Source organism: Tachypleus tridentatus, chromosome 8, assembly GCF_004210375.1.
Source record: "Tachypleus tridentatus isolate NWPU-2018 chromosome 8, ASM421037v1, whole genome shotgun sequence".
Taxonomy (NCBI): Eukaryota; Metazoa; Arthropoda; class Merostomata; order Xiphosura; family Limulidae; genus Tachypleus; species Tachypleus tridentatus.
In genome coordinates, this window is record NC_134832.1 from 100,782,658 (window position 1) to 100,926,836 (window position 144,179).

The window sequence follows — 144,179 nt, forward strand, 5'->3', positions numbered from 1 at the left end:
TATTTTTAGTGTATTGTGGATCAGTTCCATTCTCAGCAGCATTTCTAGCTGAAAGTTTTTAGTATGTAGCATTTTTTCATATAACTAATTCTTAGGATTATTAAAGACTTTGTTGAAACTTTTCTCTTCAGAAAATGTGCTGGATATGGTCTAGTGGTAATTATACTGGACTGTAGACTGAAAGATCCAAGGTTCTATACATGATACTACTAATAACAGTCCATAGTTTCAGTTGAAGGTGCTTTATAGAGGTAACAGTATATCATGTTATCAGAGCTGGACAAAGACCTCATGGTGGTAGGTACTGCTGACTCGTTGTCACTTTACCAAAATCAAGGACAGCTGTACCTGAACCCCTGAGGACTTTGATGTGGCTACTTAGTACATGAAGTGTCATTTAGGTTTAAAAGTTCCAATTTCAAAATATGGATAAAATATTATTGAATATTGTATACCAGCAGTTAAGATGTATAAATTTATGTGTGGAGTTAAAGTACTTAATATATAATGTGTTTGATATCTGAAAAGGCAAAATACTTTTAATTGCATTGTAATTTGAAACTTTTATTATTTAAAAAGTTTTATCATCTGAATAAATTTAAAATTACCATCTATATCATTGGGGTACTGTACCTTTTTGTCTGTTTAAGAAAGTAAGACACTAAATTTAGTTAAGATTGTGGTTTGTCATCGCCCATTATTATTTATTTTGACAAATTTCTATCTTCAGTACAGTGTGTATTTATAGTTTAGAGGCCTAACCTGAAACTGGGATAAAACCATGTACAGTTATTACATAATCACATTTGTATATTTACCTATAAGTAGAAAATGAGATTGTGTTTGTTTTTTTTTTGCTCACTAGTTTGTGTTTTGTACTTACTAAAACTTAATGTCACAGACAGAAAGTATAAATGTTTATGACATTATAACATAAAACACCACATTACTGATTTATTGTGCATTGGTTTATTTCTACATATTCCTTATGTTGGATAGTATTGTGATTTTCATTAACTTTTAAAGAAATTTTTATTGACAAAAGACCCATCATGGCCAAGCGTGTTAAGGCATGCAACTCGTAATCTGAGGGTCACGGGTTCACATCCCTGTCGTGCCAAACATGCTCTCCCTTCTAGCCGTGGGGGCCTTATTCATTGGTAAATGAGTAGCCCAAGAGTTGGCACTGGATGGTGATGACTAGCTGCCTTCCCTGTAGTCTTACACTGCTAAATTAGGGACGGCTAGCACAGGTAGCCCTCGAGTAGCTTTGTGCAAAATTAAAAATAACAAACAAACAATTTATTGACAAAAGAGGGATAATTATTTCAATAATGCCCACTTTTACAGATGCTGTATGGTTAAAAGTAATATTTAAATATACTAATCTCTTAAATTCCTAAAATACATGATCTTTGTGTTAATTGATAAATTGGACCCTTTAAGTTTTCAGTAAAATGTTCAATCTGTGCATTTAACTTTATCTCAGGGCTTCTTTTAACAACTAATATGGGTGGGTGAATTATGGATTATTGCAGAAGTCTTTTCTACTTAATTTTTACTCTTGAAAATTGTAATCTTTTTTATTTATTTTATATTATTATTCAACTTTTCTTGGTAATTTCATTTAGCTGAAAATAAGACTTTTTTGTTATATTTGTTACCAATCATAACATGTTTGTTTAAATGTTATTAAGGTGATTTGTCTGATGAAAGTTTATTCATTTCTAGCAGTTTTGTGTGGGTTACGTTTGTCTTTTGTTTTTCATAATTTATGTACTTTCAACTTTTTTTGTGGTAATGAGAAATTAGATAATTTCTATATGTTTATATACTCATTCATCAGGTTATACATCTGAGACCAATAAGAAAACAGTAGATATATTTTGTTATAAAATTCTATAGATATGAAAATATTGTTGATAAAACGTGAGTAGTGTCTCTTGGCCAGGGCTAAGTGAACTGTGTAACTGCCCAGGGGGTGCAAAAAAACTCCCATGTAAACATTTTTGATTGTATGAATAGGGTCTTTTGAGCATGTCTGTAAAAAAGTGCCCAGTAATGCTCACTAGTTTCTCTATGATTCTTGTGAGTTCTATTTTCACATGTTTCCCATGTAATGTCATTTTATCAGTAGTTATGATTGAAGTGGTGTTACAATGTTAAAAATTTGGCATATAGAATCAGTGAGAAGAAAAAAATCAAATCAAATGCATAAAAATGTAGGGGGTGTATAGGGCAACAAATTATTTTCTTGCTCAGGGCTCTATTTTGGCAAAGACTGATTCTCTCTTGTGATTGTTTGTCCATGTATTGTTTTATAATTTTAGCAAAAGTAAGTATAATGTAATTTGGGTAAATTGCTGACCATTGTATGAAACACATTGAGTTTGCTTGATTCACTGACATGTTTTAATTTTTTTTACATTTTTTGCTTCATTTATGCTAATTGTATTGAATGAATAACTTAGTGTCAGGCTCATTCACAAGCCTTAAAAGTTTAACATAACTAAAAATTGGAAAATATAAAAATAATTTCGGACAAGGAAGTGAGAGTACAAGATATAGCTTTAGATAACGAAAAGTCAAAAATACTTTTCAGAAACAGACTTTTGGAAAATATATGACTCGCAGAGCATAACATTTAAAAAAAATAAAGGAACAAATATCAGAAAAAGGAAAATGCCTACTGTGTTTGAAAGTGGCTTAAAGAAAAAAATATCTAAGTTTTCATGTGTGAACATGATAAAGTATTAAAACTTGGCAAAGTACCACAAAAGTTGGAAGAGTGAATGAGACGTTTTACTGGAAATGCTAGAAGAGGTGTTTTGTGGAGGTGTGATCATTAAACTTTTAAGCAAGATAAAACTGTTAAATACACAGTGACAAATTCATAACAGGGTGAGATTTTTTCTTTCAGGAGTGGGATATACTGTTAAAATGTGTGATACAGAGAAGGAACAGTATCATAACATACTGGTTTATTGTACAATACTCAGTGAATTACCTATGATTAGCTCTAGATTTCAGCAAGATGGTGATTCAAAATATAGTGCTCTGCTGATTAAGCAAGATTTTAGAGGGAAAAAAGAGCTGGTGGTCTAATAAAAACCACATGAGCCAGCTCAGCTTCTGGATCTACAAACAATTAAATTCAAACTGAATGTTGTCAGTTGAAATTTAATATTACAAGAAAAGCCAACTAATCTAAGTCCAAAACCAAAAGCAATGTACATGAAAGAAAGAAAGAAAAATATGAAACATGAAAAGGATGTAATGTATTTTAGTAAGAGAATTATGGATACACTCGTCAGGTTTGAGATCTATTCACAAGCTTCAGTGTGTGTTTTGTTCCCCTCCCCCATCTTCCAAAAAAAGTGATATCCTACATCTGAAATTGCCATTTGATATGTGTGATTCATAGCTGCTCTAAGTGAAATATAAATATAAAATCAAAACATGTTACTGGAATTAGCTTACTTATTACATGAATTTGGCATTCTAGTTCTTGCAGAATATAAAGGCTATATATGTATTTCAATGGACATTATGATAAATTGTGAAGCGTCTTGGCTGAAAATTATCACCAATAGACAGAAAAAAGAAATACAAACAAGCTAATTATATTAAACACCACAATACATACTGCTTTAGAATCTGATCTATGAGTGACAAAGAATATCTCAAACTCACTGTGTTATTTAGAAATAAGATTTTAAATGAAAGTGAAATGTGGGTAGAATATGTGTTTAATAATAAAAGAATGCAATTACATGTGTAGCAGTTAGTGAAAAAGTAAATGGAACAAATTACAAGAAATTCTTAACTAAAACTAGTTTCAACATATTTGTGCATTCTCAGAAGAGAGCATATGTTAGGACTACATTAGAATCTTGATTAACAGGTACTTTGAAATAATGAGTACCATACCATTAAGATCAGCCTTTTCAATTTCTTTTTCTTCTATTTGTAACCAAAATAATTCTTGAAGTAACAAGAGCAGTATCTTTAGTCTTGTTCTTTGTACAGGCACTCAATAAAGCAGCCAATTATCTTTGTATACCTGTACAGTATATCACTGAATTCCAAATATCCCAGAAGGATGAGCAATATTCAAACATTTGCAATGTTTATTAGATTGGCTCCAAATCATATACTGTAATAAACTTTTCCATAGATCAAAGTGCACCCTTATCACTCTAGAGAATTCTCATTGTAAACACTGTAGGACACATAAGCTTATAAATTCCACATCATGTTCTCAAAGCAGGGGCCAGATCAACTTATTTATGGGCATGTGATTTCTTTTTTCTGAAGAATATTGTACTATAGTTTCACAGAAACAGTCTAATGATTTATTTTCAGTGGGTTTCTACCTCAGTCATTGACAGTAAAATAAATGCAGAAAACAAATGTGAAATGTTTAGCTGTTCAAACTCTGAAAAAAGTACATTGAAACTTTATGGCCAATAATAAAGGCAAAAGGGCACAGCTCATCTACCTCCTGTTAACAATGCTCCAGTAACTTGAGAACACCTGTGTCCTACATATACCAAACATTTGAGAACCTTAAAATTTATAATTTTATTACAGCCAGTATGGAATCCAACTTTGTGTGGTTTACTTTAATATTAAGGGCACCTTGCTATAAAGACATTTCTGTATACTTGGAAGAGTGCTTTAGTTTCTCAATTTAAATTCTTAAAGTTTGTTCCATTTGCATAGTTTTTCACTCATTTTTTTTATTAGTTATAATATTTTTCTTATGGAGTGAACTTGTATTTTCCAGGTATTCTTAGTATAGTATGTATTATTCACACATGCTTAAGTAATTGATTTTTTGTACTGAATTAGTAATGAATAGAGTATGTACATTTGACAATGGTACTATTAGTCAACTCATTTTTTTACTTTTTATTGAAGACTTTCTTCTGCTGTCTCAAATAAAAATTCAGTTGTGAGACTGAAAACTTAAAAAAGGGAAAAAAGATATTCTTCATCTTAAACCAAACTTCATTCAGATTTATTGCCATGATACCAAATTGCACACATACTGTAAATCATAGTCATATCTTGAGTATCACTTTCTTTTATAATTTTGTTTGCTGTTTGATCACTTAATGTCAACAAATTACTGTAAATTATCTCTCTCTAATCTTCCTATAACGTTATTGATTCTTAGCTCCATATTATAGGAGCAAATTGATAAACTTTCTTATTTCTTTCTTAAGGGTTAACAGGTTTATACCCCTCTCCCCAGTTGTAGAGGCAGAATTTTGAAAAACATTTGAGAATGTGTGCTATATTTATATTATCTATTAGAAATGAAGAATTAATCTGTGTAGGAAAACATTTTGTCATTAGTTAATGTGATCCAAGAGATTAAAAATCACAAAATTTAATTTTCCATTATTTACATATCCTCTGTAGCTTACCAAATCTTTCATTTTTATCCATTTGGGTACATGTTTTTACATTTTTAGTACAAGTTTATGACCCTATTTTCTTGTATGATTTTTCTAATTTTGCACGTGTGCACAAATAAAAATGTCTTTATGGCTTTGCTGCTAATCAGTAGGAAACTAATAATTATATTAACCAGGGTATTTTTACTTATTTGGTATATTGTTGATTTATAAAAAAGTATGTATGTTAAAATTATAATGATCTCTGATGAATAATCTGTTACTTAAAAGAAGGAATGATTCAGTTATCTTGGTGAAATTTTATCTTTAAATTTAAGACTTGTCTTTTTTAAATCCTTACAAAATTGACAAAAAGTTTATCATTGAATTCTCTGTCTAGTCAGTGTTCAGGACTCACAGTAGTTTGTTTGTTCTTGTAAGTGGAGAGAAGGTCGTGATTACTTAGGTATCCACATAAATAATTATTCAAGAAACAACTTACCTTTCTACACTATGATATAATCATCAGCAGCAGACTATAACCCTCTACAAATTGGTGGAGTAATCCCCATGAGAGCACTAGCAAATTAATTTAGGCTTTTCTTTTCTTATACTTGTGTTTAATCTTTCAGTTTTTGTCAAATTGATATCCATTTGATCTATTACCTTGAGTTTCTTTTTCTTTATCTTATTCATTTAGTTTGCCCTAAATTCTTTTTTATTTTGTTAGATTAAATGCTCTCATTTATTTACCACCTTAAAAACAAAAACAACTAAAACGTTAACCACTGTCACTTTATGGGTTGTTTTTGATCATGAATTCTCAGATGCACTTTCCTTGTACTTCCTTAAACCCTGACACTATTTAAGGATTCTACTACTGCTATTTTACTGGCAACTGGAGGTGCTTTATATATCAGTGATGTTATGTTACCGTCATTGCACCTCAGTTGGTTGGTGTTCTTCTTCAAGTACCTCATTCTGTATCTGTTGCTGCTGAACCTCCCTCGTTTGATTGTGACATTGATCAGCACTTCATTTATGTCTGTCTTTACTTCTGGTTCTTCTCTTCCTGATTAAGAGCCATCCAGTGGTTCAAGAGTATATCTGAAGACTTATAATGTTAAACATCTGATTTTGAAAACCAGAGTGGACACAAAACAGAAAGCCAATTACGTAGCTTTGTGCTTAACAAGCAAGCAGACAGACAAATCCTGATGAGGAACAAGCACCCTGTCTTCTTCATTTCCAACTCAGATTACTTGGATATTTGACACTTTTATCTTTCTTCCGTAGCTTTTATGAGTCTCGGGTTAATTTACATCATAGATCTTTTTATGACACTTTTCCTTCTATAATTTCCCTGCTCCCAGTGGCACAGAGGTATGTCTGCAAACTCACGCCACTAGAAGCTGGGTTTTGATACTCATGGGGAGCAGAGCACAGATAACCCATTATGTAGCTGTGTGCTTTATTACAAACAATCTACAATTTCCAAACATTGATGTTCATACTGATGCCTTTCTTTACCAATTACGTGATAATTCGTGTCAGCCTCTACCTCCTTGCCTTTGTGACTTTGTCTGTGGTTCATGATCCTGGTCCTTTGTTTCTCAAAAACCAATGCCTTAAATGTGTCTTTCACACTTTGGGTGCTCCTTTCTCCTGATTGGATTTTTGCCTGTCTTATGTTTACTTGCCTTCCTCTTCCAGTCAGTCAACTCCTAGAGTTTTAATGAAGACATTAAATTCTATTTGTTCATTACTTTCAGCTTCTGTTGTCTCTCAAGGATGTCTAACTATAGATGAGATCCTACAAGCTGGAATGCTAATGATGCTTAATGTATTTTTGTGACATTACGTCCATCACGTGGTGGTTTTTGTGCTTTTGTCTTCTTCTAGTAGCCGTTCTTCACCTACTTAGAGGCTTTTGTCAATATTTTTAATTGTTCTTATTCTTCCACTTCTTTATCTGCTCACTCATTGTCATCCTTAGGTTTCACTACCCCTTTCTTCATGATGATGGAATCCAACTTGGGGCCATCATTGTCTCGCAGAAAATACTAAAATTCAGCATTGAGTGAGGGGTAAGTTTCCTTCCTTGTTAAATTCCTGCTGTTGGGATGTTTCATACAAACTGTGTTCTATATATCACAAGTTGTTATATACTCTACAAAACCATTAACAGATGTGTGCATTCTCTCATACTGGGCTTCCTTTGATATTTCTAATTGCAGTAACCCAATTTATTCTCTCATTGTGGGGCTTAGTTCCAAATAAGTGTTCTTGATAATAATAACTCGTGCACCTCTCTGGTGTTTTCCCATGAATTGTGAATTCTTCTACAATATCTGTTAATGGAGTGTTGAAAAACCCTTGCTTCCCCAGTCTCAAAATGCTAGGGAATTCGATATGGGGAGCTTCATTGTCATTTATAGTAGTTACATTCATCCAACTGGTTTGTGCATCTATTTTGTAGTGTCTCGTGTAACTATTTCTAAAATATGGAACAGCCTAACTTAGCCCTAACTATGATACACAATATTTCTCAATGGTCCTATGAGAGATAATGGACACGTGAGTAATTTGCCATTATACGAACCTTAGCAACACATTACTGCCCAGTAAAATATTCTTATGACTTTTTCCAACCTCGTAGATGTCACACTCCATGGGCTTTTCCTTTAAGACGCTGTTTTAAGAAAGTAAATTATCTTTGTAATTTATTTGCATTGGTCCCTCCATTGTCTTCATTGTGAGACTCTACCACTTGGCGATGCAAAGAAGTGAGTAGCATTTCTGAAGTTAACATTTCACTTACCTAAAATGTATTTCAGATAAACACATTTTTGTACCATCTCCTTACCTCTGATGTATTTAGTTTGCCTCGTTAAGAATGAGCTTGTATCGATGCGTTATTGCTCATACAGATTGCTGTGCATGGAGGATATGTTACCCTTCTGTTTGTAGAGGACTATATTCAAATAGTGATCACACCATAGATGGTGTAATACGCGTTACGTATACGTGTTGGAACTTAATCAAAGTGTGTGGTGTGCACTGGAAATTACTAAGCAATGTATGTAAGATAACATCTATTTATGTTGCAGAGACAAGTATATATCAGAAATACATTTCAGGCATGAAAAATGTTAACTATTAACACGTGATTTTCTCTTCGTTATGGTCGAGTGTGTATCAGCTGTACAATAATTAATTGACCAGTAGGCCATAGCAGAGAAGATAAATCACACTTTATAAGAACCAGTCCCATATTTTAATATAGTGACACGTGACTACAGCGACAAATCATGATGTAAAGGCAACTTGTTTTAACGTTTGTATATATATAATTTAGTTCATGACTATTCAACAGCACTATGTCGGATTATTTCACATCCCTATCTGCAGAAGGATAAACACACAGCAAAAGTACTGGGTAAGTAAAACCAGAGGGCATAACGTTTTATAGAAAAGACCCTTTGGTGTGCTGCATGGAAGCACCAGTATTTTCAAAGTAAAGTATTTCAGATAGGAAAAGCTCCTTTACACCATAATCTAAGCAGCCCTCATTTCTTATAATAAAGACTACAGTTATGAAAGTGAACCTTTCTTCTGAAAAAAATTGCTTCTATGAAGCTGAGAATATCTCGTAATACCGTTGATTGATAGAGTTGAAGTTGACACGCTAAATATTAACAAGGTTTCAGTTTTATCTCAGAATCAGTGGCTGTTTCCATGAGAATGATACCCGAAGAAAGTGGATTTACAGCAATATACCATATGACCACAAGGTTATAACGTCCACACGTATATTTTAATGGAATTTTGCAACCTTAAACTGATTTAAACGTGCCATCGAAAGCTAGTGTTCACGTGAAGTGGGACTAAAGTCCCTCTGGTGATGAAACCAGTAATACGTGTCGGGTATCAAAAATGGGTATGACGTTCTGTAATTTATTTCGGGCGAGTCTTCGTTTTATAATGTTACGTACGTTATGCATTAATATCTAAAATAACCGAAAATTTAAATTTGAGCTTTGTGGTTAATTAAATGTTAATATGTATTAAATTTATCTTCTTTGCCAACAAGATTGATACACACAATTTTCCTTTCTAACACAAATATATTTTAATATACAAACACAAAACAATACAGTAAATAATAACTGTTATTACTAATGATGGTTTGTATACAAACACTAAACAATACAGTTTATAATAACCGTTATTACTAATGATGGTTTATATACAACAGTTTTACAAACTTACAGATAATATTGAGTTTTATATACGGTCTAGAACTGAATATTTTATCGATGGACAGGTCCACGACGAGCAAATTAATTCTGAGCTGACTCTACTGCACCTTGCTTAAGCTAGTTAGTTCGGTTGGCCTCACACGAGGGACATATTTAATATAATCGTCGACATAATAATGTCATAACATCTTGTGTAATTCACTAAAGTTGAACGGTTAGTAATGTTAAAAATATATAAACGTTCCTTGTTAAATTCTGTAGATTTTCGATTGATAGACGTTAATTACAATTATTACTTCCTAGGCCTGTAGAACATTCACCAGTTTCCTAACAATACTCTCCTTCCGTCTTTCGTCTAGCCGATTTTTAAAGGAGTCACGCGATTCCTCCGCGTTTCAACAATATTCTAGTGCGTTTTCGTAAATAAATATTGTTGACTCCCACTTTCAAGAACGTTCTACAAGTTGGGAGAACAGGCGGGACTTGCGCAATACATAGCCAAGAATATAAGTCACGTGTAGAAAAGAAACAAGTGTAGATATTAAAATAAATGTACAACTGTCAATCCGTTAGAAGGACCAATCTAATTCCTTCCAAGAAGGGATCAGGGCATATAGGGAAGTCCGAGAAAAATAATCCAGGTCCCAGCCGCCAGCAATTTTTATAATATTTGTACAATAAAATGAGTACACTTTGTATGATACCAAATGCTAATTAAGTTCCAAAACTAAGTGTCATATGTGTTTGAATGAGCTTCCACACTGCACCTTGAGAATAAAAAATGACTAAATTACTTGAAAGAAATGTTAACTTTTTACATTCAGAAAACGGATTACATCACTTATAAGATATTCATCATTTCCTAAATTGCTGATTGACTAAAGAGACTGCTGAACAGAGATCAGAAAGAATTGTGTATGTATTGTGGTATAATATTGAAATATAAACACTTGCACTGCCTTTATAAATTCTAACCACTTACTTAGTTTGCTCAACACTGATTTTATTAAATTCAGGAAGTTATGTACTGCTGTCTTAGAATGGACTAACACAAGGAGGTACGAAAAGAAAATATTAAGCTTTATAAAATAGTATTTATTTAAAAATCCGATGTACATTACTTAATTTACGCAGAAGCGTATACGGAACTTAATGAGAACCTTGTTCCCTCCACCCAGACGTATTTCGATAGGTTTTTGGGTCAGTCTAAAACCCTGTTCACGTACGGTAGAAGATATGTGAAAAATTTATCAAAATACCTATGATTGAACTCGATAACCTTTGCAGAATCTTGATACGATAGAAATCGCGATGTCTAGCGATGATGCGATAAAAAACAAAACACTTTTTCCACTAGATTTGATTTGTTTTGAATTTCGCGCAAAGCTATACAAGGGCTATCTGCGCTAGCCGTTTCTAATTTAGCAGTACAAGATTAAAGGGAAAGCAGCTAGTCATCACTATCCACCGCCAACTCTTGGGCTACTCTTTTACCAACGAATAGTGGGATTGATCGTAACTTTATAACGCCCCCACGGCTGAAAAGGCGAACATTTTTGGTGTGACTGGAATTCAAACCCGCAACCCTTGGATTACGAGTTAAGTGCTTTAATCTCCTAGTCATATCCACTAGAAAAAAAAAATTTGATAAAGAGTTGTTTTCACCTTACGACCATTTAAAACATATGATGTTTTAATCTGACACAAAACAATAGATTCGTTTTCATACTGATAAGGGAGCAATCCTTAATAGCATACATTCTACTACTTTTTTCCTAAACGTAGGATATTAGTTTGTAAGTTTTTATTATTGCATTACTTAGAATCTTCAAGACTAACCATGGCCTTGTGCAGGGGTGGGCAACTCTTTGGATAGCACAATTGTGGCCAGTTCGAGTTTATGGATTAAACTTTTCCATCATTTATTTTTTATCGTAAATTTGGCAATTAGCAACTGCACTGCCTCGCGTCATCGCTGATGACACGCGCTTCGTAAACTCCACCCATTTTGTAATTCCAGTCTGGTTTAGATACTTGTTATCGAGTGTGCATTGTTTTGCAAACACATTTTTATTGTGCAACTTTCAAGTGTTTAAATATATTTTGTTTTTAATCCTATAATATGGATAAGTGGATAATTCGAAAACGAAATAATCCAGATAATGGTAAACACTTAGAATATAAAGAGAAGTTAATTGATTCTGGCATTACTGCCGAAAAGAGAATGGCGCGTGACGGGAAAACGTGAAACGAGAATTTAATGAAAATTGGGAGTTGACATTTGCAGTAATTGAAGCAAATAATAAGCCTGTGTTTCTTTTGTATAACAAAGATTTTAGGAACAATAAGGTATACAACGTTCAGCAACACTTTAACAATTTTCATAACGAATTTGATGTAATATTTTCAGTTGATAGCAAAAATCGTATGAATGAAATTAGCCGTCTGAAAGTACAACTTCATGAACAAAAGGGAGGCCTAAAAAGATTTGTTATCAGCGATAGAACTAGTTACGTTAGCTAGCTATAAAGTAGCTTGGATTCTAGCTCAACAAAGAAATCATCTTTTGACGCTGAAATAGTAAAAGAAATGTTGATTGTGGTCATTGAAACTCTGTTGGAGTTGATTTAAAAATAAAATATGATATTCTTCAAAAGGTAAATAATTTGCAACTAAGTCGAAGAAAAATTGTCCGCAGAATGCTAGAGTTAGAGAAAGACAGAAAATCAGTTGCTTGAACAACTAAAAGACTTTGTATTTTTCTTAAGTACAAGATGAGTCACCAGATGTTAGTGACACTGCACAGTTGATATCTTGGGTTCGATATGTAACTTCAGATCTTCAAGTAAGGGAAGAAGTGCTTGGCTTTTGATGGATTACGAGATCGAACATGTGAAAAAAAACCGTCTTTGAAACATTTTTTGAAATGTCAAAAAATTTCAATCTGAATTTTAAAACACTGGTTTCTGTCACAACAGACGGTACTCCCGCCATGACTGGGGCGAAATTAGGATTTGTTTATCTTTTGAAGCAGCATTTAATTTAAAATAATGTGAAGTCCATGATGTCATCTTTCCATTGCATTTTTGTATCAGGAAAATTTATGTATTTAGATTTCTAAAAGTGATGAATTGAAAAAAATGATGGACATTGTTGTAGAAATTGTGAATTATATTACAAGTAGAAGCTCTCTCATCCATCGACAGTTTGTTAAGTTTTTGAAGAAAAGCAGTGACTGTACTTTTGATTATCTTACTGATTTTGCAAATGTAAGATGATTAAGTAGAGAAAAAGTCTTGAAACGATTTATTTCCTCAAATGAAAGAGTATCTTGCTGAAAAAGGTAAGATTGAAAGTTACCCTGAAATTGAAACTTTGTCATGGTAGTGTGATTTGCACTTTCTATGCGACATAATGACTCACTTGAATAATTTGAATACGAAGTTTCAAAGAAGAGGTAAAATAAAAAGCGAGTAATCACAGTTTATTCATGAATTTCAATTGAAACTAAACCTCCTTGCGGAACAATCACAAAAGAATGATTTGACACATTTTTCAAAGTTGAATAGTTTTCTAGAAAATAATAAGGACTATGATTTTTCTGATGCTAAAGATGATCTCTATGTAAACCGGATCAAAAATCTATCTCAAAAATTTGAATCACGTTTCTTCAAATTTAAAAAAATTGAAATTGATATTTGAAGTTTTGCATGACCCACTTCAAGTTGATTCAGGAAATTTCGGTAGGGAAATTAAATCTTTTTTGTCTTGGATAAGTATAGATTTGAAGATAGATGCTAACACTACAAATTGTATAACACATAAAAGGTAAACAAAAATATGCTATCAGAGAGATGTAGCTCACTATTTTGATAAATGAGAGTCTTCAAATTTAAAGATAGCAATTTCGAAATTATTTTCCATGTTTGGATCCACATGGGTGTGTGAATAAACATTTTCTACGCTAGATTTTCCAAAGTCTAGATACAAATCTCAGTTTACTGACATAAATTTAGAGCCAGAGCTAAGATGCTCATTGAGCATAGATATTAAGCCAAATTTCAGGAAACTTGTTGATGAAAGCCCCCATAATTTTTCACATTGAAGGTTAGTTGAAATGCAATTATTTTGATTAAACTTACATCTTTCTTCTTTTTTTTTTTTTTTTGAATAGTGTGGGTAACGTTTTCATTAGCCACAGTTGTGGCCACTATGAAAAACAAGTTGCCCACCCCTGGCCTTGTGGTTAACATGCTGTTGTGCCCAGTGTATTGGAGGGTCCAAAGCTTGAGCCGTAATACTGTTGAATACGGTCTGCACGTTTTACTGTAGACATTCTTATCAAAATCGCAGCCAGTCATGTTATTTTCCTAAAAATATGAACAAAACCTTTTTTGGCAGAGCGTGTTTTTAGCAAGCTGGCTGTCCTGCATTTGACATATAGTTCAAATCACGGATGTTTGTTAGCCGAGCAATTATTTTTAAAAGGCTATTATATTATACATACTATAACAGTATTTTTCCTTTAGTATTGTGACTTAGCTTTTGTGTTTTGGTATTAATTTAGACACTAGACTTTCTCCATTTTGTCCACCGTGTGGAATCGCACTCGGGATTTCAGCTATGTAAGTCCGAAGACTTATCGTTTAGCAATTCAGTGCTTAAAAATCCTATTGCGTGAAGTTAAAGACGTATTTATAATCTGATGCTCATCTAATTTCAGTTCAGCAAATTTTGGATAATAGTTCATTTGGATATTTCAAGCAAAGTTTTATTGATCCCATATATACACACAAAAACTACTAAATCACAACTGATGAAAGAATATCTCACAATGGTTTTCTCGTCACATCAAACATGCTCGCCCTTTCCTCCGTGGGGGCGTTATAATGTGCGGCCAATCCCACTTTTATCGTTGGTAAAAGAATAGCCCAAGAGTTGGCGGTGGGTGGTGATGACTAGCTGCCTTCCCTCTAGTCTTACACTGATAAATTAGGGATGACTAGCGCAGATAGCCCTCGTGTACCTTTGCGCGAAATTCAAAACAAACAATTAATGGTTTTTGAAATAAATCAAAACCTCAAGCATATATATATATTCAGTTGTTGAACGGACATGAATAATGTTGATGCCACATTTTATTTCACAAGCAGGATATTCTACATTACAATTGTTAGGAAGTAATCACACTATCGTTCACACTTTAAAATCTAATGTAATATAGAGAATAAAATCGTAGATTTACCCTATGTTTTTGTTGACTCAAGTGCTTAGCAATAATTTTTCACAGTGGTCGGTATAAGTAGCTAGAGCGAAACCTCCAGTACAACACAGTTAACATTTTTTAAATGTCCATAAAATGACTTAAATGTAGATCAACTTCAGCTTTTTCCGTCCCGAGTGACGTGAACGTTTGCTTGTATACTGATAATGTGTTTTTTTTAGAAAAAATAACATTTTTTTCACATTAAAAAATCAATATTTACGTTTTTCTTTTTTCATTTTGAAGTATAATAATATATAATGGCAGTTCTAACGAAATAAATGCAGTGTTTGTTGACTCTCATTAACTGGTAGCAGTTTGTAATTGGATTACAAACCAAATAAGTGTCTGCTATGTTCATGGTCTGTCAATCCGAGGTTCACTATTTCCACTCTTTGAAGCTGTGAGCTCGTTGTAAACAAGACTGTCAACTTTTCAATCAGACGAGAGTAACACAATAACTGGTAGTGGTTGGTGTTGACTATCTGCCTTTGCAGTGTATTAGTTCATATTAGGGACAGTTATGCGTAGATAGTCCCAGCGTCTTTGCACTAAAATCTTGAATCATATTTTGAGCGTTTTGCTCAATAAACATCGACGATTATAGAAACTTATCTAAATCATATTAATATTTACAAGTATAAGATCGATCACATTCTAACTGAATATAAGATCATATGCGCAAATTTACAACTACACTTCTGTGGAAGTTGAATCAGCAGTTTGATGCTATCGAACGTCTTAATGTCTGTGGTAGTACCATATTTACTAGAAATGTTGTTCTTAATTAGTTATTATCATATGGCCGTTGTAATTACAAATTCCAGGATGTGTTTGCAGTACAGTATATTAATAAAATGTTGAGCCCGCCATGGTTAGGTGGATAAAGCACTCGACTCGTAATCCGACGGTCGCGGATTCGAATCCCCGTCACACCAAACTTGCTAGTCCTTTCAGCCGTGGTAGTGTTATAATGCGACGGTCAATCCCACTAATCGTTGGTAAAAGAGTATCCCAAGAGTTGGCGGTGGGTAATGATGACTAGCTGTCTTCCCTCTAGTCTTACACTACTAAATTAGGGACGGGTAGCACAGATAGCCCTCGAGTAGCTTTGTGCGAAATTCAAAAAAACAAACAAAGTCAGTGTTTAACAAAATAGAAATAATCTATTTATTCAAAAGATTTGGTTTGTTGTTAACCATAAAACTACACAGTAAGTTACTTGTACTCTGCAACTAATAGCATGGCTACCCGATATTTAGCGATACAAGCCATCAGACTTACAGAAAAGCCAGTGCTGGACTGTTTAAGAATAATAGTCGAAAAGGTCGTAAGATGTAAAAAAAAAATGTTTTCATTCTAAGTGAGTTTCTCTTATATAATTTTATATCAGGAAACTGAATGTGAGTTAACTTAAAGATGCCCTAAGACGGTGGAAGCGTTGGTCTTTGCTTTATTAGTAAAAGTGTTAATACCCATACCAACCGTCCTAAGATATATTTTACCTCAAGTGGGTTTCTCGTCATCACGAATGTGAATTTTTTGGAGATCATTCGCGATGTATATTAAACAAATTTATGAACTCGAGCTATCACAAAGGAATTTAGAGATAAAGCTATCCAGTTCGCAATAAAAGGAATATGAAGTTCACGTTTGAAAAAAAACAAAAACAGTAGAGAGTTCAAGGTATACCCCAGATGCTTGGCTTTATATTACGTTTAAATAATAAGACAGGTTAGAGACAGATAGTTAGGAATTTTGAACTCGCAAAATGACTGTACATTACACATTGTGCAATTTCGTAATACAAACATTAGAGTTGATAAACATTGACTATTAGCTAATACTGAATTCCAGTCAGAATGAGATAACTACTTGAAATGAGACTAACAATCAACATGGTAATACATATAGATAATTATATATACTAACATTAAATTCTTATTTATAAAGATCAAAATGAACTGTTTCATAAGTTAGGTACCTAACTATTAACAGTGTTATTGAATCGAATTCCAATGTTTATTACAACGAATAGAAAAGTCCTTTCTCTCCAGGTGCAGTCCAATCCACGCCAATGTTGTTAACGTGAATTACCATACGGCTCAACATGTTTCGCATAAACTGTGCCACGATGGTCATTAGGCTTGGCAAAAACGTCTGCTTACAGCAGCCAATTTCGAACAGAGGAAAGCTTGAGCCCAACAGATGATACACAAACTTATGGTATTGGAGGTCTTTGTTGAGCTGTGACGAATCTTAATTTTACATATTCCTCCTAATGGGCGCATTGACGAGGAGAGTGGCTAGGGAAGCAGATCTGGAAACCTGGTTGCATCCAATAGGGATTCAGTGCAATGACGTGGGCAGCAACTTGGGATGTTGAAAAGACCAAGCTGGTATCCAATGAGGAACGACTTGATTCTATTGAAAAAAATGTTCTTTCTAGAGAGCCATTTTCTGTTATTGTTTCAACAAGAGGATTTGCAGTTCGCCAGACATTTTAGAGTGAAATATTATTACATTTATTATATCTCCAAAATCACCAAACCCTGCAAAAGACAATGAAAGCTTTAGGTTGTTACCTGGCTTCTTCGGGATTTTGCCATAAATAATCCAACTGAGCACAATTTGGAGCACTTTGATCTTCAACTACGATAAACAATAGTTGTTCTGATTATTAGTTTCCCACTTTTTTTCTTAATTCTAATAGTAGGTCCTGCATGGCCAGGTGGTTAAGGCATTCAACTCGTAATTTGAGGGTCGAGGGTTCGAATCTCCGTCACCTCAAACATGCTCGTCTTTTCAGTCGTAGGAGCGTTTTATGTAGCAGTCAATCCCACTATTCGTTGGTAAAAAAGTATCCCAAGAGTTGGCGGTGGGTGGTGATGACTAGCTACCTTCCCTCTAGTCTTACATTACTAAATTAGGGACGGCTAGCACAGATAGCCCTCGAGTAGCTTTGTGCGAAATTCAAAAAACAAACAAACAATTACCTAAGTATATATTCAAAATTGCAAGGCGAAAAAATATAAACGGAGTTAAAGTACTGTGGATTTCAATGTATAAGAATGTACATGTGTTTACCAAATGAAAAATTGATATAGTAAGAGATCCAGTATTGCTTTTCAGTGACTCACACAGCTTTATTGTTCTCCAGGTGCGGGTAAAAAGCGGTTTAGATGACCTATGTTACTATACACCTGATATTTGCTGATTTGTCTGGCGCCACTCACGTGATCGTAAGTAAACGAGTTCTTAATTTCCTTATAAGGAAAAGTCCATTTATGGAAGAAAAGGGGGCGACTTGTTGACTGAGATGCACTTAAATGTATGGCAAACTTTTAAACTGTTACGACATAGTGACGCTTAGTAGAAGCACTACATTCCATTGAGCAAAAAGCCATGTAGAATTTATTTTTGGGAATTTTGTCAAGTGGGATTGAACCTTTCTTACACAGGTATGTATAAGCCTAAATTAACAAATAAGTTTACTCACGTATGATTTCGGAAACCTTTAGGTTACGTGATATAGAACGGATTTCCCCATCGTTTGAAGATGTGTTTTCAAAATAAGGGCCTGAAATATCCTATAGCAAAAGAGAAAGTTTATCGATACTATAACAGTTATTTATTTTTTATGTTTTAATGTAATATAATGCAAATATACAATCGTTTGTTTTGTGAATGATTTACTTTGCGGGTTAATATCACTTTTGTTAGCGCCACTTTCACAGCCAATGTTATAGTAGTTACTTACATGTGAAGTACTTAACTGACCATGAGTGTGACGCACGTTTTACAATTTAAGTTTATGGTATTAAATTGATACTTAAAATAAGAGTAATAATATTACATGGTTATGTCTTAATAAGCTATGTTAATAATTCATCAAGGAAATGTTTCAAGTTAAATTACTTTTTCTTCTAAGATTGAATTATTTGTTTAAAATATTCTTTTATTGTAATGTAAACTACACCTAGCTGCCGCCACTTTTGCTCTTCCTAATGTCCAAAGCAACTTTAAAACAAAAGCTTATTATTTCTCTTACGTTGTTTTAAATTTATATCGTGAGCAGAGTTTATTTATAACTTTACAATGTTTCAAACTTCAGTGTCATCTTAAAGTTTATTTTTTATATTATTTTGAAAAACAATCGGTTGAGTGTGTGTGTCATTATTTGAATTATCTTTTAAATGCTTTTATAAGAACAACATGGGTTTTCTTATTTGTTTGGTTTATTTGCTGTGACACCTTTGTGCAAAGTGATTTAAAAGTGAACATTGGCGTATAATATTTATTCAGAGTAGGGTTATCTTGTCAGTATTTTATTTTATAATGACAATATTAAAGTAGGAGTTGTAAGTTAAACATATTGCGACACACACACACATATATAGTACAAAAATAATATATATTTTTTTAATTAGTGATCAATTGGCCTAGCTTTTATTTTTTAATTTATACGCATAGGTGTTAAATTTTGGATCTGAATTTCAAAAGAATTAATTCCGCATAAAAGATGAAGTTACTAAAGCACACATTTGTTGGTGCAAATGCTGAGTTATTTAAGTCAAGCTTGTGGGCTTGTTGCCGGGAAAATAAATTATTATTCCGGATTGATCCGTAAATACATTATTGGGACATATAACAAGAATATCCCTGAACGTACATGAGAAACTGTTTAAGAATTCAACATTTTAAGCTTGGAGAGTTTTACAATTTCTATCAATCCAAAATTGATAATGATCATTTAAAATAGAAAGTTGTCTCTCTCTTTTTCTTTCTTTTTTAATTTAAATATTACAGTTTAAAGAATGAATGCTCATAGTTATAATTTTGTTTATGCAACACGTATCGATACATGAATGTAGTAATCCTTTCTTTATCTTAATGGGTGCAGGTGTAAATATTTTTGATGCAAGCATTTTACGCGCAACATTTTGAATGGCTCGCTGCAAAAAATTGCGAACATTTGCACATTGGGTGGTAGCAGTTTTACATAAATCATTAACAAAGGGGTAAAACACGAATGTAAAATAGTTAGTATTTTGTAGTGAATTTCTTTTATATTTCACACAGGAGTTTCGGAATGAAAAGATATATTATTACACAGAGTACAATCCGTTCAGAAGTTTTGATTTGTTGTTATTTCTCAGTTATATAGAGTGAAGTAGTGCGAACTTTTATAGATTAGCGAATGTGACGGAATAATGTGGTATTACAGGCCTTAGGATGTTTTTAAACAAAGTTTCAATTACATATTATCTATTACAAGTCACTAGCAACGAACACTTTAAGTTTTGGGTGAAGAGCTACCTAAAGTCATGTATGAGACATTGTTACTTAACATACCTGGCTAAGTAAGTTTTGATTAGATATTTGCGAAAAGCCAAAAAAAAAAAAAAGCTGATTGTGCAAGATATTCCTGGTTTTAAACTGATAGAATAAAGTGAAGGCAACCAGTTAACATCATCTACAGCCAATTCTTGAGCCAGGATAATCAAATAGTGGGACCTGAGTGTCACTTTTATAACGCACCTTCGGCCTAAAAGTGCGGAACATGATCTCTTAGCAACGAGACGCGAATCATTGAGTTCCTTTGTCCTGCAGAATGAAGAGTCATAAGAGTTTTACCATCTCGTTGTGAGGCTTCATCTCTATTGATATCGTAAAGTAATTTACTTCTTTGATGTTTATTATACACATTCATCAAACGAAATCTATTTTTTTTTAGAATTTAAAGTGGACTGGTACATTATACACATTACTGTTTTTGTAATAAAAGTAATGTGAAACTTCAGGAAGTTTTATAATTCAAGTAATAGCAAATGTTGATGTGACCTTATGAGTTTAATAGATATTGTTTTGTGTTGTAAGATATATTTATTTGCTTGTTCTTTGTGCTTTGAATGTTAGCACAATGTGAGAGGTGGTGTTTAGTTCTACTCCGCTTCTTTGTGGATTAGTACAAGTAATAGTCAGCGCACGTACACATACTTGGTGTAATAGAACAGGTTAAATCGTTGCCGCAAGAGAAAAAGTAAATAAAAATAAAATAGTTCTAAGGTTTACAAAGTAATGAAATTTTATGGAACACTTGGATACTAACCGGTAATCCAAATTTTATTTTGTAAAATAGAACTTACTCCTCACATACGTGTGTATTGTTGCCTCATAAAATTAGACAATGTATGTACTTTAATCTCCATTCCGTGGAGATACGTCTTTCATGTGTTCACAGTTTTGTGTAAATAGTTACTGAAAACAGACATACTCATGTATAAGTACTGTATGATCCTGTTCGTATATACGAGTGGCGTAAGACTTAGTTATTTATGGATAATCTTTAAAAGTCCAAATTAAGCATGTTTCAGACACTGTAAATTGATCCTTTTGAGCTAATTATGTAGGAGTAACTTGTGTTGATCATAAACCACGTGCCTAACGCCTGATCAAACGATTAGCGCCAAACATTCAAGAGTGTTTCATCCTTGTAAACAAATTGCTACTTTAAATGATGTTTACACTCAGAGAGTTCGTTAGTCATGCCAAAATACAAACATAAGAAAGTTTGGGAGCTGTATGTTTTATCCTTTTCAGTACAACACTGTTGACACGCGTCTTGTTACATACAGGATGTGATTATTTCTGTGCAATACCCAACTTTTCGTGATGCTTTATTTATCGCTCAGTATTTAAATATGGTATGATGAAATCGTTATTCAATTAATTCGCAATGCTACCATCATTTAGACTAGCTTGCAGTTGTTTATCATTATTAATAATTTGCAGAGCTAATGTTTTACTTTTATGTAAAAAAATCAAAACAAATAATTGTGCTCAGCCTTCTTTCTGTTTGATTCATGAGTATTTCCTTGTTAAAGCTCAACAATAAACAGTGATGTACTGAAATGAACGGTTAATTTTTAAACAGAAACTTATTGCAACTGTATTCTCGGCAAACGTCTGTAGAACAGAATATTCGTATCTTACAAGTTGATTCATTAACTTGAATTGGCGCAGATAGCCTAGTTGCTTTGCACCGTAAAACGCCAAACCGACCCACTCACCATTAACTTGAATTACTGATCAAGCAACAAACTTAAGGCGAAAGACGAATTACGTGTGTTTAACGTCGCACAAGTTTATATTTTTTATACCCTGTTGAACCTTGAGTGTTTGGTTATGGATTGAAGAAATCCGGGATTCGAGACGTGATGTTACTGAACACACTCCGCTCTCTCAATTATGGAAGTGTTATAAAAGTGACAGTCAATTCTGTTATTTGATTCAAAACCAAGACGAACAAAACCTATGTGGCGGCAAGTACGGCTGGCTGATTGGTTTTCATCAAGTCATCAGTTCAAAATTAGGGGTGGCGTTAATGAAGAATATTCCTGTATTAAATCACACTGTAGCTGCATATGTATGTATACAATTCCAGTTAACTTCTTCCATAATTCTGAAACTAGCTGGGTAAATGGACTCGGGAGTGTCCTTATAGCATAGCCCCTTTGGTAGGGGCTAAAACGTATCCGGAAGGCCATTTAAACATTGTGAGGTTCTAAAAGTAGGTCGCTAAACTCGAACCTAGCATCGGATTTTGTGTTCCTAACGTTTCTCATGATCCTGGGTGCCATGTTCAAATCTATGTTCATATCCCACTGATAACTATAAGCTTCAGGATAGCCATAGAAATAGGGTAGTGGAGGATTTTGATCGGTACATTAGGACTTTTGTGAGTTATGAGGGGTTTTAGAACCCTACAGCGAGTGCGGGTGTTTTATGCTAGTGTAACTATATATTGTATTATGACATCTATTTTTAGCTTCCTGACTTGTCAGAACTGGATTTTAACGTTTTCACGTATCAATGCCATAAGCTGATTACATGCTATGTGAAATGACTGTTTGGTCTTTAATAAGTTCGTCCTCCGAGATGTCAGCGCTTAAAAACAAATTAATAGGTTCAGCAAAGAATTCAAATAAAAGCATATGTGGGAATTTTATTCTGGATTATTAGAAGTTAAATGTATGAGTTTATGAAGTAAAGAGTTGAAGACACACTAAAATAAAGTGCAAATAATGAGTAAATAACAATAAGAAGGATAAAACAAATTCCAGAACTAGTTTTTCGAAATGTTGGTTTTTCTCCTCCCGAGAAATTCTTGCAGAATAAAAGTTGATACTTTCGTATCTACGATTTCTTGGATTAAACATTGATACTAAAAAATTATTGGCTGTCTTGTTACATTAAGTAATTAAACATTGTTATTATAAAAATATTGGCTGCCTTGTTTCATTTAGTAATTAAACATTGTTACTGAAAAAACGTTTGCTCTCTTGTCACATTCAGCAATTAAACATGGAAATGTGTATAAGGTTACGTTGTCATCTAATCACTATGTTCCCCGGTGTAACAGCAGTACGTTTACGAATTTAAACCGCTAAAATCAGGAGCTCAATTACCCTCGGTGGACATACCAGATAGCCTGATGGAGCTTTGCTATACATATATAAAACACACACACACATCTTAGCTCCCTCAGTAGTACAGTGGTAAGTCTATGGATTTACAACCCTAAAAATCATGGTTCGATATCCGAGGTGGGCTGAGTATATATAGCCCATTGTGTGGCTTTGAGCTTAGCTACAAACAAACATATAACAGGATAATAACTAATATAAAATGAAGAAGCTTAGAAACGTGACGGTTCATACGTGTTTATTACCTTCTCACACATGTTAAATATTTATACGTCGTACTTGAAGTAATTACTCACCTTCATTTAGAGTTATCGAAATATTTTATAACGTTAGTGTTTTAAATAAAGTCGTTATTGAAAGGATACCTTGTATACATTCAATCCAAAAAAATTGATGTTTTTAGATATAATGTTTACAAATGTTACGAATTTGTTGAACTTCGGACTCTCAGTCATAGAAAAATCGAGTTCTATCCTGTTGGGTTCTTGCGAAATTTGAAATTGGTAAGGACTGGTTTCTGTAAGGTAAATGATATTTCGGGGAAATGGTATTGTCCAGCTGTCCAATGAGCTTTCGACCGAAGTTGTTCGCAAGGTTAAGTCTGTAGGCGTTTTCATGAAAGAGAATGTCCGTTCGTGGAAAAGGTGTGGCATTTTACTCGTAGAGTCTTGTTGAAACGGTACTTTGTAAGTTATAGACAAAACAGAGCTGAATTTGATAGAGGTCTTAAACCTTGAGAAATCAAAACATAATACGCCTGACAAAACAGTTTTATAGGAAGCGTGGACAATACAGAATTCATGCATAATTCCAGTAGACTGTATGAAGTCGTATGTTGTATTATTTCGTCATGGTTAATAATGGTTTTAGTTAGAATTTTGTTAAGAAAACTAATTTGTATCTCAGTGTAATACACATTTATAAGAAACACTCAGGGTTTTATCGTTTTGCTAGATGGCGCTAACTTATAAAGTATTCAAATAGGGTGAATTCGAAAAGGAAAAAGGCTTCGCGTTTTGTTAATGCTTCTTTTTAGCATTAAAATAAAATAACAGCAATATTGGATTGTCACCTGTCATCAACGACGTATAGGAGTACGTTCTAAAAATTATTGTTATTTATCGAACTGGTTATAAAGAAATATTAAATTTTTATTACATTTTAATTATTAATTTTATATACTTAAAATAAGCCTAGCTTAGTGTTGATTTTTTCAAATCTTTGAAGATAAATATGCAGTTATTCTGTATGTTATAGACTTCGTAGAAATAGATTTAGGTAATGCGAATTTAAAATATATTCGATATGTGAATTTTTGCCAAGTGTGCCTTTACAATTCTGAAAGTTTCTCGCTGGAAGAGCAGTAAGTCTAAATTCAGGTGTTCGATTCCACTCGGTGGACTCAGTAGATAGCCAAATATGGATTTGCTATAAGAAAACAGACACACACTTATACAATTCTGAAACAAAACTTAAATGATTTAGAAAGCGATATATAAAACAAACTATTGAAAACAACTGGAATTATATTCTTATAATACCTTATAACTGACCTGGCATGACCAGGTTGTTGAGGCGCTCCACTCCTAATCTGAGGGTCATGGGTTCGAATCCACGTCGCACCAAACATGCTCACCCTTTTAGCCATGGAAGCTTTATAAGTGACGATCAATCCCACTATTCGTTGGTAAAAAAGTAGCCCAAGAGTTGGCGGTGGGTGGTGATGACTAGCTGCATTTCCTCTAGTCTTACACTGCTAAATTAGGGACGGCTAGCTCAAATAACTCTCGTGTAGCTTTGTGCGAAATTCAAAACCAACCAACCAACCCTTATAACTGAGGTAATTTTGATAGAAGAAACGATAACTTCACACGTTTTAGGTATCCTAACTCTTATTTGCAAAGATAAGATTGATAAATATTCTATCCTCTTCATTTCTAAATACACTCACACATATTTGTAGAACACTCCATGCATTTATATATACAAAATCTACTGATTTACACGATTTTTCAGGTGATTTCAAATCTAACGCTGTAAATTTAGAGTATAATCATACAATGATTAATCTGCAGTTAGAAAATTAAAAGCAAATAATCCTTTAATGAATAATTTATTTCTTTTATTTGTTCTTCAAAGAAATTTGTTACCAGACGTCACCCAAATTGGTAGTCGAAAAGGGAGTAATGCCTGCCATAAGGAATGAAAAACAGAGGACTGCAAGCAGGCCAAGGAGAAAGACAAGCTCGTAAAGTGCATTAAATGTATAAAACCATGTCTTAAGTAGACTGATTCATTCAACAGCAATCAGTATTAACTATTTCCAGTTCTACCGCTTTCAAGGCATTACAAAATATGTCATGTGAACAGTCCCAAAACTGTTTTTCTTTTTCCGTTTACAAACAGGAAAGTATAGTGGCACGCAAAGCACAAACTGTGGATAATAAATGACTATACTAGAAATGTGTGAAGTGGACTGATGAGTTGCATTTCACCATTACTATGTAATAGTGGTGAAGTAACAAATGTGGAGAAAACCGCTAGAGGCACTTCACTCTGCTTTATGTTGTTTTGGTAGCGCAATTTTCTGTTTACATCTAGTGTATTTCAGAATATTGTTCCTGATCATGACCACTCTGTAGTGCTGCATTTCTACTTTGATGGACAAGTATTCCTCCAAGAAAATAATGGAACAATTCATTGTCTCATATTGTCAAAAGTTGATTAACAGTCACGTCACTTGTCTTCCTTGATCACAGAACCACAAGATATTGATTGAAGAATACAGGGACTAATATGAATATTGCATTTGCGGTCATAATCTCTGTCGATGTATGGGAAACATACTCTTCAAGAATGAGCTACAACCAAGCAAGACACATTCATTGTTGTTAGGGTGTTGATATCATGCAGAGTTATTATTGCAGCGAAAGGTGGTTCAACTCAATATTATGTTTGATAAAGCGGTCAGTTAATGTAAGACCAAATAACAATAAGTATTTATACAGGCAATTCACCGTAAATTGAGTAAACAATTAAACAATACAAGTAAGCACTAATTTTTGAAGAATAAGAAAAATTAATTTTTTTAGACTTTTCCAGTTGGTAGTGCATACTGGAGGGTTTTCTATTTAATAATAATAATACGCAACCCGTTACTCCAGACAAAGAAAAAACTATTTTATTTAAGCTATTAACCTTTTTCAATGCGGACAGGACATATACAAAACTGAGTAAAACGGCTTATATATAGGTAATTTAAACATTTGTAATACATACGACAATTCGAACAGCCTAATCGAACGAAAGCAGTTCTCCGATGGGTCAGCCTGTCGCAACAAACATGCTCCCCCTTTCAGCGGTGAGGGTGTTATAAAGTCACGATAAATCCCATTGTTCGTAGAAAGAAAGTAGCCCAAGAGCTGGAAGTGAGTGGTGATGACTAGCTGTCTTTCCTCTAGTTTTACACTGCTAAATTAGGGACAGTTAACGAAGATAGCTCTCATGTAGGAGTCTGCAGCAAGTTTATAGACTTAAACATTAAAATCTGGATCTCGATTTCTCGCAGAGGACAGAATGCATATAGTTATGCGATTAAAAAAGAGTGAAAGATAGGGAATTAGTAAAATCAGTAAGAAAACTTTTTTTCTGAGAGGAGCCAGTCTCAACATAAAGGATTAATACCTGGTAGTATAACCCCGTGTATTTTCACCTAGAACTCAATCATATTGTTTTAATTTTGACATTTCTTCACATTTAACGTGCATGTGTGTGTTTTCTTATAGCAAAACCACGTCGGACTATTTGCAGAGCCCACCGAGAGAAATCGAACCCCTGATTTTGGCTTTGTAAATCCGTAGACTTACTGCTGTTTTAGCGAGGGGCAGATTTAATGTATCTGTTTTAATATTTATTTTATTCTTACATAACTAAATTAAACATCTGAATTAACTTGTGCTGTTTTATCTTTAATTTCCTGAAACAGCTTACCTATTTCATAACTGATTTTATTTTGATGGCCCGGCATGGCCAAGCGTGTTAAGGCGTTTGACTCGTAATCCGAGGGTCGCGGGTTCGAATCTCGGTCGCACCAAACATGCTTGCCCTTTCAGCCGTGGGGGCGTTATAATGTAACGGTCAATCCCACTATGCGTTGGTAAAAGAGTAGCCCAAGAGTTGGCGGTGGGTGGTGATGACTACCTGCCTTCCCTCTAGTCTTACACTGCTAAATTAGGGACGGCTAGCGCAGATAGCCCTTGATTAGTCTTTGCGCGAAATTCAACAAACAAACAAACTTTATTTTGATTGAATGTCATTATATCGTTGATTCCATTTCGAGTATTTTACAGAATTATATTTATTACAAACTTAATTTTCCTGTATTTCATTTCATTCTGTAATATATTCTGTGCTTACTAGCAGTCTCTTTCCCTCTAAATTTCGATTAAAACTTCCATGATTGCAGTTTTTGCGTCAATCGTGCAGAGGGGTTTCTCATGCGAACGTGCCAACTTCCTTGTTTGACTTTAATCCTGCATGGCCTGACCCATCCAAGTGATGGTTTTTACCATGCAGCTACTTTGCTTTATAACATCCATCAATAAAACAATCACTGAATTTTGTGCAGAACTAGCTGTGAGTCAGTTGCAAATATTGGTAGCACTTTATTTGTGTTTTAATGCTTTCAGTGCTCCAAAAGAAAGTTTGCTTTATGACTTTCAGATTGATTTTTGTTCTGAGTTTGAGAAGCTTGCCTGCTCTAGCAACCTTTTGTGGAATATTATTGTTCCATAAAGCAATGAATACCCAGTCAAACTACATTTAAATATCTAAGACCTGGTTTTGACTCATTATCACAGTGGTGACTCTAAAGCATCTGCCCACCAATAGCTGTCTCCTAAGAAATATTGTAGGCAATCTTCTGCTTTGATGGTTTAATTTGCTGTGGGGATAGAATGTGATAATTGAGAATGGTGAAGAAATTTGTTTGCAAGTGCTTCTGGTGCTCTGTGATGCTTCTCAGGTCTATGAAGTTATAATTTGTAGGGCTGCGACGATTACGGACTTTTGTAACCGGTTAATCTTTACCTCGTAACCGAACCGTAACCGGTTAATCGTGTAATCGTCACAGCCCTAGGAATTTGCGCGTGAAGGCCGCACCGAACGTTAACAAAAACTCTAAAAGCTTTCAACAACAACGAAAATTCAACCAAACAAAAAGGCAAGCAGTTCGTAAAATCGCGATAGGCAAACATACCAATGTCAAGGTCAAATAATGGAATATTTACACGCAAATGTCGATAATCGTATTGTTTTTCGTCGTTTATTTTTCTCGGAAAAAAATCTTAGATTAACCGGTTAGGAAATCCGTAACCGGTTAAGAGCAGTAACCGAACCGTAACCGGTTAATCATGTAATCGTCACAGCCCTAATAATTTGACTTTGAAGGAGTGTCAGAAGTAAATCTTATGGCAGATCTTAAACATATGTTTTTTTTTCACCTTTTCAACCTATTTGGCCCGGCATGCCAGGTGGTTTAAGCCGTTCGACTCGTAATCTGAGGGTAGCGGGTTCGAATCCCTGTCGCACCAAACATGCTCGCCTTATAAAGCTTATGAAAGTACCAGAATGAAGTTGTCGAGATTGTTTTTGCTGCAAAGGTCATTATTCTGCAATGTGTCTATAGAGAGCATAGACTCTCTTCTACACAAGTCTATGTAAGCACTATGGCTTATCTGCAGAACTTAGCCTGTGATGGATCATATGTTTTTCAGGCTTTATCAGTATCACAATTACACTCCCGCATTGGAGTTGCTGATTTGATTGTATTTAATACATTGCCCGGGGCATGTTTAAATTACGAGTTTAACACCCTTATTTGAGGTTTTAGATATTTTATATCACCTTGTCTTTCAGACTTTGTACACACTATAGGAGGTGAACACTGCAGATATTACGTTCCCTATTTCACATAAACATGACACTGAAGGTTAACAAAAGCAGTGTCTATATAGAAGTCTTTGTCATCTTATCACTCAGTGAATTTTGTTGGTTTGCCTGAGTTTACCGGTATAAGGTTATTGGCTTTAACTGTACAGTGAAGAATGTAGAGCTTTACCGTTAATGTTTTTACATGCATCCCAAGTGGAATATCTGGCAATGAAGTCTCTTTCTGCTTGATACATAGAAATGTCGTCAGGCAAGAACCAGTAATCTTCAGCTTGCTGTGTTGCATTACTTTTCACGCATACATTGGTTTCATAGTGTGAGATTGGTATAATTTTTTATGCATGAGTCATTTACCAATTAGATGTTTAGGTCTTGGTTTTACACATTAATTTCCTTCTACTACTGAATGCACAATCTCCATTCCTCCCATGAGTTCCTTCCTGTCTGGCTAGTTTTTAATTTATCATTGCTTGTAGACGATGGATTCATTATTTACTGATGAGAACTCCAGTTTTTAGTGTTGTCCACACTAACAAGCCAGACAAGTGACACAGGGTATCTTACTAAAATGGTGCTACCATTCTTCAGGTAGGCACATTAGGGTATGAATATATGTATATTCTTAATTGTCGAGAAGTTCCCTGACATAGGACCTTACATCAAACAACCCAGTTTTTAACCGGCAACTAGGCATTTCACGTTGTTTCCAGTGACAGAATTTGGCGAAGTATCCTCTTTTCTTGAGGACAGGCATGCCAATGACATTTATGAAAAAAAGACGAAAAGGTATATAGCCTGGCGCCACAGCGCGGCGCAGCCGTGCCTGACTAGGGGCGTCCGGGGGCATGCCCCTCCCGGGAAATTAAAAAAAAATGGATGCTATTTGGTGTGATTTGGTGCAATCTGGGACATAATTTCTTTATGTTTTTTGACATTGCAATGTTGGAAAAGTACACAATATATATCATATAAAGTAACAAAATTAAATCAAAAGACTAAATCAAACTAATAAAAACTATAACTTTCATTTACAGTTTTTAGCAGATTGATTTATTCTTTTAATTTACATTCATTTTTTTAGAAGATATATCAAAATATCTAAAATTAACAAATAAAATAAAAAGTAAATAAATGAAATTTAATATTGTTTATTTGCTATTTATTCAGTTTAATTTTTTTCTAAATCAAAATATATTAGTAATATGAGTTAATAAAGCCAAAAATAACTCAGTAAATAACTTCAAATACAAATCATTTCATTATTATCCTTTTTGTCATCAATAACATCATCATCATCAACTACTGGTATGCTGCCAATTAAATGTTTTACAGTCATTGCCAATAACTACTTCTCTGCTGCATATATTCCATACAATTTTCAAATCACATAAAATTACTCTTTTGACTAATCATGACTACCTACAGTTCAAATTGTTCATCTATGGAATCTTGTCATTATACTACTGGTACCTTAATGTCAGTGAATTTTCCATTCTTTCACAAATTGACAATACAAACTAAAACAGCATATGAAGGAAAGCTATGACATTGCTTAAAAATTCAACTACTGATATGGTTCAATATTAAACTACTGATATCAGTGATATGCCTCAGAAATTACATTTTGTACAGTCACTGACATCAACAACTACTGCTCTGCTGCATGTATTCAATTAAAATTTCAAATTACTTAAAATTACTCTACATGACTACCTACAGTAAAACTTGTTCATCTATACAATCTTGTCAGTAAATTACTGGTACCTCAATATCAGTATATTTTTCATTCTTTCACAATACAAACTGAAACAGCAAATCAAGGAAAGCTTTGACATTGCTTTAAAATAAAATTAATGATATGCTTTAAAATAAACCACTTGCACTGTATGCTGCAGATAATAATAAAATATTTTTCAGTCACTGATATCAACTTCTGCTCTGCTGCATAAATTACAGTCAAATTTCAAATCACTTAATTTTCTTTAATCAATCTTGGCTACTTTCCTCTTTTTCGAGACAAGGGTTTCCAGTGCTCTCTTCCGAGCTTTTTTTCTCTCCTTCTCTGAATGGGCAGCTCTCTGTGCCTCTGCGGCTTTCTGGACTTTTTCTTTAGTCAAGGTGGCTGGGCCAGATTTCACAGAACCATAGGCCTCAAACCTTTCTGCCCTTTTCTTCTGATGCTCCCTCAGCTTTAAGGTATACTTTGAAGCTGCTGATCTAATGTCCTTACACATTCTCTTGTCTACAGGATCAAAATGAACATATTTCCTTTTAAACATTTCAATCGCTGTTGTTTCTTTGGAGCGTAGAGAATATTTTATCGTCTGGTATGCACACGATACCAGACCACGAGACCTGCAACGAGACGAAACGAGACTGCCTCCAAGATGGCGGTCAGATTTTTTTTTTCTGCAATAAACATTGAAAAAATATGATTTCTCCTCAAAAACCACCTACCCGGCCCCCAAATCGCTCATATTTTCTCCTCGAATTTACACTAATCTCGTGGGTGATCGTTGGCCGTTTGAAAACCGCGGAAATCCGCGTTTCAGCGGAAAAATGGCACGCATGTGAGGATCTGCCAGTCTAACCAAGTGTGCGTCGTATTACCTGGTAAAGTTTGCAGATTTAAGTTGTGTTGGCTGCTAATCCCATATCCAAAGAGTTATTCATTGATCAGTTATAATAATCTACACAATTAGGCTGCATAGGGTTAATACTGTCACTGTCACCAATATAATTGTCCTTGTATCAGACTGACCCTTGAACACACACTTGAAATGCTGTTATAATATCGCCCCCCGCTATTACAGCGGTATGTCTTCGGATTTACAACGCTAAAATCAGGGGTTCGATTCCCCTCGGTGGGCTCAGCAGATAGCTCGGTGTGGCTTTGCTACAAGAAAAACACAATCACACTGTTATAATATTATAACATCTACTTCAAAGAACGTATGAATATAAACATACAGTAATGTAAAATAGAAATCCTGTAATACAAGCACTTTCAAAAGGTGGACCTTTCATCTGAAAAAAAAATCCCGTGGCAGGTGTTTAGTTTTACAGGAAGATGAATTTCGCAACTGGGGTGTTCAGGGTTATTGATATCCCCCGTCGTCCCGCTCGCGATAGAATTTTGATGTAAAATTGACAATTTGGATTGAATTTTCGGTATCGCTTGTTTTTCTTTTATTCGATTGATACTGAAGATTGAAGTGGTGAAGTAGTTTCAGAGAAGTGCGAACGACCTTTCATCTTCAGGGGCAAACTGGGAGTGATGTTGTAATCGAACGAGTGATATATATATATATAGGGAGTTTACTAATATCATGAAGGTCATCCAATTTTCTAGGAAATGTTTATTTCTCTATGTACTATTATAAGCGTCTCATTTCCGGTACAATGTCGCCGATAGCGAGAGTGTATGCGGGAAGGTGTTAGGGATATTTTAATGTAGAAATGGTTAAATATATATATATATATATATATATTTTAAAATTATATTTAGGTGTTTAAGTAAAATAAAGGTGAAAGCAGGAGACTGAAAAAGATATGTTATACTAATGAATTTATAAAACAGATATGAAAAATTATCTTAAACAAGTAGTAAGTTTAGGAAATTCATCTTTCATATTTCATGAAAAAAATAAACAAAGAATAAAGTTAATTTTCATTTTATAAACAGAATGAAGGCCTGGCATGGCCAAGCGCGTAAGGCGTGCGACTCATAATCCGAGGGTCGCGGGTTCGCGCCCGCTTCGCGCTAAACATGCTCGCCCTCCCAGCCGTGGGGACGTATAAAGTGACGGTCAATCCCACTATTCGTTGGTAAAAGAGTAGCCCAAGAGTTGGCGGTGGGTGGTGATGACTAGCTGCCTTCCCTCTAATCTTACACTGCTAAATTAGGGACGGCTAGCACAGATAGCCCTCGAGTAGCTTTGTGCGAAATTCCAAAACAAACAAAAACAAACAATAAACAGAATGAAACCATTGAACGGAGATCTCTGATACCAGGATATAGATTGATTCCGTAAGGTTATATAGTGTTTAGAGTAGCAACTCAATATGCTTCCTTTATTTCTCTGTTTTAGTTTTGAAAAACACGAGTTTCTCTAACGTCATAAACATACAACAACGATTATGACGTGCTAATTACACTATATCTGCCATATCCACTGCCGGCAAAGCATTTCGCTCAACATCGGAGCTTATCAGACCGTCTACGATACACGTAGTAGTGGTCTAGGTGCTATTTATATTGCATGAACAACAACAGTTTTGGTTTGAATTACAGTAAGCGAAATGTAATATTATTATTATTTTTTTCTTTTTACGAAATTTAAAAAATCGGAACTACGGTAAGGATTAATAAGCCCCCCCCCCTTCAGTAGCACAACAGCATGTCTGCAGACTTACAACGCTAAACACCGAGGTTTCAGTACCCGTGGTGGGCAGATCACATATATCCTATTGTTTAGTTTTGCGCTTAACTACAAAAGATTAATAACATAATCCCCTTTTATTCATTGCATTTGTTTTTTTGCATGAGTATAAAATATCATAAAATTAAATTTGTAGGTTTGTGGTAAACGTCGTTTAGGATTTTTTTTTTTAAAAGCTATTTCTATATATCAGTTTCCAGGCCTAATGTTGTTACTTCAAGTCTAACTGTATGAACAATGACAACTTCTTTGTATGTTATGAATTATCTGCTTCAGGCTTAGTAATGGTGATAATGAAATATAACATTTTAATAATATATAATTGTCTTATTTTCTTTTTTATTACGTACTTATATTCTCGAGAAAACTAGGTGAAAGTGACTAAATGTTTAGTCCAAAGAAACGGTACTTCTGAGCTTTAGGTGTACACAGTACAAAATGAAGTCTAACCTAATTCTGCATGGAATAGAACTTTAATTCACAATCTAATGTAGCTTTTAAAAACTGTTTCTTTTATAAGATCCCTGATTAAGTCTCAATGGTAAAACGTTAGCGCGATTAAATAAAGTATTTTTGAGTATATTAATAATTTTCATACATCATATGTATAATCTTGTTAAACAATAGGCGTACTAGTTTAGGTACGCTATGAATGTATCTGTTGGATATTATATGTGTTATCTTCTACTTTTTGTGGGGAAAACATGCACTAGATCTAAAACGTAATTTATTCACAAATTAATTATCGATTTCTTGCTAAATAGTGAACCCTTAAATGTTTGCTCATTTGCAATAGAGCTGGGGCGATGTTAAAAACACCTCCCTCTTATCTTAATTGAGCTTTTCTGGAGAGTCCATCAGCAAGTCTTTCTGCATAAGAGATAGCTGATATATGCCTCTCCATCCAAACACCCCTAGATACGCAATTTTCTGAACAAATGAAACTTTAAAGTGCCTAACAACTTTTGTTGCTCATATCCCTCCTACGAGGTGCTAAACAACTTTTATTCAAAATGTAGATCACTTTTAGTTTTCACGCTGTGAAAATGTCTCCTCGACTTAACACTGTAGCAACAGAAGGAAACATCATGAACATAATTTAGTATATCGTTATAAGATGTTCATAAAGTACATGGAATAAAATATCCCACTTGATTATTTTACTCTCAAAATAACTCGAAATGAATAAGACTATTGTAAAAACGTCAAGAAGTATATATGTGGACCTTACATAAAAACAGCTTTCAGGTAGGTTATCATTCAATTGATTTTACTCTCTACAATTTCCTCTCAACTTTTAAAAAGTTTAAATCATGATATGACCCGAATAATTCAGTCTTCCCTTCTCCCTCCTTGAAGTGGCTTAGTGATAAGTCCGATGGCTTATAAGTAAAAATTGGGTTTCGATAGCACTTATACGTACACCCGAGATAGTTCAAATAAATCAATGAACTTACTTGGTATATATTCTAATTTTAGATCATTTAGTCTTTGAAGAGCGCCGAAAGATAATTAGGGGAACTTCACCCCATACGTGCTGGATTATTATGCAGTACCTGAGTTTAGAGGCTAAAGGCGGGATGTAATTCATCTTTGGCTAATATAATAATGTGATTTATTAGTTTCTAAATTTTAAAGATTTGAAATTTTGGATTCCACAACTATTATCGGTTGACATTATCATATGGCAGTCAAGCTTGATGCGTCTGGAGACCGGAAATTGAGCAGATGATTAGATAAGGAGAAGTTGGGCAGTGACAACATTGATGACGGTGTCCAGGATTCTAAGAAAGTAAACCAAAGCCACATCCAAAGAAAACTGCTAAATTACTGGCATTCTGGTTAACAAAATGTATGTGATTATTAAAATAATTGAGATTAACTTTCTGCTTTGTTTGTTCGTTTTGAATTTCGTGCAAAGCTACACGAGGGCTATCTGCGCTAGCTGTTCTTAATTTAGCAGTGTAAGACTAGATAAAAGGCGGCTACATCACTACCCACCGCCAACTCTTTTACCAACGAGTAGTGGGGTTGACCGTAACTTTTTAACGCCCCCACTGCTGAAAAGGCGAGCATGTTTGGTATGATAGGGATTCGAACCCGCGACCGTCGGATTACAAGTCGAGTGCCTTATCCACCTGGCCTTGTCGGACCCAACATCTTATTAATATACTGTTATAATTAAAATTTTGCTAAAAGTTTAAAACTTTTATTACTTTTTTTTCTGAAAATAGCCATAACGTCAAATAACTCGGAACCAGGACTGGAAAGGCTAACTTCAAGTGACTAACGGTGGTTTTTGAACTTGCTTGTTAGACTTCCTGGCGAGTTAAGATAATTGAAATTATGCTACAGAAAGTCCTTTACAACTTGTATTACTGTAGTTTTCTCTTACCGCTGTAGAGTAGGTGTAAAAATTGGTTTTAATGCTATTTATGTTTTTCTTTTTAATTCAAAAATTCAACTGTGTTTTGTCTTACCTTAATTTCGTTTTATGAATTTTACTAATTTTAACTTTATACCGGATGTTTGGCGCAGATTGCCTAGTTGCCTTGCGCCATAAAATACCAAACCGACCAACCAACTTTTTATGAATATTGCAATAAGCTTTAATGTTAATTTTACGAAATCCAGTCCTCTTATTAATTTAATTATGTTAAAATGTCAATCCTTAATGAAACACAAGTTAAGCTAAATTGTATTTGATATTTGTAATTACTAAAAGCAGTGCTTATTTTGCTCCAAAAGCAGCCTTTGTAATGAGAACGTGCCTCGCTTGGTGGTTTTTAACTTTTTAAATTATTATTGTACACAGTAATTTGGTATTTGAGAAAACTAATTTCTCAATAGTGAATAATATATATTCGCAAAATAGTAGGAGATCACACCGAGATATTTATTAGGAAATGATTCTGAAATAAATAGTCGACAATTACTAAGATACACCTGATTCCCCATCTTGCTTGTGCAAGCCATTTAGAAGAAGATAATTCTGTTAAAATAATGACACAGAAGGGCTTGAAGGTTTTTACAATTAAAATAATTGAAAGTAAAATTTGTTTATAAAACCAACTGAAAAGGAATAAAATAGTATCTGTTTCCTTGTCATGGCTTTAATTAGTGTGTATCAAAGGCAAGTCATAGTCACCCTCACTCTCCAAAAATGGCAATACCTTATGTTACGTATTGCAATTTAAAATAGCATAAAATTGAGTTCATTTGCAACTTGTTTTCGAACTTAAATGTCGATATGTATTCAGGTTATATTTGCCAACAAAATTGATACATGGTTTCTTTACAATTTAATGAAGTTATATAATGTTTCTATAAAAATACTAGTGGTTTGGTTTGAATTTCGCACAAAGCTACCTGCGCTCGCCGTCCCTAAATTAGTAGTGTAAGACTAAAGGGAAAGCAGCTAGTCATCACCACCAACTGCCAACTCTTTTACCAATGGGATTGACCGTCACATTATAACGTCCCTACGGGTGAAAGGGCGAGCATGTTTGGTGTGACGGAGATTTGAATCCGCGACTCTCGAATTACGAGTCGAGTGCCTTATCTATCTGGCCATGCCGGGCCTAACTTTCTGCAATCTGGTTAAACAGAAAAAGAGACCAGATTATTAAGTTGTTGTATTTAAGACTGAATTAAAATATGGGCATCAGTTTATAAATAAGTACATAAGAGAAAAGGAAAATGAAATAATTATGAATATGGCTGATGCAACAGCTCCTGCACGACTCGTTTTTGGAAGAAGTTGAGGAAGCATAAAGCGAAAAAACAAACAAGAACGGAATTTGTACGTACTAATGTGTATGAAGTGAGCTGTCTTTCAGATGTGATAACCATTTCATATACATTAGTATGTACAAGTTCCGTTCTAGTTTGTTTTTTCGCTTTATGCCTCTAATAAAGTTGAAGTGTATATAATATCTATACTCGTAGTTTCCAGCCCGTTTTACTTCACCATATAGTAACTTAAATTAATTTTGTGATTGAGTAATGTTATGACATTTCGTAGTATTCATTACTATATATTTTTAAGCGCATCATCTGTTTCATGACTGTATATACATGTTAAACATTTCTTTTTCTTCAGAGGTGAAATTAAAAAGAAACTTTGTGACGTAGAGTTCTAATACATTCTTTGATTCGCCGTACCCTCTGCTATTTTGCTTATTCAAAGTTCATATGCACAGTTTGGGTCAGCAACAAAACAAAACAATGAGGCTACCAGTAATGATGAAAGCGAAAGTTTTAATAAATATGTACAATTTCGAAAATACCTGGTCTGCTGTATAATATTGAACAATGTGTTAGTCAAAATGTCATAATATTATTCACACACCTAAATTAAGTTACTACATGGTGAAGTAAACGGACTGAAAACAATAGATATTATATACACTTCAACTTTATTAGAGGCTTAACGGTATTTATTTGATTTAATGACCCAAACTATGCTGATGAGCACTGAATTAGTAAAACTGCAGTCCACAACAGAGGGTACGGCTAATCAAATAATTCATTAGGTCTCTTCGTCACAGATCCTATTTTCAATTTTACCCCTTGTGAAAAATAAGATAAATATTTAACACATCTATACATACGGTCGTTACAAGATAAATAAAAAAATTGGGAAGTTAGAAACCGGCAAATAGAAATCATAATACATAAGCAAACAGGGTTGGAGATACTGTAGACATCATTTACTTAAACTTCAAATACCTATTTTGAGACTTCACCAAATGTAATTGTAGATAACAGCATGAAGTCAAAATAGGGTTTTGTAGTTTGAGTAAATAATGTCTACAGTATCTCCAACCTTGTTTCCATATTTCTATTACGATCTCTATTTGTAGGGTTTTAAATTCCCACATTTTTATTTATCTCACTTGCTGGCTTTTATATACTCAATTATGGGCAAAATAGTACTTGTTGTGGAAACCAACTTTATACACTGTAATGATGATAAACATAGCTAGTACTGACACAGTCCATGATGATTTACTGTAGGAATTGGCTATTTGAATAAATTATTTCGAGATATAAAATGTTAAGTTGCAACTGGTGATTATCTGGGAATATGGTGAGCATTTATAGTTTCTGCATAATTAAATTTTCTGTATGTTAATGTATAGCATAAACAAATATATGCCTACATTAAGACACAGGTCCCCGCTTTGCGCGTATAAAATTTTACCAGTAGAAAAGCAGCCTTTAATAATGAAACATGTCTAAAACATCACTTTAAATAGCACTTCGTGTCTTCTAAAGTAATTATTCTATTAATGTGTGTAATAAATTTAATATTATGCGTATTGATTATAAAGGTTGACTTCCTAAAGACACCTGTTGTATATTATGTGTTTTTCTTATAGCAAAGCCACATTGGGCTATCTGCTAAGCCCACCAAGGGGAATTGAACTCCTAATTTAATGTTGTAAATCCGTAGACACACCGCTGTACTAGCGGGGGGCGTTGTATATTGTAAAAAACATTGACTATGTACATGCTACATTTGTTTGTTTGTTTGTTTTTGAATTTCGCACAAAGCTACGCGGGGCCTATCTGTGCTAGCCGTCCCTAATTTATAAGTGTAAGACTATAGGGAAGGCAACTAGTTATCGCCACCCACCGCCAACTCTTGGGCTACGCTTTTAACAACTAATAGTGGAATTGACTGTCCCATTATAACGCCCCATGGCTGAAAGCGCGAGTATGTTTGGGAATCGAACCGCGACCTTAAGATTACCATTCGAACGCCTTAACACACCTGATTACTACGAATCGACCTAAATGAGAAAGAAGGCGCTGAATTATTCTAGTTAATCATGAATTGCAATAAGACATTCGGGCAAAACCTAGCTTAATAAGCAGATTTATTCTTGAAAAAATACTCAAATCCTTCTTTCCATTAGCTAATACCACCCAACAATGACAATTAGCGAAATAGGTGATTCCGTTTTAGTTAGCCAAAATTAAAGTTTGCCCATTTGTTCATGTTATTGATATTATTGTTTCACAAAGTTACAGTAAAATCGACTGTACGTTTGGCACCAAAAACGACTGAACGATACGTAAAATGCTGGGAATATCTATGATGTATTTAAATTTGATTATTTTTCATTTAAATTAGTTTACTTGGTGTCTGTTTCCCTTTGAAAAAAACAAAGAAACCCGAGAGCCTACGGAAAGCTCAACATTCATATTGAAATAACGGGAGAACAAGTATGAATAATATTGATTCCAAATTTTACTTTGCAAGGAGAATATTCTACACTAACTTGCTAGGAATTAATCACACTATCATTCACACTTCAAAATGTGACGTAACTTAGAGAATAAAAATGTATGTTATTGTTGAGCGGCTCCAAATATACTGAAATGCTTTACCGTCGGTGGTATAAGTAGATTTTTAAAGTCCGTGAACTATTTTAAATTAATAGATTAACTTAAACATTCTCGTCACTGGGGACGGGTAATTTACTTGTAAGTACATAATAGATGTGATGCTATTATGAAGAGATATCTCTGTACTCATTGCATGTTAAATACGTGTTTACACAAAACTTCAGGTACAAAGCCACCTGGTTCGGTAAATTATTTTACATGTAGCTTTATTTAAAGCGATGTTTTATACATATTTCGTTTGAAAAGGCAGTTTTTCTTCTGCTAAAATGTCATATTCGCTTAGTGGGAATTGTGCCTTACTCTAAATACACTGCTGGCCAAAATCTTAAGGCCAATGATCATAAAGAAAAAATATGCATTTTGCGTTGTTAGACTCAATCACTTATTTGAGTAGAGCTTCGAAAGATGAAAATAACAAAAGGGAAAATAAAAATTAAAAACTTTTTTAGCATTTAAAAGGGAAAATGTGAAGAATATGAAATTAGCCTAAATACTAACTGGTCAAAAGTTTAAGACCATACCAAAAAGAAGTCCTAAACAGTGTAGGAAATGCCCAACAAGAGGTCTCAGTAGCGAGTTGCACGGCCGTCATTGCGAATAACTTCAAACATTCGCTTTGGCATGGTCGATATAAACGTTTACAGAAGGTTGGCTGGAATGTTTTTCCAAGTGGTGAAGATGGCTTCACGAAGATCATGCACTGTTTGGAATTGACGTCCATTTCTATAGATTTCCCTTGCCATCCACCCCCAAATATTTTCAATAGGGTTCAATTCGGGCGAACACGCTGAATGGTACAAACGAATCACTTTATTCGCCACGAAAAAGTCCTTTGTCCTGCGGACATTGTAGATTTCAGCGTTGTCCTGTTGAAAGATCCAATCATTTCCACACAAGCGAGGGCTTTCAGTCAATAAGGATGCTCTCTCCAACGTGCCAATGTAGCCAGCTGCTGTTTGACGCCCCTGTAAAACCTGAAGCTCCAATGTTCCATGGAAGGAGAAAGTGTCTCAGATCATGATGGAACCTCCTCCACTGTGTGGTGTAGAAAATGTCTCCGGTGGGATATCCTTATTGTCCCAGTAACGTTGGAACCCATCTGGACCGTCCACGTTAAATTTTTTCTCATCAGAGAACATAACCTTCATCTACTCTTCTATGTCCCATGTTTAGTGCTTCTCAGCAAATTTTAACTGAGCTGTTTCGTGGCGTGGAAGGAGGCGTGGCATTTGAAGACATTTCTGGTTTTTAAAGCCTTTCTCTCGTAGATGCCGTCTTATTGTTCTTGAGCTGCATTCTGCGTCCGTAAGGGCCTTGATCTGGTTCGACGATAGGCTGGTGTCTTGCCGGATAACCCGTCGAATCCTCCTGCTCAACACCGGCGAAATTTTCTTGGGCCGATTACTTAAGTTCTCGTTTCGTATCCCTCAAGGCCTTTTAAGAAATTTGCAACAGTAGTTTTACTACGCCTAATCTCACCAACGATGAAACGTTGAGAGAGATATTGCTTTTGCAGCTCGACACATCTGCCACTTTCAAACTCTGTCAACTTTTTAGCCTTTGCCATGTTTTTACCCAATGTAACATAGGAAATGTCAGTGGGAGATGTTGACAACGCTAATGCTTGAACACAAATGACTAAATTTTTTTACGTGTTTACCGATTAACGCTTCGTTTTAGTATGGTCTTAAACTTCTAACCAGCTAGTATTTAGGCTAATTTCATATTCTTCACATTTTCCCTATTAAATGCTAAAAACGTTTTTTATTTCTATTTTCCCTTTTTTTATTTTCATCTTTCGAAGCTCTACTCAAATAAGTAGTTGAGTCTAACAACGGAAAATGCATATTTTTTCTTTATGTTCATTGGCCTTAAGATTTTGGCCAGCAGTGTATATACTTACTCGTTACTGTACTTGATTAAAAAAGATACAGAGTGAACTCAAAAGCAGTGACGACTAAAAATAAAGATATTGACATGATTGTCTTTAAAATAAACTTAATAAAACGAACTTATGAATTTTAAGTCAAAAACTTCTGTGCAGTACAAAATGAAAAAGTGACTTACAATTGAGTAAATATGAATTAAGTGAAATAAAAAAAAACCAATAAATTACTAAATAAACTTCAGGGTATAATAAATAAACACACCAAATGAAAGTCATTAAAGTCTAAAAATAAATGCACTTCAAGAAAATACAACATAAATGTTTTATGAGGCAGAAGATTAAATTCCAGGCAGTTACACAGTAAACTAAAATTTTATGATGTTGGTATATATAAAAAGGAGAAACAAACAAAGTCAATTATGTCAGGAAAATTGGAGAATTGTATGAAATATGACATAGCCCCAAATCGTAGTGCAAAGTATGTACAACTTTAAATTCCAAACCGTACACATCAAATTTATAATCACAATTTAAGGAATTCAATTCAGTATGTTTTATTATGTTTTTACCCTAGAGATTATTTTGCATTGATAGATTAGTAAGTGGACTGAGGATTTAACTGAATCTCTGAAGCTGACTAAATTTTACTGCAAAGTATTATCGGTATTACGAGGGAAAATAATGTTAACGACGAGGGTATTCAACTGGTGAAACAATACATTCTCAGCATTATAAAGAGAAACCTAAGAAAATAATATATAATTAGCCATACATATCACAAAGCTGATTTTAGTTTGTTACTCTCAATATTTTATTGTTACCTTTACCCTGGGCAGGTTCTTCTTCATGTAAGTAGGTTCCTGATTCATCGTCTGACATTGTTAGCGTAGTGGAAGGATTTAGGGCTAACTTAAAATTCCTAAGCTGACTGAACCTTAATGTTTGAAAATATCGTTAGCAATGAGAGTATCTAGCTGGTGAAACAAATTTTTCTAATCTTTATAAGTTAGAATGTCATAAAAGTATACTTAATTTACTATATTTATTATCAGTTGGTTTTTAGTTTTGATAAAAGTGGGTGGATTACTCTGATTGGAAATTAAAGAAAGAGAGCCCAATAATTCACACTCCCATTGCCATTCTGTTAATATTTATGTTATCTTTTGCTTTGACTGGGTCATTCAAGCAGACAGAGCCCTGATTCATTTGGAAAACCTTGTTTACTAAATGTTTGTAGTCCAGATTATGTGGCCTATGACTGCATTTTTTTTCAGTACACAGTATTTGGTAGGCATAGTTCTAAAGTAATGACTTTTGCAAGTGTAATGGCACTGGTTAGTATGACCCAAACAAATAATATTTCTTCTGAAATCTTGAAGTTTTGAAAAGACATCCATTACTGTTTCATCCTTCCACTGTAAATTGTTGCCAGAGGGTCTTTTGGTGTTTCCCTGAAAACAAATGAAGAAGCAACAAATAAATTATCTTCAACCACTGACACAGAAGTTAAAGACTTGACCATTGTTGGAGCACTGGTGTCAGAGGTCCCAAAGTGGATTCTGTCTATTTTGGTTGCTTGAGAATCAGTCTAATGTATGGAGTGATACTTGTCTCTATCACTACCTTTAGACATCTTGACAGAATTATGAGTTAGCGGAAAGTAATTTAGATCTCCAAACAAAGTGCCTTCCTCATCTTACTGATTCAGTGACAGGTCAGGCTAATCATGATCACAGGATAGAAAACTTTGAGTCAACTGAGTCTCTGAGAAATCAAAACTCAATTAACAAGTAGGACTAAATTTCACAGCCAGTTAGATTGTGACTAGGAAAATATTGCTAATTCTTAGAACAAGAATGGTGAATGCACTCACTTCTTTACTAGAAGCTTTCAATGAACTAAGATGACATTTAATGTAATCTGAGAAGGTCTAAGTGTAGCTCTAAAGTTATGAAATTAAATTAATCCAAGAATTAATAAAAGAATACAAGTTTTTGGCAGTAAGAATGAATATGGTTTAATTTTCTATTACAATATTCTGCAGTCGTAGAAAGGAAAAAAAGAATTGAAATTTATTTTGGTATTTTTTAATTTTAATTTTACCCTACATTGCTGATTTTACAGTTAGTGATAGGTTAGAGAAAATAATATGTGAAATATAAAATTTGTACTAAAAAATGGGGTATTGGTTTAAGAAATTCTGAAGATTATGGAAATAGTAAAATTTAAGATGAAAAAGTACTTTTATCATCATGAAAATCACTTACAATGAAATGTTATGCATTAAATTCCTAACAGTTGTTTAGTGAAAAATAATATAAAAATTCTGTTTCTTTTTTCTGTGCACAACATATTTTAAGTCTATCAAATTTTGTGAATTCAGAAATTAGTAACTTTCAGTTATTGTGATGTATGTATTGATGGAAACTGGGTTTGTGCAAAGCACCAACTCCATCCACATAGAGCTAGAGGTAATGCAACTCTGGCCGTATGCATTACCAAGTATTTTGTTTTAATTTTTTTTGAACTGCTGTTTTTTTGCTTGTGCATGTCACAAAGTTGAGAATGTTGTACTAAACAATTAACTGAATATAATCATTTAATAAGCTGAGTAATTAATTAACAAATATGAGTTACTGCTCAACTTTAATGGTAAAATCAAGTGGTTTTGTAATTCATATATTCATGCACATTAACAGGAGGCAACAATTCACTCTAGTGTTATATGTGTTATAGTATTTACATCATTGTTAGGCATAGAAATTGCTTATCAAGCTTATGCAAGACAGCAAATTCAATTTCAGATATTATTGAAAATAATAATCATAAGTATGTAGTTGCTTGTTGTGAAAAAGTTTCTTGCTACCAAACTAGTTGTCCAAAGCTTATAGCTCACTTGGTAGTGCCATCAGAAGAGAATTAGCCTTTATATTTCTAGATATGTAATTCATAATAATATCACAAGTATTCAGTCATTTTATTATTAACTTTATGTTACTTCAGTGGGTTATAGTATCATATGTTCTTTCTTATGAACTTAAGCTTTTCCTGTAGTGTTATAATTTTGTTTTTTTTTGTAATTCTTAGTTGTATGTATTTTTTATGTTTTCTTCTTTGTCAAAGTTTTGAATCTGTTTGTGTGTACAATGATTTGCTATATTTCCTTTATGAGGATATTTTATGGAGGATTTTTTTTAATAAATAAAAAGAATAAAAAAGGTACTTATCTGGCCTGAGAGAGGTTTGAGTTTCAAATCCAAGAGGATGAAATATATTGAAAAACAAACTGCTACACATGAAAATATTTATGAATTATAGTGAACAAATATTTACAGTAAAACTCTGTAGTGGGAAAATAAATTTTAAAAGATCTAAATTGCTGTTTTCCTAAATGCATTTTTGTAAACTGTCCAAATACTCATGGATCCATCAGTTTGTTGATGACAGGATCCCTAATGATGTGTAATCTACACAAATAAGTGTAAACATAAATTCCATCCAATATTGCATTAATCTCACTTACTGCTTCTAGGATATAAAGTAAGAGATTTTATCCAGTTTTGTTTTGCCTTTTTTTTTTCACATTGAGCATTGTGACAAGCAAAAGCATAAAATTACTCAGTATGTAGCAATAACTGGACAGTACATTACAGGTTGTTAAGTCAAAGTTTAAATAGCTTATTATGTAGGAGTTTGAAATAAATATAAAATTTGTAAGCTCTACAGATAATTTAACCAATCCTCTAGACAGTTGGGTAGTGAATAGTTTTTGTTAATTGATTTTGGAGTTTTGAAATTGGTAGATTATTATCTACATTAATAAAGTTTCACAGAATAAATTTTTTTGAGTTTGAATAATATTCTTAACATTACATTGAGCAGAAACCATTGAAGGTTCTATGGTTTATTTAATCTCAGTGTATAAGCAGCTTAAGCAATTATTTAATATTTTTGATAGTTAAGTTACTTGTATGTATGTTTTATTAAGGATATTGATATCTTCACATAACATTTATTCATGTGTATGTATATATGATTAGGTCCTTAGGGATACCCTTCTCCAGTCATTAGTATGAACACTCATCAAGAAACACTTTGTCAAGACCTTGGACGTCTCAGCATTGCTAATTTCACTCCCCAACAGTATTCAGCTGCAAGAGGTAAGAAAATTGCCCCAGTTGTTCCTCCAAAACCAAAGAAAAAAAATGTAGTTTCAGAATACCCAGACAAAAATATCCAACAGAATGTGTATCCTGAATCGGTCGAAGATATTAACCAAAATAATGCACAAATTAAATACAAAGATGTGGAAGAAGAAAATCATGAATTAGTCAGAGAGCCCAAGTATTCTGTATTACAAGAGACAAAAAGTCCATTGGTTCAGAGCTCCAAGTATCCACATGCCCAAGAAAAAAATTACCCATTTGATGCAAGATTGACATATCTAAATACACAGAGGAATAATTACCCATTGATTCAAGAATCCAGTTGTCCAGAATCACAAGATGTTAAGTATCCAAGTGCACCAGAGAAGGATTTTCCTTTGGTTACAAAGAATATATATCAAAACATACAAGAAAAAAATTATCTTTCAATTCAAAAGCCTAATTATTCAGGATTGCAAGAAGAAAACTACCCAGTGGTTCAAAAAGTCAAATTTGTGACTCCACAGAAGCAGTCTTACTCATTGAATGAAAAAACCATATATTCTGATAGTACACATGAAATGAGTCATCCAGTCAACCAGGAAACCAAACATTCTGACGCATATAAGAATAGTTATCCATTGATCCATGGATCTAAACCATTGGGAATACAAAAGGAAAGCTATCCATTCATTCAAGATTTTAACCATATAACTCCACAATCTGAACATTATCAATCAAACCAAGTACCCATATACTCCAGTATCACACAACAGAATACCTTCCCAGAATTTGACACTAAATATCCTGCAATGCAAGATGAAAATTATCCATCAATTTTTAACTCCTCCTGCAACACAAAAGAAACTAGCGACTCTCTTGATTTTGACAATGAATATTTTGGAAAACAGGAGCAAAATTACTCATTGAACCAAATGCCTAAGTACACTTGCTTTACAGAAGATTCTAAATATCCTATTGTGCATTCATCTGTTCAAGAGTCCACATATCCAGATGTGCGTGAAAGAAATTTAACACCAATTCAGGAAAATAAGTACCAAAATACCCACGAGAAAATATATCCATCAGTTCATGAGTTCAAACATCAGAAGAGTTATTCATCAGCTAAAGAAATAAACTATTCAGTTGGGCCAGAAAGTCTGTATACATCATCACTGCAGAGAAACAAGAATGAAGAAACTGCAGGAAGTTGTTACCAAATGCTAACATCAGTAAAAGGTAGGATAAAATTTGTAAAAATATTTATACATAATTACTTCTCATTTCTCAACATCTCTTACTTACATACTTTCTTTAAGGAATAAGTTCATTTAAACAAAAGTATTTTCTAAGCATTTTCTGTTTTATTCTATCATTTTATCATAATAAAACAAATGGCTATTACTTAGATGTCATTTAACAAAACTAAGTATATTGCACATTTAACAAATGCAGAAGGATAAGTACTCAGTAGCTGTCAAAAGGTAGGCTGAAACAAAAAGTAAAAACCCAAAATAAATTCGTGGTGCAGAGTATAATATGAGTAACAAGTTAAACCTCAAATACTGGAATACAATGTATAAATACAAAATAAAATGGGAATAAATTTAAGCTCAATATCATTATACTAAATACAGTTCAAGGTACCTGTAGTAATAAAATAATAATTAGTCAGAAATGCTGGTTTATAAATAAATGAGAACACAAATATTTCATTTACAAATTAAATGCCAGTAACATAGAATTGAAAAACAAATTTAGGCATAACATGAAATACCTGGGCTCAGATTAGGTCAATACAAATAAAGTAATATAAAAAAACAGTGATGACAGCATGCTATTGAAGTTTCCCAGATTTCTTTCATTTAGCTAAGGTTGTTTACAGGGCCTCTGGCCAGCTAAACACCTCATTTTAGGTTTACCATCCCTAGTTGGATTCAGCATGTTGTATTTCTGGGATGATGATCTCCACCATCAATATTCTATGGGGTAGTCCAGTTCATGCTAACATAAAGACTAGACCTTCCATTTAATAATCTGGTCTATTTTTTGACAACTTTTGCCATCAAATGCTTCGAGATTATGATTAAGAGACATTGAGGAGATTTCAGTGGATGGTTTTATAATTATGGATGCTACAGTGCAGAAGTTTTGGTTTTATGAGGCTGTTTTTATTCTTCTTCCTACCCTTTTTAAGCAAAGGAACACCTTTTGTTTGGAAATGATGTGAGTGATTTGTAGATGCTCTATCAACTCATTCTGATGCTGTACCAATGTTGGTTGTTAACTTGGAGTCCAAGGTTTGGCAGTCATAATCATAACCAGGACAGTAACTGCTGGTGCATGAACTTTTCAGTGAAATTCAAAGTGAGTAGTATTACTAGAAACTGAACTAGCTGTAGTGTTTGGAGTAGAGAAGTGTAACTCTCAACAGTTGTTCAGAGTAATAGTCATTCTGGTAAACTTGTAGTTAGGTTCATTGAACAGGAAATCTTCTTCCATGTTTGTTGATCCCGGTGAGAGTTGGACTCAGTAGTAACTTTAGAGATTGGAAAGTAAGACAGCCAGAGTTCGGGAACCATGGCTTTTTATAAAAGAAGTCAAGATTGATAGATCAAATGTCCAGTTAGAAATTTAAAGTTAAATGACCTAGTCATCAGGCCATGGCCTGAACTTTTCTAAGACATACCTTCAACTCCCTACAATAGGAATTAAAATGTATTTTCTTTTTTTATTGTAAAAATACACAGAACAAGTACTTGTGAATTGTTTAATCTACTTAGTTCCTATTTGGCAGTGTACATACAATTGAGTTATCCAGATCCTCTAACCATGCCTATTCTCTTCTGGTCAGGGTAAATCTGACTTGTACACGTTTCATTTACCATTGGTTTTTTGCTTCCCCAATGGTTACATGGTTACTGAAAATAAGTTATTTACTTTAAAAGCAATGTCCAATGCTTTAAGGTTTGTAACTTGTTTGTTTGCAATACTACTTGCTTTTTGAAACAAGTTATTATCCAAATAAATAATTAAAATAATGCCTGATTTCACAAAAAAATGCAGTTGCATTCATGTTGTAAAATAATAGATAAATCTTATTAACAGAAAATTTGTGCAAAACAATTACATTGTTTAGAAAATATTGAAGGAAAACATTCAGTAATGTCTACTAGGTTAAAAAATAGTTTAGTTCCATAATTGAAAATAATTTCTTAACCTGTATTACTAGAAAAATGACAAACATTGTTTTCCTTTATCATGGAGCTGGGTGTGGCCTAATGATCAACATGCTGGGATTGTGATCCTGAGGGTTTGTGGAGTGTTGCCACAGAAATGTGTTCCATATGTTGGAGCAGTAGGCTCACTATAAGAGTGACAGTAAGAACCAAATTTTTGATAAGAGAAGCTCAAAGATGATAATGGATGCTGTGGACTGTGACCTTTCTTCATTTAAAATTAGGGACAACTGTACATGATTGTAAGTTGTACAGGTTTGTTCACAATTTTCATAAGAAATTAGAATGAATGAGTAGTCATAATTTAAGTATATAAAGACAAAATTACAAGATCTACAATTATTCTAAGTGTCACACCAGCAAAACTTTCTTCCATTAGCACAAGTGAAAATATAATTGGTCCACCACATTTTTTCCATTTTGTGGTGAAGATTATCTTTGCATTCATTTCTCCTTCTCAAAGCAAAACCACATTTATGAATACTTCAGTTTAGGATTAAATTAAACATATTCTTCACTAACTTCAAGTAAATACAAAACACACTATGTTCTCTTACACTTCAGACGAAGATAATCTTTGCAGTATTTAACAAGTGTATACATATCTTAATTCCAAATATTTTTTTTATATCTGAGTGAAAAATTCTCTTCTTTCATATCATACACTTATATACATAATTAAATATACGTATACATAGCTTAACATTTGTGATGATGAGAAACCCACTTGAAGTAAAAATGTAGTCTCTTTATTAACCTGAAGATGACCTAAGAAGGTCGAAATGTTGTTCTATACTTTATTTTAATTAAAGTTTTAATACGTAGCTCAACATTACATATCCATCAATGAATACTTGCTGTATCTTATGTTAGTGTTAAGCAGTATTTCTTATAGTCAAGACAACCAATAGCTGAATTATTCATTGTACCTGTGCAGTAAAATATGTAGAGCTTTTGGGTGTGATTTGTTGATTCAGATTTATTTAAACTTGTATAATCTCACAAAAATAAAAAGTAATCATGAACAGAAATCAACAAAAGTAGCTATTCCTGCCAAAATTCATCATTTGTATCACAAATTGTGTTGTGAAACACAACATTTTTGAATACCCACTTCTGTGTAGTAGAAGTACCATGAACAACAAGAATGTTATATCATAGCACTGTAACCAGCCTGAGAAACTATAATATCTGTTAGTTCTGCCATCTAAAGATTGGAACATACACTACATTGGATAAAGATATTAAACAACTTGACCATCCAAATCTAGAAAAAACAGCACACCTTCTGTCAAGGTATATAATACTCATATCAACTTCATGTGCTGTGTTAGAGCACATTTAGACCTACCAAACCCATATATTTCAATAACCCAAGCTTGCATTAACTAAAATACAAGATTACTCAAATTTTAACTAGTAAATATTCATAAACATTTGCCACAAAAGTGCATGGAAAGGAACAATTGCAAAGTTTTTTAAACATATTCAGATATCAGAATTCTCAGTCATCAACAGTCCTAATCATCTTTAACATTCTAGGATCCTTCTTATGTCTTCACATGGTCTTTGCAGAAATACCACTATAACCCATTAGGTAAATGGAGTGATTATCCCAAGAAATTACAGTGATGTCTATATTGTTCAATTACAGCCCCTCATTTTAGTGTTTATATTCTTTAGCTACATTAATTTTCGATCCATAGCATTTTCCCAGTTTCTTTTCCAGTTGTAGGCATCTTGTTCAACAAAATGAAAGTGAAACCATCCTTCCATTGGCTGGTATTTTCTCATTAGCAAGTTAAAACTTTATAGTGAAGTACTCTCATCATCAGAATTAGACTGTTCATCTATCTCTGATTTCTCAAGCAATTGATTTTTGAGAGGTCATTCAGCAGCATTGTTTCAGTTTTCCAACATTTGCAAATATCACGTAATTGCTGTAACTCATATTTCACTTCATTGAAGTGTAGATGCATGAAATACAGACCAATACAGCCATTACCAGGTTGATTACACAACACAGCTGTTTACAATACCATACATAATCATCAGTTTCAAACTTTCATTCTACTAACTTGTATCCCATGATCTACAGTCATTTTAGACACACGTTGACATGCAAATTTACATTCATTAAATATTACAAAATGCAGCCACGTAAAAAACCAAAAAAAAAAAAAAACACCTTGTATGAACATTGAACTACATCTGCAACTGGGTGGAGGACCATATCAGACCTAGTAGAAGCTGTATTTCTCATCTAGACATCAAGCTGTTCAAGGAAGTACCTGGTAATTTCTAGGCTAGTCATTGAATGATGCTCTCAGTAAGTCTTCAAAGGCTAAACTAGTCCATGCTATCATAATGTACTTTTGAGAGTTGATGCACATGCATTTGGAAAGTAATGAATACAAACTGAATTGATGTTGGAATAGTGCTTTCCCATCTGTCTTTCAACCTTTGGTTCTATAGATGGATCAAAAATATGTCTTGGTAATAAAATCATAGCTTAATAGCTTTGATTGGGTATTCACAGGTGGAACAAGACCTGTTTTTGTATAGTTTACTTTAGATACTTCATTTACTTTAACTTTCTGTTGTATGCTAAGTTTTTAAATCATAATATAAAATATTGCTTTTTTAGGATTACATGAAAGTTGTAGTGTAAAGAAGGAGCCTACTGTTGAGGTGTTGATAGACCTGAGAGTGCAACAAAAACCAGGGGTAGCTGTCTCCTCAAAGGCTTCTGTTAGCTGCAGTGAAAAATGTACATTCTTGATCAGTCCTTAAGAGTGAAAAGTTAGGGGCAGATAGGTATAACCCTGGCTGCTGCATCAAGTTTCATAATATATTAATAGGATAGAGTTTGTTGTTGTGTTTTTCCAAGAATATTAATAAACCTAAGCAGCAAAATGAAAATGAAGATTCAAGCACTTGTAAAAGAAAAAAGTAAAATAATTATCACACAAACAAGAAGTGTTGACTTATTTTTGTTACCATAGCATTGGTAAAAAAAAAGAAGAAAGTAAAATAATTATCACACAGACAAGAAGTGTTTACTTATTGTTTTTACCATAGCATCGGCTAGCTTCAGTGTAATGCTGAGACAGTGGTTGCTTTAATGGAGAGAGGGAATTTATTAGACTTCTTCAAATCACAAAGACAAATAAGATTATCTTCTTATTGAAGAAAAGACACAAGTATTCTGTCTAAACTGTCTAAACCACACTTTCAAGCAGTCCAAAGACTTGTACAGAACCCAAAATCCTGGGTTAACTATGCAGTTACATCCTCACTATACATATTTAAAGGAAAATTAATACCAACAATTTTCTATTTCATCTCTCTTGGATGTTGTGTTCACACCCCAGGTGTGATAGAATACATAAAGTGGTCAAGCAAATAGAAAGAAGTTATTTGGAATGGCTATTGTGATATGCAAGTTAGCCTAAAATGAGGTTTATCAGAAATTCATGAATATACTTGCATGCTGTACACAGAGCTTTAACTAAGTGTATTTTTAATATTCTTATATATGCATAAGTAGTTTTCAATTGCCACATATTCCGTCTTGATTGTTAATACAGTACTGCACTCTTTAGACAAATAAGAAACTGAAAGCTTTTGTGTAACTGCCATATAAGTTTTGCTGTTACTTAGAAGATAATTTAGTGGATGTCATTAAGCTTAATTTTTTCAGTGGTGGAGAAGGGGAGGGAAGACCATGGACAGTGTTGAGTTTGAAGTGTTCGTTGTAGTTGTAGGATTGTTTATTTTCCACGTTTTTACATGAAATGAAGGTTCTCATGGTAAATTCAGACTTTTAGAAGTACTTCAACATGCTTTTCAGAGCCTAACATTAATTCTAGTTATTTTGTTATATTACCCACCAACTGTATGAAATGTCGTATGGTTGTATTGTGCTTATTTTATTATCTTGAAACCTCTGTATCGTCCACAGAACAAAGAAGCATGTTTTACTTTTCTGCTGGTGCTAAAATATCGTCAGTTTAAATTAGATTTATAATAGGATACCTTAGTTTGATATTGCCTTTGTTTAACGTCCCAGACCAAATACGTCTAAAGAATGCTCACACTTACAGAATAGGATAGAATACTGTAGAAACTGATATGCATGTCATGTTATTAATATGCTAAGAATAGGAATTATGTATTTATTAAAAACATCTGTTTTCTTTGCATAACTAGGTTTTTCTGTGAATATTGCTTCCTCAAACATATTGGTTTTATACGAGGTGTGTGTGTGTTTTTTTTTTTTGCCAAGCCTGTTATCAAGTATCTGAATGAAAAATGATGTCAACTATGAAACAATGAATTAGTTTTAATTTAATTTGCATGGCATTAAATATTGCTATTGAGAATCAGAAGTGTATGTACATGTATTCTATGCATAATACAGCATAGTATTTTTCAGTAACTATATGTGCTTTCTCAAAGAACACTGTTAAATGAAATTGCTCTCTCTATTCATTATAAAGGGGGGGGTGGGGAAGAGATATTAATTGTATCATTAAGCAAAAGTACAGGTGTGGGGCTGATGTTAGATTACGTACCCAATCATTCCTCAGTATTTACTATACTGCCCCCGAGCATGAACTTTTTGTTTGTTTGTTTACGTCGACATGTTTCTTACCAGCGTATTTAGACTGGGCCAGTTATTTAATCCTGTTCATAAATTGTTTTATCTCCCATTTTTATGATATATATTTATGTTTTGGCACTACTTGCGTTACACTGTGTTTCAGAAATATTTAGAAAAGTGAAATTCTAAAAGCAATCCAAGCTATATTATGCAATAGAAAATATCTTATGATGATTTATTATTTTTTTTTGCTGAATGTTTAGATACTTTATTTTTTAATAGCTTAGAAATAACCAGGAAAGTTCAACCGACTTGTGCTAATGGTAAAATAAACAATTAAGATAAGTATTATTTTCATTAGTAACAAAATAAAAAAATATAGCTCAAATTATTATTCAAACAGAAAATATTGGAAAAATTGTTTCTTTGCCAGCGATTAAACATACCTGTTGTAAATACACATAAATACATGCTGGTTTGAAAGCATGCTTTGTTTGTTTTCGGAATTTCGCACAAAGATACTCGAGGGCTATCTATGCTAGCCGTCCCTAATTTAGCAGTGTATAGACTAGAGGGAAGGCAGCTAGTCATCACCGCCAACCGCCAACTCTTGGGCTGCTCTTACCAACGAAAAGTGGGATTGACCGTCACATTATAACGCCCCCACGGCTGGGAGGGCGAGCATGTTTGGTGCGACTCGGGCGCGAACCCGCGACCCTCAGAATACGAAGCGCACGCCTTAACGCGCTAGGCCATGCCAGGCCGGTTTGAAAGCAATAATGTGTAATTTTTTTTGGCGTTATTTTTATAAGCACGGCGCTAAATATTGTTTTCAGGAGATATTTATTGTTCTTTAATTTCGAAGATTCTGAAGACAGTTCAATATTGATAAATCCTGTTATTTGTCGTAAAATAGTTGCTTGAGTTATATTTCAATCATAATTTGTCTTGGAGATGATTTACCTAATTTTGTTCTCTAGAACAGTTGTTCTAAAACTTGTTTTTTGGGAAAACTTGATTTTCTTTTTATTTCGCGCACCACAATTTAATATATAGATTATAATATTGCTACATTTCTGTAACTGTATAACATTTTCACGAATCATCTTATGGAGGATGCGGACTCAAAAGTTTTGCATCATTTTTAGTGTGAGATGAAAATGCATTTACCACAGTTGATACATACGAATGTGCGTAGAGAGGGGGGAAGTTGCAGAGGATTTGGCTGAACCGTCTGTTATTTTTTATGTAAAAAATACTGTCACTTTGTCCATCTTCATGTGAACTTTCAGCATCTACTCTCCATCTGGTGAGTAATTACCTGAAGTGTGCAAAACAGAATAAAGACTGGGTACCCTAGCTTTAATGCGCTGTTATTATGACACTGCTATCAGCACTGAAACGGTATATAAGTTATATATTGAAAAGCACCTTAGAACCTTAAAGAATGCTATCACATTATTTCAGTAGTACGTACATGTACGTATGTGACAGCCAGTGTTTGAAATAACTAACATAATATTATTGTACAGAGTTGTTTAAATTAGTAATATAATTTAATAATAAATATATACTGCGCAGGTAAATAATACAGTACTTTACTATAATAAAATACGCACATTTATGCTAATTTAAGCCTAGCTTTCCTAGTAGTGTTACAACAGAATGATGATTTGTTGACTTTTCATTGGATACTTATGGATTTTATCTGAACAGCTATGCAATTGTTTAAGATATATTTCATGTAAAAGTGCTTCTAGATTTAATCTCGTAACATCTGTTTATTACATATTTTCTTGGGAACCTTACCTCTTCCCCGTACCATTAATATGGTTTTCATTCCGCTTTTTCTTCGCACAGTATGTGTTGGCTGGCTTGTGATCTCACAAATTAAAGTTCTTCTTTTAAACATTCTGCTTATAGACCTGACACATGACAGTTATCATTACAAGCTTAGTCATACAATAATTATCTGTAAGAGGAAGCAAAATATTTTTTGCTTTCACCTGTTACTTGATGGGACAGCGTTAAGTTTTGGACTTACAACGCAAAAATCTGTGGTTTGATTCCCGCGATAGACACTGCAGATACCACAGTGTGGCTTTACTCTCAGAAAACAGTCCTTTTACTTTTTTAGCACTTATATTTCCCCATCAAACTTTTAGAATCGTACACCGTTATTGTGATTTTCCAGTAGAAAATAAAATATAAAAACAACTGAAAGAACTGGTACACAGCCTAGAATAGATAGAGGTATGAAAGATGTTGACATGTGCTTGTCGTCGGCAGCTTTGTATGTGTAATCAGGATGTGGGTTTGAAGTTGGTCTATAGAACGAAGATTGGAAAACGGCATTCCTTTATATGTATATGTACGTGAGTATATATATCATCATAAACAGTGAAGTAATCGTAAGTCTAGGACACGAAGTCCACAGTTGTCTCGTGTTTGCGCGAACATGTTTAACGCAGTCGCTACATTATAAAATCTTGTACGTTATTGGGTTAGAAATATGAGAGACAACTGTTTTATTATTTAGATATGAAGCGACGTAGCGAACAGCAAGAAACCTTTTAAACATGACATTTGCTTTGTCTTTTGTTTCATCACTGTTCCACAATAAACAAAGTTTGATAGCGACGCGAACCAAGAATAGAGGTACGTACCAGATATATGAGGCTGTTTGCCAGAGAGTGTTGTTTGTTCGTCAAAACTAAACTCTGCCCTTTTGGTTTACAGTACCTTTAAACTTGTGAAGTATTCATCTTAGCCAGTGTCACAAACACGTTTGTTGTACTTCTGTAGTTCTAAGTTGATTTTAAACTTCCTTGTTGGTATATGCAACATGCAGTTTCCGGTTTTATGTGTTGATACGTGTACATAACTCGGTAAAAGTGGCGACATCACCAGCTTTGGTGGTATTTTATTCGTACAAGTACGCCACGCGGTTCAAAGTGGAATGGCGATGGCAACTTTCTCCGGGAATATCGAGAGATGGAAGAGGAAGAAAGCCGAGAGCCAGTACATGTTTCTAGGTGAGTTTGTCGTAGAACGCCCATAGAGAAGCTTCACATCTTTTGAACCTACAATTGTTTTGCAAATCTAAGTTTTAACATAGAAAATTTTACGTAACATAATTGACTGTACACCAAGACTGAGCAATGATGGTATGTGTGTAATGTGGTTTTACAGAAATATTATACATATGTATATATAAACGTGCATTTAGTCACGATAAATAACTTTCAATGAATTTCTTGAATTATCCTGAAGGAAAAACAAAGACTAGGAGGGCTCGAAAATAGGTTTTCATTTCTGAAAACTTCTAACTTCGTTGAACGATGTACCACGTTCCAAAAATATAGCTTAAACAAATAATTATGAATGGCAAAATCTCCTGCTACAAGTAAATAAAGGTGAAACAATGTTATAACGAAAAAATTATAGTAACTATAAAACAGTTTATTACACACGTGGACTGTGTTTGTATGCACTTCTCTTGATGTGGCTGGGTCTGGATACTATATTCGTTTCAAGCTCAAAACTGAATCCATAATTTCGAGAAATTTTACTTTAAATCCATCATCATCTTTGAGAAGCTCTACGTGTCCCCCAGTGACACAGCGGAAGTCTGCAGATTCATGACGCCAAAAACCAGATATCGATACCCGTTTTGAGCACAACACAACCCATAGTGTAGTTTCGTGCTTGCCTACAAACAAAACACACAAGCTCTACGTTCAATTCATCATAGTGAAGGAAGAAGTCTGTACAACACAGTCCACGTGCACGTGATTATTACTGTTCAAATTTATTATTGAACTCTGTCTTGTGTAAACAACTTAAATTTCAACTCATTTATTTAATATATTTAAATTAAAAGTGATCCATTTATATTTACATAAAAAATTCCACTTCCACGTGGTTGAGGTAACAGTATTCACCAGTTTGTATTGGATTTTCATTTAGTGTTATAAAATAGGATCATCTTATAAAATTGCACTTTATGAATGACGCAAAATGGTTCATTTCAGGCGGACAAGTTAATTCCTCCTACCATAATTTGCCTCCATCTGATGATGATCTTCCACCTCCACCACCACCTCCGCCACAGACAGCGCCGTACTCATCATCCAACAGCTGTCCTTTCCCTCCACCACCTACTGAGGAGATACATCCCCCCCTCTCACCCACGAGCTCAACGTATGCTACGCAGTCAACTTACGCAACGTTCCGGCCCCAGTCTCCAGCGGTAAGGTTATTTGGCAGTGCAATTTTGTAATGTTTATGCTATTAAGTTTAATACAGTTTTTTCTTTCCCGTTTACATATAAATGTCTTGACTGAGTGTTCATTAACACTGGATCTCTCCCTTAACCAGGTACGATTTTGTTTGTTTGTTTGGGAATTTCGCACAAAGCTACTCGAGGGCTATCTGTGCTAGCCGTCCCTAATTTAGCAGTGTAAGACTAGAGGGAAGGCAGCTAGTCATCACCACCCACCGCCAACTCTTGGGCTACTCTTTACCAACGAATAGTGGGATTGACCGTCACATTATACACCCCCACGGCTGGGAGGGCGAGCATGTTCAGCGCGACGCGGGCGCGAACCCGCGACCCTCGGATTACGAGTCGCACGCCTTACGCGCTAGGCCATGCCGGGCCTAACCAGGTACGAAGTAGTGTGTTTTTTTGGCGAGAGGGCAAGGAATAATAACTTCCAGTGATTGTTTATTAGAGGTTGGAGATTGGGGAACCTACTATATACAGATATACAATCCGTATATTGTTAACGTATTTCAGTCGGGTTTTAGAAGCAGTCAAAGGGATATAGGATTTTGAAATTGCCGCAACACATTATCAGCAACAGTCTGATTAACCCTTTTTTTTTTCTCACCTTAAATTACACGACCTGTTTTCACTGTCTATTTGATATTGGTGACCTTGTTTTTGATCTTTTGATTGGTCAGGTGGTTAAGGCGTTCGACTAGTAATCGGAGGGTCCAGGATTTGAATCCACATCACACCAAAATGCTCGCCCTTTCAGCCGTGGGGGCGTTATAATTGTCCGATCAATCCAACTATTCGTTGGTAAAAGAGTAGTCCAAGAGTTGGCGGTGGGTGGTTATGGCTAGCTACCTTTCCTCTAATCTTACATTGCCAGAGATACCAACCATTACGATTTTGGTGTATACGTTACGACTATACGCTCATACAGACAAATATTACGACTTGTTGCAACTCCCAAATTATTATATATTATATAGGCCTATTCAGTAAAGTGATAAATTGTTTCCCTGGGGCTAGAAAGGGGTGAAAGGAAAATTTCTAGTGAGATACAAATACATTTTGATAATAAATAAAAGACATAGTCCAAATGGCTACTTGCGATAATCATGTTTTTGCTTGAAATAATAAAAAAATATTTGTATCTCCGACGTCTATCAATAGCTTGAGTGCGGTGCTTCTCCATACTGGGTACGTGGGGGGAATCCATAGTTACGTCATCAGTGCTTATCAGCCAATCAGCGCTCGCGTAGATGGGTATTTCTCGTTTTCTAAGGGGCATAGCGGTTCCCCTCGGTGGGCTCAGCAGATTGCCTGATGTGGCTTTGCTCTAAAAAAACACACAAACACACTCTAAGGGGCATAGAAACACCAATGCGATCGTTCACAAGATGGAAAAAAAGAAGTATCGTTCACCAGATTGTCTTGTTTCTGTCAAATCTAAAAGTACAAAAACTGTGAAAGGGCTCTGTCTACAATCATTACGCTCAGTCATTTGAAATAGTTGGCATCTCTGCACTGCAAAATTAGGGACGGCTAGCGCAGATAGCTCTCGTGAAAGTAAAAACCAAGCAAACTTTGATTTGGCGAAATGCTACTATTACTATCACTACTGCTTTTGTCATTATCAAACCAATTTTTGAATGTTGCTACATCAACTATGGGCTTGATAAACAGATTTCCCTCAAGTCCATTGTGATTGCATTAACAGACTGTGCAGTTTGCAAGTCGAACATCTGGGAACCGTGAAGGTAATCGAGATAATAATGGTGATTCCTGAAAACATGCCGAGGAGTAGCTATGTGTCCAGTCACGGGTAGTGGAACATGGAATTATCTCTTGAATATCTGTTGCGATCTCATCTAATACAGATGCAATGAAGAAGACGGCAAACTGATAGGTCCCGTCGGTTGCATAATAAGTACTGCTATTAACTATAGGGTTTCCTCTGATGATGTAGCCAGTTATACCCTGGCCAGTTTTTGTCTCATTTGGAAACGGTAAATTGTAGTTGTCATATGTCATCAGATCCTACATCCTATGTACCAATCTCGGATTATTTACGTTCGATTCCTGCCACTGAGATGTCTTTGATTGAGGAAGAGATCCTATATTACTAATTGTAATTTTCTTTTAAGTGTTCAAATTATGATTTTTTCTTCATTATTATTTTTTAAATATTTTGCTTCAAAATATATTTAAAAATATGTCCATTAAAAGGCGGGGAAGCCAAGGACGTTTCTCCTGGGGCCTTGGATAAGGTTGTAGTAAATTAATACCCAATATTTAAGAATATGAAATAAATCAACAACAAAAAAATTAACATCATCCCATTCAGACAGGCTTCCTTTCCCAAACTGTTGTGCAGCCTTTCACAATTTCTTCACGAACTCAATCATCGTCACAGAAGCAAGTTGAAATTATTTTAAAAAAGTATTTGTGTTCGTTCCTCTATTATCCAGTACAGAGTGGGAGTTGTTTAGCTGGCGGGGTACAGATGCTATTTATCACCATGGATAATAATTGCCGATGTTCAGCTGATTGAGATATACGACAATTTTTTTTAAATTAATAAAAAAATTATAGGTATGGTGATGAACAAGAAATAACTGATAATGAAAAGTGCACATTAAATAAAAACAATCCCCTTTCATGAAAGCAGTTAATCTCTATAAAAGGCAGAATGAGAAACCGGTTATAAACTTTTATCCTTTGGGATCACGTTCCTTTGTGCGTAAAGGTATGTGCTATAGGTCTATGTACTTGGGGATAGTGTCCTACAACCTTAGCTTACACTATGAATTCTGACATACAGATTTGGTTAGGAAAGGGAATCTTAACTGACATATTTAATGGTTGTATCTAATTTAATTGATTCGTGATGACAAGAAACCCACTTGAAGTAAAAATGTATTTCATGTCGGCTGGTGTGGGTATTAACACTTTTACCAAAGTAAAACAGATAACAACGTTTCGACCTTTTGTCATCTTTAGGATAACATAATTTATGTTTAGTTTACCTCGCCTAGGGAGCAGAACTAACAAAAACATGTAGATTAATCTAAGTTAATGTACATTTAGAAAAGTTTGATTTGTTAAAATACTGCAGGTCTTGGGCCAGATGTGGTTGACGTGCAATGAACATTTATTAATAGGGTTAATTGCATCTGATGTTTATATAATGTAATTTCGACATTAAGGGCACCCTTTCGACTGTATCCAAATTCTATTTATTAGAAGGTACCCTGTCCCCGCTGGTACAGCGGTGAGTATACAGGTTTACAACACTAATATCAGAGGTTCGATTCCCCTCGGAGGACTCAGCAGATAGCCCAATGTGGCTTTGCTATAAGAAAAAAAACACACAAAAACACGGAAGGTTCCCTTAATGCCCAAAATGAGCCACGAAAAGCTGGGTTTCATATTGACCACACTAAATGTCTGAATTCTAGCTGCTATTTAGTTCGGAATATGAAGGACACTGGTGTTCATGAGTTACACGTTGCCATGATATGGAGCGTTGTCGACAGGAAGTCTCAGGGAGTAAATTGACTGTATAATTTTTTCTTTATTATTGGTCACAGAGTTTCAAAGTACTTCTCTCCAGTGTTTGAACTGCTAAACACTGTATTCTACAGTGTTTACAACGAGATTTCCCCAGAATAATAAGACTGCACTTTAATAAACGTTTTTTTTAAAACATATTCACAGTATATGGCTTAGAACCGGTTGATCCAGTTGACATCACAAGTGTTTGAATTATTGTTATCATTCTGGTATGTTTTAAATTTAGCGATATACCGTACAGGCATACAAAGATAACTGGCCGTTTTATCGAGTGCCCGCATAGAGAACAAGACTAGAGATAGTACCGTTAATCCGGAATATTGAGGATACCGTTATTACAAGATTCATTTTTGGTTGTAAATAGAAGAAAGAAAGACTTCCCCCTCTTCCGCAGCATTAGCATGCTTTGCCTTCTGATTGTGCGTAAGGACCTAAGATTGCCAATATTAAAAACACTGCCGCCTACTTACTGTCCTGGCATATAAAGTAATGTATTGGTTATACATTGGAGGATAGTATAGTATATTGGCCCGGCATATGAAGTACTGTATTGATTTTACATTGTACTGTAGTATCGTATAATACGGTGTAATATACTACACGTGTGTACGTGGTACTGCAGCTTCCCACAATGACAGCGTTGTACACGACTCGGTTGGGTTTGGGTCATATGACACATACTACAGTTGATAAATACTATAATATAAAGATTATATACCTACTGAACACAACAGAAGAATGTTGAATTGTTCAGTGTTTCGAAAATGAGTAAATGAGAAAAAAAAAAACATTTGTGTAGATTAGGTTTCTACCTACAAATTTTATCAACGTGTTTCAGTATATAAAAATAAAAGCCTTTAGTTCTTGTATTTTATTTATTCTTTCTTATAATAACTACTGAACATGTTACTCTTTTATTGCACTACGCTATTTTTAATTTGGTTTGTTTTGTGTTCTAGTGTGTTTGATTCAAATAATAAAAGAATCCAACAGTTTTTAATATTTCATGGTTCAACAGCAGTCACAGGTACAATATCAGCAACTAGCAGCCAAGACTGGCTTTATTGTTCTGTTCTTTTTTACAGAACAGAGATCAATTGGAATATAAAGCTAGAAGTCAGTGGCTGCATTTATAGCACATAGAGGATTTTCGGGTAACACTAATCGCCCATGTGATTACTGAGTTTCTTTATCCGCCATACTGTCAGTAAAACGACGCGAATGTAGCAAATATAGTATATACTGTATGAAGTGAAAAATAATAAAATATGGCAGAGCCCTGACACTACATATATGTAGTCTGATATACGAAAATATTTGGAGAATCATAATGTTCATATAAGAAATATTATCTAGTGTATCTCGTCCCGCACCCCGGTAATTTTGTTTCTTAGTGTTGGGACTTCTGGTCTCTTACATAATTCATTGGAGTGGTCTTCAAATGTTTTGGCATTTAATACCTGTACATAAATGGCAAAAGGATAGAAAATTGATCTATAAGTTAAAAACCTGCTGCCATACATACTATCACATTGAATGAAAATTTGCTATGGTGGTAACTCTATCAGAGCCTATGGGTAATAGCATTTGGGACTAAAATCTGGCGAACCTAATCAACAAACATTGTCTGCTTATGTTTTTATTGTTTGATGGATATAGATTGTTCAAAATTGGACGCTCAGATATCTGTTCTTTCCCGGGTACCGTGAAAACCATCGACGGCCTTAGAAATAAGGGGAGCAACTGGTAATAATCGTGTTTGTATGAAGAAAGTCAGTTCTAGTAAATAAACAATTATATCAAAACAATTTGGCAGTAAAGCACAGTTTATGTATATATCAGTTTAGGCATTTAGTATTATTTTTCTTATAAATGAAACTTTTGGTAACGTTTTGAAGTACGACAACAAGCTTGGTATATTTGCAGCTCCTCTCACTGAACACTTGAAAAAGCTGTAAAAAAATTTTGTTTCATTTTTGCACAAAATTTGTCAATATATATATATATTTTAATTCCATATATTTTTAAGATAAACTTATATTTTCAATAAAAAAACAAGGCCGCAAAATATTTGATACCGTAATCGTATTACCATAAATAACCAATACATATGGGTGGAAATATAGTGATCTTTTTTATCACATTAGGTGTGTGGTGATAATTTAGACATCATAATCAGCATTGTCATAACTTGCATGTTAACATATCTGTCATAAAACACAAAAGGTAATTTCATTCCTTCATGTCGCCCCCCAATGGCACAGCAGATAGGTTTTGATACTCATGGTGTGCAGAGCACAGATAGCCCATTATGTTGCTTTGTGCTTAACTTCAAACAATAAAAAAACAATCTTCATTTCATTTCACAGATGGGTATAAAATTTAATTTATAGTAATATACATTGTAGAAGTAAATAGTACATTTTAGTTTTTGAAACTACGTGTTCTATATGTTTAGAAAAAAGAACATGAGAAAGCTTTATTTTTGCAGTGGTCCACAGATCTTGAGTCACATTGAGTTTTACTATCTACTTTGTTTTTATAAACGAAATTAACATTTCGTTATACCACACAACAAAGTCAACTATTAACATTCACAAGTTGTTTTTGTGCTATGTATTCGTAATGAATATTTGTTGAGTTCCTGTGTTTTTTTTTAAAGGTGTTTATTGACAGGTTTCAGGACTTACACCCTTCATTTTTTTAGAGGTTATATTAAAATTTTACATGTATTGCATTTCATTCAATATAAATGGATATAGTTGTAACAGTCTCTATTGTTAGGCGGATTTGTTGTATATTTGGGAAAAATAATGCATAGCATATTCATTATTTCATCTATTCATTTTGAAAATTATTTTGAATTGAATCAGATATGCCACCCACGGTACTTTTCTGTCATTAAATACTGCTTTTTCAATCATATTATGTGTTTGAACTCGATGAAGTAATGATATGGCTGAAGAAGTCCAGAAAGATCTTGTGTTCATAGATGGCACGGAAGTAGTGGTAGCAGGTGTAGATCAAATGTGCTTTTCTGTTCCACATATAAATATGTTTGAAGATAGAATACTTGGACGGATGTGGACATAGAGGGTTTGACTGGTTTAACCGTTCCTTTTTCCAGTTTATTTTGCAGATATTTTTATTCTACTGTGATTTTTCTTTTGTAATGTTTTTTCACTTCGTTGGTGCCTTTTTTTCATTTCCTCAACTTTGCCATTAATCTTTCTGCACGTCATAGACGTTTTTTGTACTACCAGAGTTTTACTGTTATAATATTTCTACATATCTTCAGTAGGTGTTTATCTCCTGTGTTCAATTATCTTTATTTTATTCTTGCTTAAATCTTTTATCTTTTAACGCATGACTTACATTCTTGTCTTTTAATTTTTTTAATTTTCTTTTCTTGTTTATTTTCCGTTATTTTTCTATCTCGTATTGATTTTAATTTAATGTCCTGTGTTATATTATTTTAATTCTCCTTGATGTTTAAGTCCTGTTGTAATGATCTGCATCTTTCTGCTTCTTTTCTTCTTTCTACTGTTTCATCATCTCCAGAAAAAAATTCGATCTCACTTCGAACATACATTGCTGGCCAAACTCTTAAGGCCAATGAACATAAAGAATAAATATGCATTTTGCGTTGTTAGACTCAACCACTTAGTTGAGTAGAGCTTCGAAAGATGAAAATACCAAAAGGGAAAATAAAAATAAAAAACTGTTGGAGAGAGCATCCTTATTGACTGAAAGCTCTCGCTTGTGTGGAAATGATTGGATCTTTCAACAGGACAACACCGCAATCCACAATGCCCGCAGGACAAAGGACTTTTTCGTGGCGAATAACGTGATTCGTTTGGACCATCCAGCGTGTTCGCCCTAACTGAACCCTATTGAAAATATTTGGGGGTGGATGGCAAGGGAAATCTATAGAAATGGACGTCAATTCCAAACAGTGCATGATCTTCGTGAAGCCATCTTCACCACTTGGAAAAACATTCCAGCCAACCTTCTGTAAACGTTTATATCGACCATGTCAAAGCGAATGTTTGAAGTTATTCGCAATGACGGCCGTGCAACTCACTACTGAGACCTCTTGTTGGGCATTTCTTACACTGTTTAGGACTTCTTTTTGGTATGGTCTTAAACTTTTGACCAGCTAGTATTTAGGCTAATTTCATATTCTTCACACTTTCCCTTTTAAATGCTAAAAGAGTTTTTAATTTTTATTTTCCCTTTTGTTATTTTCATCTTTCGAAGCTCTACTCAAATAAGTGATTGAGTCTAACAACGCAAAATGCATATTTTTTCTTTATGTTCATTGTCCTTAAGATTTTGGCCAGCAGTGTATTTCGTAATTTTCGTACTTTATGAGTCAACCAAAATATATCCTATACGTTAGCCAGTTAGCACCTTCAAGAAAAATAACATTAATGATTTTGGAAAGTACTGCACCTAGTGTATCAGAAATAGTTTTTATAATAATATTGGTGAGACGTATTTGAGAACAAGTAAGTTTTGTATATGGTGAGATGGAGTATCAGACTTAACTGTTTGGTGTACTTATGCATGCGTATGAAAACTTCGTAAAACAAACAAAACAATCTGGCTTCACGAACCCTACCAAAAACGCTGACGTGGGTGAGGCTTCGCAGGCGTGTTTCTACCTTATATTTGAGTGTGAACGATAAGTCGTCTTTCTCTGTCAGCCTCTTAGTTAAGGAGAAACGTGCTATGGCAAAGAGTGCTCTGTTGCCGGTGCAGTGGTGTTTGTAAGAAAACAGTAAAACAGTTTTCTGAAGAAAAAACCTCAAGAAGTATAACATTGTTTAAGCACAGAAGTCTGTCAAAAAATAATTATCTGGTTTGATCTCGCTGGGCTGTGATTTGACTGGGAATCGCAGAATCAAACAGTGAGTGTTTTCTTTTATATTTTATTTTTTGTTGTTGTTGGTTTTCACATTAAAGTTGTATTGTCGTAGTTGAATTTTGTCTTTTTGTCACTAAAACTTTTGGTTTGTGTTTATTCAACGGTGAAATATTAATTATAATATAGAAAATGTAATAGTTGATTAACATTAAAATAGACGTGTAATCATGTGATTTTATTCATGAAAGTGTAACTGAGAATATTTAGCTAGAAATTTATGTACATGTAAATGAATGCAACATATTTCTTATTGTTTGGAGAAGCATAGCTGGAACTAGCTACAGTTATTTGCATTAAAACACTATTCTGATGTACAAAGGTTTGCGTAGAATGCTGTGGAATGAGTTCCATTTCCTAACTTGACTGCGTGCCACCGACGGGATGTATTTTCGGTAACGTAAGCACGTGAGATTGTATGTACTGGCAGGCCCCATGGAACTGATCGCTTGATCACAGTCAGACAGCCCCCCCCTTTTTTTTTAAAAGATAAACATTGCTTTAAGATGGATACCTTACCATAACTGTAATATGGTGTAGTATTTAAATTATCATTCTCTCTTTAAACTAAGAAGAAACAAGAAAGCCAGCTATCGTTTAGATTCATATATGTGTTTTTGTGGGTAGTGCTTTAAACTGATGCTGAGATTCTGTGATGAACATCGAGTATAGGTGATGGCCCTCAGAAAGTGTTCCTAAATTTATTTATCTTTAATTGAACATTGTTTTTCTCTGTTCGTTACCTGGAACCTTAAAGCATCAAGTCCTAGTAAAACGTTTCTGTGTTTATTGATCATTTTTTCAACATCATTTTTTCTGATTAATATAAAACCACTTATTAGCTGTTTTAATGTATGTCAGGAGTAAAGTAATCTTCAATTTTTATTGGAACCCCATTTTTGTCTGATCCTGTAGAACCAAAAATAAATTAATATGGCTGGAACTTTAAACTGATTATGAGTGTTTAAAAGTAGTTACCATAGAGGTTTTTTTTATTTTTTTTGTATTCTTTAGTATAAAGTAATATGAAGATACTTATAAGATGTGCTAGTAAATGAAGTTTATACTAAGAAGAAATTTTGTTTTATTTATATTAATTATAATGTTTTAAGTAATTGCACTTTTAAATTTGAAAAACAGAACTTTGAATGATAATAAAAAAAAAGTGTGCTGAAATGTTACATATTTTGAGTATGAAATGAACAGTAACTTGTTAAAAACTAAATATCTCTTAAAAACTCAAAGATATTTGTATAATACTGTAAGAAATATAAATACTGAATATTTAAAAAGTGTGCTGAAATGTTACATATTTTGAGTATGAAATGAACAGTAACTTGTTAAAAACTAAATATCTCTTAAAAACTCAAAGATATTTGTATAATACTGTAAGAAATATAAATACTGAATATTTAAACATGCATTGAGAGCAGATGTCAGTGATCTGTATAGGTTTCAATTATTTATTCAATACTGTTGTGAAATATTTTCAAAATAAATCATAATTTTAATTGTTGATAAGAAAATTGTGGTTAGATGAAGATTTGTTGTGTTTGTTGGGAAAAATAAATGTGTTAAATAAATAATTTTTGTTTTTTTTTATAAGTACTATGCTAAGAATCTTGAAAATAGTTTTGCTATGTTCAAGTCATTTTTATTAAAATATAAAAAGTCATATGATGAATTATGTTATGGAACATAATTTATTTTCTTCTACTTCTGACTTTGCTTCCTACTGAGACAGTGATAGGTCTGCAAATTAAAAACACAAGAAACCAGGTTTCAATACTAGATGTGAGCACAGCATAGACAACCCACTGTGTAGCTTTCTGGTCAATTAAAAACAAGCAAATCAGCTTCCCACTTTGGGAATGTGATGGTATAAAAATACTTCAATATGGAAATAATTTATTAAGAAATTTTAAATGTAAGTTAAGTGAGATGGAGGTGAGTAATTAGGTGTTTTATGTAAAAACATTTAACAAGTATTTAATATTCATTTTAAGGAAACTTTGGTATTGTTTATATCTAGACTGTGAGTTCTGTAGATACATTTGATGCATTGATTCTTAAACAAACCTGTTTGCCACTTTTTCTTTATAGATTCTGAGTAATAATTTGAACCCCTTACGTCTGGAATCTGAAATGCCCACAAGCTTGACTGAATTCACACTAGATTATAGGAGAGTAAAATGCATACCCCAGTTAAAAATCTCACATAAAACATTGTAATAGCTACAGACATTGGGTAATACAAGAGCTAGTTTCTCAGTTTACAGAGCCATTTAATTTGTAATTTTTCATGATCTTTCTCTATATAGTTGGTAAGGGAAGGCCAAATAAAGCATATTTGTTGAGGTAAAGTAACTAAATTGCAGTACCTGCTTAAACATTATCACTTCTACTATTTTTTGCAAAAGGAATACAGTCCAGCTATCACCATAAGTATGGTCCTTTGAGGTGAATTGATCGAGCCCTTTATTGAAGTACATTTTATTGGTTCTAACTTGAACATAAGAATCTATGACACTCGTATTTGGCTCAGCTAACCCCCCTCAAATTCATTTCCATTAATTCTCAGACTGGGCATTAAAATTATTTAAAATTTATTTTTGATATTTTTAGAAACATCATTAAAAAACTGAAGAGGAGTCAGATGATTATGTGAAAGAGCTCTTTTCAGAATGATTAATTTAATTGAGAGAGTATGTAGAGTTTCTCAAATGAAACAGATAATCATTTTTTTTTACTTTTTAAGATTAAACTACATAATTTCTTTATTAGGAAATTATTTCTATTTCATTTTCTATATTTAGTCATACTTGCTTTATGATAATTAATATTAATTTTTAGTTTCAGACATTTGTTGTGAACATTATCCTCAAATGGTTAAGATTTATGAGACTAGTGAGATTATTGAAAAATAACTTTTGATGCTACAAAATTGGTATAAACAATAAATATAATAAAGAGGGTGTTAAAATTGAAACTTGTTTGTTTCACATATACATTGTGTACATATGTGCTGTCAAGGTTGAAAAAGTGGATGTTGATAGTGTTAGAGGGTCTTGAAGTTGGACAACTAAATGTATAAATGAAAAAAAGTATAAAATATAAAAGAAAAGCTGTGTTGTGCAAGTGAGGTTTGACATTATTAGTAAAATAACTGTAGATTTTCACTCTGTAGTAAAGTTCCTATAAACACAGCATTTACCAAGAATGACTTAATATACCAATCAGCATTTCATTTTTTTGAAATTTCCTGCTGCAATACAGTGAGAGAACACTTTGTTATACAGAAGATATTTCAAAAATCTTTGTTAGTTTTTATTTTGCTTTGTTCCAGATAAATTGAGGAGGAAAAGCTATACCATATTCTGGCTGCTCTTGAATCATGGTATATTTAAAGACAAAGAGACTCATTTTTCTGACCTTAAAATGGATTTATTGCAATGATTTTCTGAACCTAAACTTCAATTTTTTATTTAAGTTTGAACTTGAGATTATTGTGCATGAAACGTATGAAAAGATAAACATAAATTATATAAATATTTTAATTACAATAGTCAGTGTCCTACTAAAACAGTACCCATAGGACTAAGAAAGACAAAAATGGTTAAAGATGATTTTTGTATTATTTGTCCTAAAGAAAAGTGAAGGTAAGATAAAACTCAGAAACATATTTATTGTTTTTTTTCTATAAAACCTCAGTATTTGTAAATAATCTAATGTTATATTCTATAAGTCTTAAAAATTGATTTTCATATAAATATACATTTATATATTTATCTATTCTACATTAAAATAGTTATATAAATAGAATGATTTCAAGCATAATCTCATCCTTATTATCTTTCAGAGTACTTATGATACTGGCTCAATTTACGAGTCCATCAATCCTCGTCCAGTTAGCCAGATGTCCTCTAGGTCTGCCTACAGTACAGGCTCTTCACTTTACTCTACTTTATACCCTGGAGGGGTACGAGGAAAACTTGGCCCTAGTATGATGACACAACCTCTGGGACGAGGACCTCCTACTGGTCAGGAAGCTGAGGTTGATCATCTAACAGATCTTCTGGTACAGAGCATGGAAAATTCTGGAGACCCAGAATTTTTTGGTTAGTTTGAATTACCCACTAATTTGTACATTACTTCTTATCATAATTTTAATTACAATCTGAAATTTTTGCAGTGCAAATTGTGTATATCAAACTTGGTCTTGGATTGAGTATGGACTTGTATCAGTGATGTGATGAGTTTATCCTTTGCTTAATTTTAATTTAGCACAGATGCTACTTTATTTGTTAGAAACTTAGATGGAAGCATTAAATTCCAGGGTTTCTCACCTGTCATGAAACCTTTACATCACTGTAGCAGTTTTGACTAACTTCTTGACTTAAAATGATTGTCTGCTGCATAGTTTTCAGATGGAAAATTATAAGATGGAATATGTAGATTTTAGTTCCATTTGTAGTTTCAAGTATTCCCCAGTTGGCAATTTTTAGTTGTTTTTTTTAATTAGGGTTTGCAGTAGTAATGTTGTTATGGTTATTAAATACATAAAAGCTACCTAACACTTTGTAACATGAAAAAGATTGTGCAGGGTTCCATGTATTATTCCCTGACAGCTCATTCTAATTTTCTTAAAATTCTTGTCCTTAAAGTTTCATTTGTTTTCTTTAATTCCAATAATTAAGAATAAGGTAGAAGTTTTAATGTTTCAGGCTTATTAAAATATAAAAAATAATGATTTGATAATAAAGTAATTAGTCAAGCATGTAATGGAAGGTGTTTTTTTTACTTCACTTTTCTTAATTAGTTCATTACAGATTTTTAAAGAGGTGTATAAAAATAGTATTTCATATCTATCTGTCAACTGCCATAAGTCATTATAAGTCAAATTCTACATTATATGCTGTATAAGGGACTTAATGTAGTGATGTAAATTGTCTTAGCTTACAAAAATAAATTTTTAGGCCTAATAAAAGTGATTAAAACCTCTTGAATACAGAATGTTTTTTCCTGTATTTGTATTTAATTAGCCCATAGATGATTTTAAATCAGGTGTGTAAAATTAGCATTTCAGGTCTTTTATATGTTTTTATTGCTTTAGATATATTTTTCAATCACAGAACTGTTAGCTGATTAAAAAGCTAGATTTCCATCATTTTATAGACTAAGAAAGTGTTATTTTTTTATTAGTTTATGAATTTAATACTATTACATAAAAATATGTTAAACAACCAGATATCTTTATTGCTTATTGTTTGAGTAATGCCACTGATGTCCCTAGCAAATTTTTTTTTTTCCTTTTATAAATGACTTAATACTTGTATTTAACTTACCTAAGTACTTCTAAGTTTCATGTTTTTCTATTCTACAGTGCTACAATATTTACATATTTTAAAGCTACTTTTATTATGAATGTGGCAGTCACCTTTACTCTTATCCAAACTTTTATATGGCTCTTTTATTGCTTAGTAATTTAGGTTTTAAAAACAGTTCAGACATTTTCATTATCTACAGTTACATGCTTTTCTTTGACTTAACATGAGTATCTCAAACTTAATAAAATAAATAAGCCACTTACTATTTAAGTAAGAAAATGAACTCTCACTGAAATTGTTCTTAAATAGATTTTGTCTACACTCAAAAAAGAAACAAATTTACGTTGTAATTATACTATTTTAGTTTTATATTTAACAATACATCTATACAACATGTAGCAATGATGGCTTTTGTCAATGAAATGATACTTTGAGTATTAGTGTATGTTTATGTATGCATCACTGCACAATTAAATAAAATCTGTTTAAACATATTTTAAGGAAATCCATAACAATAATTTCATTTAATGTATTAGAATTTACATCCAAAATTTGTCAATTTCTTAGTCGTTGTGCATATTTAAAATGTTAAAATATTATTTGCTGGATTCTTTCTTATTTAAAATATGTATTGTGAGAACAAATGAGAAGAGTTTTCAAGTACTGAATGTTTAAATCATCTTTTTTTCCTTTTCTGTGTGGAACTGATATTGTGGTAAAATGCATTCAGGAAAATATTTATTTTGGTAATAATTTTTCTGTGTGTTTGTTTTTTGACAGACAAGGATAATTTTTTTTCTTAGTGGCAAAACTGGTCTCACTTTATGTCATTATCCTGAACTTCAGCTATAGAAAGCTGTAGAACTTTTATTGTTAATTGTTTTGGCACTCACGCAAACTTTTTATATTTTTTTAGGCATGTGCTACAAATGTGGGGATAAAGTACTTGGAGAAGGGAGTGGCTGTACTGCTATGGACCAAGTTTACCACATACATTGCTTTACTTGCCATGTTTGCCGTGAGTGATATTTATAGATCTACAAATTTAAAGTCATTTTATTTATGTAACCTTTAATCAAACTTAAGTTTTTTGGTTAATATAGAATTAGATGACTTTTTATTTACCAAAAAGTAAATTATATAATATATAATGTGTAAAATTTCAATTAGAAATGTTAATTCCTTCAAAGCTACTAAGGAAACTTTAATAACTTGTAACATGGCATAAATTCTGTAAATGAAAATAAAGCATATTGCATGACATAAATTCATGACACAAATCTTAGAATGTTCTTTGTAAAGTATTAAAAATAATTGAATGGTTAACAAAGATGTAATTTCTTACATTAGGGGCTTCCCTTTAAAATTCCATTAGAAAAATTGATACATCTTTGTTTTAGACAAAGGAGCACTGTGATGTAAAAATACCAAGACAATAATAATTTTTTAATTAATTCATTTAATTGATAGCCCTTTGTCTGTTTTGGAAGATGTTTTATCTTTACAGTATATCTTACTTTTTTGTAATTATAATCTATACAGTAATATTTGTTGATTAAAAAAATCACTGCATAAAAAACAATAGATTGTTATTCTTGGTGACGAGAAACCCACTTGAAATAAAAATGTATCTCAGAATGGCTGGTATGGGTTATCTCCTTATCAGTAATAGATTGTTATGTTAAAAGATGGGAATAGATTTTATGCATAAAGAAAAATGTGTTATCATTAGCATAACTTTTTATCAAACTCATTTCAACAAATCTAACAATAAACCTAAAAGTGGAATTTGGTTAACTAGTAAAACTCTAACACCTATGCATACTAACAATAATTCAGTTTCTGTGAAACATAGCAATATTACCAATACATGAAAATAAGAGATATAAATCCTGTGCTACTAAAGTTTTGATAGTATGTAGTGTGTGTTTTGGGGGATTAACTAAATTACAGTATTGTGTATTGTTCTTTAATTGTAATTAACTCATTCAGTGTTGTTTTTCAGAAAAAGAATTACAAGGAAAATCATTTTATGCAATGGATGGAAAACCATACTGTGAAGAAGACTATTTAGTAAGTTGTAGTGCTAAAAAAACTGTTGCATAAAATGTGTGTTTAAGATTTTTTTATCAGAAGTTAGAACAATGGATAAAAGTATTATCACTAAGAAACTATTAATTAAATAAAACTTTGACATTTAATGTTCTTAACTCCAATTCATGTTACTCTATAAAATAATATTCTGTTCAAAGGTTATGTTGATTCATTAAAATGTTCTGTATATCTTTATGTAACACTTTTCATAATTACTTATAATACCAGTGGTTCATAAAAATATAAAATATTTTACTTATCTTTTACCCACAGAATTCTCTTGAAAAATGCTGTGTTTGTGGAAATCCTATTCTTGACAGGGTATTTTTGAATTTTTTTATTTATGTACTATAAATTGTAATGTGTTCACTTTTAGAAAAGAAACATTCTTCCATCAAGTTTTTTCCAGTAGTATGTATAGAGTAAAAGAGATTAAAAGTTTATATTCTTTTGTTTTACATTGTTGTCATGTAATGTTTTAGTCTGATTTTTCAAATTATATGTTTGTCAATTATGACACTTTTATAGAGAGAGTAAATTAGTTTTAACTACCATTGTAAGTTACAGTTTGAGTGAGTTTGCACATAACCATATATTTTAGTTATTATTAATCCTTTCACTATGGGCTCGATATAATATATACCAGTTTGTGTACACATTTGTACGTGTTAAGTACTTGCACTATAACTTATGACATAGCATGTGTATTTTCACAAAATTTGGTAGACCTTTTGTAATGATTACAAGTATTTTGTAAACAAAAAAATCATATTTATGATGAAATATTTTTACTAAAGATACGTTTGTGAAAATGGAGTATATTTTGTTACTAGTTTGAATGCAAAGTGATTTCATGTTATGATTACAAAAAACTATTTTTTATCCTAAAAATTTCAAATGATTTGTATAATCTCTAAAACTTCTTAAATATTTTTTCAAACATTTGTTTTCAGTAAGACTTTATATTTTAAGCTGTTGATTGGTTATTCATATGTCATATATTTAAGTAAATATATATAATGAACTGTTTACAAAAATGGATAGAGGTAAATTTCTTAATTTACTTTTAAATTATAATCTACAATTTGATTCCAACTTTATTGACATAAATTCATAAAATAGTAGTACTATAACATTTTGAATGCAAATTAACAAATGTGATGATGTGGCCTTTGACCCGTGACCCATCGTGAAAGGGTTAACTTGTTAAATTTATTTGATCTGAGAACTTATTACAAACTATAATGTGCATATCAGTTAAATTCTTTTTATGCTGAACACAGTGATGTATTGAGACCCAAGAAAATTATTTAAGTAATAAGTGAATAATACACAATAAATAATTACTTTATAGCCAAATGAATAGGAAGTTGTACTTAGATTGTATTGAAGATTGATAGAGAATTTTAGGTAATAATTACAAGAAATGAATAACAAAACTCAAACAGCTGTGGTCAATATATATATTTATGAACATAGCTGAGATCTTTTAGATGAGAGTACCTAATTAAAGAAACTATAAAGTAATATTGTGTAGCTTTGTGTTCAACTACAAACAAACAAACAAATCCTTTATCCTCTCAGGCATGAGTGTAACATTATTCAGAATTTATAAAGCTTCCTGTTGGCCCAGCAATAAGTCTGAGGTTGATACCATTGAAAATTGGGTTTCAGTACTTACAATACTAGGCAGAACATGGATGTAGTCTTGTGATCAATAACAAATAAACAAAAAAAGGTTTTGACTTTATGAAGCAAAATTAGGTAACCCTAGGTTAATGCAAAACTTTTACATTGATGTAGTTACATTTTTGTAAGAACTTGTTTACTATATGAACTTGCAATGCATTCATTCAGTTAGAAATTTAAATGTATTTTTTATTTTAGATTTTAAGAGCTACTGGAAAGCCATATCATCCTGCATGTTTCAAATGTGTGGTTTGTGGAAAATGTCTGGATGGCATTCCATTCACTGTTGATGCCACCAATCAAATTCACTGCATTGATGACTTTCACAAGTAAGTAGTCCTATGAATTTCAAATTAATTTTATCAATTATATACAACATCTAGATTGTTCCAAACAAGCTATGCTTAATTTCCTAAAGTATATACTTTAAAAAAGTCTTTGATACATCTAGATTGTTCCAAGCAAGCTATGCTTAGATTTCCTGAAGTATATACTTTAAAAGTCTTTGCAAAGAAATTATTATTATATAGATAGATCCATTTTATTCTAGCTTTTAGTCAGCTAATAAATAGTTTTACATATTTCTAAAACAAAAAGCATGTATAATCTGAGATAACCAACTTAATATAATTTCACTTAAGTTAGTTTGTGTTGTGAGAGTTTTAATAAGGATAATTTGAATGTTCTTGTTCTTCTATGATTTTGAAAAATCATTGAAGTATAAACTACCATTAGTTTTTCATGTCTTTTGGTAAACTGTTAGAAAAATAATACAAATTGATCATTTCATTACAAAATTAACTTTACTTTTCATTGAGTCATTTTATGATTTTTACTTACAGGAAATGGGTGAGAATTAACCCTTTCATGATAGGTCATGGATCAAAGGCCATATCATCTTGTTTGTTGACTTTTGTTTGAAATTTTATTGAACTACTATTTTATGAATTTATATCAGTAAGTTTGGAATCATATTGAAGATTATAATTTAAAAGTAAATATTAAAAGAACACATCTAAATATAGATTTTATTGAGTCCTGTGGTATGTTGAATGTACTACTGTTTAAAATTAGATGCTTTGATGTCAAAATACAAAGTCCATAGTTTTGTACAAATCAGGAACTCAGATTGCCAATATTGACAAGCTAGAATATAAAATAAGAACCTTGTGTCTTTTTATTTTGCTGAGATATGGCTTATGTATTGAATCAAACACAGTGTCCCCATTCACCTCTTTCCATTTTTCAACACGGTCTCTTATGTACATTTTTTCTTATATTTGACATATTAATAACTAATCAACAGCTTAGAATGTCCACCTAGCAGTTTTCTTAGCCATTTTCATCTGTGAAAGGCCACCATATTCATTTGAACTAATATTTGAAGGAGGTAGGTTGTGACTTCAGTCTGCTTGAAGTTTCATATTCTTTTAGACATAAATGCAGTTTAATTACTAAACTTAATAAATTATAGTGGAATTCTGTAGTATCAGTATAGTTATTTTGAATTTTTTTTGGTTATTCAAGTGTCTATATAAAATCTACCAAATCTTTTGCTTGATATCCTCCATATCTGAAATTTTAAAAGGCTTAGCAACCTTTGTCCAGCGGCAACCGAGTTCAAAGGTCGTAGCTAGAAGAGAGAATTATTTGCTCTACTTCTTTATTTATTGTCCTATATTTTAAGAAAAATAAGTTTTGTAACTTATTTCTGATTAGTAATAATCACTGTCATGTATAATGTATAATAATTGAAATATGACTGTATATTAGAAAATCTTAATTTAATAAAACATACGGAAGACTAAAGGTCAGTTTTATATTATTGGATATGTAACATGAGTGTTCATCCCCTCTTTTAATGCAAGTTATGTGATTCTAGCTAAGTGCAACTAGGAGGTTAATATAATAAATAATAATAAATATATAACATTATGAGACTTAAGCTACTTAGACTAAACATTTGTATTTTCATATTATAATGTGTAGTCATTCTAGCAAGAAAAAAGCATAATTTATATTTACTTTCTAATTTTTTATGATGATTATGAGGTTGGTTAATTGACAGACTCCACATAGTTAGAATGTAGAAAATAACATAAAATATAAAGTCTTATTGAAAACAAAATTTTGAAATGTATCCAAGAGATTTAAGAGATAAATAATATTTGAGATTTTGGGGATGAAGAATAGGATTTTTAATCATAACATGAAATAATTTCACACTTTGACTAGTAACGACAAAGACTAGATATCTTAACAAGTAAATCTTTAATAAAAATATTTCATTAAGAAAATTGATTTTTTTGTGTACAAAAACTCGTAATATATACAAACAATCTACCAAATTTTGTGAAGATATACATGCCGTATCAAAAGTTACAGTGTAAATATTTAATGTGTGCAAATATATATACGAACTTATGTATATCATACTGAGCCTGTTGCAAAAGGGTTAACCAGTAAAGAAAATAATTAATAATCAGTAAGAGAGTATTAATTGGCCAACAGTAAGAGCTCTGCTTAGTACTTGCAGGGTTACCTCACTTTCAGCAGAAAAATTTCAAGAATTATTTCATGGGTTTTTGTAGAACTTCTAGAATGCAATTAGTGATCAATAAATATAATCAATAATAAATAAAAGAGTTAGCAATGGGTGGTGATGACTAGCTGCCTTCCTTCTAGTTTTACATTATTAAATTAGGGACAGTGTGTGCAGATATGTCGAGAAAACCCACTTGTTGAGAAATGTATATGCAAAAACAGCTCGTTTGGGTTGAGAAAATATTTTACGTAGAAGAGCGAACAACGTTTCGACCTTTTTCGGTCATCGTCAGGTTCACAAAGAAAGAAAGAGGTAACTGACCAGAAGCTGACCACATGATTCGAAGGGGTTGTGTAACTGAGTGTCGGAATGTAGAGGGCGGTGTTAGATGTGTGAATATATAATTTTATATTATTTATTTTAGTTACCTCTTTCTTTCTTTGTGAACCTGATGATGACCGAAGAAGGTCGAAAAGTGTGTGCAGATAGCCCTCGTGTAGCTTTGCAGGAAATTCCAAAAACTTTCAATGTCCAGATACTTGTAGAAGTTTTTAAAAGAAAGAATAAATGGTTAGGAATAGTTTTGAATCACTAAACAACTGTCATGTTTAAAACTTGATGAACAAGTTTATTGTGTAAGTTTTTACTTGAGTCCTTGAACACCAATATTCTTCTGCAGGAACAGCAGATTTGGTTTTGTTTCAAAGTGATGCAACTTTACAAGGTTAAAAAAAAATCAGTTTTTAGGAATTTATTAAATTTTTCTCTTAGTCAGTCTCATTTGAAATTTGATAATGGTATTTATGATCAAATAGATGGCATTGCTATGGGCAATTAATGCTTAGTCTAATAAATCTGCTTCTGTGTTATCCTGAAAAAAACTGGTTAGATAACACATGGATGTTGATGACACCTTTGTTATTCGTAAGAAAAAAAAAAGAACATGAATTTATTTTTAGAATATTTAAACAGATAATATCCTTATATCAGGTTTATGGTTGAAAAAGAAAATAACTCAGATTTTTCTGTTTCTGTATGTTGATGTTAACAGATTAGCTGTTCATTTAGAAATAGGAACATAACATAAACCAGTATGTAAAGGATTGATTGCACAATTACAGTGACAGATTTATACCTTTTTAAATTTAAGATTAGTTTGGCACATATTTTATCAAGCTTATCATACCAGCATGTCAATAATTATAATAATAAATAAAAAAAGAGAATGTGTAAAACATTTTTTTAACAGTTGTTTTCATTTCTCATTACTTAAAGCATTTAAAAATATTTGTACAAACTAGTGTTCCAAAACTGTAATCTTGCATCCATTTATGGGTGAAGACAATTAGGTTTTGAAAAATAAAATTAAGATGTTTTGAAACTAAACTGCTATGTGAGATCAACTATACATTGTTTAGAGCATCATATAAAAGAACATGTAAAGACCTGATGCTGGTAGTTTTTTAAACATCTTTAGACATCTATACTGAGAACTTTGTGAGAATTTTGCAGTAGTATATAGTTTCAACAATGAACAAGATGTTCATAGATAACTGTTTGGATACTAATTCATAAGCAGTTGAAAATTTTATAAGTAGAATTGACACTACATTCATCTGCACGCTAAAAGTTATAAGACTACTTGGAAACTTAACTCAGAAATACTTTTGTAAAGTCAACATATCATCAATTTGGGTATGAAGTCATGAACATATGCACAAATTTAGCAATGTCTAATTGTGATGTTGTATTCATTATATGGTGTTTTTTGATTGGATCATGTTTTAAATAGGTTGATAGTATAAATCAAGCAGTCCATCAATAATACAATGACACAGTCTAACTTATGACTAGGTAGACAGAATGGTCTTGATTATGCAACACTGCATATCCCTAGATTTTTATTTCCCTGTATGCTATGTAAAATTCTTGAACTTAAAAAAAATCCACATATTTTAAGATTAGGAAATTATTAAATAAAATTCCCAAACTTTTATTAATTTCAAGAATCTAGGAATTCTGGATGAGGTCTAATTGCAGCTTATTAGCACAGCATTATACATTTGGAGTTACTCCCTCCATTATCAACAGTGCTCATTCTGATGTTCATTATTATGTATTATTCATCAACACTACAGCATCCATTGTGATCCGAGTCTTTGGAGAATGATGATGTCCATTTTAAACCGTGTATCTCTAAAGATGTTCCACATATCCACACTTTATATGTATGTTGGCTTTGAACACATTTAAACAGATTTAAAGGGACAATTAGACTGGCAGCATTGCACTACTTAGTGGCCAGTCACTTACTGTGAATTACATGTAAACAGTTAAATATATTATCTCTAGTGCTACACCTAAAATCTGTGGTGAATGCACCTGCATTAACATGCATAAATCACTTGGACTGTTTACACACAATATTATGTAATTATTTATTTATCAAGGAACACTTGTATAGTAAGATGATAACAGCATAAACTTAGATCACAACAATTTTGATATTGAGAGGCAAACTTTCTTCACTAATAAGAGATTTGTGAAGTAGTTTTGTTCATATTGGTCTGTTATTTGGATATTGCACATTTTTTGTTGTCTAATATAGAATTATTGATGTGCAAGGTATGAATATTTCAGAAAGTTTGCTCCTCGATGTTGTGTTTGTAAACAACCTATAATGCCTGAACCAGGTCAGCAAGAAACTGTTAGGGTTGTTGCATTGGATAGAAGTTTCCATGTCAAATGTTACAGGTGTGAGGTAAGTTGTACCCTGTTCTTCTGTGTTCAAGTATTCTTTTTATTGCTGCAGTTATGACATGTTATTTTTCATGTGCATTAAATTAAGTAATTTAACTAGTAAGACATACAAAACATTATAACTATTTAATATATATTTGAAAATAAAATTGCTCAAGTTAAAAATATAGTTTTCACTTGAAAGCAATATTTAAACATAAATCGTTAAGTGGACATATGTTTCAGTGCTTTTAAAATACTAAGTTCTGAAATCCATTTATATACTTGAAAGAGTGCATTTAATAGAATCCTTAAGGTACTTATATTTATCATTTAAACATGATAATGTAGATTAATAAGCATGTGAAAAGTTTTGTTTGTTTGTTTGTGTTTAAATAATAATTTATAATAAAACCTAAAACAACAATAACAAGAAAAATTCAACTTGAGATTAGAAGTGCAGTTTTTTCAGCTGAATAATTGTTGTAAATTGATTTTTCCCCTCAGGACTGTAGTTTGTTACTATCCTCAGAAGCTGAGGGTCGTGGTTGTTATCCTTTGGATGATCATATCCTTTGTCGAAACTGCAATGCTAAACGTGTTCAGGCCCTGACCTCTCGTATGACAACAGAATTGTAGATTCTTTGTCTGCTGTGTGACTTGTATTTCTGTGGACAGGTGTAAAAACTGGCAATTCCATGTGTCCATTGTCCACAGCATTACCAATGTTTAACCAATGAGCTTATACATCATTGAAAACATTTATGTCCTTATACTGAATAGAATATAGAAATATTAAGTGGTTACTGTACAGTATTATTGTGAAGAAAAAAACAGAAGAGAATTTTATGAATGTACTACTTTAAACAGAAATTTGAAATAAGATTGTTGCACTTTCAAGAAATGTGGTCTTTTAAAGTCGTCACTTTTATTTTAATGTTATTGCAAAAATATAATTGCATTTAAAGAGTCAAGAATTCACTGTAGTACTTTTTAAAATTAAACAATTAGGTGCAGCTGTGTTTTAATGCCATGCTTGAGTTTGAGCATTTATGATGGCTGTTCATTTTGAATAATAATGTGAACTATTTTATATGCAAGGCTTTTAAAGAGTTCTTTATTTTTATTTTTTGCTGAAATAGGATAGTTAAGAAACATGACATTTTATTAGTTCCTATTTTTGTTTCAGTGTATTGTGAAGCATGCATTAGGAGGAAAATATTGTTTGATTTGATGTAGCATCTTTGCTTTTTGATATTGTTTCTTGAAGTTGATTTTTGACTTTCATAATACTGAAAGGTTTTATCTCATTGGAAAAAAATATTTTTGTGATTTTGTTGAGAAACATAAAATGGCACATAACTTTAAGAATACAAGTTTTTCTTGGTTCCATTAAAAAAATGTACATTTATTATACAGTTCTACACAGTTTGAGATTTAATATAGAACTGAATAAACATTAAATGTATCACAATGACATTTCTAATTATTTGCAGTTTATCTAAATTAATTTATATTTATTAAAGTGTTTAAAATGATAAGAACAATTACACAGCAGTACTTGCATTGGTAACAAAAGAAAAGTTAGTCTCTAAAATTGTCAGTTCATTTGATAAATACATTTAATCTAAGGCTTAACATTTTTTATTGTAACACTGTGGGACTAGAGGTGGTAGTCTTTTCATAAATATTTTTCATGCATTTTATATATACTTTTAGAAAGTTTTAAGAAATGTATTTGAAGAGTCAAAGTTTATCAGTTATTGTACCAATTTGTGGAAAGAGTGTAATATTATAGTGTTGTTCTAGGTAAGAAACTTCAAGTGTAAATCTTCAAGAGCATTGTCACACACTGCCATATTTTGAATTAAATTAAGCCTTATAAGGATTGCTGTATATGTCTAATGGTACCAAAATATAAACAAATGGCTAACGTGTGTAGTATAACTCTGTATAATCTGTTAGGTCAAATTAAAAAGGGTTTATTTGGTCATTCATGTGCCTTCAACTATGCCATATACTAAAAGAAACATTGACCAGTTTTGATATTATCTTACACATTAAAGAAGTATTGCAATTATATTTTAAAACGTATGAAACTGTTGTATAATACTACACTTACAGCATTGTCATAAAGTCTATGAATATTATCTAACAAAAGTGTAAAATTATTTATCCTAAATGGATGAGACATTGTATTATGCTATTGTATAAAGATAGAATATTGTGTTAACTGAGAGTTTAAAAATGTTTGCTTGAGTTTTAATTGTTGAGTGTTGACTTCTTTATGTAAGTAGTGTCAAATCAAATGTATTTACTAGAACTTGAAAAAGAAAATTACAAACGTTACTCAGTTGGAAAACATTGAAATCAGCATTACCTGTTAATCTTGATTGTAATTATGTTTCAGGGATAATCCAAAACTCTCAACTTTTCACACCTAGAAACACACAATCTTTGACTTCCCTGCTTTCTGAATAATTTTGAACCTACGACTTACAAGACACCACTTCACTTCTGTATTGACCTGTTATTCTAATAATTCAGTTTTGAATTTAGAAAAATATAATGTATAGATGTTTACATGAAAAGATTGTAATGTTGTAAAACCCGTCCATTAGGATACTCTATGATTATCTTTTTATTCCTTCAGTATTCTAACATGCTTAGACAGTAGCTGTTGCATTTAGGCCTGCTAAACAGAACTTGTATGCAATGATATTCTGCTGGTTGAACAAGCTGTTCTTGTAGTAATTAATTTTTATTTAAGTCGTGACTGTAATACTTACAACGAAACACGTAAGCAGATCTTAAAATTAAGTGCCAATATATATATATATATATTATGAAAATAAATGGTTGAAAGTTTTAATTTTGTCTTGTTTTTTAACATCTTTAAGAAGTTCAAGATGAACTTTCTTAAAAATGAAAAACAGGTGAAAACCATGATTGGTGTTTAAAACAAAAACTAAAGTATTTATAATTTGTTCCATCAACTTGGTATCTGATTTAATGAACAATTTCAACTAGAAACAGTACAACTATACTTCCACTATAATTAGCATTATAAATGAAATTAACAATATGCAAGTCAAGTTTTATTAAAGCTCACAGAAGATATGACTTATGGTTTTCAATCACCAAATTTAATAATCAAGGTTGTGTACATAATTATTTCTCTTTCAGTGAACAACCTGGTAAACATAGAGGTTGAGTACTTTATTTCAAACATTTTAAAACCTTACTACAATATTACAAAGCATGTTGCCTTGTCCATTTATGCTCTAGCTGATGACAATGCATGGTTACAATTCCTCTGCAGTATAGTTACATTGCAGAAGGCTCTGTCTCTCATGACCATCTCTTTCCACAATATGAGTAAAAAAATTTATTTCTGTTTGCATGAGTGAATATTTTCTCAGTTTATGTTCAAAACCTGTTTTAAGTATGTTCTGGAATACTGCTTTTAAGTTCTCAGATGAAAACTCAAAAGTGCAACCAAAAGCAATCCTCATCAGCATATATCTGGCAGCTCATCAGATGTTCAAAAGTAGCTGATGTGTTACACAGACTAAATGGCATGATGTAGAATTCATAAGCTATCTCTTACACTAAAAACAGAGCAATCTTAGGCCTGCTATTGTCTTTCAGCTTGACCTTTCAGTATTCAAATGCTATATTCAAGGCATTGAACCTCTTCAGTGGCAGAGAGGTATGTCTGAAAGCTTAGAATTTATTAAATAGTTTCAGTACTTGTGGTGGACAAAGTTCAGATTGCCCACTGTGTAGCTTTATGCTTAACAACAAACAAATCAAGGTATTTAAACAATGGGAACATTCCAGCATATCCAAACATTAAGCTGTTCTTGTATGTATTTACTATCATCTGCATAACAATGGACATGACCCTAATGTTACTGCTTACACCAGTTATCTTCATTTTATTTAATGCACCCATAACTATTCCAACTTTGAGCTGGGTAACAGATTGCTCAGAATTACAAAGCAACACTGAGACTTCATCCCTTCTTGGATGGATAACTAAGCTAATGTTGCATGCTTTCTGTACAGATCATGGTTTATTTGATGCATAGCTTCTATAACCACTAGATTATTTGTATACTTGGAGGTAGCGTTATTCACTCATATGGACCGCAGTCCACTGTTCCTGGGCTTAATCTGGTTATTACATGTAACACTGACTCGTATGTTGCACAGGAAGAAGTGATGGATAACTTCCACAATACATTCATTGCAAGGATGCCAATACTAAATTCAAGCATTAACTCCCAGTATCTGGAGAAGTGTCCAGTACGTATGAAGCTGCTGATCTGGTTTCCATTAACAATCAGACTATTCTAGCTGTTTTGACATTAGAACCGACACTTAAACAATAATGAAACGATGTAACTACTACGTAGCAGTTTAGATAACAATGCCTAACATTCTGAGAAGGGGACAGAAAAAGTAACCCTGTTTTTGATAGACTAATCTTATATGTGCATAGCGAGATATTCAAGTGATATAGTGTTTCAACCTAGAAGCTTTTTTTAAAGTGAAATTAAAACTTTAAATCACTTTCCTCAGTTTCTTTTCAGTCCAAAAAAGATGACATTACAGATCATTCCTCTGGTCGACTATGAACATACAAGTGTTCCGAATACTATTGTACTCTTACTGTATCATTATTATAATCAAGAGATCGAATACAGAAGGTTGTGTTAAGAAATATAACAGTTATGGACAATTATATTAAGCCTAAATTTTGTAACCAATAAAATTAAGTTAAACATTTCCAACAGTATGGCTTTAGGGAATCGTGGTATAAAATACTACAATACGTCAATACATGGCGCTAGTAGAGAGGTTTGTTTGTTTGTTTTAGAATTTCGCACAAAGCTACTCGAGGGCTATCTGTGCTAGCCGTCCCTAATTTAGCAGTGTAAGACTAGAGGGAAGGCAGCTAGTCATCATCACCCACCGCCAACTCTTGGGCTACTCTTTTACCAACGAATAGTAGGATTGACCGTAACATTATAACGCCCCCCACGGCTGAAAGGGCGAGCATGTTTGGCGCGACGGGGATGCGAACCCGCGACCCTCAGATTACGAGTCGCACGCCTTAACACGCTTGGCCATGCCGGGCCTAGTAGTAAGGTAGCAGGACAATACACATAATAAAGCAAGATATCTAACATGTATAGTAACAAATAAATTAGCCATATATTGTTTTCTAATTAGCTTAAAGAAACTGTGAACTGAAAGTTACGAGGTTTAGTTTTTTACTTCTCTGTAAAACTCTATTCCTAACACAAAATTGTATATATAATTTCAGTGAAGAAAACAGCTTCAAAACTTAAATTCCTACATTAGTTGTAAATGGACGATTAAAATCATCACTATAAATAAAATAATGAATTTAATATAAGCCTTAATTTTTATATTAAAATTCTTTTGCCATTTGTTTTTCAATCGTAACCTTAAAGTCAAATTGTCTGTGGTGATGGCACCCAAAAGAGTTAAGGATATTCTGCCTATCAGATAAAAATCCAAACGCAAATGAAAACTGGTTAACAGCTGTATAAAATCAAATAAGGATATAGAGTTGAACGCTTATATCTACAACATTAACTCCTGCCTTTCACTGTCTGTAACCGGTTGTGAGAAGACAGTTGTCCCCGAAAGTTCTTCTGATGTTTAAAATAAAAAAAAATTTTACTAAGACGTACAAACCTTCACCTTTAAAATTTCTAATAGTTACTGAAATAGAAAAATAACAAACACCCTAAACATTCTACAACAGATTACTCCCAACCTGTACCCTTTTCGAAAACGAGAACAAAAATATTCAATAAAGTATAAAAGATATTAAACGCGAATTACATACTCTATCTCAGCTTTCTTTGTAGTTCACATTCATCTTGCAAAATTATTGAAGTATAGTACTAGATTGCTATGACCAGTTCAACTACTTCAAGTTAGTCTTTCCAGTCCCTGTTATACTGAATACATTTTAACTTTAGTATAACCTTATTAGAGGTAGGTCACTACCCTTAGTATCAAAAATGGTATATTTTGAAAAAACCAAAAACAAATGAATATTGTGTACAAGTAGGTAAATATACTAATTTCTTTACATTGTAATCGATAAGATTCTATAAAATCAAATTTAGATGTGATAAGCGTTATACCTTTTAAAATTTATATGTTGTCTCTTAAATTAAATGTCTTGTTCTGTGTCCTAGTGTTGAATCGAAGCAATTGTTATCTCGCTGGTAACATTTTTCCTCATTAGCACCAGTTTGTGTGTTAAATTTTAAAATACTGTCCGACTAAAGGTAAATAAATTGTCTTAAATCTGTCAGTGAACTGTGCTGTTACGACTCAGTTTTTAATATTTATCAAAATAACATATTTAAGCAAAGACCACGTAACAAATGAAAACCATGTTTCATGGGGAAGAGGAAATAATTTTAGTTTTTGTTAAAACTTTTTATAACCAATAATCAGTATCGTAATGTCATAAAATAAATGGTTATTTATGAATTAAAAAGGTTTGATAATCGAAAGCTGTTGTTTCAAGTCACTTCAAAGCTTGGCCTGAGAGATGTAGAAAACAAACACTAAGCAAGGTAAATTAAAATGATATGGCCAGGGGCGTAGATCTTGGAGGGATACATCCCCCTTCATTTTAGGTGGGGGTATGGTGCATACAATCACCCCCCCCCCTTACAGTTTGGTGTGTTGAATTGTTTTGTTGCATCACAGGCTTACAAATTGTGGGTTTGTTCTTGTGATTCTCGTGTTCTTACCAATCGATTTACATAAATAGGCCTACATGTAGGCTTTTTCAGTAGCCGAAATGTACATCTTTAATATAGGCGTGCTTCTAAGCTTTTCGATCTAAGCGATAGTTCATAAGTATCAGTCAGTAGGCCTAAGTATACATGCAAGAATTTCAAGCACTATCACAGAATCTACCTACGTCTTGTACGTAGTGTAAGATTAAGTAAAATTTTCATCACAACAGATTGAACAGAGCATGAAATTCAAAAATATTACTCCCAAGGTAAACTCTTGTGATCTAGATCTGGCAGGCCATTTGTAGCTTGTAGCTGCATTAATCTTATGTGTATATTGTGCAGTTTTCCTGCGCCATTTGTTCTTATGCATGTCTAGCCAGTTTTATTGTGGAACGCCTTACTCTCCTTAGCTACCGAAGTCGCTGACCATAGTGTACGTTTAGTGTACAGTTAACGACAGGTTCGGGCCGCTCGGATCCAGACGCGCCCTACATCACCCCCCTCTGCTCCCTTTAGTCTGAGCATCGATTTTACAACAGGGCTCACTAGACCTGTGTTTGTGGCCCTCATTAATCCATGAAATTTCAGATTATCACCGCCCTCTAATAAAGTGCTGGTGCTTTATGGTAAAAGAACAATATATTCTTTTGTCAAAGATAGTAAAAATATTGTATTTTCTTGTATAATTAGAACACAAAAAGGAGCGATTTCAACAACCTGAAGTCTCTACTCGAATTGTATTGCTAGTTTTTGTTTAGGTGTTTTAATTTAATAGACGTGCTTATAGACATTATATCACAACGTGTTTGCCTTTTGATGAGCTTTAACAGGAATATAATATATTTGTGATTGTTTAAGTATTTTTCGAGAAACTTACAATTACTTGTGTTGTAACTAGCACACATTATTGTCCTAGCGATACCCAGGCAGTCAGTCGGCTCGGTAGTCACTGTGAGGTTTGCGCGTTCGACTTAAATACATTGCACAGTTCAGGCCTACTTCCATTCTGTTCTATCTTCGATCGTTGTACGTTAGAGTTTTTCAATAAAGACCATTTTAGCCTGTTGAGTCATCTGAGAAACAGATTCTAATTATGACGAGCAAGCGTCTGAAACTTTCCGATATTAGACAGTTCTTCAAGCCAGTTACTAGTACTACAAGTGACAATGCAGATGCAGATAATCCAACAACCTCAAGCAAAGGAATAGAAACTTGCCATACAGAGGAAATACCATGTTCATCAGAGGACGAGTCTGAAAATGCTTGTGCAACTATTGCACATCATGAACCACCAGAGAGTTGTGATGAAATGAAAAATCTGACACCTACAGATACAGTGTGGTAATCCATATAATCCAGATGCACAACTTATACCACAACAGAAAGCAAAATCTCAACTTCCAGGGCAAGTGGTTTGACGAGTTCCCATGGCTGCACTTTGACAATCAGACTCAAAAAATCATATGCTTTCATTGTGCCAAGGCAGAAAATATAGGCCTTTTTTATAGGGAAATTGGAGAGGCCAGTGGAGTATACCTTCATATCCACCGGTTTTTTGCAACTGGAAGAAGGCAAAACAGAAATTTAACGAACATCAATCCTCCTCTCAGCACAGATTCGCTATATCTCCAGAAGGTTCACTTGATGTAACTCCAGTGACTGTCCAGCTACATGATGGGAAAAAAGAAGCAGCAGGAAGAATGCAAAAGAAGTCTAGCCAAAATATTCAGAAGTTTATGTTTCTTACTGCGTCAAGGTTTAGCATTACGTGGACATACTGACACGGAGAGGAACTTCCTGCAGTTAATGAAGCTCCTGGAAGAGGAAGATCCTGAGTTGACGGCCTACTTGTCAAAGAAAACCACATTCACATCACCCCAGACTCAGAATGAAATAATGGAGATGTTCAGCTATCAAATACTGAGGAACACAGCACACGAAGAGCAGTAAAGTAAATTCTTTGCATTAATGGTTGATGGTACTCAAGGTGTTACAGGTGCCGAACAGGAAGCAATATGTGTACGCTACATGGATGAGAACCTTGACGTCCATGAGACATTTCTTGGTTTGTACAGTGTTTCCAGTACAACTGGTGAAACAATATTCTTGGGTATACTTGATGTACTGCCAAGACTCAATTTACCACTGTTAGGATTAAGAGCACAAACTTATGATGGAGCCGCCAACATGAGTGGTGCGTACAGTGGATACCATGCAAAAATAAAAGAGAAGCAACCATCAGCTTTGTTTTTTCACTGTGAAGCACACAAGGCTACTGTAATAATGCAACATGCAGTTGAAGCTTGTGAATGTGTTCGCGATTCTATCCATTGGGTACATGAACTTGGTGTCTTTCTTCAGAGATCAGGCAAATACAAGACAACCTTCGAAAATATTGTATCGTCAGACAGCCAGAATGGTCCAGTTAAATACATCCACCAACTGTGTCCAACACGCTGGTTGTACCGCCTATCTGCAATTACATGTGGCATTGTTGATTCTTCGTCTGAATTAGCAAATGAAAAATCAGATGTAGCAGTGAAAGCACGAGGTCTGCTGGACAGATTTAACAAAGGAAAGACAGTTTTAGGATTGCTGATGGCTCAGCATCCATTAGCTACATTAGAGGAACTAAACCGTGCATTCCAAGCAAAATCAGGACAGTATCTGGCATGATTGAAGCATCTGCAATGACAGTTGAGCAATTGCGGGTATTGCGAACAGAGAAAAATTACAAGATATTTGATGAAGCTGAGAAAAAGGTAACTTCCCTAGATTTGGTGCCTATTGAACTACCACGCATTCGCAGACCCCCCAGAAGGATCACAGGTGATGGCTCAGCACACCATTCTGCAACAGCTAGGGATTACTACAGATGCCAATATTTTGAATTTGTGGGCAGTCATAGAACATCTGACCACTAGATTCAGACAACAATGACTTGAGGCAATATCTGGCACTTGAGAACATGATCACATCTGGCAAGATTGACAACTCGGTTATAAACTTCTATCCGGAAATCTCTGCACAACGGCTCGAGTTTCAGTTGCCCATGTTCAAAGAAACAACAAAAGCAGTATCTCTGAAAGGTGTGAAAGATGCTTACTGTAAAATGCATGAAACAAGCCCGAAGATGTTTAGTGAAGTGTTTCTTCTCATGAAAATTTTGCTTGTATGTCCAGTATCCAGCTGCGAATGTGAACGCAGCTTTTCTGCATTGAGACGGTTGAAGACGTGGTTAAGGTCAACTATGTCTCAATGCCGCCTCAACCATGTGGCAGTTTGTCACACTCACAAAAATGACGTCGACAAGATAAATATAGAAGAGCTTATGAAATAATTCATAAACAAATCATCACAAAGGAGGTCTACGTTTGGTAACATGTAGACTAGAGGACTAAATGAATCTTACTTCAATGAAAAGTATGAATAATTATGTGCTACATTGTATTCATGTGTAATTTTCAAGAATTCGCAAAGAGATTTTAATTATTTTCATCAAAAAACATGAACAGCTTTTCAGTAGATATAAACTTATCAAGGGTAATTACTAATTTTATTAATATTTGAAAACGTAATTCATGCAACGAAAGTTATTAGTAACCTTGTCAAATATAATGGCCATTTTTTATACTGTGCAGTGTGCAGGAATAAATTCATGTGGCAGTTAATTTGTGACACATTTGTCTTTATTCTATTAACATTTTGAAAACTGTTCACAACACCTCACTTATACAAACTTACAAGGAAACCTTGAAGTATCGTGGCAACAAGATTACTCTGTGATTGCATGTTTACAGCTTTCAGGTTCACGTAATCAGAGATTACCAATTTGCAAATTGAACAGTCCACATAAGTGGTTGCAAAAATCATCACCCCATCGGGTGTAAAAAATCTACGCCCCTGGATATGGCTTATATAAAGTTTAAAGCACTGCCAGTGTATAGTTACAGTCATTTTAAATTTCTATCTGTAGGATAGAGGTTTAAGTGCATCTAAACTATTAGAAAAGTAAGTTAGATATTACTATTATTTCTTAACATAATTACTTTAAATATGTATTGACATTCTCTGTATAGAGATTTCCTAGATACTTCTAAGTAATTTCAAAGAGAATGAAAAAGAAAGTGGTTGCAAGCTTTATGTTATCCAAACTTATAATTATGTTTATTAGTTCATTTTTTAAATATTAAAGTTATATGAATTCTGGAATATTTTTAAAATTACGAATAATACGTTCTGTTAAATTTTCATCAATACAATTAATTATTTACTAGCTTTCACATAAACAAGACACGGTAGCTATCAAAGTGTCAGTAAAACAGGAATGTTACTTTACATTACTGAGCGCTTATAAATCTCTAGGAGTCATTCATTACCTCTAGATGAATTGCCAAGACTGGATCTTCCCACTTATTGTCTATAAAAATCTGGCCGAATCCTAATTCTCTAACTTTCAGCCGAGTTCATAGCCCTTGCAAACAAAACAAACCCTATTCCATTTAAACGTAAACCACCCATTTCAAAACGTTCCCTTCTACTATTAAGCTGATTACATAAGTGCAACCAGCCTGTCTGATCATTCTTTCATATCAACTTAACCTTAGCATTTAGGCTTAGTAACCTACTCAGAATTTCATCCCCGTAATTGATTCCTCGACACAATTAAGTGGTGACACTTTTCTCTGAAATGCCTTTATCAGACCCTTGTACTTCAATTAGCTCCTCTGACCTACCTTCCCTACATCATCAGCCCTTACTTGCACAACAGAAACTGTATCATTTCTAGTTTCCTTTATTAAATCTCTTGCTCTGCGAGATATTTTACTTGTGTTTCAGCGTAATAAAATCAAGTTCTTCTCTCCATTTACCCTAGATTATTCTGTCCTCATGTTTTCGCAAACTTTATCAATCACATGCTTCTCTAATAATTATTTTCCTTCCTTCCAATAGTTCCTCATTTGCACAAGTCAAGGGTCACAATCTATTGCTCAATAGAATAGACTCGTTACAATTACATCCACTATATTTTGCCCTAATGGTACAGTAACTTAACGTCGCTGCTAGATGATGTATTTTTTGCATATAAAAGCTTAAGCTCCCTTTAAAATTATGATGCCATTTCTCACAGTCTATTCTTCTCTAAACGTTGGGCTTTTACCAAGAGCAAGAGATGGGTATTAAGAAAGTGAAACTGAATGTTACCTATTTATTATTAGTTGTTACATATTACAACGTCCTCAACCGGAAACTAAACAAATCTAACGAGTTATTAGCAGGCGGATTTTTGTTGTTTATTTATTTGGAACTAAGGACAAAGCTACACAATGGGCTATCTGTGCTCTGCCCAACACGGGTATCGAAATCCGATTTCTCGTAGTACGAGTTTGCAGACATGCCGTTGTGCCACTGGGGGCAGCGTGTAGAATTCACCACTAAGTAACTTTCGTATATCATTGTGTAAACAGTTGCTGGTAAAATATCGCATGATGCATGCCATTCATAAACAAAATACTTGCACTGGATGCAAAATGTGAAAAGCATTAGCATGTTATGATAACTACTACTTGTTTACTATTACGATGATATAAATATTCGTCTAGTTTATATTATGCAAGTATTAAGGTAAAATAAATTACCAATTTTCGAATTTGAAGAGTACAGGAACATGCAAAATAACCGATTATAGTAAACATTATAAAGTTTGCAAGAAAACGTACAAAAAATAGCTAAAACAAATTGTTTAGTTATATACAACAACAACCTGTATTCCTTTTTAGTTATTGTTTAAATTAAATACTAGTTTTATATTTATGCTTTGCGATTCATAAATCCATAGAAATTTATTCGTTTCGTTTTAAAATATTTTTAGTCCTTGAAACTGCAAACTCTAAAACAAGTATGACATAAATTATGTACTGAAAGTACGTAAGTATCCAGTTAAAAAACAGTACAAACACTAATTCAGCAAGTAAACAAAATATTTGCAAACTAAGGAGTTAAGTTTATCTAATATGTAACGCTTGACAAACCCACCTGACACCAATATCGTTACATCGTCGCATCATATCACGAAACCCGTTTTCACCACCACTTCGAGTGTAGTTTAATTTATAGCTTACTGGTTGGTAACGTTCAAACCATGGTCGTTTGATCTCAGGTTTCCAGTCTGGAGCGAATACGATGCCATTTGTCATTTGGAGGAGACACCTGAACGAAGAAAAGATCAGTAATCGACATAATCACCATACATTTTCTAACTAGTACAATTCCATTATTTAATAAATTGTTACATCTTTCATGAATATGTAGGCAAGAATAGTTTTAAGTATGTGTTAGGGTTATCGTTGGATTTTTTTAGTACTTAAATATATCATGGAAATAACTTCGTTAGAAATTTAACGTGTATAATGTTTATTTCACAACACTGTATCACATATATGATACATCATTGAAAATAAAATACATTTTAATGAAGTTAAATAGTAAAATAAGTAAAATTACAAGGAAGGACTGCGTTAAAAATAGCACATCCAAATCTCTGACTGATTACATTAGTTTGTTATAACAAGCCAAAACAAATTAAACAAACACTGCATCAACGGAAAAGATCCTGTGGCACAAGCTTCAATGTGGGATAACAAAATGTACCCAAGGCTTTGGAAATAATTGCGAAAGTAGGACCCACAATGCGATGGGGATACACTGCCTATCAGTCTAAACTTCAATTCGCTAGTCTTGCATAAGAATTAAGAGTATCAGTAGATATACAATTAGAAATTAGGAGAGCGAGATGTGGGCGCTCAAGCTCACAACGTCCCACATCTGCGTCATCCTTCACTGCATGTAGATAGTAAAAGAAAAATTAATTGAAATAAAAAATAATAAAGAAATAAGGTAACTAAGATGAAAAGTTACCTTGTGATGTTAGCTTTCCAGCTCCTAAAATGGTAGAAAGACATTAATTGACAGCACAGCAATCGAATTATACCATCATGTAGTAACCCATTCCGTTATCCAAACACCTGATTGTATAACACCCTACCACACTTATTTTGAGACATCATAAAATATCGATTAAAAGCTTATGATGTTTCAAGTTTTTAAAAAAAAACCAGAAAATAAAACCTTCATATTTGATAATTAATTTTAGACATAAAATATTCAATGATTTACACATTTATAAAAGTATTCGTCAATCTATGAAAAATAACACTTTTCCTTGTAAAAACATAAGACGTACCATCAAAATATATATATATGAAGTTCCAATTGGTACAATAATATATAATTAAAGTTTTTTACCTAATTTAAATGTAGATGATGCTAATAATTTACCTTGTGAATGTGAAAATAGTTTATTTGTTGATGCTTTCATGAAACATATTATTACTGGTAATTTAGATATTATGAAAGACAAAACATTACGTGAAATAATTAAAAAATGAACTAAATACAGAAGAGCAACAAAATGTAATAAAAATAATATTCTATTTGTTTGAATTTTGCGCAAAGCTACACGAGTGCTATCTGCGCTAGCCGTACCTAATTTAGCAATTTAAGACTGTAGGAAAGGCAGCTAGTTATCACCACTCACCGCCAACTCTTGGGCTACTCCTTTACCGACGAATAGTGGGATTGAGAGGCACATTATAACCTCCCACGGCTGAAAGGGCGAGCATGTTTGGTGCGACGGTAATTCGAACCCGCAACCCTCTGATTATGAGTCGGACGCCTAAACCCACCATAGTATTCTAAAGTATCTTGATGAATATATTTTAAAAGTTTATTATATTACAACTTCTCCACCTAAATGGTTTTTAAAATGGAAATTATACATACTTAAAAACACTTATCCCACACAAGTTTTAAAAAATACCGTATAGATTTATCATTTCATCAGCTAACAAATAAGATTCAAGAACTGCAAAAATAAAATGTTATAGTTCCTGTTGGTAAAGTTATTTGTTACATTAGTTAATTTCAAAAAAATTCTGTGCATTAATTACAATAAAAGAAATGAATAATACACAAACTTTAAAACTTATCAATCAATCATATATATATAGACGATTTAATTAGCATAACTAATTGTGAAATATAATATTATTGGCAGCATTTGTCCAGCAGAATTAGAAATTAAAAATACTTCAATTTCTAATAGAGATACACGTTATTTAGATTTCGAAATTAAAGCAATTGATAAAAAGGATATCAATATAAATACTTTTGACAAAATAATTGTGTTTTGAATTTCGCACAAAGCTACTCGAGGGCTATCTGTGCTAGCCGTCCCTAATTTAGCAGTGTAAGACTAGAGGGAAGGCAGCTAGTCATCACCACCCATTGCTAACTCTTGGGCTACTCTTTTACCAAAGAAAAGTGGGATTGACTGTCACATTATAACGCCCCCACGGCTGGGAGGGCGAGCATGTTTGGCGCGACTCGGGCGCGAAACCGCGACCCTCAGATTACGAAGTGCACGCCTTAACGCGCTAGGCCATGCCAGGCCCTTGACAAAAGAAAATATTTTGACTTTCAAATTTATGGTTTAACCCTCCTTAAATAGTAATGTGTAATATCCATCTGTTATAAATATTGTAACTTTGCAGTTATTCAGATATTGTAAAATTTGTAATAAGTTAAAATATATTATTAATAATGTTGAAATATTCATACAAAAATCAATAGTTAATGGACTTGATAAAGAAATTGCAGATGAAATTTTTAAATTATTCTGTAATAAATACAAAAATACTAAATAAATAAAGAGAAATAAAGATAAGATATTTTACTAAAATTACTACTAATAACTTTTAGTTAAAAATAAGGTAATTTAAAAACTTGGCACTACTTTATCCACATATAAAACCACGACAGTTAGAGTGTAATCAGTATACTGCTATGTTCGTATGTTTTACAGTTCTGGGAATCGCGTCTTTGATTTACTTTACCGCTGTCGTGTTAATTAGTGCCTTTATAGGGGACTGTGCGTGTGCTTCATAGTTGTCGTATTTCGTTATTATGAATTTCGTTTTTGGTCGCGTGTTATTTAGATTTTGTTATTTGTAGACGTGTTTGGTTTTTTAACGTACTTTAAGTACAAACTTGACATTTCCAGTTGATCGGTATGGCTACGGCCATCCAGCCCTATTCTGTTCGGCCTTTGTTAATCCGCTTTGTGGTGCCCGAGGCCTCGTTACCGTCGGCGGTCATAGACGCCTTGAACACCAACTTGGAGGTTAGCCACCTGGAATGTTTATAACACTTTGATAATGTGCATAACGTTTCCTCTCCATAGCAAAATGTCAGTTTTATTGGAGCTATAGATTCCAGTCCTGAAAAGGGGTGCGTCTTTAAGTATCAAACTTCATAAACCACAGTCACATGTGTTAACTATGTCGACGTGCTGGCTTTGCATTTCTCTGCTCTTTCCACTGCGACCACATCTACGCCAAGTTATTTTCGAGAAAGTGTAAGCTGAACTTCTCGTCTGACTCTTCACACGCATTCCGGGACCCTTTTCGCAGATATAATAAATCTGTCAACATCACAAGGACCTACTATCCCAGTCTCTCCTCCGCTCCTACCTTCGCGCCTCTGGCCTCTACAAATAGCCACGTTCATCGCCCAGAACACGGATACCACGCAGAAGTGGAATACTCCTTCAGCCTTCTTCATCAGCAGACCTGTCATACTTACGTGAGCCGTGGAACACTGAGATTAAAATCAGTTGTTCACCAACCAAGAACCCTACAAACGTTTTCTCTGTTTTCCTGAGGGGAGTTGATCTATCTATTTACCTAAACGAACTTAAGTGTGCCGTTGAAAACCAAAGACTGAGATTTATGCCGTGCACCGAATTTTCTCGAAATATACCAATCAAGCTACCAATTACATCAAAATAGTCGCAACCATTAAGCACAGTGCCGATACCATTCTACGCAACTGACGTTATTATCACGTATTTCATTTCAGTACTGAACGCCCTCGCCGTCGCTCAACCAAACCAAGGATACCCAGTCAACCACAAACTACTCTGCCATCTAACGATTCATCTAAGCCATTCATTGATCCACCACAGCTCAAAAAATAATTAACCACCAAGAGTACCCAAACTGATTCCTACAGCAAAATATCACAGAGTACTCATACTACAACACGGGAGACCAAGATGTGATATACCTCAACTTCTACTGAAGACCTCCATGCAATAAACGAAAATTCAAACTAATATCGCCAGAAATCGCCAAGCAACCCAGACTGTAGCAGACAACAAACGATTCGCCAGAGCCTCTAGCAAATTGCTACCAGAAGCCCAGCTAACTCTACCAGTTACAACATCCACAAATTCTCCCAGAAACCCGATACCATTATCCAATAAGATGTTGACATTGATCTCACCCAGCAGAACTACTAACGACATTCCTCTTCAAGTTGAACCTAATCTCCTCTCCAGATCCATCAAGTCTTTTCTTAGAATTGTCTTTAGTGTTTAATTTGTACCCCAGTTATAATATATTTGTATTGCTAATCTTTGTATATTTCTGTTATTGTATGTTTATCAGTTAATCCTTGTATCTTTTCCTTATAGTTTGCTTATGGGCACGGTCAGAGCATTTTTATTCGGCGTCTTGGCCGTGAAAATGGGTTTTCTCGGTGTACTCCCGTTTCCTTCACAGCAAAATTTCAGTTTCATTGTATCTATAGATCTCAACCCTGAAAAGAGGTTCGTTTTTAAGTAAGAAACTTTTCGTCAACCACAGTTACGTGTGTTAACTCTGTCGAATTGCTGACTTTGCATCTCTCTGCTTTTCAACTGCGACCACATCTACGCCAAGTTATTTTCGAGAAAGTGTAAGCTCAACTTCTCGTCTGACTCTTTGCACGCATTCTGGCTCGCCGACCCATTTTGCAGCTTCGACTGACGCTCCTTAAAGATAATAAATCTGTCAACATCACAAGGTAATTTGCTACCATCACTCTAGTTTAGTAAACAAGTGTTACCCCAGTTCAGTTAACAAGTTTCAAAATCATGTGCTAAATAAACTCCAGCCGTGTGTGGAGTGAAGAGAAACAAAATGTTTCTGGCCGTCCTGGGTTAATTTTCGTCCCTCTTTGGGGAACAAAATAACTTAACCCAAATACCTAACAAGAAATACACATAACGTGGCGATGTTGGTGTCGTCCACGCATGCCTGGACTTTGCTGGACAAAGGGGACTTTCCCTTTGGAGGCCAGCATGTGCCTGTGGAGCTGGCTGGATAGAACATCAAATGGGTGACCCTCTGGTTAGCTACTTTTGAGCTGACCCATGACGCCGTCGAAGATGTATTGTTGACGTATGGCGTGGTTAGAAAAATCAAACAAGGCGTACCAGACGTGCCTGGGAGTGTGTGTCGGGAACTGGTAGATATGTCTTGACTTGAAGAAGCCAGTTCCTGACTTTAACATCCAAGGCTTCCAGGTAATGTGTAATTACCCCGGCATGTGGTCTCGAAGACAACTTGTTCAGTGCCTGCCAGACCCCGCGGTGCGGGAAATCTCTGGCCTATGGCCATTCAGACAGTGCCTAACTGTGTTGTGTGTGGTTGTGCCAGCCACACATCCTCGCATTTCCTGAGGCGTGTGACTTCGTATGCTGCAGTGGCTGTGGGCAGTCGCACACTAAAAGTGGGGGTGAGGTATGGGGCTCCCACCATCCTGTCCCCAAACTGGATGGCTGCCATGGGTGGATCTCAAAAAGCACCTGCTCCAGCATCTTTCGCGATTCCATATTTCTCTTGAATGTGGATGCAAAGATTGTTTCTAAAGGTTCTGTGTCGCTGTTTGAGTGATTGTTATGCCCAATCTCATCCTTGGCACTCAAACATGTGGGATAGAAGTATCAACAAAACTTAGTGCTTCTACACAGCCTGTTCCATTACATCACGGACAGGAACATCCCTGCAATTTTATGTTGCTCGATTAGAGTAAGGTCTTTGACCGAGTTCACCGCAACTTTTTTATGGTGCATTCTAGAAAATTATGGTTTACGTTTTTGGACAGTATGTACGAACTTTCTATAAGTCTTCTTTGAGCAGGCTCTTAGTAAATGGATACTTAACAGCACCCTTTAACATCTGTCAGGGTATCCAGCAAGGATGTCCATTACTGCCATCTCTTTATACAATGGTGATAGAGTGCCTATTCTTATCTGTGCTACTCGGTTTCGATGCATTGCCTTCACTTGCTGGGTGGGGTTGTCCATCAAATATGTTAGCTACGCAGATGATATGAATCTATTTCTGGAAAACCAAACATCCTTGGGTTCAGCACTGGCAATTGTCAGCAAGTACTCTCAAGCCAGTGCAACCCAGCTCAACTATACCAAGTTTAGGGCTTGGTGGTTAGGTAAATGGGTCTCATCTGTGGACACTATTTTTGGTTTGACGTGGGCTTCCTCTTCAGGCAAATGTTTTGAGATTCGTTTTCTTGCAAGTCCTGGGGTTGGTTGGTTTGACTTTTTATGGTGCAAAGCAATTATGCTACCTGCCCGAAACATCTGGTAAAAAGTTATAATTAAAGTAAAATTATTAAAATTCGTAATAGGAATCAAGGTAAAATCTAATTTTGAATTAAAAACTTAAATATCGTGAAGTCCATTTTTTTTATATCTATTTTACAGCAGTAAGAGTAAATCTATGGTAATACAAGTTTTAAAGGACTTTCTGTTGCATAATTCTAATTATCATAACTCGCCACGGTGACTAACGCGTAAGCTCAAACATCAATGCTAGTCACGTGAAGTTTGCCTTTCCAGTCCTGTTTTTGAGTTATTTGTCGTTATGGCCATTTTCTAGTTTCATATTGAACTAGTACCTTATTTCTTAAAAAGGAATAATATTTAAAAAAGTCTAATTTTTAGTTAAGAACTTGGCGTTAAATAGGTCAATAGCCTTTAAGAACTAAATATTTGTAAGGTGGAGAGTGTTACAATCGCAAATGACTGTCAAACATTATGGATAAGCCTTGGGACAAAACATGTTTAAAATGGTGCTGTCGTTGAGAGTCGTAACGACGGCATCACAGTAAAGTGTGGGGTATTGTGACATGAGTGTCACACAGACCACACATCGGTGCATTAATCCTAAATAAAAGAAAAATATGAGTTTGAAAAAGCGATTCCAGTGCTAGTAAAGAACTGAGCGAGTCAGTATAAATAGTACAACTCGAGTATTACTTGGCTTCTATTCGATTCAATGCAAGAGAAATGGTGTACAGTTCAGCAGGAAGCATAAACTTTGACAAAAAAGGGCTCTTTAAGTATCTTAAGTGACGGATTTACTATTATATTTTAATACCAATGTTTGTTTAATATCGATCCAGTAAAAAGTTAAATTAAAATTCATAAAAGGAAATTAAGATAAAACAAAACACTTGAATTTTTGAATTAAAAAGAAAAACAAATACCATTGAAACTTTTTACATTTACTCTACAGCGGTAAAAGAAAACTACAGTAGCACAAGTTGTAAAGGACTTTCTGTAGCATTATTGTAATTGTCATAACTCACCAGGTAGACAAACAGGCAAGTTCAAAACCCACCATTAGTCACCAGAAGTTGGCTTTTCCGGTCCTTGTTTCAAGTTATTTAACGTTACAGCCATTTTCTAATTTCAAATGAAACTAGATGGATTGATTCTTAAGAGAATCGCATTAAAAAGATCTAATGTATAAATTAAAAAACTCAAATGGCACTACAGATTAATAGCCTATATATATATATAAACTAGAAACATTTCTAAGGTGAATAGTGTCACCATTTCCAACAGCTGTCTAACGTTATAGACAAACCTTGAGACAGAATATGTTTAAAATGGTGCCGTTGTTTAGAGTCGTAACGATGGCAAGAAAGTAAAATGTGGCTTATTGTGACCTGAGTGTTACAGACAACACATTGGTTCCACAGTTCGGGATAAAAGAAAACGATGAGTTAAAAACTGTGAACAATGCATAGTCTAGTTAGAACAACTTCCTCTTTCCGATCCTTACGGTCAAAGATAAGCCCCAAAAACTTTGTCTTATGGTCTTAGTGATCACAGGCAGCACATCTTCAGCAATACGAAGTTCAGGATCATGGTGAATACTCTTTTGGTGGCAAAAGTGCATGCAAGCAGTTTTAGAGAGAAGTTAAAGCTATTTGCTGTGGTCCACTTCAGTAAACAATTGAGAGCAGGCTGTAGCTGCCGGCACGGCATGGCCAGGTGGGTTAAGGCGTTCAACTCGTAATCTGCGGGTCGCACCAAACATGTTCGCCCTTTCAGCTGTGGGAGTGTTTATAATGTGTCAGTCAATCCCACTAGTCGTTGATAAAAGAGTAGCCCAAGAGTTGGCTGTGGGTGGTGATGACTAGCTACCTTCCCTCTAGTATTACGCTGCTAAATTAGGGACGGCTAGCGCAGATAGCCCTCGAGTAGCTGTGCACGAAATTTTAAAACAAAACTGTAGGTTCTGCTCAGTATACCACATGTTTGACAACTGACTTGAGATGTGAAAGTCGTCGACTTAGAACCCGTTTGCAACAGTAAGAGGGAGTTGTTCAGTGATGGCTAATCTTTATACTGAAAAGTGTGACACTCAAAACACAGCCCTGAGAGACTCCAAGTTCCTGTAGAAAAGAACGGGAAAGAGTCGAACCCACTCAAACTTGGAATCGCCTCTCCATTTAAAAAAATAATAAGAATGGGCAAATGGCCACGTAACCCATATAAATGGAGGTCTCATAAGATTCCATACTTCCATGTTGTATCATAAGCCTTAATGTCAAAAAACATTGGTACAAGATGTTGTCGTTTGAGAAAGGCTTCTCTGATTGACGATTCAAGTCGAATCTGATTGTCCATGGTGAAGTGTTGTTGTCGAAACCCACACTGAGTGGGTGAGAGGAGGTTGCTTGATTCGATAAACCAAACAAGGCGAGTATTAATCATCCTCTAAGGTCTTTGAGAAATAGCTCGTCAAAGCAATTGTACGATACTTTAAAGGAATCCTTCGCAGGGTTAGAGAAAGGTAAGACAATAGACGAGTGCCAGGCATCAGGAAAAACATTCTCCTGCCAGATCTAGTTAAAAACAGTCAGACGAATAGGAAGAGAAGTGGAGATAATGTTGCAGCATTTCATAGTGTACATCATTGGGTTTGACTGATGTACTGCTAGACCAATGAAGGGCCAGTTTGAGTTCCACCAGATAATAGAAACGATATTAGTCACAGAGACAATCAGCTCGAAAGGAAAGAGGTGACTGCTCTGCCTGAGTCTTGATGGCTAAGAAGGGGGAAGAAGAAGCAGAAGTGCTATGTACCTGGCAAAAGCTTTCACCTAGGGTATCAGTGATGCTCCGGGTTTCAGCAACTTTCTGGCTGACAAAAAGCAAAATCGATAGGGGACAGAATTTTATTGCCAACTGACCTTTCGAATCTTGTCCCATATGACTTTGGAATTGGTGGTAGAAGATATGCTGGTTGTGAACTTAATCCAAGATTCCTTCTGGCTTTGACGTCTTACCCACCAAGTATGTGCACGGGACTGCTGGAAAGCAATGTGGTGCGAGAGTGTGGGATACTTACAAAAAGTATTCCAGGCCCGTTTTTGGACTTCTATGCCATGTGGTAGTCAGGATTACACCACGGACGAGGATATCGTGTAAAACGTGTCGAGGTTTTGGGAATACATTGAGCAGCTGCCTGTATAATACAGTCAGTTACTGCTGCCACATAGTCGTCTAATGATGGCTTACAGATGATGGCAGGATCAAGATCTGTGAGAGCAGTGAAAAAGAACCAGTTTGCTTGATTCAGCTTTTTCCCGGGCACGCGGGTTAAGTGGCATCGACGACAATCTTCTCTCAAATTTTATAGGAAATTGATCACTGCCTCGTGGATTATTGTTAACCCTTCATAAGAAGTGAAAAATAGTAAATAAAAGCAAACTGAGAGATCAATATCAGTCAAGAACTGACTAGGTACATGAAAATAAATATATGAACTGTTACTGAAAAGAGAAAGGTTGTAATCAGAAAGCATACTATGGAGCGAACCCTCCCATGAATATTAGCACTTCTTCAGAGGGGATAAAATCCATTAAAGTTACCCAGGATTAAAAAGGAGAGACGACAACTGTTCAATGAGAGTATCAAAGTCCGATTGATTATAGGTCTCTTCAGGTGACAAGTAGAGAGAACAAACAGTGATGGTATGACCCACAGAAACATGGATGGCCATGGCCTCCAAGGGTGTGTCGAGTGGCAAAGATAGTGTGGGCACATGCTAATCAACCAACAGTGCCACCCCTCCATGCACTCGTCCATCACACAGCCTGCCAGATATAATTTCCACAACACCTGCTGAGAACATCCAACACTGGTAGTTGATTGATCCTAGCCCAAGTAGACCAGGTGATCGAGCCTAGGTGAGCCATCCCAAGGCTACCCATTTACAGGCATTCAAGGCCAAAGTGGTGTGTTAGGATTGGACCCCTCAACCACCAGGATCCTCTTTTTCCCTTCACGGGTCACCAGGCACGGCAAACACGCGGGTAGATGTTTAGATCCTAGAGGAGGTTAACTAAGAGAACGGAACCTGCCCTGGGCAGTCCCCTCACCACGTATAGGAATACACAGCGAGGGGGATTCATAAAAAGATTAGACGATAATGTTAATGATAGTTAATATTAAGAGCGCAATAACAGCTTTTCTATACTTATTACAACTACTCACAGTAAGGTTAAAAACAAAGGTTACACTATGTAAAATACAGTGCAAAATAATTTGTGGTAAAGGTAATATGCACCTGTGGCTTTGTTGCCAGCGTTTTGGTTTAGCTATGTTAAAACTTTTTATGTAGTTAGGAAATCCGCAAAGGAAGCTACTTTTTGCTATTTTAATTTTGAGATTTTATCGCCTTTTCCATAAACATTCTTCTCTGCAAATTATTTTGATGCATTACTTGACGTAGTGCAAGAATTAATACCATGTTGCGGTGCTTACAAAATAAAATGCTCGATATCTTATGATAATTGTAGCTAGTTATAATGTTTCACCAATTCGTAAAGTTTCTTTTGGTTTTGACCATACAAATATACAAACAAAAAATTTTGTTTCCCAGAGGAATTAAGTATGAGATATACTACTCTCAAAATTTCCAAATCGCAAATACTTACAATCAGAGCGAATGAATATTTTGCTCCGGAAAGGACAGTTACATATTCTTCCCAAAAGCGATCATATTTCAGTAACACCACCACTTTATTTTTGGTTATGGTTATTATGTGCTTTGCAAATTTTCATATTCAAAATAATGTTAACGTACCCAACACCAGAACTATGCAATTGAATCTATTACCTAAGAGCAGCGTTTACGCCGGTTAGTGTCCGTTAAACTAATAAATTAATTAGACGAAATTAAACAATTGTTTCGGATCATTAAAACAATAGATTGTAATGAATGTAATCACCAAATAAAATTAAACATTTTCGGTAATCTCGAATATTCTAGTGATCGAGATATTATTATGATTGTTACTCAGCGCAAAGCTTAATAACGGAGGGTGGTGGTGGTGGTGGTGGGGGGGAAGCTCCTGGATTTATGGGTTGCAGATTTCATTCTTGTTGTGTGGAAATTTACTTGTCCCCCGTTATTGAAAAATTAAGATTATCTATCTTTGTTATTAACTAAGTTTATCCATTTGCCACGACTCTGGATATTATGCATTTGATTATGGAAATTTAAAGGTTTTATTTTTGTTTCTCCTACAGTATTACATTTCTAATTTTTAACTGCTTAAGTATATTACTTCGTGTTGTATAAGCAGTAATTTCACTCTGACTTTCTGTAATGGAAAATCTTTTTGATAAATAACCAACAATGTTTTCACTATTTTTCAAGAAGAAACAATGGCGATAGCTTTATGGTATTTAATTTGTATTTGTCAGAGTGGGAAATACTCATAAAATGTACAGGCAAATGTTTTATGCAAATATGCAGATAGCTACTGTTAGATGAGGTCAATAGTATAATATTGATGGGAATTCAAAAATTACTTTAAACGCAAAGTAATACATAAAAAAGTCTGGAAATTTAATACTACGTTACAATAATACGATGGTTAAACAAACAAAACACGTTAAACATACTCTTCTCCCTGTATTTATAAGTTGTTTTGGTAATGGATTAATGACATGGGTTCGGTTAATGGTTCCGCCGATTACTTAATTAAAAGATAATATTAATCGACCAGTTTTAATCAATACTCTTAGGTAATGATGATCACACATATGTCGATCGCATCATACCCCGATTGCGATGTTGCAGATCTCCCTCTGAAGTATGCATGTATTCACTCGAATATAAAATAAAAAAGTTTTTTTCGGTAAAACGTATAATGGAATGAACTATATGTGAGCGAAATCCTAAGGGCGGGTCAGTTTAACAACTTTTATTGTGGAATTTTTCCCTAATTCGCATAAGTAATGTTGCTGTTTTCTCAATATCAAATAGTTACGACTAATATTTTTTAAAACATCAGAAAATGCTAAAGTAATAGCAAAACTTCAACGACAGTTAGTAATTTAACCATGTTACTTAAAACTCCGAAAGACCAAACGAAACAGATTCTGACTGATACATGAGACAACATTCGTACTTATGTACTCCAAACTAACATTATTACTTTTATTGCGCATTTATTTTCTTTGTAAGGTAACTACAACTATAGATGGCGCTACGTCTTTGCATAAGAAAAACGAAATTAATTTTGCTATAATGCAACTTGCATACAGTGTGGAAGACGCATAAACTTCTTATATATCAGAGTGTGCTGGTACTCTATACGGGGAAATACATAAACCCAGAAGAAGTTTCTGCAATAAAAGCCACCGTAAAGCTAATATGAAGAGCCGTTTCTTATATTATACCCACTTGCTACTTTGACCTCTGTTCTGACAAGTTCATCCTGGCCAATGAGTGTCGATCAATTAATAATGTAAAACAGCGTGGAAGGACAATAAAATATGCTGTTGAGAGCGGGAAGCAGAAAATACCTCTACCGCCACTACTCTAGTCATTACTCACCCATACAAAGTCACCATGTACCATGCCTCAAGTATATAAATAACAAGCTTATCCATAATTTTGGGTGAGGTGATAATGAACATTGCAGTAATATGTCACATTTTATATAAATTGTGTCAAAGTCAGGATTTTTGTATTATTTACCATCGTATCCACTGTCATATTTTTTAAGTTCATAACACGGGCGAGGGACGGGTTCCTCAACTAGTATTGTAGTAAAGTATACAGTACAGTTTTTAGTAAGTTTTTATGCCAATATTATTTTCGTATATTACTGACAAAGTGAGAAACCTTTTGTATCAATAGTATTTTTATATAGCTTGCGTTATTAAATACACAAGCGAAAAAAATAAATAAAGTTCATTTTGTATTTATTCTCTGCTAAGAAGACTTAAAATACTCTCATGACTCCAATGATTTGTCATTGTGCCAAAATTTAGCACCGCATAATCTACAGTGAATTGGTTATGGACGTCCATTAAATAATATTTTTGATGTTGGCCCTTGTTCGTGTTACATTTAAGCGCTCTGCTACCTTTAACCTGCAGTTGCAATAACAAATATCACTTGCAGTCATTACTTGGATTCCCTTGTGATAAAGGCCCGGCATGGCCAGGTGGTTAGGGTACTCGACTCGTAATCTGAGTGTCGCGGATTTGAATCCCGGTGGCATCAAACATGTTCGCCCTTTCAGCCGTGGGGCGTTATACTGGGGGATATACCAATCCCCCTATTGGTTGGTAAAAGATTAACACAAAAGTTAGTGGTGATGATTAGCTGCCTTCACTCTAATCATACACTGCTACGTTAGGGACAGCTAGCGCAGATAGCCCTCGAGTAGCTTTGCGCGAAATTCAAAATAAACCAAATCCTCGTGTTTTGTTAACTTTTCATTGAGAATAAAACAAATATGTAATCAATGCTAGAGTTAAACTTTATAGACACAATTTCTCGTTAGGCCAGATATGATTAAATTTGTAGTTATTTTACTATTGAGTCACGTTTAAAGATAAGTTACTGTCGTGTTGAGTGATCAACATCATAACAAACGTTTCTGGATCAAACCTTCTGTTGCTTAGTGGCCGTCTTGTTTCCGTAAGGTTTGTTTGTTTTTTGAATTTCGCACAAAGCTACTCGAGGGCTATCTATGCTAGCCGTCCCTAATTTAGCAGTGTAAGACCAGAGGGAAGGCAGCTAGTCATTACTACCCACTGCCAACTCTTGGACTACTCTTTTACCAACGAATAGTGGGATTGACCGTCACGTTATAACGCCCCAACGGCTGAAAGGGCGAGCATGTTTGGCGCGACGGGGATGCGAACCCGCGACCCTCAGATTACGAGTCACACGCCTTAACACGCTTGGCCATGCCGGGCCTTTGTTTTCGTAAGGATCAAAAGAATGAAGTTGTTCTGGCAATACTAGGTATTGGTCACAATTTTTTAAACACGTCATTTTCGTTTATGTAGTACTGATCTATCAACATGTAGTCTTTGTGACATTCAAGTCGCAATAGCCTACGTTCTATTCTCGTGTAGTAGTTACGACCGTGGCCGTCGGCACTATTTTAAACATGTACATGTATTTAATATATTTCATTGGCGCTGGCGACACTGTCGAACTTCATGGTGTTTTAAAATTTTTCGAGCCTTTAGCCTTTATAATTCTATTAAAATCTTCTGTATGAAGTTTTGACAAGTTGTTTAGTTTCAACTCAAATTATTTTAATATTTTATTAAATAAGTTTGCTCTTGCGATTTTAACCGGTTGTTAGCCTAGTTGCTTTGCATCAGTAAACGCCAACCAACTATTGTGCTAATATCACTACCGACATTAATAAATCTTCGTGATTTAAAAAAACAACAACAAAAAACAACTTTGACCATGCTAGCCCCCCGCTAGTACAGTGGTAAATCTACCGATTCACAACGCTAAAAATCAGGTGTTCTATTTCTCTCGGTGAGCTCAGCAGATAGACCGATGTGGCTTTGCTATAACACACACACACACTCGCCCATCTTCGACAATCAAGTAATATTGTGTACTATTATACTATAATCATCTTCCTTCGGTGGCTCAGCCGTAAGTATGGAAACAACAAAGCTAAAATTCAGGTTTCGATACTCTCGATCGGCACAGTACAGATAACTTACTCCTAGATTTGCACTGAATAATAAACAAAATATATGAAATATTACTTCCTAATTCTGTCACCATCTATTGGATATTATAACACATATTATTCCTATTAATTTTACACTTGCTGAAATTGAAATACCATATAGTTTTGACTTTGTTTCTACTTTTGAGTACATTGTTGACCTTCAGTGGTCTGTATCTTAAAAATTTGTTACTGTGAACCTATAACCTTTGTCTTCAAGTTTTTTTGCCATTCTTTGGTAGCCAGCAAGGTTACATTAGGCAGAATATCATTTACAACGAAAGATGAAACGGTCAACGACATTTTCATCTTGGATGTAACTAAATCCACAAGGAATTGTTTTTCTTTCTGTGTTGTACATTCCATTCTAATAGCTCAGATATCTTAGATAAAAACTGAAACAACAGATCAGCTATTGAAAACACTATTGCAGAAGATCTTGACAACTTTTGAGGAGAGTATGAATAAAAAAAAATGCGACCAAACAAAAGAGAAAACAGGTATAGTTGTTTGCTTTTGAAACAAATACCTTTTTAACATCTAAAAAAACAAGTCTAGAAACAGCCGATGATATCGTTAATTTCAAATCGGCAGACTTTCTGGTATGTATAAACACAATGTGGAGTAGGTTATAACATATAAAGTTTGTTTGTTTCAAGATGAGCACAAATCTATCTGTGGTGTGCCCATAGCGGGTATCGAAACCAGGTTTCTAGCGTTGTAACTCCGCAAACAAATAGCTGTAACAATGGGGAACAAGATGTACAGTTAGACAAATCCAAGAAAAGCGGCGTGTACTATAGGCTTTCTACCTTTCTTCTAGTCTATCAGTTTAAAATTAGAGATGACTGCTAGCTCTTGGCAGTTTTGTAGCAAAATTATAAAAGAATCACGAACGAACAAACAAACAAATTAATTAGTCGTTATAGCTGTGTTTGTCATACATGAATTTCATTTGAAGAGAAAACACGTGTATTTGTGTTTTTCAGTCCTAAAGAAACTAGCTCAGAAATGGATCTTGGAATATTGTAATCAGCTGAACTGAATAAACCGAGTTTTTTGTTTACTGCCTTTTGAAATGTGTTATTTTGCGTTAGATTTGAAAGTCAGCTAGCTTTACTACTATATATTAAAAAAGTAAAAGTAAGTTATATACTTCTACGTAAATTTTTCTACATGTTTTAGTTCGTATTTAGTTCATTAAATCATTACCACAGACTAAGCATTTGGGCATGAATAATCACGAACCGTGAAGATTTTTTTAACGAGGTGAACTTGCATTGATTGTAAGCATTTCAAGCAGGAAACTACAGTATACTCAATATTGTTTACAACAATTTTAAAATAACCTATAGAAATGATACATTCTAAAAATTATATCAACTCTTTGAAAACAAATCTTACTTATGACAAGGAATCTGTAGACTGTGCTAACTCATTTTTACATACAAAAGGAAGGTAGTTGCTAAGCACATGCTAACAATAATGAGAAATAAATGCTTCTCTTTTTTATAATTCTTTTTTTTTTAGGTACGTTGTACTGGTACATAAAGAGTAACATTTACAAAAAATGATGTTTTTGGCACAGTAATAAGCATAATTACTTAATATAATTTACAACCAACTAATTTCAGTAAATTTTCGATAGTTTTATATGGAACAGTGCTCTTTTACTCTTGTTTTTAATTTCCTTCTTTATGAATATAAAACATGGGAACATAACGTTTTCTGGAACTGTGACGGTATTTATGACTGGAATAATGTGAAAATCTTAAGCATGAACTAACCTAGAAATTAACTTGAGAGTAAGTATCTGCATAATCAATAACAGACCCCTATGGATAAACGGAGATGATGGATCAATCATCATGTCCCATTGAGAAACCTGATAATCTTCTCCCTATGTCTCCATCTTCTTTTTCATAAAATGAACTCGACCAATAACGTTTGTGTGTGTTTTCTTATGGTAAAGTCACATTGGGCTCTCTGCTGAGTCCACCATGGGGAATCAAACCCACTGATTTTAGCACTGTAAATCAGTAGACTTACCGCTGTACCAGTGGGGACATTAACGTTTGTAACTAAACACTCATTTAAAGAACACTGTAGAATTTCGTCTTGATGATGTAACACGTTTACCGAAGTTAGTTAGCTATAAGTTACATGAAATAATTATACTTATTATTTGGCCCAAAACAGCTTTTTTTTGTAATAATTACTATCTTTTTTGTACTGAAGAATACAGAAATATTGAATTGGACTTTGACATATATGTATTTCAAATGATGAATTCTGTACGATTTTTCAGGATTTTCATTGTAAATATCCAATAAGAAATTACATGAAAACATGTATTACGAAAAGAAAATAAATTTTCAAAGTTTTTGTTGAGCGACTATCATTGACAAATGACAAAGCTTGTTCTGCTTTGATTTACATACCTTATTCTGCTGGAACTTCATTTGTATGATTTTGTTACATGTACTAGCATATATGGTTTTTAACGCTTCTTAAATTATATAACAGTTCTAAGTCTTTTGGAATATGATATCGTTTATTCAAAATGTTCAAAAACGAGATTATTTTATGTATTATAATTTATCTCGAACAAGTCTCCAATTTATTTTGTTACGTTCATCACGTTTTAGGATTTCAAATAGCCGGAAATTTTAACTTTAATTTAGGAGTTAATAGAATGTCAATATGTATCAGGTTTATGGTATTTGCCAAGAAGATTGATACTATCTATTTTCTTTTTTAACACAAAAATATATTTTAACGTAAAAACAGCAATACAATTTATAATAACGATTATTACAAATGGTGATTTATATACAACAGTTTTACAAACTTACTGGAACTGAATATTTTATTGATGGTTCACGGAGAGAGAATTAATTTTACGTTGATACACAGGCACACTTCCCTTGGCGGAAGTACCAAATAACTCTATTCTTGTTTAATCTTAAGTAAGTTTCTCACAGCAGAAGTTATCCAATGGTTGGTTTGTTTTGAATTTCGCGAAAAGCTACTCTGGGTCCACCTGCGCTAGCCGTCCCTAATTTAGCAGTGTAAGACTAAAGAGAAGGCAGCTACTCATCAACACCCACCGCCAACTGTTGGGCTACTCTTTTACCAACGAATCGTGGGATTGACCGTCACATTATAATACCCACAAGGGCGAGCATGTTTGATGTGACGGGGATTCGAACCTGCGACCCTCAGATTACGAGTCGAGTGCCTTAACCACCTGGCCATGCCTAGCCGTTATCCAATATCTTCATGGAAATATCTGTAGTTCTCCGATTAACAAGTGTTTTCGCAATTATAGCTTCCGAGATTCATAGTATACTGACTATAGCAAAACAAGAATACACTGTTTACCTACATGTTGTGATAGGTACCTTTTACACTCATTAGTATTCAGCTGGAGATAATACTGGCATTTACATACATATATACTTTGTTGATTCTTTCGCTCGATAATCTTCTACGAATTTAGAAAACGCGGTACTTGTATAATACACATTTAATGATATACGTTACGCACATTTCTAAATATATAAGCAACTGAAACAAACATAGATATTAAAATAATGTTAAGTCCGTTCGTTACAAACACAGGAATGAAGTTTCTTTTATTGATACTACTGAAAGGGCGATTTCATTAAAAATGTAAAAATTATTTGAAAGTATAATTTATTTAGAATAGAGTAGAAAAAATAATTTAATGACATTAATAAAATAAATAGATTGACCGAAGAGTAAACATGTAATGTAAATATGTAATGACTGGAATTCAACTGATCTTTAACAGTTTTATTTGGTTTAATAGAAATGCTAATTACACCCAAAGAGACGTTTGCTTTTCTTTTCAGACAGTCAATAATCAGGAATGGAACATATTTATCAAAAAATAGCGCAAATCTGAGAATTCATGGTTTGCACCCTCTTGTCACAGGAACGCACTTTACACTTTGGGGCATCGTCATAATCACAAGAATGAAGATAAAATCTCATAGCTATGTCGAAAAACAGAGGTTCAGAAATTAGCGGAGGATGTTGTATTATAGTTTATCATTTCACATAGTCTATGTTTAGTTTTACTTTACTATTGAAATACAAATAACAAAGAAAGCTATAGTTACAATTCAAAAATGTATAATCTATATACAATCTAACCAAAAACACCTTTAATGTGAAAAAAAAGTTGCGGCCAAAAAATAAAAATAAAAAGGGATTTAGTTTGTGAATTAAAGGAATGAAGTCAAAATCGGCACTCAAACTGTAAGCTAAACTTATAGCGCTGATAAGAGTTTTAAAGCAAATAAGCCGGTTGTTTTGTTTTACCTACCAACATGTTGCAAGTAACACAAAAATGCGGCCTACCTACCTGAGGAATGAATATTTACTGAAAAATTCTTATCAGTGCTACAAGTGTGTCTACCAGTTTGGCCGCCAATTTTGGTTTCATTCCTTTAAGTCGCGCGCTCGGTCGTTTTGTGGCCGCAACTCTTTCTGTTCTCACTTCAGACCTTTTTGATTGAATAACAATTTACAAAACAAGGGACCGAACGATAAAAATATGTATTAAATATTTGATTTGAAATTCAAGTACGAGGTAATGGCGGTATAATAGTTAAAATAGCTGTTTTCCTAGCAGTGTATTTGGAAGCGATTCCATAACGTTGTGTTTATGTTATGTTTCTTGACCAGGATGTGTACTTTTTACGTTATTACTACTGCTTGATTTATGTAATCACTATCATATTAACGGTGGGTTCAAAGATTAAGTAGTCAAGCAGGTATGTGAAAAAGATATTCATATTTAGTACAAATCGTGTAATTATATTTAGAGGGCGTTTTGATAAAGTTGTACCCATTTGCAACAGCCAAAAAATACAGGCTTAGATTAAAAGTAAAAACGTACACTTTGAAAATGCGTACTACATCAACTAACATATATTTAACTTTTATACTAATATAAATATTCTACAAATTTCTTTAACGCAGATTTAGGACTTAAACTAATTATTAATAATCAGTGATGTCGAGAAAACCCACTTGTAGAGAAATATATATGTAAAAACGGCTCGTTTGGGTTGAGATAATATTTTACGTAGAAGAGCGAACAACGTTTCGGCCTTCTCGGTCATCGTCAGGTTCATAAAGAAAGAGGTAACTGACCGGAAGCTGACCACATGTTTGAAAGGGGTTGTGTAACTGAGTGTCAGAATGTAGAGGGCGGTGTTAGATGTTTGAATATATAATTTTATATTATTTATTTTATTATTTTTAATATATGTATAAAGGTGTTCCTTTGTATTGGTTTATTTTGGGTTTAAGTTGTTGTATAAGTAAAGCTTCTTTAATTTTGCGTTTGTTTATGTTTGTTTCTTTATTTAGTATTTGAGTGCTTTCTATGGTTATGTTGTGTTTATTTGACTTGCAGTGTTCAAAAACGTGTGAAGGTGTCTTTTTATGTTCTTTGAATCTGGTTTCTATTTTTCGATTTGTTTCTCCAATATAGAAGTCGTGGCAGTTATCACATTGTATTTTATAAATAATGTTGGTGTATAGACCTCAGTTTTGTGCCTGGTTTTTGAATAAATTTTATATTAACTGGAATGTCATATTTTGTTACTAGTTTTTGCCAAATGTTGGTTATTTTTCTAAAGATGTCGGGAATATACGGTATGCAGCAGTAAATGGTTTCGTGATTTTTTTATTCGTGAGATATATTTACTTTTGTTGGTTGATGTTGCTTTCTGTCTAGGTGTGTGCGTATAATGTTTTCTACGGTTTGTGGAGGAAACTTATTGATGTTGATGAAGTATTGTTTTATTTTCTCTAATAACAACCCCTTTCAAACATGTGGTCAGCCTCCGGTCAGCTACCTCTTTCTTTGTGAACCTGACGATGACCGAAGAAGGTCGAAACGTTGTTCGCTCTTCTATGTAAAATATTTTCTCAACCCAAGCTAGCCGTTTTTGCATATATATTTCTAATTATTAATAGTTTTATAACAACAAGATCCTATAAGTTATCCGAAAATTTCAGAAAGCGTTTCGATAATTCATGTTAGTCAAAGAGCACTTTTACGTGTTTGTAATTGTGTTTTGCTTTTGCTAACCAACCGTGTATCTCAGAATGACAATGGTACAATAGTTAAACATCATTTTATGCACTTAACACTGGTTTGAATTCCTTCAATCGAAATTATCACATCTACTTTGATAATAGCATATGCTGTTCAGGATGTGCATCTTGGTATTCAGTGAAATTTAGCGACATTATACATTGCAATGAAATCTTTAAAAAAATCGCTAAAAAACACACATGGTTATAGAACATATAAATAAAAGGAATTGGTATAATATTAGGTTGTTTTTATTTTTTCTGTACTTATAGTGCTGTGATTTTTTCATGCTTTATAAGTTAGAGATTTCATTAAATGACTGGGTTTTAATTACAAATTATTCTTAATGTACGTTTGCATTTATAAGTAAAGAAAAATTACGTTCATTTTATGAGAATTTTGCTTTAGTTATATAAATTTGCAGTTTTCGTGTTGACCAAACATGCAATATCAAAACACACGGTATCGTGTCGTGCGGATAAAACAACCTGTTATTGGACATATTGTGTGTTATCAGCAGGTGTGATAGTTTAGCAATATTCTACCTTCTGTATCTTGGACTGAGTTGATCCGGACTGTCACATTTTTAGTACATAACATACATTCTACCAGACTCTTACCTCATATACCAAACTTCAAGGCAGTCCATTAGGAAATAACTGAAATATAGCATTTCCAAATGTGTTTGTTTTATTTAATTTTGCACACAGCTACGAGAGAGCTAGCTGTAGTAGCAGTCCCAAATTTAGCAGCGTAATTCTAAAGATAAGGCAGCTATTCATCACCACTTACCGTCAACTCCTCAACTACTCTTTTACCAACAAATAGTGCTATAGACCGTACCATTATGACCCCCTAAAGCTGAAAGGGCGAACATGCTTGTTGGGAAGAGAATATCTAATTTTGATTGAATTCCTTCTTATTTTTTTTCTTCGCATCAAAAGTAGAGAATATTTATTTAATGGAAGAGATACTTAACTGGCCCGGCATGGCCAAGCGCGTTAAGGCGTGCGACTCGTAATCCGCTGCCTTCCTCTAGTCTTACACTGTTAAATTAGGGACGGCTAGCACAGATAGCCCTCGAGTAGCTTTGTGCGAAATTCCAAAACAAACATACAAACATACTTAAATTTTGTGTTGTTTTTTTTCAAAATTCGTAAATTGATTGATCTTTTTAATCTACAATTAGGAGCCACGTTTGATGTAAATGTATGCAAAATTATTCAACAAAAACTGCTCTAATTTTAGGGTAATTTTTACACACGTATATGCAAAAAGTCACGTGAACTATCGGTGTAATATTTTAATATGGTTTCTACTAAGAGCAAAAATTGACCATTTTTAGTTTATAGTTATTATAGGCGGGTAATTTAGAGCAGGAAAACTATTGACAAAGAGACGTACATATACAAAACTGTTGGTTAGGCCAAGCAAATTAGATTAGCCAATTTTAGCTCAAGTTTTCAAAAAAATTATACAGCTCAGCGATTGTTATTGGTTATTTACTGACAAATTTTTCAGCATAAATTGACTGAATTAAATGACATTATCCTAATTTAAGAGTATTTAGCGTAACGCGTTATTAGTTAAAGTAATAAGCATAAATAATGATGCTTAATACCGTTGTACTGATTGCATTAGGTTATGAGAAGAAACTGTTAATTGTCGTTTTGAATTAAGCACAAAGCTACACAATGGGATATCTGTGCTCTGCCCACCACGAGTATCGAAACCAGGTTTTAAGCGTTATAAGTCCACAGACATACCGCTTAGACATTGGGGTCAAACTGTTAATCTAAATTCAATAGAGTTACTATAAAGGAAGCAGTTTCTACCGTTTTTGAGAGAAAAACTAACATCATATATTTGAAAAGTTTGATTGGTTCTGTAAAGTATAGGTTTGTTCCGAATAATGAGGCCCGGCATGGCCTAGCGCGTAATACGTGCGTAATCCGAGGGTCGCGAGTTCGCGCCCGCGTCGCGCTAAACATGCTCGCCCTCCCAGCCGTGGGGGTGTATAATGTGACGGTCAATCCCAAAAGAAAAATTAACACTAACTTCTTGCTGCTGTTGAGTTAGAAATAAACACTACCGTAATTAATCCTATGAATAAATCAACTCATAATGTTCTTTTGAGACATGAGGCTAGACCATTGTAAAATCTCGTATAAGTGTACATATGTTTTTGTGCCAAGTGTATGCTAAAACACATTTTCAGCCGTGTTATGTGTTCGTCCTTTGAAATGAAGTTTACGCGCATGCGAATTGATGTAGTAATGCAGTATTTTTCCTTTGCTTTGAAAAAAAGTGCATTCAATTAATCTTCTCCAATTAATTCCATGAAAACACTAAATCGTTATTTAACATTATCGTAATATTTTACAAGTTTCGCTCTTTTAGAAACGCAAGGGTAAATAACGATTTCTTTCAATAATAGTATGACGAGATGTAAACATAATTCATTCTCTCATTTCCCACGAAATTAACGAAAAACGTTAGCACAAAGTTTAAAAATCTGAATTTCTTTCTGTAACCTCTCTTCAACATCCATTTATCATAATTTAATGAGCTCTAAAAATTCCTCGAATTCAGTTAGTCATTGTAATGAGCGTGAAATTCAAATGAATGAAACGTTAATTTCGAGTTAGGGTGGGCCACACGTGGCTAATCGGAATGTCTGAGGAAATATAACAATGAAAATCGGTTCTTCATACTCACGAGTAGAAGAGGTGGCGTTTTTCACCATGTAGTTTACATCCAACAACAACAATAATATTGCGAACAGTGTAGTAGTACCTAACTCGTATATTTACGAAAACCCATTCAGTAATTTTGTGGAAAACGCTTTGCGATTTCTTTCGTACTATTGAATCAGGTAAAAGAGAGAAAGTGTAAAGATTGTGTAACCTTGATACACCTGAAATTGCATCTCAGTAAGTAAGACACATTTTACTGAGACGCTTGAGAACGTTGTGGAACTTAAGATGGAAGATCTGCATCGTATCTCATGAAGACGTTTAAAGAATATTTTCGCTTTAAAACAACTAAGAACCGTTGACGTTTTCTTAGTGAATAATTTCCCTGAAGAAACTGTACACGTAGTCTAAGTGGTGGATTTCGTGAGAATTCGTTAAATCAATAACGAATTTCCTGTCGCTACATATTTCCATTCACGCAAACGTTTGATATCAAGCACAGCAGAAGGACCAGAAAAAATGCACAAAAAAAAAAAAAACTAAAGTAGTTCTTTTATTTTTCGCTCACGTGTTGGCAAACTTTTCATTTGCATCTCTGTCTCGCATATATATTTCTTACTTATTACATTGGTCAAAGGAACATTTTAATTGAGAATTATCCTTTTCGTTGGGTAAACTAAAAAAGTAAGATTTCTTAGTTTTATTTCCTCCACTCACATATACGTATTCTGTAAGGTATTGTATCTGTGTTCGATATTGAGTTATCATTACAAAACGACAGTTGTTGGTGTGTTTTACCTGTTGCACAACACATGAAATAGTTTATGAAACCACACTCTTCCCCAGCGTGTAATAGAAATGATGGATTTGGATCTGTCTTTATAAAGGGAAAATCTCTGAACGATTTTTGAATTTATACTGTCTACCAAAACGTGATGATTCAAGGGTATTTTTGTTTTACTTAGACCATTTGCGATGTGTCGAATTTGTAGAAATAAATAAGGAATGTTAGTGAAAAGGAGGTAACGCTAACAAACTGGGGAAAGAGATTAAATATAATATTATAATTTAATTTGACAAACGATATATCACATATTTGGTTTAATTAAAATGTCACTTAATTATCGTATTTAACAACTTGACATTCGTCGTTCGTGACGAACTGATGATCCAAATTCCACTTATTTTTGTCCTATTCCAGCTCGCTTACCGAACCGCGGTATTCCGAGAAATATCTCCTCGCCCCAGGAAATGGCAGAGGAACTGTAGTTTACCGATGGTAATGTAATTGTTTTTGAATTCTCGCATAATTTCTCAGAACCATACGTTTATTCTTTACATTTATTTCAATCACGAACATTCGAAGCTGTCACCAACTTCTACGAGATTGATTAGTGAGTAAAATGAGATGCGATTTTCGATGATTAAGACAGCTCACATTTATAATTATACGTGTGAGCAACATTTCCGATAGTAATTACTACCCCTTTCAAGACACTTGGAAATGGAAATGCACCTACCCATATCATTAGATAAGTTTTGTCAAGAAAGTAATCTGTGTTAATTGAAGAATGTGTTTATTGTAGTTTTTCCAATCAATAATTTCGACCTTCTTGTTCGATGCCAGGTAAACCCATAGTTTCGTAAAACGAAATACGGAAAACAATATTAAATTAAAATCCATTTGGAAGTTAAAAGTTTGATAACCCGCGCAAAGAAGTGAATGACCGAGTAACGTGAAGGAGTGAAGTCAGGGTATACGAAGATTATATCGAGATAAAATAAGTACCTTCACGCATCCAAAAGTAAACGATGCGACGGCCGGAATTCGAACCCAGGTTAACTGCTTGGAAGGCAGCTATGCTAACGACTATACCACCGTCGCTTTACGCGATAATTTTAAAACATCAAAGTTTTAAAAAATAACAACTTCTTTACCTGTAAATAAAGGTAACTGCCTTCTTTCGACACTGAGCTCGCTTCACGTGGAACGGGTCTTTGTCTCGTACACTTTAAGAAACCAAGGCACGTTTTGTGTCTGTAGTTTAATCTGAACGATAACGTTATTACACAAAAATTAACATTACGAAACTAGATTTACCTGATTGTTGTCATTTCTTATATCATAAGGTTTATTCTGACATTCTCATTTCTTGCATCATAGCTCACAATTGTATTTATTAACAAGCACTATTCCAATAGAGTTGTATGTCATTACAGAGAAAAACGGGAACAATATTTATTTGTTTTCAATTTCGGCAAAGCTACACGAGTGCTATTAGCGCTAGTAGTCTCTAATTTCACAGTGGAAAGAAGGCGGATACTCGCCACTACCAACCGCGAACTTTGAGCTATTCTCTCACCAAAGAATAGTGAGATTGAACAGCACGTATAACTTTCACGACTCAGAGGGCGAGTGTGTTTTGAGTGAAGGGAATTCGAACATGCGACCCTCAGATTACGAGACGAGCGCCCTAATAACCTAGCCATGCCGGGTCTGAAATTGGATAATCCAATTTGAAGTATTGAACACATAATTGTTAATCGATTGAAAATATAATGCTATTTCTCCTATGTTTTTAAATATTGAAGTAGATATAAATTACCTTTCATAAAATTAACATACAAATTTTACATTTTGACGGTCATTGGAACGTTAATTGGCTTCGAACTTAAAAAAGAAATATCAGGTAAATTTTGAGGAAAATATACAAAGAAGTCAGGTCCCTTTACTGCTAAAAATACAAATAAATTATTTAAAATGACAAAGACCCGAAAATAGTTTTTTTCTGAAATTAGTATACTAATTGGAAGAAAATTTCTTCAGACACATAATATCAATAAACAATACGAAAAACTTCTAATCTCAGCAATCAAAATATGTCAGTCAACTTGCCTTAGGCCTAAGATTTGTTAAGCATCACTAAGAATGGCCTATAATAAGAAAAAGAAAAAATTAACACTAACTTCTTGCTGCTGTTGAGTTAGAAATAAACACTACCGTAATTAATCCTATGAATAAATCAACTCATAATGTTCTTTTGAGACATGAGACTAGACCATTCTAAAATCTCGTATAAGTGTAGATATGTTTTTGTGCCAAGTGTATGCTGAAACACATTTCAGCCGTGTTTTGTGTTCGTCCTTTGAAATGAAGTTCACGCGCATGCGAATTGAGGTAGTAATGCAGTATTTTTCCTTTGCTTTGTAAAACAGTGCATTCAATTAATTCCGTGAAAACACTAAATCGTTATTTAACATTATCGTAATATTTTACAAGTTTCGCTCCTTTAGAAACGCAAGGGTAAATAACGATTTCTTTCAATCATAGTATGACGAGATGTAAACATAATTCATTCTCTCATTTCCCACGGAATTAACGAAAAACGTTAGCACAAAGATTAAAAATCTGAATTTCTTTCTGTAACCTCTCTTCAACATCCATTTATCATAATTTAATGAGCTCTCAAAATTTCTCGAATTCATTGTAATGAGCGTTAAATTCAAATGAATGAAACGTTAATTTCGAGTTAGAGTGGGCCACGCGTGGCTCATCGGAATGTCTGAGGAAATATAACAATGAAAATCGGCTCTTCATACCCATGAGTAGAAGAGGACGCGTTTCTCACCATGTAGTTTACATCCAACAACAACAATAATATTGTGAACAGTGTAGTAGTACCTAACTCGTATATTTACGAAAACCCATTCAGTAATTTTGTGGAAAACGCTTTGCGATTTCTTTCGTACTATTTAATCAGGTAAAAGAGAGAAAGTGTAAAGATTGTGTAACCTTGATACACCTGAAATTGCATCTCAGTAAGTAAGACACATTTTACTGAGACGCTTGAGAACGTTGTGGAACTTAAGATGGAAGATCTGCATCGTATCTCATGAAGTGGTTTAAAGAATATTTTCGCTTTAAAACAACAGAGAACCGTTGACGTTTTCTTAGTGAATAATTTCCCTGAAGAAACTGTGCACGTAGTCTAAGTGGTGGATTTCGTGAGAATCTTAAATAAATAACGAATTTACTGTCGCTACATATTTTCATTCACGCAAACGTTTGATATTATGCACAGCAGAAGGACCAGAAAAAATGCACAAAAAAACAAAAGTAAAGTAGTTCTTTTATGTTTCGCTCACGTGTTGGCAAACTTTTCATTTCTATCTCTGTCTCGCATATATATTTCTTACTTATTACATTGGTCAAAGGAACATTTTAATTGAGAATTATCCTTTTCGTTGGGTAAACTAAAAAAGTAAGATTTCTTAGTTTTATTTCCTCCACTCACATATACGTATTCTGTAAGGAATTGTATCTGTGTTCGATAGTGAGTTATCATTATAAAACGACAGTTGCTGGTGTGTTTTACCTGTTGCACAACACATGAAATAGTTTATGAAACCACACTCTTCCCCAGCGAGTAATAGAAATGATGGATTTGGATCTGTCTTTATAAAGGGAAAATCTCTGAACGATTTTTGAATTTATACTGTCTACAAAAACGTGTAGATTCAAGGGTATTTTTGTTTTACTTAGACCATTTGCGATGTGTCGAATTTGTAGAAATAAATAAGGAATGTTAGTAAAAACGAGGTAACGCTAACAAACTGGGGAAAGAGATTAAATATAATATTATAATTTAATTTGACAAACGATATATCACATATTTGGTTTAATTAAAATGTCACTTAATTATCGTATTTAACAACTTGACATTCGTCGTTCGTGACGAATTGATGATCCAAATTCCACTTATTTTTGTCCTATTACAGCTCGCTTATCGAACCGCGGTATTCCGAGAAATATCTCCTCGCCCCAGGAAATGGCAGAGGAACTGTAGTTTACCGATGGTAATGTAATTGTTTTTGAATTCTCGCATAATTTCTCAGAACCATACGTTTATTCTTTACATTTATTTCAATCACGAACATTCGAAGCTGTCACCAACTTCTACGAGATTGATTAGTGAGTAAAATGAGATGCGATTTTCGATGATTAAGACAGCTCACATTTATAATTATACGTGTGAGCAACATTTCCGATAGTAATTACTACACCTTTCAACACACTTGGAAATGGAAATGCACCTACCCATATTATTAGATAAGTTTCGTCAAGAAAGTAATCTGTGTTAATTGAAGAATGTGTTTATTGTAGTTTTTCCAATCAATAATTTCGACCTTCTTGTTCGATGCCAGGTAAACAATATTATTAAATTAAAACCATTTGGAAGTTAAAAGTTTGATAACCCGCGCAAAGAAGTGAATGATCGAGTAACGTGATGGAGTGAAGTCAGGGTATACGAAGATTATATCGAGATAAAATAAGTACCTTCACACAACCAAAAGTAAACGATGCGACGGCCGGGAATCGAACCCAGGTCAACTGCTTGGAAGGCAGCTATGCTAACCACTATACCACCGTCGCTTTCCGCGATAATTTTAAAACATTAAAATTTTAAAAAATAACAACTTCTTTTCCTGTAAGTAAAGGTAACTGCCTTCTTTCGACACTGAGCTCGCTTCACGTGGAACGGGTCTTTGTCTCGTATACTTTAAGAAACCAAGGCACGTTTTGTGTCTGTAGTTTAATCTGAACGATAACGTTATTACACAAAAATTAACATTACCAAACTAGATTTACCTGATTGTTGTCATTTCTTATATCATAAGGTTTATTCTGACATTCTCATTTCTTGCATCATAGCTCACAAATGTACTTATTAACAAGCACTATTCCAATAGAGTTGTATGTCATTACAGAGAAAAACGGGAACGATATTTATTTGTTTTCAATTTCGGCAAAGCTACACGAGTGCTATTAGCGCTAGTAGTCTCTAATTTCACAGTGGAAAGAAGGCGGATACTCGCTACTACCAACCGCGAACTTTGAGCTATTCTCTCACCAAAGAATAGTGAGATTGAACATCACGTATAACGCTTTCACGACCCAGAGGGAGAGTTTGTTTGGTGTGAAGGGAATTCGAACCTGCGACCCTCAGATTACGAGACGAGCGACCTAATAACCTAGACATGCCGGGTCTGAAATTGAATAATCAAATTTGAAGTATTGAACACATAATTGTTAATCGATTGAAAATATAATGCTATTTCTCCTATGTTTTTTAAATAATAAAGTAGATATAAATTACCTTTCATAAAATTAATATACAAATTTTACATTTTGACGGTCATTGGAACGATAATTGGCTTCGAACTTAAAAAGAAATATCAGGTAAATTTTGAGGAAAATATACAAAGAAGTCAGGTCCCTTTACTGCTAAAAATACAAATAAATTATTTAAAATGACAAAGACCCGAAAATAGTTTTTTTTTCTGAAATTAGTATACTATTTAGAAGAAAATTTCTTTAGACACAGAATATCTATAAACAATACGAAAAACTTCTAATCTCAGCAATCAAAATATGTCAGTCAACTTGCCTTAGGCCTAAGATTTGTTAAGCATCACTAAGAATGGCCTATAAAAAGAAAAAGAAAAATTAACACTAACTTCTTGCTGCTGTTGAGTTAGAAATAAACACTACCGTAATTAATCCTATGAATAAATCAACTCATAATGTTCTTTTGAGACATGAGGCTAGACCATTCTAAAATCTCGTATAAGTGTACATATGTTTTTGTGCAAGTGTATGCTAAAACACATTTTCAGCCGTGTTATGTGTTCGTCCTTTGAAATGAAGTTCACGCGCATGCGAATTGATGTAGTAATGCAGTATTTTTCCTTTGCTTTGAAAAAAAGTGCATTCAATTAATCTTCTCCAATTAATTCCATGAAAACACTAAATCGTTATTTAACATTATCGTAATATTTTACAAGTTTCGCTCTTTTCGAAACGCAAGGGTAAAAAACGATTTCTTTCAATCATAGTATGACGAGATGTAAACATTATTCATTCTCTCATTTCCCACGAAATTAACGAAAAACGTTAGCACAAAGTTTAAAAATCTGAATTTCTTTCTGTAACCTCTCTTCAACATCCATTTATCATAATTTAATGAGCTCTCAAAATTTCTCGAATTCATTGTAATGAGCGTTAAATTCAAATGAATGAAACGTTAATTTCGAGTTAGAGTGGGCCACGCGTGGCTCATCGGAATGTCTGAGGAAATATAACAATGAAAATCGGCTCTTCATACCCATGAGTAGAAGAGGACGCGTTTCTCACCATGTAGTTTACATCCAACAACAACAATAATATTGTGAACAGTGTAGTAGTACCTAACTCGTATATTTACGAAAACCCATTCAGTAATTTTGTGGAAAACGCTTTGCGATTTCTTTCGTACTATTTAATCAGGTAAAAGAGAGAAAGTGTAAAGATTGTGTAACCTTGATACACCTGAAATTGCATCTCAGTAAGTAAGACACATTTTACTGAGACGCTTGAGAACGTTGTGGAACTTAAGATGGAAGATCTGCATCGTATCTCATGAAGTGGTTTAAAGAATATTTTCGCTTTAAAACAACAGAGAACCGTTGACGTTTTCTTAGTGAATAATTTCCCTGAAGAAACTGTGCACGTAGTCTAAGTGGTGGATTTCGTGAGAATCTTAAATAAATAACGAATTTACTGTCGCTACATATTTTCATTCACGCAAACGTTTGATATTATGCACAGCAGAAGGACCAGAAAAAATGCACAAAAAAACAAAAGTAAAGTAGTTCTTTTATGTTTCGCTCACGTGTTGGCAAACTTTTCATTTCTATCTCTGTCTCGCATATATATTTCTTACTTATTACATTGGTCAAAGGAACATTTTAATTGAGAATTATCCTTTTCGTTGGGTGAACTAAAAAAGTAAGATTTCTTAGTTTTATTTCCTCCACTCACATATACGTATTCTGTAAGGAATTGTATCTGTGTTCGATAGTGAGTTATCATTATAAAACGACAGTTGCTGGTGTGTTTTACCTGTTGCACAACACATGAAATAGTTTATGAAACCACACTCTTCCCCAGCGAGTAATAGAAATGATGGATTTGGATCTGTCTTTATAAAGGGAAAATCTCTGAACGATTTTGAATTTATACTGTCTACAAAAACGTGTAGATTCAAGGGTATTTTTGTTTTACTTAGACCATTTGCGATGTGTCGAATTTGTAGAAATAAATAAGGAATGTTAGTAAAAACGAGGTAACGCTAACAAACTGGGGAAAGAGATTAAATATAATATTATAATTTAATTTGACAAACGATATATCACATATTTGGTTTAATTAAAATGTCACTTAATTATCGTATTTAACAACTTGACATTCGTCGTTCGTGACGAATTGATGATCCAAATTCCACTTATTTTTGTCCTATTACAGCTCGCTTATCGAACCGCGGTATTCCGAGAAATATCTCCTCGCCCCAGGAAATGGCAGAGGAACTGTAGTTTACCGATGGTAATGTAATTGTTTTGAATTCTCGCATAATTTCTCAGAACCATACGTTTATTCTTTACATTTATTTCAATCACGAACATTCGAAGCTGTCACCAACTTCTACGAGATTGATTAGTGAGTAAAATGAGATGCGATTTTCGATGATTAAGACAGCTCACATTTATAATTATACGTGTGAGCAACATTTCCGATAGTAATTACTACACCTTTCAACACACTTGGAAATGGAAATGCACCTACCCATATTATTAGATAAGTTTCGTCAAGAAAGTAATCTGTGTTAATTGAAGAATGTGTTTATTGTAGTTTTTCCAATCAATAATTTCGACCTTCTTGTTCGATGCCAGGTAAACAATATTAAATTAAAAACCATTTGGAAGTTAAAAGTTTGATAACCCGCGCAAAGAAGTGAATGATCGAGTAACGTGATGGAGTGAAGTCAGGGTATACGAAGATTATATCGAGATAAAATAAGTACCTTCACACAACCAAAAGTAAACGATGCGACGGCCGGGAATCGAACCCAGGTCAACTGCTTGGAAGGCAGCTATGCTAACCACTATACCACCGTCGCTTTACGCGATAATTTTAAAACATTAAAGTTTTAAAAATAACAACTTCTTTACCTGTAAATAAAGGTAACTGCCTTCTTTCGACACTGAGCTCGCTTCACGTGGAACGGGTCTTTGTCTCGTATACTTTAAGAAACCAAGGCACGTTTTGTGTCTGTAGTTTAATCTGAACGATAACGTTATTACACAAAAATTAACATTACCAAACTAGATTTACCTGATTGTTGTCATTTCTTATATCATAAGGTTTATTCTGACATTCTCATTTCTTGCATCATAGCTCACAAATGTACTTATTAACAAGCACTATTCCAATAGAGTTGTATGTCATTACAGAGAAAAACGGGAACGATATTTATTTGTTTTCAATTTCGGCAAAGCTACACGAGTGCTATTAGCGCTAGTAGTCTCTAATTTCACAGTGGAAAGAAGGCGGATACTCGCTACTACCAACCGCGAACTTTGAGCTATTCTCTCACCAAAGAATAGTGAGATTGAACATCACGTATAACGCTTTCACGACTCAGAGGGAGAGTTTGTTTGGTGTGAAGGGAATTCGAACCTGCGACCCTCAGATTACGAGACGAGCGACCTAATAACCTAGACATGCCGGGTCTGAAATTGAATAATCCAATTTGAAGTATTGAACACATAATTGTTAATCGATTGAAAATATAATGCTATTTCTCCTATGTTTTTAAATAATAAAGTAGATATAAATTACCTTTCATAAAATTAATATACAAATTTTACATTTTGACGGTCATTGGAACGATAATTGGCTTCGAACTTAAAAAGAAATATCAGGTAAATTTTGAGGAAAATATACAAAGAAGTCAGGTCCCTTTACTGCTAAAAATACAAATAAATTATTTAAAATGACAAAGACCCGCAAAATAGTTTTTTTTTTCTGAAATTAGTATACTATTTAGAAGAAAATTTCTTTAGACACAGAATATCTATAAACAATACGAAAAACTTCTAATCTCAGCAATCAAAATATGTCAGTCAACTTGCCTTAGGCCTAAGATTTGTTAAGCATCACTAAGAATGGCCTATAAAAAGAAAAAGAAAAATTAACACTAACTTCTTGCTGCTGTTGAGTTAGAAATAAACACTACCGTAATTAATCCTATGAATAAATCAACTCATAATGTTCTTTTGAGACATGAGGCTAGACCATTCTAAAATCTCGTATAAGTGTACATATGTTTTTGTGCAAGTGTATGCTAAAACACATTTTCAGCCGTGTTATGTGTTCGTCCTTTGAAATGAAGTTCACGCGCATGCGAATTGATGTAGTAATGCAGTATTTTTCCTTTGCTTTGAAAAAAAGTGCATTCAATTAATCTTCTCAATTAATTCCATGAAAACACTAAATCGTTATTTAACATTATCGTAATATTTTACAAGTTTCGCTCTTTTCGAAACGCAAGGGTAAAAACGATTTCTTTCAATCATAGTATGACGAGATGTAAACATTATTCATTCTCTCATTTCCCACGAAATTAACGAAAAACGTTAGCACAAAGTTTAAAAATCTGAATTTCTTTCTGTAACCTCTCTTCAACATCCATTTATCATAATTTAATGAGCTCTCAAAATTTCTCGAATTCATTGTAATGAGCGTTAAATTCAAATGAATGAAACGTTAATTTCGAGTTAGAGTGGGCCACGCGTGGCTCATCGGAATGTCTGAGGAAATATAACAATGAAAATCGGCTCTTCATACCCATGAGTAGAAGAGGACGCGTTTCTCACCATGTAGTTTACATCCAACAACAACAATAATATTGTGAACAGTGTAGTAGTACCTAACTCGTATATTTACGAAAACCCATTCAGTAATTTTGTGGAAAACGCTTTGCGATTTCTTTCGTACTATTTAATCAGGTAAAAGAGAGAAAGTGTAAAGATTGTGTAACCTTGATACACCTGAAATTGCATCTCAGTAAGTAAGACACATTTTACTGAGACGCTTGAGAACGTTGTGGAACTTAAGATGGAAGATCTGCATCGTATCTCATGAAGTGGTTTAAAGAATATTTTCGCTTTAAAACAACAGAGAACCGTTGACGTTTTCTTAGTGAATAATTTCCCTGAAGAAACTGTGCACGTAGTCGAAGTGGTGGATTTCGTGAGAATCTTAAATAAATAACGAATTTACTGTCGCTACATATTTTCATTCACGCAAACGTTTGATATTATGCACAGCAGAAGGACCAGAAAAAATGAACAAAAAAAACAAAAGTAAAGTAGTTCTTTTATGTTTCGCTCACGTGTTGGCAAACTTTTCATTTCTATCTCTGTCTCGCATATATATTTCTTACTTATTACATTGGTCAAAGGAACATTTTAATTGAGAATTATCCTTTTCGTTGGGTGAACTAAAAAAGTAAGATTTCTTAGTTTTATTTCCTCCACTCACATATACGTATTCTGTAAGGAATTGTATCTGTGTTCGATAGTGAGTTATCATTATAAAACGACAGTTGCTGGTGTGTTTTACCTGTTGCACAACACATGAAATAGTTTATGAAACCACACTCTTCCCCAGCGAGTAATAGAAATGATGGATTTGGATCTGTCTTTATAAAGGGAAAATCTCTGAACGATTTTTGAATTTATACTGTCTACAAAAACGTGTAGATTCAAGGGTATTTTTGTTTTACTTAGACCATTTGCGATGTGTCGAATTTGTAGAAATAAATAAGGAATGTTAGTAAAAACGAGGTAACGCTAACAAACTGGGGAAAGAGATTAAATATAATATTATAATTTAATTTGACAAACGATATATCACATATTTGGTTTAATTATAATGTCACTTAATTATCGTATTTAATAACTTGACATTCGTCGTTCGTGACGAATTGATGATCCAAATTCCACTTATTTTTGTCCTATTACAGCTCGCTTATCGAACCGCGGTATTCCGAGAAATATCTCCTCGCCCCAGGAAATGGCAGAGGAACTGTAGTTTACCGATGGTAATGTAATTGTTTTTTGAATTCTCGCATAATTTCTCAGAACCATACGTTTATTCTTTACATTTATTTCAATCACGAACATTCGAAGCTGTCACCAACTTCTACGAGATTGATTAGTGAGTAAAATGAGATGCGATTTTCGATGATTAAGACAGCTCACATTTATAATTATACGTGTGAGCAACATTTCCGATAGTAATTACTACACCTTTCAACACACTTGGAAATGGAAATGCACCTACCCATATTATTAGATAAGTTTCGTCAAGAAAGTAACCTGTGTTAATTGAAGAATGTGTTTATTGTAGTTTTTCCAATCAATAATTTCGACCTTCTTGTTCGATGCCAGGTAAACAATATTAAATTAAAAAACCATTTGGAAGTTAAAAGTTTGATAACCCGCGCAAAGAAGTGAATGATCGAGTAACGTGATGGAGTGAAGTCAGGGTATACGAAGATTATATCGAGATAAAATAAGTACCTTCACACAACCAAAAGTAAACGATGCGACGGCCGGGAATCGAACCCAGGTCAACTGCTTGGAAGGCAGCTATGCTAACCACTATACCACCGTCGCTTTACGCGATAATTTTAAAACATTAAAGTTTTAAAAATAACAACTTCTTTACCTGTAAATAAAGGTAACTGCCTTCTTTCGACACTGAGCTCGCTTCACGTGGAACGGGTCTTTGTCTCGTATACTTTAAGAAACCAAGGCACGTTTTGTGTCTGTAGTTTAATCTGAACGATAACGTTATTACACAAAAATTAACATTACCAAACTAGATTTACCTGATTGTTGTCATTTCTTATATCATAAGGTTTATTCTGACATTCTCATTTCTTGCATCATAGCTCACAAATGTACTTATTAACAAGCACTATTCCAATAGAGTTGTATGTCATTACAGAGAAAAACGGGAACGATATTTATTTGTTTTCAATTTCGGCAAAGCTACACGAGTGCTATTAGCGCTAGTAGTCTCTAATTTCACAGTGGAAAGAAGGCGGATACTCGCTACTACCAACCGCGAACTTTGAGCTATTCTCTCACCAAAGAATAGTGAGATTGAACATCACGTATAACGCTTTCACGACCCAGAGGGAGAGTTTGTTTGGTGTGAAGGGAATTCGAACCTGCGACCCTCAGATTACGAGACGAGCGACCTAATAACCTAGACATGCCGGGTCTGAAATTGAATAATCAAATTTGAAGTATTGAACACATAATTGTTAATCGATTGAAAATATAATGCTATTTCTCCTATGTTTTTAAATAATAAAGTAGATATAAATTACCTTTCATAAAATTAATATACAAATTTTACATTTTGACGGTCGTTGGAACGATAATTGGCTTCGAACTTAAAAGAAATATCAGGTAAATTTTGAGGAAAATATACAAAGAAGTCAGGTCCCTTTACTGCTAAAAATACAAATAAATTATTTAAAATGACAAAGACCCGCAAAATAGTTTTTTTTTCTGAAATTAGTATACTATTTAGAAGAAAATTTCTTTAGACACAGAATATCTATAAACAATACGAAAAACTTCTAATCTCAGCAATCAAAATATGTCAGTCAACTTGCCTTAGGCCTAAGATTTGTTAAGCATCACTAAGAATGGCCTATAAAAAAAAAAAAGAAAAATTAACACTAACTTCTTGCTGCTGTTGAGTTAGAAATAAACACTACCGTAATTAATCCTATGAATAAATCAACTCATAATGTTCTTTTGAGACATGAGGCTAGACCATTCTAAAATCTCGTATAAGTGTACATATGTTTTTGTGCAAGTGTATGCTAAAACACATTTTCAGCCGTGTTATGTGTTCGTCCTTTGAAATGAAGTTCACGCGCATGCGAATTGATGTAGTAATGCAGTATTTTTCCTTTGCTTTGAAAAAAAGTGCATTCAATTAATCTTCTCAATTAATTCCATGAAAACACTAAATCGTTATTTAACATTATCGTAATATTTTACAAGTTTCGCTCTTTTCGAAACGCAAGGGTAAAAAACGATTTCTTTCAATCATAGTATGACGAGATGTAAACATTATTCATTCTCTCATTTCCCACGAAATTAACGAAAAACGTTAGCACAAAGTTTAAAATCTGAATTTCTTTCTGTAACCTCTCTTCAACATCCATTTATCATAATTTAATGAGCTCTCAAAATTTCTCGAATTCATTGTAATGAGCGTTAAATTCAAATGAATGAAACGTTAATTTCGAGTTAGAGTGGGCCACGCGTGGCTCATCGGAATGTCTGAGGAAATATAACAATGAAAATCGGCTCTTCATACCCATGAGTAGAAGAGGACGCGTTTCTCACCATGTAGTTTACATCCAACAACAACAATAATATTGTGAACAGTGTAGTAGTACCTAACTCGTATATTTACGAAAACCCATTCAGTAATTTTGTGGAAAACGCTTTGCGATTTCTTTCGTACTATTTAATCAGGTAAAAGAGAGAAAGTGTAAAGATTGTGTAACCTTGATACACCTGAAATTGCATCTCAGTAAGTAAGACACATTTTACTGAGACGCTTGAGAACGTTGTGGAACTTAAGATGGAAGATCTGCATCGTATCTCATGAAGTGGTTTAAAGAATATTTTCGCTTTAAAACAACAGAGAACCGTTGACGTTTTCTTAGTGAATAATTTCCCTGAAGAAACTGTGCACGTAGTCGAAGTGGTGGATTTCGTGAGAATCTTAAATAAATAACGAATTTACTGTCGCTACATATTTTCATTCACGCAAACGTTTGATATTATGCACAGCAGAAGGACCAGAAAAAATGAACAAAAAAAACAAAAGTAAAGTAGTTCTTTTATGTTTCGCTCACGTGTTGGCAAACTTTTCATTTCTATCTCTGTCTCGCATATATATTTCTTACTTATTACATTGGTCAAAGGAACATTTTAATTGAGAATTATCCTTTTCGTTGGGTGAACTAAAAAAGTAAGATTTCTTAGTTTTATTTCCTCCACTCACATATACGTATTCTGTAAGGAATTGTATCTGTGTTCGATAGTGAGTTATCATTATAAAACGACAGTTGCTGGTGTGTTTTACCTGTTGCACAACACATGAAATAGTTTATGAAACCACACTCTTCCCCAGCGAGTAATAGAAATGATGGATTTGGATCTGTCTTTATAAAGGGAAAATCTCTGAACGATTTTTGAATTTATACTGTCTACAAAAACGTGTAGATTCAAGGGTATTTTTGTTTTACTTAGACCATTTGCGATGTGTCGAATTTGTAGAAATAAATAAGGAATGTTAGTAAAAACGAGGTAACGCTAACAAACTGGGGAAAGAGATTAAATATAATATTATAATTTAATTTGACAAACGATATATCACATATTTGGTTTAATTAAAATGTCACTTAATTATCGTATTTAACAACTTGACATTCGTCGTTCGTGACGAATTGATGATCCAAATTCCACTTATTTTTGTCCTATTACAGCTCGCTTATCGAACCGCGGTATTCCGAGAAATATCTCCTCGCCCCAGGAAATGGCAGAGGAACTGTAGTTTACCGATGGTAATGTAATTGTTTTTGAATTCTCGCATAATTTCTCAGAACCATACGTTTATTCTTTACATTTATTTCAATCACGAACATTCGAAGCTGTCACCAACTTCTACGAGATTGATTAGTGAGTAAAATGAGATGCGATTTTCGATGATTAAGACAGCTCACATTTATAATTATACGTGTGAGCAACATTTCCGATAGTAATTACTACACCTTTCAACACACTTGGAAATGGAAATGCACCTACCCATATTATTAGATAAGTTTCGTCAAGAAAGTAATCTGTGTTAATTGAAGAATGTGTTTATTGTAGTTTTTCCAATCAATAATTTCGACCTTCTTGTTCGATGCCAGGTAAACAATATTAAATTAAAAAACCATTTGGAAGTTAAAAGTTTGATAACCCGCGCAAAGAAGTGAATGATCGAGTAACGTGATGGAGTGAAGTCAGGGTATACGAAGATTATATCGAGATAAAATAAGTACCTTCACACAACCAAAAGTAAACGATGCGACGGCCGGGAATCGAACCCAGGTCAACTGCTTGGAAGGCAGCTATGCTAACCACTATACCACCGTCGCTTTACGCGATAATTTTAAAACATTAAAGTTTTAAAAATAACAACTTCTTTACCTGTAAATAAAGGTAACTGCCTTCTTTCGACACTGAGCTCGCTTCACGTGGAACGGGTCTTTGTCTCGTATACTTTAAGAAACCAAGGCACGTTTTGTGTCTGTAGTTTAATCTGAACGATAACGTTATTACACAAAAATTAACATTACCAAACTAGATTTACCTGATTGTTGTCATTTCTTATATCATAAGGTTTATTCTGACATTCTCATTTCTTGCATCATAGCTCACAAATGTACTTATTAACAAGCACTATTCCAATAGAGTTGTATGTCATTACAGAGAAAAACGGGAACGATATTTATTTGTTTTCAATTTCGGCAAAGCTACACGAGTGCTATTAGCGCTAGTAGTCTCTAATTTCACAGTGGAAAGAAGGCGGATACTCGCTACTACCAACCGCGAACTTTGAGCTATTCTCTCACCAAAGAATAGTGAGATTGAACATCACGTATAACGCTTTCACGACTCAGAGGGAGAGTTTGTTTGGTGTGAAGGGAATTCGAACCTGCGACCCTCAGATTACGAGACGAGCGACCTAATAACCTAGACATGCCGGGTCTGAAATTGAATAATCCAATTTGAAGTATTGAACACATAATTGTTAATCGATTGAAAATATAATGCTATTTCTCCTATGTTTTTAAATAATAAAGTAGATATAAATTACCTTTCATAAAATTAATATACAAATTTTACATTTTGACGGTCATTGGAACGATAATTGGCTTCGAACTTAAAAGAAATATCAGGTAAATTTTGAGGAAAATATACAAAGAAGTCAGGTCCCTTTACTGCTAAAAATACAAATAAATTATTTAAAATGACAAAGACCCGCAAAATAGTTTTTTTTTCTGAAATTAGTATACTATTTAGAAGAAAATTTCTTTAGACACAGAATATCTATAAACAATACGAAAAACTTCTAATCTCAGCAATCAAAATATGTCAGTCAACTTGCCTTAGGCCTAAGATTTGTTAAGCATCACTAAGAATGGCCTATAAAAGAAAAAAAAAGAAAAATTAACACTAACTTCTTGCTGCTGTTGAGTTAGAAATAAACACTACCGTAATTAATCCTATGAATAAATCAACTCATAATGTTCTTTTGAGACATGAGGCTAGACCATTCTAAAATCTCGTATAAGTGTACATATGTTTTGTGCAAGTGTATGCTAAAACACATTTTCAGCCGTGTTATGTGTTCGTCCTTTGAAATGAAGTTCACGCGCATGCGAATTGATGTAGTAATGCAGTATTTTTCCTTTGCTTTGAAAAAAAGTGCATTCAATTAATCTTCTCAATTAATTCCATGAAAACACTAAATCGTTATTTAACATTATCGTAATATTTTACAAGTTTCGCTCTTTTCGAAACGCAAGGGTAAAAACGATTTCTTTCAATCATAGTATGACGAGATGTAAACATTATTCATTCTCTCATTTCCCACGAAATTAACGAAAACGTTAGCACAAAGTTTAAAATCTGAATTTCTTTCTGTAACCTCTCTTCAACATCCATTTATCATAATTTAATGAGCTCTCAAAATTTCTCGAATTCATTGTAATGAGCGTTAAATTCAAATGAATGAAACGTTAATTTCGAGTTAGAGTGGGCCACGCGTGGCTCATCGGAATGTCTGAGGAAATATAACAATGAAAATCGGCTCTTCATACCCATGAGTAGAAGAGGACGCGTTTCTCACCATGTAGTTTACATCCAACAACAACAATAATATTGTGAACAGTGTAGTAGTACCTAACTCGTATATTTACGAAAACCCATTCAGTAATTTTGTGGAAAACGCTTTGCGATTTCTTTCGTACTATTTAATCAGGTAAAAGAGAGAAAGTGTAAAGATTGTGTAACCTTGATACACCTGAAATTGCATCTCAGTAAGTAAGACACATTTTACTGAGACGCTTGAGAACGTTGTGGAACTTAAGATGGAAGATCTGCATCGTATCTCATGAAGTGGTTTAAAGAATATTTTCGCTTTAAAACAACAGAGAACCGTTGACGTTTTCTTAGTGAATAATTTCCCTGAAGAAACTGTGCACGTAGTCTAAGTGGTGGATTTCGTGAGAATCTTAAATAAATAACGAATTTACTGTCGCTACATATTTTCATTCACGCAAACGTTTGATATTATGCACAGCAGAAGGACCAGAAAAAATGAACAAAAAAAACAAAAGTAAAGTAGTTCTTTTATGTTTCGCTCACGTGTTGGCAAACTTTTCATTTCTATCTCTGTCTCGCATATATATTTCTTACTTATTACATTGGTCAAAGGAACATTTTAATTGAGAATTATCCTTTTCGTTGGGTGAACTAAAAAAGTAAGATTTCTTAGTTTTATTTCCTCCACTCACATATACGTATTCTGTAAGGAATTGTATCTGTGTTCGATAGTGAGTTATCATTATAAAACGACAGTTGCTGGTGTGTTTTACCTGTTGCACAACACATGAAATAGTTTATGAAACCACACTCTTCCCCAGCGAGTAATAGAAATGATGGATTTGGATCTGTCTTTATAAAGGGAAAATCTCTGAACGATTTTTGAATTTATACTGTCTACAAAAACGTGTAGATTCAAGGGTATTTTTGTTTTACTTAGACCATTTGCGATGTGTCGAATTTGTAGAAATAAATAAGGAATGTTAGTAAAAACGAGGTAACGCTAACAAACTGGGGAAAGAGATTAAATATAATATTATAATTTAATTTGACAAACGATATATCACATATTTGGTTTAATTAAAATGTCACTTAATTATCGTATTTAACAACTTGACATTCGTCGTTCGTGACGAATTGATGATCCAAATTCCACTTATTTTTGTCCTATTACAGCTCGCTTATCGAACCGCGGTATTCCGAGAAATATCTCCTCGCCCCAGGAAATGGCAGAGGAACTGTAGTTTACCGATGGTAATGTAATTGTTTTTGAATTCTCGCATAATTTCTCAGAACCATACGTTTATTCTTTACATTTATTTCAATCACGAACATTCGAAGCTGTCACCAACTTCTACGAGATTGATTAGTGAGTAAAATGAGATGCGATTTTCGATGATTAAGACAGCTCACATTTATAATTATACGTGTGAGCAACATTTCCGATAGTAATTACTACACCTTTCAACACACTTGGAAATGGAAATGCACCTACCCATATTATTAGATAAGTTTCGTCAAGAAAGTAACCTGTGTTAATTGAAGAATGTGTTTATTGTAGTTTTTCCAATCAATAATTTCGACCTTCTTGTTCGATGCCAGGTAAACAATATTAAATTAAAAACCATTTGGAAGTTAAAAGTTTGATAACCCGCGCAAAGAAGTGAATGATCGAGTAACGTGATGGAGTGAAGTCAGGGTATACGAAGATTATATCGAGATAAAATAAGTACCTTCACACAACCAAAAGTAAACGATGCGACGGCCGGGAATCGAACCCAGGTCAACTGCTTGGAAGGCAGCTATGCTAACCACTATACCACCGTCGCTTTACGCGATAATTTTAAAACATCAAAGTTTTAAAAAATAACAACTTCTTTACCTGTAAATAAAGGTAACTGCCTTCTTTCGACACTGAGCTCGCTTCACGTGGAACGGGTCTTTGTCTCGTATACTTTAAGAAACCAAGGCACGTTTTGTGTCTGTAGTTTAATCTGAACGATAACGTTATTACACAAAAATTAACATTACCAAACTAGATTTACCTGATTGTTGTCATTTCTTATATCATAAGGTTTATTCTGACATTCTCATTTCTTGCATCATAGCTCACAAATGTACTTATTAACAAGCACTATTCCAATAGAGTTGTATGTCATTACAGAGAAAAACGGGAACGATATTTATTTGTTTTCAATTTCGGCAAAGCTACACGAATGCTATTAGCGCTAGTAGTCTCTAATTTCACAGTGGAAAGAAGGCGGATACTCGCTACTACCAACCGCGAACTTTGAGCTATTCTCTCACCAAAGAATAGTGAGATTGAACATCACGTATAACGCTTTCACGACCCAGAGGGAGAGTTTGTTTGGTGTGAAGGGAATTCGAACCTGCGACCCTCAGATTACGAGACGAGCGACCTAATAACCTAGACATGCCGGGTCTGAAATTGAATAATCCAATTTGAAGTATTGAACACATAATTGTTAATCGATTGAAAATATAATGCTATTTCTCCTATGTTTTTAAATAATAAAGTAGATATAAATTACCTTTCATAAAATTAATATACAAATTTTACATTTTGACGGTCATTGGAACGATAATTGGCTTCGAACTTAAAAGAAATATCAGGTAAATTTTGAGGAAAATATACAAAGAAGTCAGGTCCCTTTACTGCTAAAAATACAAATAAATTATTTAAAATGACAAAGACCCGCAAAATAGTTTTTTTTTCTGAAATTAGTATACTATTTAGAAGAAAATTTCTTTAGACACAGAATATCTATAAACAATACGAAAAACTTCTAATCTCAGCAATCAAAATATGTCAGTCAACTTGCCTTAGGCCTAAGATTTGTTAAGCATCACTAAGAATGGCCTATAAAAGAAAAAAAGAAAAATTAACACTAACTTCTTGCTGCTGTTGAGTTAGAAATAAACACTACCGTAATTAATCCTATGAATAAATCAACTCATAATGTTCTTTTGAGACATGAGGCTAGACCATTCTAAAATCTCGTATAAGTGTACATATGTTTTTGTGCAAGTGTATGCTAAAACACATTTTCAGCCGTGTTATGTGTTCGTCCTTTGAAATGAAGTTCACGCGCATGCGAATTGATGTAGTAATGCAGTATTTTTCCTTTGCTTTGAAAAAAAGTGCATTCAATTAATCTTCTCAATTAATTCCATGAAAACACTAAATCGTTATTTAACATTATCGTAATATTTTACAAGTTTCGCTCTTTTCGAAACGCAAGGGTAAAAAACGATTTCTTTCAATCATAGTATGACGAGATGTAAACATTATTCATTCTCTCATTTCCCACGAAATTAACGAAAACGTTAGCACAAAGTTTAAAATCTGAATTTCTTTCTGTAACCTCTCTTCAACATCCATTTATCATAATTTAATGAGCTCTCAAAATTTCTCGAATTCATTGTAATGAGCGTTAAATTCAAATGAATGAAACGTTAATTTCGAGTTAGAGTGGGCCACGCGTGGCTCATCGGAATGTCTGAGGAAATATAACAATGAAAATCGGCTCTTCATACCCATGAGTAGAAGAGGACGCGTTTCTCACCATGTAGTTTACATCCAACAACAACAATAATATTGTGAACAGTGTAGTAGTACCTAACTCGTATATTTACGAAAACCCATTCAGTAATTTTGTGGAAAACGCTTTGCGATTTCTTTCGTACTATTTAATCAGGTAAAAGAGAGAAAGTGTAAAGATTGTGTAACCTTGATACACCTGAAATTGCATCTCAGTAAGTAAGACACATTTTACTGAGACGCTTGAGAACGTTGTGGAACTTAAGATGGAAGATCTGCATCGTATCTCATGAAGTGGTTTAAAGAATATTTTCGCTTTAAAACAACAGAGAACCGTTGACGTTTTCTTAGTGAATAATTTCCCTGAAGAAACTGTGCACGTAGTCTAAGTGGTGGATTTCGTGAGAATCTTAAATAAATAACGAATTTACTGTCGCTACATATTTTCATTCACGCAAACGTTTGATATTATGCACAGCAGAAGGACCAGAAAAAATGCACAAAAAAACAAAAGTAAAGTAGTTCTTTTATGTTTCGCTCACGTGTTGGCAAACTTTTCATTTCTATCTCTGTCTCGCATATATATTTCTTACTTATTACATTGGTCAAAGGAACATTTTAATTGAGAATTATCCTTTTCGTTGGGTGAACTAAAAAAGTAAGATTTCTTAGTTTTATTTCCTCCACTCACATATACGTATTCTGTAAGGAATTGTATCTGTGTTCGATAGTGAGTTATCATTATAAAACGACAGTTGCTGGTGTGTTTTACCTGTTGCACAACACATGAAATAGTTTATGAAACCACACTCTTCCCCAGCGAGTAATAGAAATGATGGATTTGGATCTGTCTTTATAAAGGGAAAATCTCTGAACGATTTTTGAATTTATACTGTCTACAAAAACGTGTAGATTCAAGGGTATTTTTGTTTTACTTAGACCATTTGCGATGTGTCGAATTTGTAGAAATAAATAAGGAATGTTAGTAAAACGAGGTAACGCTAACAAACTGGGGAAAGAGATTAAATATAATATTATAATTTAATTTGACAAACGATATATCACATATTTGGTTTAATTAAAATGTCACTTAATTATCGTATTTAACAACTTGACATTCGTCGTTCGTGACGAATTGATGATCCAAATTCCACTTATTTTTGTCCTATTACAGCTCGCTTATCGAACCGCGGTATTCCGAGAAATATCTCCTCGCCCCAGGAAATGGCAGAGGAACTGTAGTTTACCGATGGTAATGTAATTGTTTTGAATTCTCGCATAATTTCTCAGAACCATACGTTTATTCTTTACATTTATTTCAATCACGAACATTCGAAGCTGTCACCAACTTCTACGAGATTGATTAGTGAGTAAAATGAGATGCGATTTTCGATGATTAAGACAGCTCACATTTATAATTATACGTGTGAGCAACATTTCCGATAGTAATTACTACACCTTTCAACACACTTGGAAATGGAAATGCACCTACCCATATTATTAGATAAGTTTCGTCAAGAAAGTAATCTGTGTTAATTGAAGAATGTGTTTATTGTAGTTTTTCCAATCAATAATTTCGACCTTCTTGTTCGATGCCAGGTAAACAATATTAAATTAAAAACCATTTGGAAGTTAAAAGTTTGATAACCCGCGCAAAGAAGTGAATGATCGAGTAACGTGATGGAGTGAAGTCAGGGTATACGAAGATTATATCGAGATAAAATAAGTACCTTCACACAACCAAAAGTAAACGATGCGACGGCCGGGAATCGAACCCAGGTCAACTGCTTGGAAGGCAGCTATGCTAACCACTATACCACCGTCGCTTTACGCGATAATTTTAAAACATTAAAGTTTTAAAAATAACAACTTCTTTACCTGTAAATAAAGGTAACTGCCTTCTTTCGACACTGAGCTCGCTTCACGTGGAACGGGTCTTTGTCTCGTATACTTTAAGAAACCAAGGCACGTTTTGTGTCTGTAGTTTAATCTGAACGATAACGTTATTACACAAAATTAACATTACCAAACTAGATTTACCTGATTGTTGTCATTTCTTATATCATAAGGTTTATTCTGACATTCTCATTTCTTGCATCATAGCTCACAAATGTACTTATTAACAAGCACTATTCCAATAGAGTTGTATGTCATTACAGAGAAAAACGGGAACGATATTTATTTGTTTTCAATTTCGGCAAAGCTACACGAGTGCTATTAGCGCTAGTAGTCTCTAATTTCACAGTGGAAAGAAGGCGGATACTCGCTACTACCAACCGCGAACTTTGAGCTATTCTCTCACCAAAGAATAGTGAGATTGAACATCACGTATAACGCTTTCACGACTCAGAGGGAGAGTTTGTTTGGTGTGAAGGGAATTCGAACCTGCGACCCTCAGATTACGAGACGAGCGACCTAATAACCTAGACATGCCGGGTCTGAAATTGAATAATCCAATTTGAAGTATTGAACACATAATTGTTAATCGATTGAAAATATAATGCTATTTCTCCTATGTTTTTAAATAATAAAGTAGATATAAATTACCTTTCATAAAATTAATATACAAATTTTACATTTTGACGGTCATTGGAACGATAATTGGCTTCGAACTTAAAAGAAATATCAGGTAAATTTTGAGGAAAATATACAAAGAAGTCAGGTCCCTTTACTGCTAAAAATACAAATAAATTATTTAAAATGACAAAGACCCGCAAAATAGTTTTTTTTTCTGAAATTAGTATACTATTTAGAAGAAAATTTCTTTAGACACAGAATATCTATAAACAATACGAAAAACTTCTAATCTCAGCAATCAAAATATGTCAGTCAACTTGCCTTAGGCCTAAGATTTGTTAAGCATCACTAAGAATGGCCTATAAAAGAAAAAAAAAAAATTAACACTAACTTCTTGCTGCTGTTGAGTTAGAAATAAACACTACCGTAATTAATCCTATGAATAAATCAACTCATAATGTTCTTTTGAGACATGAGGCTAGACCATTCTAAAATCTCGTATAAGTGTACATATGTTTTGTGCAAGTGTATGCTAAAACACATTTTCAGCCGTGTTATGTGTTCGTCCTTTGAAATGAAGTTCACGCGCATGCGAATTGATGTAGTAATGCAGTATTTTTCCTTTGCTTTGAAAAAAAGTGCATTCAATTAATCTTCTCAATTAATTCCATGAAAACACTAAATCGTTATTTAACATTATCGTAATATTTTACAAGTTTCGCTCTTTTCGAAACGCAAGGGTAAAACGATTTCTTTCAATCATAGTATGACGAGATGTAAACATTATTCATTCTCTCATTTCCCACGAAATTAACGAAAACGTTAGCACAAAGTTTAAAATCTGAATTTCTTTCTGTAACCTCTCTTCAACATCCATTTATCATAATTTAATGAGCTCTCAAAATTTCTCGAATTCATTGTAATGAGCGTTAAATTCAAATGAATGAAACGTTAATTTCGAGTTAGAGTGGGCCACGCGTGGCTCATCGGAATGTCTGAGGAAATATAACAATGAAAATCGGCTCTTCATACCCATGAGTAGAAGAGGACGCGTTTCTCACCATGTAGTTTACATCCAACAACAACAATAATATTGTGAACAGTGTAGTAGTACCTAACTCGTATATTTACGAAAACCCATTCAGTAATTTTGTGGAAAACGCTTTGCGATTTCTTTCGTACTATTTAATCAGGTAAAGAGAGAAAGTGTAAAGATTGTGTAACCTTGATACACCTGAAATTGCATCTCAGTAAGTAAGACACATTTTACTGAGACGCTTGAGAACGTTGTGGAACTTAAGATGGAAGATCTGCATCGTATCTCATGAAGTGGTTTAAAGAATATTTTCGCTTTAAAACAACAGAGAACCGTTGACGTTTTCTTAGTGAATAATTTCCCTGAAGAAACTGTGCACGTAGTCTAAGTGGTGGATTTCGTGAGAATCTTAAATAAATAACGAATTTACTGTCGCTACATATTTTCATTCACGCAAACGTTTGATATTATGCACAGCAGAAGGACCAGAAAAAATGCACAAAAAAACAAAAGTAAAGTAGTTCTTTTATGTTTCGCTCACGTGTTGGCAAACTTTTCATTTCTATCTCTGTCTCGCATATATATTTCTTACTTATTACATTGGTCAAAGGAACATTTTAATTGAGAATTATCCTTTTCGTTGGGTGAACTAAAAAAGTAAGATTTCTTAGTTTTATTTCCTCCACTCACATATACGTATTCTGTAAGGAATTGTATCTGTGTTCGATAGTGAGTTATCATTATAAAACGACAGTTGCTGGTGTGTTTTACCTGTTGCACAACACATGAAATAGTTTATGAAACCACACTCTTCCCCAGCGAGTAATAGAAATGATGGATTTGGATCTGTCTTTATAAAGGGAAAATCTCTGAACGATTTTTGAATTTATACTGTCTACAAAAACGTGTAGATTCAAGGGTATTTTTGTTTTACTTAGACCATTTGCGATGTGTCGAATTTGTAGAAATAAATAAGGAATGTTAGTAAAACGAGGTAACGCTAACAAACTGGGGAAAGAGAT

At 33.8% G+C, this 144,179-nt stretch overlaps 1 protein-coding gene, 1 long non-coding RNA gene and 6 other non-coding genes across 14 annotated transcripts; 1 reads left to right on the forward strand and 7 right to left on the reverse strand.

Moving 5' to 3' along the window:
* Positions 1-18,223: 18,223 nt before the first annotated feature.
* LOC143223063 (uncharacterized) lies at positions 18,224-84,150 on the forward strand. Of its 7 annotated transcripts, XM_076450470.1 has the most exons (11): positions 18,225-18,391; positions 25,559-26,352; positions 46,156-47,499; positions 58,140-58,357; positions 70,744-71,002; positions 73,128-73,229; positions 74,217-74,284; positions 74,579-74,626; positions 76,193-76,323; positions 81,180-81,300; positions 81,786-84,150. In XM_076450470.1, exons 3-11 carry the CDS (start codon positions 46,188-46,190, stop codon positions 81,915-81,917), a joined length of 2,391 nt encoding a protein of 796 aa, XP_076306585.1. In that variant the 5' UTR covers positions 18,225-18,391; positions 25,559-26,352; positions 46,156-46,187; the 3' UTR covers positions 81,918-84,150. The 7 variants fall into 7 exon arrangements, with proteins under 7 accessions (XP_076306589.1, XP_076306585.1, XP_076306582.1 ...); XM_076450474.1 differs by lacking the exon at positions 25,559-26,352 and having other exon boundaries at positions 18,224-18,391; positions 83,689-84,150; XM_076450467.1 differs by lacking the exon at positions 25,559-26,352.
* LOC143223065 (uncharacterized) lies at positions 24,561-25,552 on the reverse strand. The gene is made up of 2 exons (XR_013012644.1): positions 24,961-25,552; positions 24,561-24,847 (listed from the first exon to the last, which is right to left on the reverse strand). It is a non-coding gene; the product is annotated as an uncharacterized LOC143223065 (long non-coding RNA).
* A 39,398-nt stretch (positions 84,151-123,548) lies between the features above and the next one.
* Positions 123,549-123,620, reverse strand: TRNAG-UCC (transfer RNA glycine (anticodon UCC)). Its single transcript has one exon. It is a non-coding gene; the product is annotated as a tRNA-Gly (tRNA).
* Positions 123,621-127,110: 3,490 nt separating this feature from the next.
* Positions 127,111-127,182, reverse strand: TRNAG-UCC (transfer RNA glycine (anticodon UCC)). The gene has a single exon. It is a non-coding gene; the product is annotated as a tRNA-Gly (tRNA).
* Positions 127,183-130,675: 3,493 nt separating this feature from the next.
* Positions 130,676-130,747, reverse strand: TRNAG-UCC (transfer RNA glycine (anticodon UCC)). The gene has a single exon. It is a non-coding gene; the product is annotated as a tRNA-Gly (tRNA).
* A 3,491-nt stretch (positions 130,748-134,238) lies between these two features.
* TRNAG-UCC (transfer RNA glycine (anticodon UCC)) lies at positions 134,239-134,310 on the reverse strand. Its single transcript has one exon. It is a non-coding gene; the product is annotated as a tRNA-Gly (tRNA).
* A 3,489-nt stretch (positions 134,311-137,799) lies between these two features.
* Positions 137,800-137,871, reverse strand: TRNAG-UCC (transfer RNA glycine (anticodon UCC)). The gene has a single exon. It is a non-coding gene; the product is annotated as a tRNA-Gly (tRNA).
* Positions 137,872-141,358: 3,487 nt separating this feature from the next.
* TRNAG-UCC (transfer RNA glycine (anticodon UCC)) lies at positions 141,359-141,430 on the reverse strand. Its single transcript has one exon. It is a non-coding gene; the product is annotated as a tRNA-Gly (tRNA).
* Positions 141,431-144,179: the final 2,749 nt, after the last annotated feature.

What these genes read in the sequence shown, in the direction of transcription:
- LOC143223063 (XM_076450470.1), top strand. Translation starts at nt 46,188, where the DNA reads ATGAACACTCATCAAGAAACACTTTGTCAAGACCTTGGACGTCTCAGC. An exon ending in TCCGGCCCCAGTCTCCAGCG is followed by an intron (nt 58,358 to 70,743) that starts GTAAGGTTATTT and finishes ATTATCTTTCAG; the next exon opens with AGTACTTATGATACTGGCTC. An exon ending in GAAATCCTATTCTTGACAGG is followed by an intron (nt 74,627 to 76,192) that starts GTATTTTTGAAT and finishes TTTTTATTTTAG; the next exon opens with ATTTTAAGAGCTACTGGAAA.